This window comes from Triturus cristatus, chromosome 4_2 (assembly GCF_964204655.1).
Source record: "Triturus cristatus chromosome 4_2, aTriCri1.1, whole genome shotgun sequence".
NCBI lineage: Eukaryota > Metazoa > Chordata > Amphibia > Caudata > Salamandridae > Triturus > Triturus cristatus.
The window spans coordinates 406,608,607-406,752,785 of NC_140586.1; positions in this window are offsets into that span (position 1 = coordinate 406,608,607).

Consider the following 144,179-nt stretch of genomic DNA (forward strand, 5'->3'; position numbering starts at 1 on the left):
TACTATTAACTCATTTTTCAATCTTGCCACTGACCAATAGGGGGAAGTGTATATGACGCCTAATAAATGTGTAATGTTTTCTAGGCACACTACCGACCACGACCACCATTGCCGGGGCCAGCGAAGGCGACGCGGAGGGAGAGGATGCGGAGTTGCCGATACCGACGATGGAGCGGTAGGGGGAGTGCCAACACCAGTGGCGGGTGGTGGTAAGTTAGATTCATAATCCTTAACTATTGTTGACACTACACTCACTGCAAGGGTGTACTGTATGTATACTGTACTGTTGAGACTTAGGGCCCCCTTAGGATGGCGGGCGGATTGTCCCAGCCGGGCCGGCGGTAGTCACCGCCGACACCGCAGGGGCAAACCTCCCGCCATCCCTGTAGAAAAGATTCAGACCCCCCCACATGTCGACCGGGCGGAAAAGGGTTCAATATGGTGGCGGTGTCTGAACACACCGCCAGCCATATCATCGGAATTTTGGAATGCCTTTACGTGGTGGCATTCCCTGCCACCACGGAAAGGAATGCGGAGTATGCTTGGGGGCCCCCATGGAGGGTACCTATGCTATGGTACCCCCTGCCTTTCAAAGCACAACGTGGCGGGCTCCGCGCGGGGCCTGTCACGTTGTGCTTGGAAAAGCACAACATGTATTTTTAGCATTGCTTTCGGCACCGCCCACCAGAATGTAAAAAAAACAGGATGCACCCTCCACTGTGGCGGGCGCATCCTAATTGTCCCCACGGGACCCTGCCATTTTTAGCGTGAGGATGTCCTAAATAAGTAAGAGTTGTTGTGAACGTTTGAAGAGTGAACTAGACACCCTTTAATTGGCATAGGGGCGGGAGTATTGAGTAACCAATGGCCTCATCTATCTGATTTCAACTCCGCTTTGAACGTTTTATAGAGAAGACTAAAAGTCAGATCAGATAACCTGGTGTTCAACTAAAAAGTGAAAGACGGGTGGAAGGAAGAAGGACGGGCGAGATTTAAAATGTTATGTACTGTGCTTTATAGTTCTACCATGCCACTATGTGTATAATTAACTTGTCTTACTGTTTTTCTAAGAGTATACTTTACAATTGTCTTGTTTTTTTCTTTTTGATACACAGCTACTCCTTCCAAAGTCAATCGGAAGGAGTTGGCTGCCAAGGCACGGTGCCGGAAGCTGGAGGCAATCCAGCAGGAATATCGGCGGCTGGTGGTCTTGGCAGAGGAGGAGGAGGAGGAGGAGACTGCAGCAGCACTTCAAGCCTCCTCCAGTGCCCCGGGCCCCAGCCACTGCCCTCCAGCGGTACGGCGCCACCATCTGGCGGCTGCCCGCCGCCACTGCAATACCATCTCTGGGGCCCCCCCACTGTGGCTGCAACTGCCACGCCCTCAGACACCGCGTCGCCCGTCTAGAGGAGCAGATGCGTGTCATCCTGCAATCCCGCCCCACACCTTAGTCCCTGTCTTCTGCCCCTTTTTTAATTCTTGTTTGGGTGGGTGGGAATTGGGCGTTGGGTTTTTGGACTATTTTCTGGACTTTCTTACGGACATTGGTTGGGGTTAGGGAGGGGGTGGGTCAGCTTTTGTGGGTTTTTAGTTTATTTTTGTTAGGGTCAATTAAATCTATTTTTCTACGCTACATGCAATGTTGTTAATGTTTTGTAGGTGGGGTTACTGTTTTACATCACACTGTTTCCTTGCTGGTGCAGGCCCGCCCATAGCCAGTGTTTGATTTAAATAATTGGCTGACTGTGTAAGACACAAACAGATAGATGAGACACCCCTCACTGATTGACTTGTCCTACTAGTACTTTCAGTCTCTCCTCTAGTCTATGCATTCTTTATCTGGACTCAAAGGGGTGTGTGAAATTGAATTCATTGAAAACATGTCCATTATTAATTCTGCCTCCCCCAAACTTCTCTTACCTTTGCTTGATGTTTAACTTAGGCACAGCAATGGCTGCATGGTGAAGATGGTTTCCTTTTTCTAACATGCCATGATTGGGGTGATGGTGATAGTATAGTAGTAGTAGTAGCAGACACTGGCAGGGCAGCAGCATTTGCAAAAAAAGCAAATGAGACAGTCAGTCGCCTTTGAGGGACTGTTCGAGGAGTAGTAGAATGAAGTACAGTACAGAACTTACGGAGCATAAATAATATGCTAAAATATTTTACAACAAAACATAATGGTGGTTGGGATAGCCTACTAGACAGAGTTACAAACTATAGTTGTGTCGAGTCACTTGACTAGGTCTACAGCATAACAGTTAGTGCTGTGTATGAGGAATGACAACAAATCCAATCAATGCCGACAATTAATGCTGAGGTATATGTTCCTTTGTTAAATAAAATCACCTCTAAAATATACTACTCATGGGTGGGCAGCAGAAGAAGATCATCGCTCTGTCTTGAAATTGAAGTACTGTGGCTTTTGCCACATCCACCCCAGCAAGCATGTGATTAAGTGTTGGTGTACATTTAATTTAGTCACACCTCGACAATAAGTCACACAGTCCGGGGGAAGAGGGTTAGGGCTTGTTGAATGGATGGGAAGGGGGTTTAGGGAAAGGTTTGACAGTGAAAAACAGTACGCATGGACAAACAAACGACAATCTTTTTAAGACTACCATATCCATATGTTAAGGGAGAAAAAGGAAATGCATGCATGATGATGAGAGACGCGGATTACATTCACTTCTTGTTCTGTTGTTCCGGCCTTAATACTTTTACAGATAGCAAATAGAAATTTTAAATATTGGTAGGGATTAATCGTAAACAGAGAGCAAACCTAATGATGATAATAACAACAAAAAGAACACACTGTTGTAAAGATTGTAGACAAAAAAATGAATCGAATTATTTAAAAGAAGATGAAAGGTGATACTGTTACTGTGTTATCCTGTTCAAAAATGTGGACTGGATTTGCATCTCGGCATTCCTCTTGGTCATCTCGTCCATCAATCTTGGGTGTCGCCACACGCCACTGCCCGGCTGGAAAAAAAATTGATTTATTGGTAAGGTAAGTGTGCATTGTAATGTTTTCCCAAGTATAGGGCAAGGCCCGGCCTGTACTTGTAGATGGAAAAACAAAGGGGATATTGAGAAACAAAGTTGAAACAAATGCACAAGTTATGGTGTAGTGCAACAAGAACACTTTCCGAGGCGGCATGTATGCATCATCTCTTCTCTAGTCTGTTTCCAGCATTGACCTTCAACAACAACAGGAGAGAGCAGGCCCACAGTGACAGGCCTGACGGCACGTTGCTTAGCACATCCTACGTTTAGAGTACTTTTTTTTTTTTTAAAGAGTTGGACAAAGGCAAAGCACATATCCATTCCAAACATAGCATTTTACAATTTAAATTCAATCAATGCAAATCAATGCACCATCCCACCGCTACACTCGACTCCACTTCTACACAGACATTTGGGTCTGCTGTGGTTGTTGTTGATGTGTTTACCTTTAGGCTTTTATGCCACTCATGAAACGTCCTCCTGACTTGTTATTATTCCATCAATCATCTCCGATACTTGTGCTGACTGACTGTGAAGATCGGCCTGCAGTAGAAGTAACATTTTGTTATTACACAACAAGAGTAGAAATATTATTGACTTGAGTCACTCTTTAGTGTGTACAGTAAGACTACTAGTACACTTTGACTTCACTTCGTGCACAACAAACAAACAACGAAAACAAAAACACCAATCGCTCAGAGTCAGGTGTCCAATGCATGCCATTAATTGTCATTACCTGTTCCTTGTCATCTTAAGTTAACGGGCCGTCTTTTTCGCCATCATCATCATGGACTGTGCTGTTGTCAATCATACTCAGTGCGCAGATTGAGTCCCCTTCCTGTATTCAATTAAAAGCAATGTGTTAAGCTGCAGGAGAAGTACAAATTTCTTATTTGCAAGAAGGGGAAAATTCACCTTGAGTTACGTTTAGTGTGTACTGTAGAAAGATGATTAGTGCACAATGACATAACTTCATGCACAACAAACAACAACAAAATCACTCAGTCTGCGACTCTGCATCCAATGCATGGCATAAATCATTACCTGTTCCATCTCATTTTCAGTTAATGGGCAGTCTCTCTCGGCTCTGAAAGGAGGATCGGTATAGTAGTCATCTGATTAATGCTCCACTTCTTTTGGCGGGACTAGGAAAGTTTTTATTTTTTCTTCTATTTTCCATCATCCAATCATCATTCATGAAGGCAACGGATTTAGGTGGGAGATTCAGTATGATTGAGCGGAGGAGCTGGATTCGGAGGACTGTACTGTCAAATTGCAGACACCTGAAACTTGTATATTAAATAAGAAGAGTAGAAAACTGTGGTAATGGATTTGTTGTGATTCACAAGTTTGTAACCGGAACGACAGACACACAAATAAAGGGGGAAAAAACGGAGGAAGACAGTAAGTGCAAGCCTAATTGTCAGGGAAGTATAGCTCGTCCTCAAACTCTGGGGGTTCAGCCAGTAGTAGGTAATCATGTGACACACTACTTCCGTCACCTGAGTCGCAGTCCTCATCTTCCTCCATTGCTTCATGTATTGTGTAATTCGGTGGTATGAAGTGCTGATTCATTTTGATCATTGTTAACCTCTCCACGTTTTTGGGTGAGAGACTGGTCCTTCTCACTGTTACAATGGAACCAACAGCACTGAAAACACGTTTGGAAGAGACACTTGCGACAGGGCAAGCCAGATAGCGTATCGCCAGCTTGCTGAGCAGTGGCCATTCAGACCTTTTCCTATACCAATACAGCAATGGGTTTTGATCTGTTGGATCAGCCGTTCGTTTTCCAACTTACTCGCTGCTTCAGCTATACAAGTTTTGTAGCGGGCAACATCAATCTCTGAAAAAACAAAGAATGTCTTCAGTCCAAATTTTGCACGTGGATCCAGAATTGTGGCACAAATGTAATGTTCTTGTGACAAAATGTTATTTTCTATCCTTGTATTTTCAGCTAAGCGACGGGCTAAGCTCTCCACCAAGTCATAGGCTTCCCTTTTATTCTCTACACCTTTGTATGATTCAGACACCTTCTTCAGCTGATGCTCTAGCATTTGCAATAATGGGATACCTTGGCCCATTGTACAGTCCTCCTTGCTGACTTCACGTGTGAAGACCTCAAAAGGACGAAGCATCTCAGTCAGGTATTTAATTAGGCTCCATTGCTCCATCTGAAGGTTCATACCTTTAACAGTAGCATCCCCTCTTTTCCAGACATTTTCATTGAGTGGCCTGTACTGCTCAAACAGACGATCAGCATGTTATACGTTGAGTTCCAATGTGTTGCCACCTCCTGGATGAGTGCTTTGACTGGCATCCTATATTCACATTGAATGATCCTCAGCTGCTTCCGAGCTTTAAAAGAATGGCTGAAATGAGTGCATATTCTTCGGCAGATGGCTAGTAAGTTGCTGACTATGGGTTCTTTTTTCAGAAAGTCTTGAACTATAATGTTTATGCAGTGCGCCAAACACGGAACCCTGAAATAGGAACCAAGATCCATGGCCTTAAGTACATTACTGCCATTGTCTGTGGAAACAAAAACCAATACTAAGCCCTCTTGGGCGCAGCCATTCAAAAACCTTGCTGCGAAACTCTTGCAAAATGTTTACAGCCGTATGAGATTTCTCCACGGCGAATATGGCTACAGTTGCATGTTTCTGAGTACTTTTAAAAATCGCAGCTGTGTCAACAGCACCTCGTTCAGATTAGGGGTGGGCGGAATTTGCGAAAGTGACTTTCGCAAATTATCTTAAAATGTTACAAATCTCCACAAACACGCGGAAATATCGCGAAGATGCGGAAGTTTTTTTCCCGCCCGTTCGCGGTGTTTTCTGCATGGTCACGGCTCGCCAACTTACCCATGCGGTTGCTTGCGGGCGCGGCCATCTTGTTTTCACTCTTCTCGCGGTGCATGATCGCGAGAAGAAAGACGTGATCGCGCGACCAACGACATTATTGCGGGCGCGAACTGTCACGAGACAGCGCAAATGGCTACCAACAATCCAACATTTTGTGGAGAACGCGACCGGATCGGGAAAACTTGTCGGCGAACGTGGGGATTCAGGTAAGGCAATCGCGCGCGCGCGAGAATGTATTATTTTACAGCGCGAGCAAGAACAAAATTATCGCTAAGCTGCGGAATGCGGAAATTTTTACATTTTCGCGCTCTCCGCGGAACGCGAAAATGTCAAATTATCGCAATTTCCGCGAGCGGAACGGAAATTTAGCCCATGCCTAGTTCAGATAGCTTATCTCTAACCCCCACAAAAGAGACCCAGTGTGCAGTGATGCACATGTAATCTGTGGCTTGGCAACTGGCCTACATGTCTGTTGTCAGGTGGATATTGTGACCAGCACTCTGCTGCAAAGCTTGTCCAACCAATTCCAGCACATCATGATGTAGTGCCGGAACAGCAATTCTTACAAAATAGGACCGGCTGGGAACCTTCCATTTAGGGCAGATGGCTGACACAAATTCAAGGAAACCCACCCCTTCCACAAATGAAAAAGGAAGAAGGTCCAGTGCTAACATTTTAGCCAGCTTCACATTGTACAACCGTGCCATTGGGTGGTTGTGTTGGAACTGCCCCTCCAACCTAAGCATGCTCTCAATGGTAGGCTGGATTAATTTCCTTTGTGGTGCTGTTGTTTTCATTAACCCACTTAGGCTCAACGACTCAGTGTGTCTCCTTGCGGTACTCGGTTGCCTTGGTGTCTCAGCCTGACTCTGAGTATGGCTCTTACTGCGGTGCCACTCAGATGTTACTGAGGAGGATGTGGGCGGTACCACTACACTACTGGGGACAGGGCTAGAAATGCCTCCCTCTTCTTCACCTTCCACCGCAATAATATCGCCCCCTGATTCTTCCTGACCAACTTCAATGGGTTGAGTTTTTCTACTTTCTTTTAACTGAAGTAGGTGATTCTCCCACACAATAGTGTGGTGTATTCTGAGATGACTTGCTTGGCCTCCGGTACCATAGTTTGTACCAAGCTTACCCCGCCGAACACCTTGTCGACAAATTGAGCATATAGCAACGTTCTCCTCCTTGGTGCTAACAGAAAAGAAGTCCCAAACTGGGGAGCAGAACTTTCTGGCACTGCTGGATGTGCCACTTTCAATACCAGATGAACTGGAGGGTGTGCTTGGAATGTGACCCTGTGCAGCTACACTGTGACTTTTACTACCACTACCTACTGAGATGGTTGAGCTGGATGTAGGTCCCTGCCAGGCCTTGGAAAATATGGCAGCTGGAGGTAGTGGTGGTGTAACCTGTGTTGGTGATATCCGTGCTACATCCCACTCAGTAGCAGCCTTTCTGGATAGGGTGAGAATGTTGGTCTCCAATCCCTTTGGGGCGGGTGTGATGTGCATGATGACTGGCTTGTCTTCATCAACATCACCCTCCTCTTCTACATCTACCTCCATAACTCTAAGTTTTTCTGGGACCTTCCTTTTCAGAAGCAGTGTCTTGTGTCGTGCATTACTCTCAGACTGAGCTGGTGGATGCCAAGTGGCATCACGATCATCAGAAACGGGGCTTGAAGAAGAAGATGATGGACTAAGCCTCCTTTTCCTTGCTGGTGGTCTGGAAGACAATAGATCTTCCGAAACAGTGGTTTGCTCCACTTTGTCTGCAGGAAGCTCGATTTCTTGAAATGCCCCTACGTCAGGAGCAACAACTACTATGGTGGGCTCTTGTTGTTGCTGCTGCTGTTCTTGTTGCAGCTGCTGCTGTTCTTGTTGCGGCTGCACACTTATCTGCTGAGTTTCCGTCTGCGTTGATTGTGTACTACTTTGCGATAATTATATTTCAACATCGCTGCTCATTAGTAGACTGGCTACCTCTGCGACACTAAAGGCCTTGGGCCTAGGTTGGTGGGGTTGGACCGCTGGTGCTGAGGTGCTGCTCCCAGCATTGTCTAGGACAACGCTGCTGCAGGCGTAACTTTTTTGGTGCCAAAACAAACATTGGCCGGCACACCAGTCGTGGTTAATGGCACTTCCTTTTTCTGTTCCTTCTTCTCACCGGCAACTTTCTTGGTACTGGACCTGGTACCTTTCTTTGGGGCCATCTTCTTCAGATGTCAGGCAGAATGCAGATGCACAACAAGTTCTGGTCACACGTGGACGTGATGCGCAGCAGGACTTCTGTCTGGCTGGCAGTACAACGGGTGATGATGATGACACCTCCTCCTCTGGCTTTTTGTGCACCTAAAAGCAAATAAGCCAGGAGAAGAACATCAGTGAAATGTTGCATTTGTTGTTGTGGTTCAGTTACTTACTACTGTACTAGTGCAAACAAAAGATATAGTCTAGCCATTTCTGACTTTTTTTCAACAAGGGCGATGTTATACTACTGTATACTGTCACACACTACACTCTCAGGAAGGATAGGAAAGTTAATAAGAACCACCAAAATAAAAATGTAATGGAAGTGGGGTGGACCCTATTTGCCACTAAATTATTTGAGCATCTCATCATCCATGGAACTGCTGCTGGCAAAGGGGGTGGATGGATGGAAGCAGTAAGCCTATATGGCAAAAGCAGGACACTAATAACTCCCAACACAAAAAAAGGCCACCAGCCACATGGACACTCACAAATCACAAACAAGCAGGGGGCCTGGGAAACACCAGGAGCTGACAAAAGGCCTATAAAAGCCAGGTAAAGGATGCATGCTAAAGCACACTGCTCTGCCTTTTTAATGCAACAAAATGCAAATACGAACATTCACCGGCCCCAAAAAGGTCTGCAGGGTGCATGCATTGCACACCAACACACATCAGACACACAAAACAAAAGCGTGTCTTTAAGATAATGTAGTGAAAGAGCCACTCATGTAGTCTGGCACCCTATGATGACCTCCGAGCACCACCATTTTAACTGACTTAAGTGTGTTATGTTACCTTAGCCTTAATGTAGGATGGGTTTGCATATGCCTGCTTTTCTTCTGTCTTTTAGTGGAATAGTCTTTTCAAGAATATAAGGTATGGGATTTTGAGGTGCAGTCTTGCGGGTGGTGGTGCACACATGTGCTCAATGTTGTATACTGAGGGATTAAGTGTATAATGTTATTTGGGTTAGGTGAATTATGACTTTGACCTATTGGCTTTGACGTAGTCTAATGTCATTCTGCCTTCTGACTTTATCTTGCTTCAAACTTTTCTGTGTGCACAGTGGTGCTTGTAAGTTGTGTGGATGAGAATTAGAGGTGCGGACTATTGCCTTTGACAGGGCCTCATGTCTGACTCTGCCTTGCTGCTGCGTGCACAGCCGTGCTTGCAAGTTGTTTGGGTTATTCACATTCAAGGTCTTGGTGTTTTCCTGAGCGATTGTTTTGTTTAGTGTACTGTGGAAGGCCTTGTGAGAGCTTCGTCAAGACAGAGGCTGGAAGAAGTGCGAATGGAGGAAGAGACTTGAGAGCTCCCTACTGCCATGGAGATGCTTGGAACTTGGCCAGTTCTGGTAAAATTCCTCTGGCGGTGGGAGAAGGTCTTTCACAAATCTTCTAGTGTGTTTAAAGCTGAGGGTTGCAGGCTGAGAAACTGGGAGTTTGGATTCCGAGCGAGGGCAGACGTGTCTATCTCGGATTGAACCCTGGCTTGCTGAGCTCTGATCCCTGGATGTAATTCCCCCAGTCAGAAGTGGGCAGTGTATGCACCAGGTGATGTATTGAGTTGTGTGGTTCTTTGATCATTGGAGGGGTTTTCTTTGTGGTGTGGGAGGTGCACATCCAGAGTACTCCTCTGCTCTCTATATATGTATATCTTTCTGATCTCTTGCAGGACATCCAGTGTACCTTATCTTATATCAGTTATTGCTTGTTTATTAATCAGTATTATAGTTTGCTCAGTTATTGATTCATGCCTTTAGAATATAAGTTTGCTACATATATTTGAATCTTATGCATTTGGTATCTGAGATAGCCTTTGCTTAGAGAGTATTATGTAATAAACCCCAAGCCTTATTCTAAAAGTGATAGAGTCTTTGCATTTTGTTAAATAAAACCCATTTTCAAAAGGTGCTGCTTGTTTTGTGTTGCAGTCTTGCTGTGCCAGGGGTAGTAAGACATGCTCAAACGTGTATATTATTCAAAGGTGTAGTAGTATATTTGCCTCCCAGGTGGGAGTGCAGGGATTGGGTGTGGCTTATTGGTGAGAAGCCACATTCAAAACAGATAACCAACATCAGAAAGCCCACCCCAAAAAAACACACTTGCTAACTCAATCCAATGCCATCCGTGCCCTAAATGATGTCTAAATTCAACAGACCACAGAGAAACACTTGATTAATACAGCTGTGACTACCTGCTCAGCCTCTGAGCCTACTGGATGAAAGCATGCCTGTTGTTGGCAGACAAGGCCAGACAAGCTTGCAGGACCTAGGCTTCAAAATGGCCACCAGCCACATGGCCAGGCCCAACAACATCAGAAAGCCCACCCCAAAAAAACACACTTCCCCAACTCAATCCAATGCCATCCATGCCCTAAATGATGTCTAAATTCAACAGACCACACAGAAACACTTGATTAATACAGCCGTGGCTACCTGCTCAGCCTCTGAGCCTACTGGATGAAAGCAGGCCTGTTGGCAGACAAGGCCAGACAAGCTTGCAGGCCTAGACTTCAAAATGGCCACCAGCTACATGGCCAGGCCCAACAACATCAGAAAGCCCACCCCAAAAAAACACACTTCCCCAACTCAATCCAATGCCATCCATGCCCTAAATGATGTCTAAATTCAACAGACCTTACAGAAACACTTGATTCATACAGCTGTTGCTACCTGCTCATCCTCTGAGCCTACTGGATGAAAGCAGGCCTGTTGTTGGCAGACAAGGCCAGACAAGCTTGCAGGCCTAGGCTTCAAAATGGCCACCAGCCACATGGCCAGGCCCAACAACATCAGAAAGCCCACCCCAAAAAAACACACTTCCCAACTCAATCCAATGCCATCCATGCCCTAAATGATGTCTAAATTCAACAGGCCACACAGAAACACTTGATTAAGAAAGCTGTGGCTACCTGCTCTGATCCTACTGGATGAAAGCAGGCCTGTTGGCAGACAAGGCCAGACAAGCTTGCAGGCCTAGGCATCTAAATGGCCACCAGCCACAAGGCCAGGCCCACCAACAGAAAGCCCACCCCCAAAAAAACACATTTCCCAACTAAATCCAATGCCATCCAGGCCCTAAATGATGCTTGAAAATGAAATACATTCAAAAACCCCAAAGGAACAGTTGCTTCATCATGCACACACCCATGAGGCCATGACTAGCTCAGGCCTACTATTGACTACTACTACCCACAACATTTAAAAAAAAAAGGAATGATAGTTACCAAAAAATAAATTGTAGTTACAACAACTGCAATGCCCCCAATCAAACAGACACAACAACCACTTACTTGTAAAATATCCAATTAAAAAACCCTCAAATCCAATTGCAATGATACAGCAGACAAAATGAGTGATCTTTCCAGCTCAAAATCCAAAGGCAGAATGAGCAGGAGATGGACAAAGCACTGAGACGAGCCTGCTGGACAGGAACAGGAAGTTGGAGATTCTGTGACACTTCCTCCCTCTCCCCACCTTTTTAAAAAAGGACTCCTTGCACAAAAAAGGACAGCCAAATGTCAATCTGAGGAGTTTTTATCCAAATCATCATTTGCAGAAGGTTTCATGCGGCTAGAGCTGATATTCTTCTCCAAATTGAAAATGTTACATGTTCGAGTTCTTCACATTACTTCCGCCGGATGTCGATGGCGTGTCCAAAATGACTTGATCGCGTTCTCTCGCTCCCTGTTGTGTTGGATATGACGTGTTCGGGGTCTCTTTCTCATTTTTGCGTTCGATATGAGGTGCCCGCGTCCTCACGCTCTCGCTCGCGGTGGAGAATGATGTGTTCGAGATCTCAATCTTCTCATTCTCTCGCGGTGCATGATCGCGAGAAGAAAGACGTGATCGCGCGACAAATGACGTGATCGCGCGACAAATGACGTTAATGCGGGTGCGAACTGTCGTGAGACAGCGCAAATGGCTACCAATAATCCAACATTTCGTGGCGAACGCGACCGGATCGGGAAAACTTGTCGGCGAACGCGGGGAATCAGGTAAGGCAATCGCGCGCACGCGAGAATGTATTTATTTACAGCGCGAGCAAGAAAAAAATTACCGGTAAGATGAGGATTGTGGAAATTTTGACATTTTCGCGCTTTCTGCGGAACGCGAAAATGCCAAATTATCGCAATTTCCGCAAGCGGAACTGAATTTTGGCCCAGGCCTGACTAAAACCATATGTTGATAGGGCAGACATGGGCTTGCTCATGGTTACCGATGAAGGACAGGAGGAAGAGAGTGACCCACTCCCTGACCTGCTTTCTCAGAACCCTGATGATGGGTCAGTGGAGGGTGTAGCCTTGGCAGGCAGCCTCACTGCCCAGCAGCAAACTGACTGCAGGAATCTCCACAGCCAGTTTAGACATATGTTTTCTCTGACTCCAAGTCAGACCACCTGGTGCAATCATGAAGTGGACACTGGGGACAGTCTACCTGTGAAGAATAAAATCTACAGGCAACCTGACCATGTCAGGGACTGTATAAGGACAGGAGTCCAAAAGATGATGGATCTGGGTTTGATTGAACCCTCAATTAGCCCTTGGGCTAGCCCAGTAGTCCTGGAACCTAAACCTCACAACAGTGGTGGAAAAAAAGAGATTAGGTTTTGTGTAGACTACAGGGGTCTCAATGCAGTCACTAGGACTGATGCCCATCCCATCCCTAGGGCAGATGAGCTAATAGATACTTTGGCCTCAGCCAAGTTTCTAAGCACATTTGACCTGACAGCTGGCTACTGGCAGATCAGACTAGCTGATGATGCAAAGCCAAAGACAGCATTTTCTACCCCTAGTGGGCACTATCAATTTGTGGTACTGCCCTTTGGTTTGAAGAATGCACCTGCCACTTTCCGAAGGTTGGTGAATTAAGTCCTTACAGGCCTGGAAGACTTTAGTGCAGCATATTGCTGTCTTTAGCTCCACCTGGGAGGATCACCTGGTCCACCTGAGGAATGCTTTGGAGGCCCTGCAAAGGGCTGGCCTCATTATCAAGGCTACTAAGTGCCAGATAGGGCAGAGCCAGGTGGTGTACCTGGGCCACCTTGTAGGTGGGGGCCAGGTTCATCCATTGCAGAGCAAAATCCAAACCATAATGAAATGGATTGCTCCAACTGCCCAGACTCAGGTGAGAGCTTTCTTAGGCCTGACTGGGTACTATAGGAGATTTGTCAAAGGGTATGGATCAATAGTGGCACCCTTGAATGACTTACCTTCTAAAAAGATGCCCAAAAAGGTGCAGTGGACAGCTAGCTGTCAAAAGGCATTTGGTGACCTGAAGCAGGCCATGTGCACTGCTCCCATTCTGCAGAGTCCTGACTACTCCAAGAAGTTCATTGTTCAAACAGATGCATCTGAATTGGGGGTAGGGGCTGTACTGTCACAATTGAATGAAGAAGGTCAGGTTCAGCCAGTAGCTTTCATAAGCAGAAGGCTGACCCCTAGAGAGAAACGTTGTTCAGCCATTGAGAGGGAGGCCTTTGCTGTGGTTTGGGCTCTGAAGAAGTTGAGTCCATACTTGTTTGGTACTCACTTCCTTGTTCAGACAGACCATAAGCCCCTCTTATGGCTAAAACAAATGAAGGGGGAAAACCCCAAGCTGCTTAGGTGGTCCATGTCCCTACAGGGGATGGACTTTACAGTGGAACATAGACCTAGAAGTAACCATGCCAATGCAGATGGACTCTCAAGGTATTTCAACTTAGAACATGAAGACTCAACTGGTCAAGGTTAGTTTAATGTCCCTGCATTTGGAGGGGGGGTTGAGTAGGAGAGTAGGATCTGCTTCACATGGGTACCCTCACTTTTTGCAGGTCTTTCACTGTTTTTCGACCTTAGTCTGGCTGTGGCCCTGCTGATCAGGACCACAGCCTAGCTGCGTCCTCTCTAAAATGGTTTGCATGTACATTAGGTACATATCTAATTGGATTCTGGAGTGCCTTATAAGCCCCTAGTATATGGTATATAATGTACCTATACCCTTACAGTGGTATAGGCTACCTATATCCACATATATATACAGACACATATAAACCTATAAGTCACTTCTATGGCAGACCTTGACAATCCTGAAGGCAGAGTGTTTGGTTTTATGTGAGAGGGTGCCCAAGCATGAGCTGAACCCCTCTGCAGCTTTCGGAAAGCCTTCCTTATAGCTGTTCTGTGCTACCGCCATACCATATACTCTTAAGTGCATTATAACCTCGCGGTAAATGCTTACTTTGGAATGGCTGCATCAAAACATGTTGTGTTCTTTGTCAAACGCTTTGGAACACTACCCCCCACCAGTTCTGGTGGTGGGGGTAGCATTCCACCCTTCTAGAGGGAAAGACATGTTCACACTGGTCAAACCCGGTAGGACTTTCCTGACCCCTGGCATCACAAAATGGATGCCTCTGCCACAGACATGGGTCTGCCCTCCTGCTGCTGACCGAAACTCTGGCAGGGGAGGCCTGGACAATAGGTTTCCTGTCGAAGGGAGGTGTGACCACCTCCACAGACAGGCAGATGTTATTGGGGCTTGGCGGGAGCACTCTCTGGTGCCTTGAAGTCCTGCACTGGGGGCACGTTTGCTGTCCCTGTGCATAGCCCAGTTCAAACCGGTTGCAGGGGCTACCTGCCCCTGCTCTGGCATGAAACTGGACAAAGGTGGGACCTTAGAGTTAGTCCATCCCCTAAACTTACTATAAGTATAGGAATCCAGTCCCTAGGACTTTAGATTACCCTGGACGAAACTCTGCAACATATATCCTGGACCTTCGACATTCTACTTTAACTAGAAGACTGAAGAAATCTCCCTTGGGGTCAAGGAGTGACTCCCCTGCTTGGCAGGCACCAAAGAAGCAACTGACCGGTCTGCAACGCTGAAGCTCCTGCCGGACACCGAAGTCTTTGCATCACCAGAAGTGGATTTCCAGTCTTCCCCGAGGCTACCCTGAGTCCACAGCAAAGCTGAGGCCCGTGGCTTTCGTGGGTGACGTGGAACTGTGACCCCTGGAAACCATGAATTTTTGCAGCAACACTATCTTCCTGGTCCTCCTTGAAGTTGTGCTTTGGGCTCCAAGTAGCCCCAGCCTTGAGCACCTCCTGCAATGAAGCTTGTTGGCCTCCACTCCACGAGTGACCCGTGGGACAGCTTCAAGTGTGACCGCTTGAGGCTCCTTCGCGTTCACTATCCTGTTGGCTAGCAGGTCCCCACGAAGGCAACTTCTTTTCTACTTGGGCTTTCCTGGTTGTTCCAGATGTGCCCTGACTTACCCTTGCTGGGTGAGTCCCTCAGACCTTGCTGGTCTGCAACGCAGTCTTTTCTCTGAATTCCAGTGACTTGCCGTTGCCAAGGTTTGTTGGGTCCAATCTTGACGCCGACACTGCAGCACTCGACAGACTTTATGGGACAGCTCGAATCTGACTCATGGACTTTGCTGACACCTCCTGGACCTCGTGGCTGAAGAGTCAAGACACCCATCAACTCACCTGAAGCACCCGACATCTGTGGGCATTGATCCATCCTGCCCTTGGTCACTGGCTAGTGACTCAGACTCTGTCCCCTCTGCTTTCAGGTTCCTTCCATCCTAGATCAAGGCTTGGATCTCTTAAGACACTTCTCCTCTTCACGGCAGCAGCAGTTCTTTGCAGGCTCCCATTGAAATCGATGACGTGAACCGACACCAAAAGACACCTAGGCACCCGGCTTCCCTGGGTGAGGTAACTCGAGTACTCCGGTGCTCCCGTGTGTGCTAGCCCTAGACCTTCTTAAGTCCAAAAGGGTTTGGTCCTGACTCGATTAGAAGTGTCCCTAATCTTTAATTTTCCAACCGCGACATTGCCCATATAAGATAATGGGAAGCCGCAGTTGTGTTTACACACTGCATACAGTGTCACTACCTTGGGTGGTTCCCTGGGGTCCCAGCGATTCTATAGGCTATAGGCCTAGTGTCTATCCCAGTAGTGGTTCTTATACCACTTGTTTGGTATATGGATTGGTACGCCCCTAGGGCCTAAACATGTATTTGTGCTATTACTGATAATTACTGACTTGTAAACTAAGTACTTCTAACTCCAGTCTCATAAGGAGACTAGAGGGGTGTGTTTTATCTTAAATACATATATTTTGAATATATACCTGGTGTGGTTGTCTTTTCATTTGATCATTCAAGAGATTATAGACTGGTAAAACAAGCTGCTTTACATTCCTTTAAGACTTAGCCTGAAGGCTGCTCTCCATAGCTACCACTAGGATAGCTTTCAATAAAGGTTGAGAACAGTATGAATGCATCTTAAACAGTGTCTTGCACTTCTTTCAGGCCTTAATCTGCTTTAGTCAAGGTGGACCATTGAGTCCACCACTTTCAATAGCCTAATTGCAAGTGCTAGTTTAGTATTGCGATTAATCATTGAGATGGTATAAAGAACCCAAGTCAGGAGCTTTCCCTTCCTTGGGAGTAACTGTGAACAAAGAATGTGTAAGGTAACGAGGTAGTGTGTCTGTCCGTTGTGCTTCACTGATTACTGCCAGCACGTGTAGAGGCGGAATGAAGGCATACATTTTTAATCACTTAGCATGAAGCTGTTCAGTCCAGATGGTTTGAGTGAATGCATTGGGGATAGGGCTTTACCCAGTTCCTCTTTGGTTGGGGAGGCATATATTAAAGGTCAGTTTTTTCAGTCACAGGTTTGACAGGTAACGCCTATCTGAGGGAGTTGGAGGGGTTGTGGTCTAGCCAGGGGACATGTAGATCAGACAAACCATGAGCCCTCCAACATCACTCTGCCTAATTGATCCGTGTTAGACCTGGCATCCTTGGCGTGTTTTCCACTGTCTTTTTGACTCTGACTCCTGCATTTTTGCTGTGTGCTGGATTTCGATTATTCTCATCTAGATGTTTTGGGCACTTTGCCACTGCTGATCAGTGCCAAAGTGCAAGAGGTCCCTATGTAAATTATGTTTATGGATTAGTGTTTTCATGATTAGCTTATTTGACTTACTACTAAGTCCCTAGTACAGTGCACTATGTGTGCCCAGGGCCTGTAAGTCACATGCTGCTAGTGGTCCTGCAGCACTGATTGTGCCACCAACACAAGCAGCCTTTCAAAGGCTTCCCACACCTACCACTGCAGTGTCTGCACACAGATTTACATTGTCATGTGGATCTGGCAAGTGCATCCAGTTGCAAGGCCCTAACCTTCCTTTTTATTACATGTGAGTTACCCTTAAGGCAGGCCCAAGGTACCCCATTAGCAGGGTACAGCGTATGTGAAAAGTAGGACATGTACTGGTGTGTGTGACATGTCCTCATAGTGAAATATGGTGTCATTCATTTTTCACTCCTGAAATACATTGTAACACCCTGTAGGTATACCTTTACATGGGGACAAGATCAAAAGTTGGAGTTTAGTATGCCTAGTATAAAAATGCATCTTTTAGTAAAGGTGATTTTTTTATTGTGTGTTTGCAAATACTACTTTTAATAAGTGGCCATTTTCTTGCTTAGCCATCGTGTGTGCCTCTGTTGGCTTGTTTATTGACTGTCTGGTTTTGGAGTGACCGGGGCTCAGGATGTACATTCTGTTCAGAAAGCCACCGGGGTGAGGTGCGTCCTGCCTTTCCTGGATGAGTCAAGGCTGGGCTGAATAGACCTGGGCTACATTTAGTGTAGTGGGAGGAGATTTGCCTGCACTTGAATATGCCTGGCGTGCTTCGGACAATGCTGTCTCCACCTCCTGCCAGGAATCTGGGCCAGAGAGTACAGAACTGGTTTTGGCTGAGGACAGAGCCTCTCTGCAACAAAAGAACAAAGAGAAATTCAGTATAAATATTGGTGCCCAACCCTAGAACTTTTAGTTTACTTCTGGACTCAAGAGGAACCACTGGCAAGGAGAAAAGCTGGGAAAGCTGAAGGAGAAGTACTGTCCTTTTGCTGTGGGCTGTGTGGGGTTGGCCTGTAGTAGCTGTTTCTGCCAAGGAGAGGCCCAAGACTTTGCTGTGTGCGGTGTATCCTGCTGGAAGAAGATCTCCAGGGGCTTGGTGTAGAGTTTGCCTTCTGTTCTGAAGTCTCAGGGACACAGAGACGTTGTTTCCTTTGTCCTCCTGCACCTGGAGCTGTGGTTTCAGCTGCCACATAGGGAAATTGCAAAACCGACGTCAGAGAGTGATGCCGCAACCTGCAACAAAGCCATGGGCCCTGCACGTGAAGTGTATGATGCACTGTCCCGACTTGCACTGCAGACCTGCCGCCTGCCACTGCCACACCGACCCGACTTTGACACCCTCACAGAGGCAGCTGCCTGCACCAGAGCCAAAGGGACTGCTCATGACGCTCATGACGTACAACCCTGTCTCACACTGCAGCCTCAACCTTACCAGCGCAGGTGTGTTACCATCATGGAGCCGATACCTGACATGGATGACCTCCCGAATTCATCGAATCCACATCGTCATAAGGAACCAATGCCTCAACACCATCACAATGTCACCTCCTTGGCAACAGTAAGGAACCAATGCCTCACCTCCCCTGCATCACAGTAAAGAACCGACGCCTCACCTCCCCTGTGGTCAAAAGGAACCGACGCTACCCGGCACCAATGAAGCATCACCTCCCATGCACCGCCTTTGTTTTAACACCCGCACTGTGCCGATTCAAGGATGGCACGCACTCTTATGTATCTGTATTACCAAGCACAGCCAACAGTTGTTGTATTTTGTGGTCGTTGTTGGCAGCAGTTTATTAATTATTACATTCCTTTGCATAGGCAAATTCCCCTGGACACACTTTTTGTGACCAGGGTCATAAATCTTCATCATGAAGCATTGCAAATTGGGCATCATACATTGTTAGTTGATTTATCATAAATCATGGATCATAAATCATTGGTGTATAATAAATCATTATATCAAAATCAGTCATCATTTTGTTGTCATAAATCATTCTGCATGATCATCATAAATCATCAGCCATAACTCATTTGTTGGTCATAAATCATTTCCTTGTCACCAATGAGCATATCATAGGGTCGTAAATCAACCTGACAGTTCGTAGATTGTTCTGTTGTTTTCCATGCTGCTTTGCATGTGGGGGGTAGCCTCTCCCCAGAGTTAGGCCTCAACACGCTACATTGCTAGTCTATTTTGGGCTCCGCCGTCTGGCAGGGGCTGGGCAGCAAGCGCCATCCATTCGCTACCCTCTTTTTGTCAGGCCTACTCACCCTGCTGTAAGGCATCCCAAAGTGAGCGCCCATCCTTCTACACACCGCCCTGTCAGTGTGCTTCCATAACCAAACCAATTGTACCCCTCATTTCTGCCAGCACTGTGATGCTGCTGTTGCATAGGTGTGGGTGAGTGGGTCTTGAAACTTTCAGCACCACTCCCTAGCTCAACAATGCAGTAGTGAGCTGCAATATGGGGAGACTCGCATTATATATCCTCTTTTCCATTCCCACCGTTGCTCTTGGGGGGTGCCCCTGTTTGGGGGATTCAAACCATCCCCTGGCCCCCCCACTGGCATGGGGACCTGTCGCCTCTCAGGCGCGAGTTTACCGTGTGGGTAGTGCTCCCCCCTCTGCCTCAGGGCATTTCTGGTGGTGCAAACTGGTTCCTTGTTGGACTCTGGCAGCCATTATGGCACCGGCCCTCGCAGCCCCCTTCGGAGGCAGCCTCTGCTATAACACCCGCACTGTGCCCATTACAGGATGGCATGCACTCTTATGTATCTGTATTACCAAGCACAACAGTCATTGTATTTTGTCGTTGTTGTTGCCCGCAGTTTATTAATTATTACATACCTATACATAGGCAAATACCCCTGGACACCCTTTTTTTGACCAGGGTCATAAATCATCATCATGAACCATTGCAAATTGGGTATCATACATCATTAGTTGCTCATCATATATTACGGGTCATAAATCGTTGGTGTATCATAAATCATGATGTCACAATCAGTCATCATTTTGTTGTCATAAATCATTCTGCAGGATCATCATAAATCATCAGCCATAAATCATTTGTTGGTCATTAATCACTTGCTTGTCACTTGCATGTCAAAGGGTCGTAAATCTCCATGAAAGTTTGTAGATTGTTCTGTTGTTTTCCATGCTGCTTTGCATGTGGGGGTTAGCCTCTCCCCAGAGTTAGGCCTCAACACGCTACATTGCTAGTCTCTTTTGGGCTCCGCCGTCTGGCAGGGGCTGGGCTGCAAGCGCCATCTCCGTTTGCTACCCTCTTTATGTCAGGCCTGCTCACCCTGCTGTAAGGCATCCCAAAGTGAGCGCCCCTCATTCTACACACCGCCTTGTCAGTGTGCTTCCATAACCAAACCAATTGTACCCTTCATTTCTGCCAGCACTGTGATGCTGCTGTTGCATAGGTGTGGGTGGGTGGGTCTTGAAACTTTCAGCACCACTCCCCAGCTCAACGATGCAGTAGTGAGCTGCAATATGGGGAGTCTCGCATTATATATCCTCTTTTCCATTTCTGCCGTTGCTCTTGGGGGGTGCCCCTGATTGGGGGATTCAAATCATCCCCTGGCCCCCCCATTGGCATGGGGACCTTGCGCCTCTCAGGCGCGAGTTTACCGTGTGGGAGCGCTCCCCCTCTGCCTCAGGGCATTTCTGGTGGTGCAAACTGGTTCCTTGTTGGACTCTGGCAGCCATTATGGCACCGGCCCTCGCGACCACCTTCGGAGGCAGCCTCTGCTATAACACCCACACTGTTCCCATTACAGGATGGCATGCACTTTTATGTGTCTGTATTACCAAGCACAACAGTCATTGTGTTTTGTCATTGTTGTTGCCCGCAGTTTATTAATTATTACATACCTATACATAGGCAAAAAACCCCTGGACACAATTTTTGTGACCAGGGTCATAAATCATCATCATGAACAATTGCAAATTGGGTATCATACATCATTAGTTGCTCATCATATATTATGGGTCATAAATCATTGCTGTATCATAAATCATGATGTCACATTCAGTCATCATTTTGTTGTCATAAATCATTCTGCAGGATCATCATAAATCATCAGCCATAAATCATTTGTTGGTCATTAATCACTTGCTTGTCACTTGCATGTCAAAGGGTCGTAAATCACCATGAAAGTTCGTAGATTGTTCTGTTGTTTTCCATGCTGCTTTGCATGTGGGGGGTAGCCTCTCCCCAGAGTTAGGCCTCAACACGCTACATTGCTAGTCTCTTTTGGGCTCCGCCGTCTGGCAGGGGCTGGGCTGCAAGCGCCATCTCCGTTTGCTACCCTCTTTATGTCAGGCCTGCTCACCCTGCTGTAAGGCATCCCAAAGTGAGCGCCCCTCATTCTACACACCGCCTTGTCAGTGTGCTTCCATAACCAAACCAATTGTACCCTTCATTTCTGCCAGCACTGTGATGCTGCTGTTGCATAGGTGTGGGTGGGTGGGTCTTGAAACTTTCAGCACCACTCCCCAGCTCAACGATGCAGTAGTGAGCTGCAATATGGGGAGTCTCGCATTATATATCCTCTTTTCCATTTCTGCCGTTGCTCTTGGGGGGTGCCCCTGATTGGGGGATTCAAACCATCCCCTGGCCCCCATTGGCATGGGGACCTGGCGCCTCTCAGGCGCGAGTTTACCGTGCGGATAGCGCTCCCCCCTCTGCCTCAGGGCATTTCTGGTGGTGCAAACTGGTTCCTTGTTGGACTCTGGCAGCCATTATGGCACCGGTCCTCGCGGCCCCCTTTGGAGGCAGCCTCTGCTATAACACCCGCACTGTTCCCATTACAGGATGGCATGCACTCTTATGTATCTGTATTACCAAGCACAACAGTCATTGTATTTTGTCATTGTTGTTGCCCACAGTTTATTCATTATTACATGCCTATACATAGGCAAATACCCCTGGACACCCTTTTTGTGACCAGGGTCATAAATCATCATCATAAACCATTGAAAATTGGGTATCATACATCATTAGTTTCTCATCATATATTATGGGTCATAAATCATTGGTGTATCATAAATCATGATGTCACAATCAGTCATCATTTTGTTGTCATTAATCATTCTGCAGGATCATCATAAATCATCAGCCATAAATCATTTCTCAATCATTAATCACTTGCTTGTCACTTGCATGTCAAAGGGTCGTAAATCACCATGAAAGTTCGTAGATTGTTCTGTTGTTTTCCATGCTCTTTTGCGAGCGGGGGTAGCCTCTCCCCTGAGTTAGGCCCCAACTTGCTAGTCTCCTTTGGGCCTTGCCATCTGGCAGGGGCTGGGCTGCGAGCATCGTCTCTGTTTGCTACCCCCTTTTTGTCAGACCTACACACAGCCCTGTCGGTGTGCTTCCATAACCAAACCAATGTTCCCTTAATTCCCGTCACACCACCGGGGAGGCTCCCTGTTTCATTCTGACCCCCTTGCAGTCAATTTTTTATTTCTTGCCGCTCCTTATGTGCAGCCCGCTGAAGTCATTGCCCCCCACAGGTTACTCCAGTACATGCACATCCCCTCTTCCGATAAGTGGAACCTGTCCCGCCCATAGAGCTCCAAGCATCCTGGGTGGATGAAGCAATGTCTAACATTCTCCAGGCAGTTGGTCTTGCAAAATTCGGTTATAGCAATATTCAGTTTCCTTTATGAGTTTTCTACCACCTAATGCGACTCTGTCCCAAGCCACACCAGCCTGCTAATCAGCTCAGACCAAATGATGATGGTGCTCCTGAAGCCCCATGCTGCCTCGGTTAGGTCAGCCTGGATGGCGAGGAGTAGCTCTTTTCTCACCAGCTGAGCTAAATCATTCCCACCCAGATGAATTTTCAACACGCCTGAGTGCCAAGCTATGTCCTTGCGCAGGTCCTTGAGCGCCGCTGGTCCCATCAAACTCATGGGTTGACTGGGCCCACCTCTCTGCCTGTGGCCTCCTCGCTGCCACCATGAGTTCATCAGGGAAACAAAAGAGTGACCCACCACCCATGCAACCCATACAAACCAGGGGTGCCACCGTCTTTTTGCTCACCATGCCATTCCAGTTTGAACCCAGCCATATGCAAATCAGCCTTGACCCTGTGCCTCATGGGAACAGTCCAGCACAAACTGCCAAGCCAGGTCCTCCCGGGACTGGAACCAAGCATCCTAGGACCGGTTTCGGGGTTTCACCCCTCTTCAGTTAGGGTAGCTTGATTCCAGTGGCATGGCCATGTCTGAACTGGGGTGGTGTGGTGAGCAAAATAACGATGGATTAAACCCAGATCTGTGACTGGGGGTGAATGTTTTGCCAATGTGCAACATTCCGTCCATCATCTTGTGTGTTTTGCTGTTCGCCCTGTGTGGGAAGGGTATGCCGAGACATGGGTCCCGTGCTCACTACGCCACTGGAGTCAAGCTATCCTGGCTGAAGAGGGATGAAACCCAGAAACCGGTCCTAGGATGCTTGATTCCGGTCCAGGGAAGACATGGCTTGGCAGTTTGGGCTCGACTGTTCCCGTGAGGCACAGGTTCAAGACTGATTTGCATATGGCCATGTCTGAACTGAGGTGGCATGGTGAGCAAAATAACAATGGATTAAACCCAGATCTGTGACTGGGGGTGAATGTTTTGCCTATGTACAACATTCCGTCCATCATCTTGTGTATTTTGCTGTTTGCCCTGTGTGGGAAGGGTATGCCGAGACGTGGGTCCCGTGCTCACTACGCCACTGGAGTCAAGCTATCCTGGCTGAAGAGGGGTGAAACCCCGAAACCAGTCCTAGGATGCTTGATTCCGGTCCTGGGAAGACATGGCTTGGCATTTCGGGCTGGACTGTTCCCATGAGGCACAGGGTCTAGACTGATTTGCATATGGCCATGTCTGAACTGGGGTGGCGTAGTGAGCACAATAACGATAGATTAAACCCAGATCTGTGACTGGGGGTGAATGTTTTGCCAATGGGCAACATTCCGTCCATCATCTTTTGGTTTTGATGTAGGTCAGTAGGCAGCATACTGTGCTGTAAGCGGGGTCCCTGATGCATTCCAACCTTACTACTGCCCCTTTACCGGCCTGATCAGTTTTTGACCATCTCAGCTGCAGCTCCTCCTTGGTCACCCGGGGCCTGATGTCGGCTGCTTGAAGGCAATTTTCCATGGGGCCTGTCCTAGCCGGGGCCACTAGCTCCCTGAGCCTAAATGCGCCAAATTATGAGGTTGCAAAAGCTGCTTTGAACAGGTTTAGCTCATATGTGTCTTTTACTATTTCTCTCAGTGCATCCATTAGCAAGACCAATTTATTGAAGTCTATGGGCCTACTGTTATCCGGTTTCTCCCCTTCTGTGCACTTACAACCCTTCATTGCTGCTTTGATGTAATAGGAGGCAGTGGGGTCTGGCCCGTGATTAATTTGGAGAAGTGTACTGGCGTCGACAGGTGGGCTTGTGCCCAGGACCTGGTCTTTCGGTTCATAAATGCCCATTGGATGAACTTCTCCACTCCCCTCTTTGTCTCTACTATGTCACCTAGTGTCTGGATATTTCCTATCCGCATCACTGTCCCTGCATTTGTCCTGTATCGTTTGGCCATGTTGTGGGAAAGAGCAAGATCTACTAGTATCAACAGGTCCATTTCGTCAGAGACCATAAGTCCTCCGGGAAAGGTTTCATCTCTTTTTCTGCCACCGGGACCAGCTCCCTGAATCTTTCCATCTATGCCTGCAACATTGTTCTCCCCCCTGGTACATGCCGCGCATTCAGCTCTATATTCCCTTCCAACTATAATTGAATCAAGCGCCGCATTAGGCTTAATGTGTCAGGGCACCTGGCTGTCCCTCTGTTAATCCACCACACCACCCCTTTGTCATCAGAACAGAGCATCAGGGTCATGTCCCTCAACTCCTTCTTCCAGACCACCAGGGCAACTATAATGGGGAACAGCTCTAGAAATGTGATGTTGCTGGTGACGCCCTGCTTCCGCCAGCTGTCTGGCCATTGCCCAGGGCACCACTTGGCGCCTAACAGTGCCCCGAAACCTGTGCTGCCACATGCGTCGGTGAACCGGGCAATCTGTCTGGCCGACACCCAGCCTTCTTTCCAAATTAACCGTCCATAGAAAACCGCAAGAAATGTGTCCCACATGACGAGGTAATGTTTGACCCCCCTGCCCCCAGCCTAACATGATGGTGTTTGTGCATGAACCCTGCAGTTAACTGAGTTAGACATCTGGCAAAGGGCCTCCCAGTGGGGATGGCTCTGGCCGCGAAGTTAAGCTTCCCAATAAGCTGTTGCAATGTGCAAAGAGTTGCCTTCTCCCTACTGTGTAAGTTTCTAATGTCGTCTCTAAATTCTCTTACTTTCTCCTCTGGAAGTCTGGACATTCCTGTAACTAAGTCCAGCTCAATCCCTAAAAATGTGAGCCGTGTGGAGGGGCTTACTGTTTTATCTGCTGCCAGAGGGACTCCCAGCTCCCTGCTATGTCTAAAAATGCGGCCAAGGTCTCCTCACATGTCGCTCATCCCACTGGGCCTACGAATAAAAAATCATTGAGAGAGTGTAGTTTACCCCTATGCAAGGCCCATTCCAAAAAGGTGCTAAATTGCTCAAAATATGCGCAGGACACTGCACATCCCATTGGCATTGCCTTATCAAAATACGTACCCCCCCATTGAAAGCCCAGCAGGTAAAAACTTTTGGGGCAGACTGGGAGGAGGCAGAATGCGGACTCAATGTCCGCTTTGGCCATGAGGGCACCCTGGCATGCCGCCCTCACTAGATCAATGGCATTGTCCACTGTTTCGTAGTCCACTGAGCACACCTCTGAGCTAATGCCGTCATTGATGGACTCCCCCTCTGGAAAAGAGAGGTGATGGATGAGTCTGAACTGGCCAGCTTCCTTTTTGAGCACTACCCCCAATGGCGATATCGCTAATCCCTCTGGTACCGGGGGGGGGGTGGGCAGGGGTACTTCAACCCCACCTAGGGCTATTTCTTTGTCAATTTTTGACCTCACTATTTCTGGGTGTTGCAACGCTGATTTCAAATTTTTGCAGAGCCCGTGTGCAAGGCACCACACATGGTATGACAAACCCTTCTTCAGACATTCACTAGCATCCTTGCGCTCTATTTGTTATAGTATTTGTTAGCTAGCCACCTGAGCTGGTGCGTGTTAATGGGGGATGTGGCTAGCTGGTAGCTATTCAAGTCTCTTTAGTCCTCTCGCTGCCCCTATGACAGTCTTATTGCTTCTTCTTTCTCTCCTTTTCCCCTTGCTTCTCTTTCTTACATCTGCCACCGGATGCTGGGTGCCCTCCCCTACATATGCAACATATGTGCTGAAATTTGCAAGAGGCCCCAATGTGCACTTATTGGCCTCGTATTTGCAGCATATGGCTGGCGGCCCGCTGGTAGACGGGTGTTTCCAGTTATTGCATGTCTTGGGCTTGTGAAAAACCTCCCTTTGCTTTTGTCAAATAACCCCGAAAGGGCTGCTCACTTTTCCCCACCCATGTTTTAACCTCCTTGGCCACCATCATTTTATGTATGAAACCAGACACGTCTCCCTCATTCCATCTCTGGGTGGGTCTACATTTTCAACCTGACACCCTTATCATATTCTAACCATGCATCCCCTGGGAACTGCCTGTGTGCCACGTGGATATTGGCTTCTACAACCACAGATCCGCTGCCTGCTGTGGGAATTTCTCAACAATAATACAGGTCATAACTCTAAAGGCATCCAACCAGGTATTGAAGGTCCTCTCCTTTCTTTCCTTTTGCCTCTCCCTTCTATCGTCATCCTTGTTATTGCACAACGTTAAGTCCATCCCATCTAGTTGTATCTCTAACAATGAGAAGATATCTATAAACTCTTTTTCCATATCCTCTCCTTCACTGATAACGGGATGAGACTTGCCTACCCGGTGGTCCTCGTGACCAGGGATGTGAGACCTGGTGATGGCCTGGTGAATGCCTCAGGGGCTTGAACTGTTCTGTATTGGTTGCTCACTCCGTTTGCACTACCCCATGCCTCTATGGGGGATGCAGCCCCACCCCTTGGTTCCTTCGCCTGGGTGCTGTGATTACCAGACCCAGTCGGCATGCACTGCCCGGGTCGATAAGATGCCATGGCAGCCCAGAGACCCTCCTTTGTGGTGTAGCATCTACACACCCAGGCCCTGAGCACCCTGGCCATTAAATAACAATGGCATAAATGACTTCAGGCAATGCTGCACAATCATACCAATATGCTCACCACTTGTTGCATAATCTGTTCCGCTCAGCCCTGCAGCAGCCAGGATGGCTATAGGTGGCAGGTCGTCCCCTCTGGCCACCTTCTTGGCCACAGGCATCCTTGGTGCATTCTCTGGGGTCCTTTGCCTCTTCCAGATCACTGGACCAAAAGAGGACTCTGTCGGTTGGCCGGCTCATTTCTGTGCTTCCCCCTCTATGTGGGTCTGTAGCCAGCCGATCCGGTGCGCAACGGATGCTTCCTGGATTTTCCACAGTAATTCGCCCATGTTCCGCTGGTTGTTCTCCCCTGTTGAGGTCCACCATCATGGCCAACTTCCCTTGATCGGTGGGCTGTTGACCCTTGTCACAAGATGGGGTGCTGCAGCCCTTAATATGCACAAACAGGGACTGTTGCTTACAATCAGTAGTTCAGTGATGCAAGTTCACTTCTGCTCATTGCTCCCAAGCAGTCAATTTTCTTTCTTGTCGGCCTTTAGATAATTATGATTATATATAGATTTTCCCATGCTTTTGACTACATTTGTGAAACTGCAGCCTTTAGAGCCTGGTGTGAACGATCCCATAGGATTAAGCTGCTGCATAACCAAACCTTTGATCTTCAAGTCCAATGTCGTGGAGTAGGTTGCGGTGATAATTGGGCTTGCACAGCTCACAGTTTTGCTCGTTGTACCACCATTTTGAAACTAAGCAATGCCTCTCTCCAGGGAGATTAATTAAGTTGCACGCAATCACAGCAAGCTCGAGCCAATGAAAATGAAAGGTGTGAACCATTGGGCTGTTGTTTTGTTTAGCTCTCTACAGCATGGCCATTGACCCCTTGAGGCATGTCTCTGTGTTATCATGAGCTTCGAACCATGTTTCCCCGCTTCTGGGTCAGCCGCACTAACCCGCTCGGCCACACTCTACACGGTTCCGAAGTTGCGCTTCTCAGGCTCCCCTGCTCTTAGACGCATTGTGCTTCTCCGGTTCCTCGCTCCATCCGGCCACACTCTCAGGGGACGATCGGACCATGCCCTGTTCAGGGGAGAATAGACCGCTGAGCTGCGGCTGCCGATTGGCATGGTTACAAAGTCATGCTCCTCAGGCTCTCCCGCTCTTAGACGCAGCTGCTCAAAAATGCTGGAGAGGTAAGGTCCAAGATGCTCTCCGTCACTTGGGATGTTGTTTGGGATAATCGTGGGTTGGTAACAGTTGGTTAGCTTCAGGAGGGGTGAGCGTGATTATGAACAGGCGCCCCCCTCGATTAGAGGAGGGGCGCGTTTAGTCGTGCCGGGTAAACCGAAGCCCGTGGGGGTGCCAGTGGGGATGGTCCTTCCTCCCGATGACGTAGGGGGGCATGTTGGGAAAAACCGAAACTGAAAGTATCGGTTATATAAGGCAGCGCCCCTGGGGTCTCCTCCTCTTTGTCTCCTGGGACCCCGGGGAAGCCGCGAGGACGTCTGAAGCAGCGAGGCATGTGGCACGGTGGGTCTCGGGAGGCCTGGCGTAGCGTTTCTTGTAGGGTCTCAATCACTTGGGGTGCGATCATCACGTCTTTAGATATAAATAAATTCTTGGTTCGTAGTGGTAACGTTACTCGTACCTCGGGGGCTTCGATCGTTTTAAACATAAGTGAAGATCAGGTGGGGGGGGTGACATTGGCATAGCGCTGGGTCGCGAGCATAGCTTAGATCTATATCGTGCTTAAACAAATTCTTGGTTAGTAGTGGTAACGTTACTCGTACCTCGGGGGCTTCGATTGTTTTCAATATAAGTGAAGATAAGGTTGGGGGGGTGCCATTGGCATAGCGCTGGGTCGCGAGCATAGCTTAGATCTATATCGTGCTTTGTACAAGCGCTCCAATACCTTCTGTGCGTCTGGAGAGGGTTCATCAGCGGGGTAAAGGTGGCTCTGTTGATCCGGGTCGCGAGGGGCCGCGGTGGGCATCGAGATCGCGGTGATGCCGCCGGTTACCCGATGGCGGCATTTATCGGCAAGGCCCAGGATCATCGCGTGAGGCGGGCAATGCGGGTCCGTACTGCCCCCGGAAACTAGCTATTCACCCTTGAATCCGGCTGGCTCCCGCGCATGCGCAAGATCGGGAGTCGGCCATTTTGGTAGTTCGCGGGTAGCGCGTAGCCGGCAACCAGGCAGGGACTCCAAAGTTCAGCGCCGTGGAAGTGCGCTAAGGGTAGGGTGTGCATAGGCCGAGGGAGCATGATTGACGAAGTGAAGCATCCGTTTATTTTAGTGCTATCCACGTTGCTATGACAGTGACAGACTGCTTTATGCGTGTTCCTATGGGGGGGGGGTGACATTGGCATAGCGCTACAGCAGTCGCTTGCAGCTTTAACTCTGTATTGTGGTCGGTATTGAAGGCGCCGTAAATTATTAATAGGGAAAGGACACCCAGCACTCGGACCCCTCCGCTATCTCTTCGGGCAACATATGGGAAGCAGTTTCGGCCTAGGAAAACGAATTCAGGAAGCATCATTAAAGATGTGGTTCCTCGGCAGCACTGCCGCCTCTGGTGCTGGCAAACCTGGGTTCGAGCCTCGAGGTCTTGTACACATCCTGTGATTCTGGCAAATCATTTAATCTCCCCGGGCCTGCATGTTTAATTTAAATACGGCGCTATTTGAAGCGCACCGTTACCTGCGGGTCCAGTGTGAGCAAAATATGCAAAAAAATAAAAAAATAAAAAAATAATAATAAAAAATAAATAAATAAATAAAAGATAAAATAAAATTGTAATAATAATTAAATAAAGAAATGAAGAAAAAGCAAAACACCAATATTGAAAATGCATTGCCGAGCTCTTGTGTACGTTCCCTCGGCAAGAGCAGCAGCAGACTCCATACCTTCCGGTCAACGTGGCGCTGGATATGCAGCGCAGCAGGGCCGGTCGTCATGTGGGGGCCGCTTTTGGCCGGAGTGAAGGGGTTTAGCATGCACCAGTTGGCTTGGGGAATTACGTTGGCGGGAGCCTTAATGAGGAGTTTGGCACGCCACTAGGGGAGCGGCTTCTGCGAAGGGAGTCAATACAAAAAAAATAAATAAATAAATAAATAACTTAGATGAGCAATGATTACGTTCACTTCGGTCTTCTTTGCGGGTGCAGAAGGTTCTGATTAAAAAAAAAAAAAAAAAAGATTAAATAAATGGAATAAATAAAAAGATGGGAAATGACGATGCTATGGGTATTTATCCGGGTGCAGTAGCACGCAGGATGCGGTTTGGGTCATGTGTGGTTATTTTGAGGTATGATATGTTGCTTTCTTTCTTTTAGTAGGTCCAAGCATGGCGCCGAAGCGCGCTCGTGTGAATGCCAAAAAAACGGCGTCAAAGGAGGACTTCCAGGCCCTGAGCGAACTCTGGGAAGCAGCGAAGCGGCATGGCATGGAGGCGGTGTTGCGAAAGTTAGCAAGCGAACCGGAAGTTCAGCCACAAGAAGAGTTACCGAAGCGGCAAAGGAAGGTCCCGGCTCGTTATAGAGAGGGGCGACAGGTCGATACCGGCTCGCAGCCTGCAGCAACAGCCGCTGGGGGTGAGAGCGGGGCCACTCCCGGAGTGGATCAGGCGGGGCAGGGACTGGCGATGAGCAGGAATGTGGGTGCAGGGGGGCACAGTGTTTTGGCAATTTCAACAACAGCGGCAGCGAAGGCACTGTCGCAGGCGGGTGGGGCACCAGTAGTAGTGCAAGGGTCCGGGAGCGTCGTTCTTCAGCCTCCTGTGATAGCTGAAGGGGCGCTGGTGCCGCCCCCTCAGTTGCCAGGCACATGCTCGGGGTTGCGGGGGGAGTCCCAGGTCCCAGTGTTACCAGGAGGGGCAACAGGGTCCAATCCACCGGGGCAGGTACCACTCCTGGGAGTTCTCGGGACTGTGGCTGCGCAGGTGTGGGCACAGCCCAAGGAGGTACCCGTCTCAGGGGGCACAGGCGTAGCACAGCATCCCTCCGCGCTACCGTTAGTGGGGGTGGGTACGGGTCAATAGCCCCCCGGGGTGTCCCCTTTGATATTCGGTTCATCATCCCTAATGTTGACCCCTTCTTCAGCGATTTCATGGCACGTCCCAGCTGAGATCCGGGAAAAAATCCACAAAGGCGAGTTTGTGAATATCTTTGATTTGATAAATGCGGGGGTGGTTCCAAGTAGGCCTCGATCAGGCAAGTTGGTGGATTCTAAACCAAAGACGGTATGGGTAGAGTGGTCCCTGCGTAACTGGGTGACAGGGTTTGCCATTTATGCGGCCATTCTTACGGAGAAAACTCCCTCATTGGCCCCTCAATTATTTGGGTACATGTCGCTCATACATGGGGCAGCCTCCGAGTTTCCGGGTTCAGCCTGGATGCAGTATGACACTAAGTTTCGGCAAATGAAGGCGGTTAGGCCGGAGATAGCTTGGGACCAGAGGGAGATCAATCTCTGGCACGCAGAGTTCCAGATGTCGAAGTCACCAGGGAGGACGGTTCAGTCATTTCGATTCGATAAAAACTTTGGGGACAAGAAACTGGCCTGCTGGCACTATAACAGGAAAGAGTGTAGCAAAGGGGCGGCATGCAGGTTTAAGCACATTTGTGCCTTCTGCGGGGCGCAAGGACATCCAGAGTTCAAATGTTTCAAAAAGCTTGGCAAGCGCGGGGAGCAAGCAACCCCCAAAGGTCGACTGCCCCCCAATTGATGGGAGGAAGCTCCCCACCCCAATCCGCCTGCATGTCCTTACACACCTCCTCAGCCGTTATAAGAACAGCCGCGACGCTCATATGCTGTACTATGGTTTCAGGGATGGCTTCCGCATCCCTTCACACACCCCTCCAACATCAGTCCCTCCGAGAAATCAGTTGTCTGTTCGGCAGCACCAGGGGTGGGTTCGAGACAAAATCATGAAGGAAGTGCATGCCGGGAGAGTGGGTGGTCCCTTCGACTCCCAACCTGGGGCGTCTTGGGTATGTTCACCGCTGGGGGTGGTGCCTAAGAAAGAGCCAGGCAAGTTCCGACTGATTCACAACCTTTCCTACCCCGCGGGCATGTCTGTCAATGATGGGTTGGATCCCGTTCTCTGCGCAGTCCGATACACTACCTTCGATGCTACTGTGGCCAAACTACAGAGATTAGGCAAAGGAGCCTTAATGGCGAAGTCTGACATACAGTCAGCCTTCCGCCTCTTGCCTGTTCACCCTGATGACACTCATTTGCTCGGTTTTACTTTCGAGGGCCAATACTTTGTAGATCTATGCATGCCCATGGGGTGTTCCATAGCCTGCTCAGTATTTGAGTCGTTCAGCACATTCTTGGAGTGGGCGGTGAGGGACTTGGTGTCATCGGATGATGTCGTGCATTACCTTGATGATTTTTTGTTCATGGGTCCCCCGGGGGACCAGGCATGCGGGAGGGCCCTAAAAGGTTTCCAACGGTTGGCCGAGGCGTTGGGGGTCCCCTTAGCTGAAGACAAGACCGAGGGCCCCGCCACCTGCCTATGCTTTCTTGGGATTGAGATAGATACCGTGGCCGGGCAGTGCAGGCTACCGCAGGCGAAGGTGAGGGCTTTCAGGGCTGCGATAACTGCATGTTTGACAGCCAAAAAAGTGACTCTTCATCAACTGCAAGTTTTGGTGGGACAGCTTAATTTTGCGTTAAGGATTATTCCGATGGGGAGAGTTTTTGCTAGAAGCATAGCACGAGCGATGTCAGGCCTGCGGGCAAAACACCACCACACCAAATTGTCAGCGGAGGTCAGAGGGGACTTGAGAACATGGCAGGCCTTTTTGGCGAATTTCAATGGAACTCTACTATGGCAGCGACCTTCCCTGACTAACAAGGAGTTAGCACTTTACACTGATGCGGCCGGTGGCGTTGGTTTTGGGGCGGTGTTGGGCTCCCGGTGGTGCATGCAGCAGTGGCCTGGGGACTGGGTTGCGTCTGGGCTCACACGCAACATCACCTTTTTAGAGCTGTTCCCCATTATTGTCGCCCTTCAGATATGGGGGGCGTCAATTGCTAACGCGAGAATTTTATTTTGGTCTGATAGTATGTCTGCAGTGTTGGCCATAAATAATCAAAGCGCCAAACGTCCATGGGTGCTGCGTTTACTGAAGTATCTCATCCACTTGTGTCTAATGCATAACTTGCACTTTTCTGCCAAACATGTACCAGGAGTTGATAATGCAGTGGCTGATGCTTTGTCTCGATCTAAGTTGGCAGAGTTCAGGGCACGCTGGCCGCAGGCGGACGAAGTGATGGCGGAGTTCCCGGAGGAGTTGTGGAGGCTTGGTGCCCCATTGCAACAGACCTAATTGCAGCATCACTGGCACCCAAGACTAAACGTATGTACGAAAAAGCTTGGGGGGTGTACACTGCATCGCTGAATTCAGACGAGGATGTAGACAGATTCTCTCCAGAGGGGGTGCTGGCTTTTCTGGTGCACCAAAAGGAAGTTGGGAGGTCGGTGTCATTAGTGCGCCGGCAATTGTCTGCCATTGCCTTCTTTGCGGGGCTGCGGGGAGTTAAGGATCCCACCAAAGACTTTAGGGTAAGGAAGGCCATCAGGGGTTGGGAGCGTATGGCACCGGGAGCACCAGACGGTAGGTGCCCCATTAACATGGAGAGGTTGGCAAGACTGTTGGGAGTTCTACACCAGGTTTGTCGGTCGGAGTATGAGACCAAGTTATTCAGCATCGCCTACGTGCTGGCTTTCTTTGGGGCTTTGCGTATTTCTGAGTTAGTACCACAGTCAGCGATGGCCGAGGGGGGCCTAAGGGTGACGGATGTCCATGTTGAGTCACGGGCTCTTCACATTAGGATTCGCAGGTCAAAAACAGATCAGTTAGGGAAGGGCATTTGGGTAAAACTGCTTGCAGCGCACGATACAGCGGTATGTCCGGTGGCGCTGGCACGGGATTATATCAAGGGGCGCCCGTTGGTGGCATCAATGAGGTTCCTGGTCCATCAGGATGGGACTCCTATGACGCGTTATCAATTTACTAAGGTGTGTAGGCAAGCATTAGCCTGCCTGGGGGAGGATGCCTCACAGTTTTCATTCCATTCCTTTCGGATAGGGGCGGCCACCACAGCAGCAGCTCTGGGCCTACCGTCGGACGCGATTAAAAGGGTGGGTCGATGGCATTCATCATGTTTTCAGCGCTACGTGAGGCCGGACCTAGTGTAGTTGAAAAAAGGATGCCCGGGGGCACAAGAGTCGGTGGGTAACAGCAATTCTCTCTTTCTTGCAGTTGATGCCTGTAGCCCGGTGCACGCATGTTGGTGTGGGCATTCTGTGATTCGCAGAGCGGAGCAGCAATTTCGCGGGTCCAGTCTGGAAGAATCGCAAAAAGCGGCAGGGTTCATACACCATTGGTTAGGGGTGGGGGGTCTGGAGTTGCAGGATATGTTTGGTCATTTTGAACAGGCGTTAAGATCTGGGGTTTTGCCGCGACCTAACATAATAGTCATCCACGCCGGTGGAAATGAGATGGCATCCCTAGGAAGGCGCGGGGTGCGCGAGGCTTTGTTTTCAGTCATGGCTAAGTTTCGACAATGCATACCGACGGCAGCAATATTATGGTCTGAGGTGATTCCGCGAGTTACCTGGGGCAAAGGGGTTTCTGTAAGAGCCATGAATGAGTCTGTAAAGAAGCTGAATCACTCCATTGCAAAAATTTTCCTAAAGTCCTCAATGGGCACTATTAGGCATCGATTGCTGCATCCCAGAATGAGAGAGTTGTTCCACAAGGACGGGGTGCATTTGTCCACCAAGGGAATGGCGATATTTATCCATACAGTACTGGGGGCTATTTTTGACCACAGTCAGCGCTCGTTGGAAGGGGGAGGGCGATTGCACCAGTAACCTTCTCGCCCTGTGGAGCAGCACTGACAGTTAGCACAAAAAGGGGGCATGCGCAGCATTGGAGGTTCAGGACTGATTGGAGCCCAAGAAAGGGCATGATAGAACGGTACAGTGGGTAGGCGGAGAGGGGACTGACCTGCTGGTGGTCCCGGACTCTACCGCCGAGGGTAGGCACGGGGATGGGACTGACCTGCCGGTGGTCCCGCCTCTACTGCCTTATCCCGCAACATATGGACTGTGTGGACCAGTTGGAGGATGCCGGTGTTAAGGTACCTCGGTGGGCCAATGCGCTATGCAGTGCCCTGTATTTTCAACTGATGCAATGTTTGCTGTAGTGCGTTGGGGCCTGCCGGCACAAGGTGCGCAGCCGAATTGATCGGCCGAGTCGACCAACAAATTTAAGGACATGTGTGTGGCTAAGCTGGTAACATGTACAATGTGATGCTCAATGTTTTACTGCCTTTGACATATGTAGGTTGCAATGTCTGTTGCTGCAATTTGTTATATATCCAATAATGTTTACTCGTTTGCCCTGCAGTAGTTGTGTAGATTTATATAATTGATGAATAAAAGTCTACGCCTTTGACAACATAAGTGATTTCGGATATCTTTGGGCTCGGTGGGCCTGGAAGAGTGTAAGAAGGGTGGGGGACTGAGTGTTTCCTTGTGCGCGTACTATGAACAGGCGCCCCCCTCGATTAGAGGAGGGGTGCGTTTAGTCGTGCCGGGTAAACCGAAGCCCGTGGGGGTGCCAGTGGGGATGGTCCTTCCTCCCGATGACGTAGGGGGGCATGTTGGGAAAAACCGAAACTGAAAGTATCGGTTATATAAGGCAGCCCCCTGGGGTCTCCTCCTCTTTGTCTCCTGGGACCCCGGGGAAGCCGCGAGGACGTCTGAAGCCACCCGCCCACCCGGCAGAGGAGCACGGCAGAGCACTGGGCGCAGGCACAGCGGCGCAGCACCGACAGTTAGCACAAAAAGGGGGCATGCGCAGCATTGGAGGTTCAGGACTGATTGGAGCCCAAGAAGGGGCATGATAGAACGGTACAGTGGGTAGGCGGGGAGGGGACTGACCTGCTGGTGGTCCCGGACTCTACCGCCGAGGGTAGGCACGGGGATGGGACTGACCTGCCGGTGGTCCCGCCTCTACTGCCTTATCCCGCAACATATGGACTGTGTCGACCAGTTGGAGGATGCCGGTGTTCAGATACCTCGGTGGGCCGATGCGCTATGCGGTGACCTGTATTTTCAACTGATGCAATGTTTGCTGTAGTGCGTTGGGGCCTGCCGGCACAAGGTGCGCAGCCGAATTGATCAGCCGAGTCGGCCAACAAATTTAAGGACATGTGTGTGGCTAAGCTGGTAACATGTACAATGTGATGCTCAATGTTTTACTGCCTTTGACATATGTAGGTTGCAATGTCTGTTGCTGCAATTTGTTATTTATCCAATAATGTTTACTCGTTTGCCCTGCAGTAGTTGTGTAGATTCATATAATTGATGAATAAAAGTCTACGCCTTTGACAACATAAGTGATTCCGGATATCTTTGGGCTCGGTGGGCCTGGAAGAGTGTAAGAAGGGTGGGGGACTGAGTGTTTCCTTGTGCGCGTACTATAGCATTTTACGTTTTCGTTAGGACATCACTAGGGGGCTGGGAGAATAGCAGGGTTTATCTCTTTTTTGTTTATGTTTAAATAGCATATTCGTTTGGCGCACTTGGTACAGCTGATCTTGTTGTATTTTGCAGAAACCCCTTCGGCTCGAAATGCATTGGGTTACAGAAACAGGACTGACATTGGTGTTTATTAAATTACACCTGCCGCTGTTTAGAAGCCTGGAATGGAAAGCAGCTGCATTTGAAAATGTCCAATAAATATCTAAATGGAATTTCGCTGTCTCCGTGATATTTACAAGCAAGAGATGGATTAAAATGGTGATTAAATGGTCGAGTTACGGACGAAACATGGATGAACGTAATGGACTGGAAAGGGAAAAGGTCCCATTTAAAGCAGTGCGCCAATCTCGTGCGTTAGTTACGTGCCTTTGTGTTTTCATTTTGAAAGAGTGACCTGGGACGGGTCACTAAGTGGTGCGCACGCAAGTCAGAATATGCATTAATAAAGGATTACTTGAAAGGGAAGGAGTGCACTCTAATTTAGATACTTTTGTTGCTCAGAATATTTCCGTCCTGACGAAGGGTGCACCCCAAAGTTCAATGGTTGATTCATAAGACTAAGATTTTGGCATCGGAGACACCGGAGGAATTTACATCAGAGAGCGCCTTGATCATATAAGAACGTCACATTCTGTACAACATGGGACTGCTGTATTTTAATTGTTTCACAATGAATTTCGTTTTATTAGTTATTTGTTTATGTTATCACTCGTAGTTTACTGGAGGGATATTAACATGGTTGCACAGGCAGGTATTTTAGTTATGTTGTGGTGAAACATTTGTTGGGGAGGCGAGTGAGTATTGAAACGTGTGATGAGAGATTAGTGTGGTTTGTTTCGAGTTTTGTCTGTCTGGTCTGGGTACAAGTTGCGATGGTTGTGGTGAGGGGAGAGGGAGGTTGTGTGTGAATATATGTTTTTGATTGGGGGTTTGAGTGGGTTTTGAATGAGATGCGTGATATGGATGGTTGAAGTGCCAGTAGGATTTTTCTGTTGGTTAAGTTAGTGCATTATGGGTGTTGTAGTATTAGGAGTGTGTAGGGATTGAATCACGTGGTTGGATGGTTTAGGTTGATGGAGGCACCTGGGTGGGAGTATTATCCTTTATATCGGTTTGTTTGGGAGGGTGATTGTGAGAGCAGTTTTTGGGAGAGTTAGAGAGGAGAACATCAGTTGGATTAAGAGGAAAGGCTTGTGTTTTACAGGTAAAAAGTGGGTAAAGATCAGGGAAGTGTTTATTTCACTTGGGATGTTGTTTGGGATAATCGTGGGTTGGTAACAGTTGGTTAGCTTCAGGAGGGGTGAGCGTGATTATAGCATTTTACGTTTTCGTTAGGACATCACTAGGGGGCTGGGAGAATAGCAGGGTTTATCTCTTTTTTGTTTATGTTTAAATAGCATATTCGTTTGGCGCAGTTGGTACAGCTGATCTTGTTGTATTTTGCAGAAACCCCTGACGAAGAGCCTTCGGCTCGAAATGCATTGGGTTACAGAAACAGGGCTGACATTGGTGTTTATTAAATTACACGTGCCGCTGTTTAGAAGCCTGGAATGGAAAGCAGCTGCATTTGAAAATGTCCAATAAACATCTAAATGGAATTTCGCTGTCTCCGTGATATTTACAAGCAAGAGATGGATTAAAATGGTGATTAAATGGTCGAGTTACGGACGAAACATGGATGAACGTAATGGACTGGAAAGGGAAAAGGTCCCATTTAAAGCAGTGCACCAATCTCGTGCGTTAGTTACGTGCCTTTGTGTTTTCATTTTGAAAGAGTGACCTGGGACGGGTCACTAAGTGGTGCGCACGCAAGTCAGAATATGCATTAATAAAGGATTACTTGAAAGTGAAGGAGTGCACTCTAATTTAGATACTTTTGTTACTTTCTAAAAGTGTCATTTTCAAACACCCAATTAAAAAACTATCTTTAGTAAAATATGTGTTATTAAATTCTGAGTTCAGAGAGCTTACACTTTATTTTTCCTTCTTATCCCTATGGGAAGATCTGCTTGTAAAATGATACAAAGCATTCCCCATTCTGGCCTATGGGGCAAGGTAGCCTTTCAATAGTGAAAAACGAAATTGGCAGTATTTTACTATCAGGACATGTTACACACATCAGTACATGTCCTACCTTTCACATACACTGCATGCTGCCCAGGGGGGTACTTTGGGCCTACCATAGGGCTGTCCTATGGTTTAGAAAGGGAAAGTTAGGGCCTGGCAAGTGGGTGCACTTGCCAAGTCGACATGGCAGTTAGCAAACTGCGCACAGGCACTGCAGTTGCAGGCCTAAGGCATCTTTTCAAGGCTACTCATGTGGGTGGCACAATCAGTGCTGCAGGCCCACTAGTAGTATTTGAATTACCAGCCCTGGCACACCCAGTGCACTTTACTAGGGACTGACCAGTAAATCAAAATATGCCAATCATGGATAACCAATCATGTTCACAATTTACACAGGGAACATATGCAGTTTAGCACTGATTACCTGTGGTAAAGTGCCCAGAGTCCTAAAACCAACAAACACAGGTCAGGAAAAAATAGGAGGAAGAAGCAAAAGGTTTGTGGATAACCCTGCAAAGAGGGCCAAGTCCAACAGATCCTCAACTGGAACATAAGAGGCATGGCCACTCCTGTGAAAAGTTATAATATGCACGCATACCTTAAGAGGCAGGGGATCTTCTTTGCATATCTGCAGCAAATGCACGTCACCTGTTGAACTGGCCAAAATGTGAAAAAAGTGTCAAGACACCGTAGTGGGTACTACATACAGCAGCTATGCCAGGGATATTCTTATATGAGTTCTACCAGGCGTACCACCCACACCTACATGAACCAAGGTCGATTAAGAGGGCAGATATGTGGTTCTGGAGGCTCTCTTGGATGGGAACATCTTAGTATTGTTGCGACATATGCCCCAAATGTAAACTTGGTGTATTTCCTTTGCTGCTCTTACTTCATTGTGGTTCTCTAATTCCCAGGGGCTGTGTATATGGGGCAGTGATTTCAACAGTGTTCCTAATGTGGAACTCAATGGGTCCTCTTTGCCACTGGCTGGAGCGCAATTGATAGTGGTGACACAACATTTGACCCAATGGGCAAAAGGCACACTCCTGACTGAGTTATAGTGGGATTATCATCCATAGAAAATACTCATTTTACTCAGGGGTACACATGCTGACCCTCCATATATTTGTTCAACTGTACTGTGGACACCGCAGTGTGGATTGGTACACCAGAGTACTTGAGACATACCCTGTCAATCATAATCTGCTCAAACTTACTTTGCACTGGGGAAGAGCAAGACTCTGTATCCCTATAAGGAGAATCTCACCCCTTCTGGTACATTATCCAGTTTTGAGAGAGGATATGGCAGAGCACATAGAACACTACTTTGCTGAAGACGATGGGATGGGAGCCAGTGGCTGAGGGCTACAAGATGTCTTCAAAGTAGTAATATGGGGACATTTCATACACAGGACACAGGCAGTGAAGTGGACTTTGGTGAATAAGCTGGGTCAACTGGAGGATCGCATGCGTGCACTTGGGAGTGAGTCAGTACACTGCCAGGCAACATGCTGAAGGGGATTACCTGGGCCACATGTTAGCTTGGCTCCTCAAATCAGAGGTCCCACGTACCCCGATAGGGGCTATCCGTGATGATCAGGGTCTGCTTCATAATAGTACAATACTGGCCATAAGGCCTTAAGGGTGGAGAGATACTTCCACAACAGGGAAGTGGGATTGGATACATCCTCCCAGACAGTAACCACAAACAAAACAGTATCCAACCCAACCTGAAAACAGGAAAAATAATACTGAAGTGGACTACTTCTCAATATGAGGTGTAATGGTTTGCTACTACCACAATTGTGAACAAAACTTCTTTGTTAAATTCCCCTCAGACACTCTAATAGTGTCACGCTTCATCATAGGGGCACCCTGGCTCCTAAAGGCAAGGGTGGGCTCAACCTTTTTCCAGCGAGCTCTTGTGAGAAAATGGCAGGGTGGTTTTAAAGATTAAGAATCCCCCATCAACTGCAGGTATCCCTTTAATGTGGAGAGGTAGTGGTTATTAAAAACAGGAAAGTAGGGTATCCTCAGGATTCAATGATCCTATGACCCTATGCATGCCAACATGTTTCAGCCAATATGAGGCCCTAGGGGTCCATGGCTTTCATCAGGGCGTAAAAGAAGCTGGTATCCCTTCCTGCAGTATTAAAACCAAAAATATAATGTGAATAATATTCAAATTATCATGCAGACGCCGTATGGATATACTTACCCTAAGTAAGGCGTTCTCAATACAGGAGTGTCCAACCAAAATATGGACGACTGCACGCCTCTCATGAGGACAGAGAAGAGGGACGGTCTTGTAGTCAACAGTCATCAAAGATCCGGTTCCGCTCAACTACCTAGTTGGTTCTATCCATACGGCATCTGTATGATAATTTGAATATTGTTCACATCACACCACGTCACTTATTCATACAGATACTAACACATACTTACTCTCTTATACAATCACTGATACAAGCATACACTCATCCATATAGCCACTCTCACAATCACTCATTCTCAGATATGGTTATTTATATACTCCAACACTCACATATACTTCCTTTCACATATGTAGTTACTCACACATGTACCACTGAGACATCCATTCACTCACCAACATACCCATAGACACACTCACCCACCCATGCAGCCCTTCCCAGATGCACTATTGAACCCATACACCCATACACCCCCCACCCACCCACACAGACACTCAGGCACCCATACAGATACCCAGACAACCAATCAATAATCCATATAGACACTCATGTAGCTACTCACCAATCCATGCTGCCACTTACACACCAACTGACAGACTGATACAGACATTCACACAGTTTAGTCACTAACCCATGCAATCAGTAAGATACGCTAAATCACTCACTTACCCTGTCAGTCACGCACCTACTAAATCATCCATTCAGACACTTATACACCTACTCATTCTTCAATACACCTTGGCATATATTTTTATATATATATATTATATATATAAACATAATATTTAAACTTTAGAGAAACACACAGTCATTGGATGATGTCATCAGTGATGTCATTTGAGATATCATCAGTGATGTCACTGGCCATGTCATTGATGATGTAATATGTGACGTCATCAGCAGTGCATTGCGGTGGCGTGAGTTATAGTTAGTTTAACTAACTATAAAGGCCAAATTTCTCTGGTTTCGTACAAGTGAAATGTCTAATTAACTATAACATCCCTGAAACCTGTGTTTTTCTCAGTGGATTTCAATGTTTCTTTAATGCAAATTTCTAACTATAACGCCCCTGAAACCTATGGTTTTTTCAGTGAATTTCAAAAGTTTTTTAAATTCTAATTTCTAACTATGCCTGCAGATGTAGAACATGTGCAAAAAGAGGAAGAAAGACAACATTCCCTCCCGGCTCACCAAATGTCTCTAGCACTCTATAAAAGTCTGACTCCTCCCACTGCTCCGTTATTTTGACCCCCAGTCCTCTACAAAGATTTACCGCCGCTATATTCACCTTCAAATAGTTCCCTTCGGCGTTCCCTTACATTTACCTTACATCTCCCCACAACAGAGGAGAAAAAGACTCTGTGAATGCCCCCTGCCGAATGCTCTATCGAACCGCAAATCAGTCAGCATCTGACCATAGCGTAGGAGCTCTTCCTGCTCCAATGCTCCAATGCACACCACGGACGCCGGCGAAAATCCCCCGCCTTCCCCGCCTCTGCCGACTGACAGGGGGTGGCGATTCTACATTTGCATCGGAGCACAGAACTCCAAGCCTGGACCGTTTTCAAAAATAATTCTCCAAAAATGTTACCGTTAGTAGAACAGCTATGTTGTCATGCTTCTATCCATTCCCATTTCAGGTTACCGCATAACCTCCTCCGTACAAAACCGTCCCGACCTTGCTGGAGCCTCCTGTGACCTGCTAACCGCCGGCCGCCATGCTAAGAGGTCTGCTTAATAAAATACGTTAACTACTGCGCACCTGGAAAGGGATTTAAACGAGAGCTACCCTATATCCCTTTCGTTAACACATCTGTAGTAGGGGGTTACCTATTTTCCGAGGAAAACTTGCTGGAACTGCAGCAGAGGTGGCGGGGCCAGCTGTGGCCATTCAAGACGCGGTGTCTCTCCCGCAGGTGGGAGAGCCTCGGGAAGAGCAGGTCGCCCTTTGGACACGGGCTGCATTGGAGTTACATCGGGGGCGCAGAGCCTCTGCCAGGCTTCCTTTACATGGTGGTAAGGGTAGAGGTGGGGTATCTGGGAACCTGGAAGTTCAAAAGTGGCACACTACAAGAAAGAGGGAGGCAAAAAAATGTACTGGAGAGAATTCAGATGCAGACAGCGACAACAGTAAACAAGTAAGTGCTTCATATATGGAACAGAGAGGAGGAGGTTGGGCTAAAAGGCATACAGTAGATCAAAAGAGGGGGTGTAATACTAAACCACTCTCACGATATACTTTAAGGAGTACAGGTCGAGATTTGCTTGCTGGGTCCATAAGGGGGTTAGTCCCAGAGGGATCAGGGGGCCCCAGCATAACAACTTGCAAAGTGCCTCCGATAGGTTCTCCCCTCAATGATAGAACTCAGGACCAGATAGGCTTAGTAAAACTGAAATCTAAAATCAAGTCAAAAAAGACGGCTAAGATATCAAAACAAGATCAAATAAATAAAACAACGAGACTGACACCTTCGCTAAAGGATTATTTTAAGGTAGTTCCGACTACTCTGATTCTTAAACCACGGGAGAACATGCTGGAAGGCAGTACTGATAGCAACTTGGATGAGAGGGTTGATAGACTCCAATTCCCTAAGGCAGTCCTATCCCCAAATAAGTATCAACTATTAGCAGAAGATTCAACAGAGAGAGAAATAGAGACGGCTGAGTCCCCCCTGCTGATCGGCCTGTCCTGAGTAATCATCGAAAACTCGGAAAGGAAAATAATCAAGACGATTTGCTAATATATAATGAAACTGATTTAAAAGCTCAGAGCTCAACTATAGAACTTTTACAGGTTCTCACTGAAGAGATGAGAAATAGATTCCAGGTCTCGGAGAAAAATCAAGCAGATATTAAGATATTCTGCGGGAAGATGGAAGATAAACTGGATTCATTAGCGACCCGGACTACAGCTTTGGAGACTTCAGTGGCTGAGCTAATAGTAAAAGTGGCTGATAATGTAAAGGAGCTGTTAGACGGCGACCTCAGAGGAGCCCGGAAAGGGGATCCTGACTACCCTGAGACCCACCCTCAAAGTATCGTAGCCGGGCACTGGCGGGAGATTCCCCAGGGGGAGGATTCTCGCAACTAGGATCGTACTTCTGGCACCACACGACACAGAGGGACCACACTGGGTATTCTTAGAACAAGCTTTATCAAACAGGTATCACTGCAAATATGTACAAGGTGAGCACGGGCTCAAGAGTCTCGGAAAGGTAGGGGGTAGCGGGACTGTTGTTGGTAACGGTTCAAAGCAGGGACGTACCCGGCGCACAGCTCACAATCCTCGAGCTGGGGGATACGTGGTCGGAGGTGGGGTCCGGCGGGACCGTGAGAGTCTGGGGGAGCCGCGAGTCACTCAGCAGGGCTCAGGTACAAGTTCGGAGGTCTTACGATCTTCAGGGAGCCGCGAGTCACTCAGCAGGGCTCAGGTACAAGTTCGGAGGTCTTACGATCTTCAGGGAGCCGCGAGTCACTCAGCAGGGCTCAGGTACAAGTTCGGAGGTCTTACGATCTTCAGGGAGCCGCGAGTCACTCAGCAGGGCTCAGGTGAGTTCCAGTTCCAGGAGCTGCGACCACGTCAGCAGGCTCTCGTTGTTCCAGCGTCGAATCTGCCGGACAGCCCCAGAGCACCCCTTGTTATAGTTCGACCCCTCTTTGATGTCCGGAGTCTGTGCAGGCAGGGGTCTTGTCACCTGGGGGTCGCTTGTCGGGATTTCCTGCTATAGTCTTTTGATCCTTTCAGGGCCGGGTCGGGAGGAGTCCCAGACACCCAGCAGGCGTGGAGCCAGCCCTCAGGGAGGCCGGAGGGCCGATCGAAACCCATCGTCCCGGGGGAGTTCAGAGGTGCGATAGAAACTGCTCCTCCCTCTCTCATCCCCTGGAAGCGTGATGTCCTCCAGCCGGAGTGGCGCCTCTATGCCCGGGTCGCGCTGGGGCCGGGCGGCCATCTTGGTGCATGAAGTGGGCACGCGGGCCCGGGGTGGCCGAAAGGGGAGAGGCCAGGGACGGAGATGTCCGGGTCGGTGCGTGTGTCCTGGTGGGGAGGTTCGGCCGGGCCGGGGGCTTGGGCTGTAGGTACCAGGTTTCGGTGGTGCGGGGGTACGGAGGGCCATTCTACGAGGCCGGGTCCAACACGCGTCCCCCCCAGCTGAAAGCCGGAGAGAACTGCCCATCAGCTTGGGGGGTTCTCTTCGCTGAGGCGGAAGAACCGGGAGAGGCCGTCAGCATTGGCGTGGTCCGTACCAGGGCGGTGTTCCACGGTGAAATCCATCCCCTGGAGGGAGATTGACCACCGCAGTAGCTTGGGGTTTTCTCCTCGCATCTGCATGAGCCAACGTAAGGGCCGATGGTCAGTTTGGACTCTGAAATGGGTGCCAAACAGGTAGGGTCGTAGCTTTTTGAGTGCCCAGACCACGGCAAAAGCTTCGCGCTCTATGGTGCTCCATCTTTGTTCTCGGGGCAACAGCCGCCGACTGAGGAAGGCGACGGGCTGGTCTAGGCCTTGGTCATTTACTTGGGACAGGACGGCCCCAATGCCATGCTCGGAGGCATCGGTTTGGACTATGAACTCCTTGGCGTAGTCGGGAGCCTGGAGGACGGGGGCAGTACACATGGCCCTTTTTAGGGCATCGAAAGCTTCCTGGCAGGCAGCCGTCCACTGCACTTTCTTTGGCTGTTTTTTAGACGTGAGTTCTGTGAGAGGGCCGACAAGGCTGCCATACCCCCGAATGAATCTTCGGTAGTAGCCCGTGAGTCCCAGAAAGGCTCGGACCTCCGTCTGGGTGATGGGTGGTTCCCAGGCCAGGATGGCGTCGATCTTTGGCTGTAGCGGGGCGACCTGGCCACTCCCGACCTGGTGCCCCAGGTAGACTACGGATCCTTGCCCGATCTGGCACTTGCTGGCTTTTATGGTGAGGCCTGCCTGGCGCAGGGCGGTTAGCACTCTCCGGAGGTGCTGGAGGTGCTCACTCCACTCTGAACTGAAGACAGCGATGTCGTCCAGGTATGCCGCGCTGAACTGTTCTAGCCCGGCCAGGACTCTATTCACCAGTCGCTGGAAAGTGGCCGGGGCATTTTTCATCCCGAAGGGCATTACGCGGAAGCGGTAGTGCCCATCGGGGGTGGAGAAAGCGGACCACTCTTTGGCCCCTTCGGTGAGCGCAATCTGCCAGTATCCGCAGGTGAGGTCGAATGTGCTGAGGAACCGGGCTGCCCCTAGTCGGTCAATGAGTTCGTCGGCTCGTGGAATGGGGTGGGCATCGGCTCGGGTAACGTCATTGAGCCCCCGGTAGTCCACGCAGAATCGGAGCTCGGGGGCGACACCGGGGGCCGCTGCCTTCGGGACCAGGACCACGGGGCTGGCCCAGGGACTGTCAGAGGGCTCGATCACCCCCAGGGTCAACATCTTCGAGACTTCCGCTTGAATGCAGGACCGGACCCGGTCAGGAACCCGGTAGGCTCGGTGTCTCACCGGCGGGCTGTCCCCGGTGTCCACATCATGAACACACCAGTTGGTGACCCGGGGGGAGAAGAGGTCAGAAAATTGTCTTAGGAGCTGGCGGCAGTCCGCTTGTTGCTGGGCAGTGAGGGCTGGGGAGAGGTTCACTCCTTCCACGGAGCCATCCTGCTCCTTGATACACAGGAGGTCCGGGAGGGGATCCGACTCATCTTCGGCCCCGTCATCGGTGGCCAGCAGGAGGCTCAGTTCTGTCCGCTGGAAGTGAGGCTTGAGGCGGTTCACGTGCAGGACCCGGAGGGGATCCCGAGGCGACTGGACGTCCACCAAGTAGGTGACTTGGCTCTTCTTCTCGACCACTTTGTAGGGCCCAGTCCATCGGTCCTGGAGAGCGCCAGGCTTCACTGGGGCCATGACCCACACCTGCTGGCCCGGCTGGAACTCGACCAGAGTAGCATTCTGGTCGTACCAGCGCTTCATTTCTTCTTGACTCGCCTCCAGGTTGGCCTCGGCCAGTTCTCGGAACCTCCTGGTCTGGTTCCGGAGGGCCAGGACATATTGGAACACATCTCGGGGGGTGGCCTGGGGTGCTGCCTCCCACCCTTCCTTAACTAAACTGAGGGGACCTCGGATGGGGTGCCCATAGAGTAATTCAAACGGGCTGAACCCTAAGGACTTCTGGGGGACCTCCCGGTAAGCGAACAAGAGGCAGGGGAGCAGGACGTCCCACTTACGCCGGAGGGGCTCTTCTAGGCCAGCGATCATCCCTTTCAAAGTCCTATTAAACCTCTCTACTAGGCCGTTCCCTTGGGGATGGTACGGGGTGGTGTACTTATAGGACACCCCACATTGTTGCCACAGGGACGTCATGTACCTGGATATAAAATTAGTGCCGCGATCGCTCACGACCTCGCGGGGGAAACCCACCCTGGAGAAGATCCCCATCAGGGCCCGGCCCACCACGGGGGCCGTAATGGTGCATAGGGGAATAGCCTCTGGGTAGCGGGTGGCGTGGTCCACTAGGACCAAGATGAAACGGTGACCTTGGGATGTGGGGGGGTCCAGTGGCCCCACGATGTCGATCCCGACTCGTTCGAAGGGGGTACTGACGACCGGGAAGGGTTGGAGGGGAGCCTTGCGCTTCCCCCCACTCTTCCCACTGGCTTGGCACGTGGGGCAGGACTTGCAGTGGGCTTCTACCGCTGCTTTCATCTTCGGCCAATAAAAATGGGTCACGAGACGGCTGGAGGTCTTGTCCTGACCCAGGTGACCGGCGAGGGGGACATCGTGGGCTAAGCCCAGGAGGAAATCCCGGAAGCGGAGAGGTACCACCAGTACCCGTCCGGATCCCAGCTCCACTGATTTCTGCTCACTATACAGGACGTTATTCTCCCAATAGATTCGGTGCGTTCCGGTCTGGTCACCTGCGGCTTGGCCCTCGGCCTGGCGCCGCAGCCCGACCAGGGAAGGACAGGTGGCTTGCTCCCGGCAAAATTCTTCTCGGGTGGGCCCGCCCTCGTGGCGCCAATGGGCCAACTCGGGTAGATCCCCCAACTCGGGGACCGGGGCGGGGTCGGATGGTGCGGGTTCGTCGCTGACGACGGACCCTTCCGATGGGGGAACGGGAGGACCCTCGGCGGGGACGGTGCTGGCTACTTGGACCGGGGTGCTCTCGATTTCTCTCCGGGGAGTGAGTCGGGCTGTCATAGATCGGGTGGTGGCACACACCCACTCGGGGAGTCCCATCATTCCTAGGTGGGCCTTGCGCTCTACGTGCTTCCAGGGGGAACTCTCCAGGTCGTTCCCTAAGAGGCAGTCGACCGGCTGGGAGGTTCTTACGGCCACCTTGAGTTTGCCTATCACCCCTCCCCACTCAAATGGCACCAGGGCCACCTGACACATACTTTCCCTATTGTCTGCAGATATTACGGGGCAAAAGACATTGGGGAGGATCTGCTCCTCGGGAACTAGGTGCCTGAGGACACCGGTGATACTGGCCCCGGTGTCCCGCAGGGCCTCTACCTGGTGGCCATTGATCTTGACGAGCTGCCCATATTTCTGTGTGTTGGATGGTAGGAGGCTACCAGGGATCATTTCCCTATCTCCCAGGGATACTAGGGCCATCGCGGCTGGTTCCCACTCCTCGGCTTCCTCAACCTCCTCCCCTAGGGCTACGTTGGCTATCTGTCTCGCAGGGGTGACTTGGGTGGCCATGGGGCACTCTGGGTCATTGGCGTAGTGCCCGGGTTTCTGGCAGCGGAAACATGTGACGGTCACCCGGTGTCCCCGTCTCCCGGGGGGCCCTGTTACTGGTGGGGGGGGCGCCGGGAAAGGTGGAGGTGGTGTCTTCGGGGGGCTAGGCTGGGACTCCCTTGGCCCTCCCTGGTTCCCTCCCCCTCTCTGGCGGGGTGGTCCCTGACTGGTTCGGGGGTACTCTCCTACCATGCCCCGGGAGACCCGGGTGTTGGTCCAGCGGTCGGCCTCCACGGCCAGCTTCCGGGGATCTGTGAGCTTGCTATCCAGCAGATGTTGACGTAGCTCTATGAAGCAGTTCGCAGCCAGATGTTCCCATAACATGAGGTCAGTGAGTTCGGCAAGGGTGGTGACTTTGCTGCCCTTGACCCACCCATCGAAGGCCCGACTAAAAAAGTTTACATACTCCACCCAGGTGGTGCCCGGGATCTTCCTGCAGTCCCGGAACCGTTGGCGGTACATTTCTGGGGTGAGGCCGTATCTTGTGAGGAGAGCCTCTTTCATGTGGCTGTAGGAGGTCTGCAGGGATAGGGGTAGGTCGAGCAGGGTGTCCCTTCCTTCGCTCAGAAACCGTCCCCACAACCCCGCCCCCCAGTCCTTCTGTGGAATCCGATGGGAGGTCATGGCGACCTCGTAGGCCCGAAACCATTGCTGAATGTCATCGTTTTTATAATATTCTTTGACCACATCCTTGGGGATGTGGACCTTCTGTTCCGCTGGGGGGGCCGTCTCTCGGTTCCCCGAGGGCCTCCCGTCCTCATTTCGGGCCTTGAGCTCGAGTTCCTTTAAGCTCCGCTCGTGCTCCAGTTGGAGCTTTCTTCCTTCGTGCTCCCGTTGGAGCTTCTTTTCTTCCAGTTCGCCTTGTACACGCATTTGCTCTACTGCTAGCTTCTTCTCCGCTAACTTCAATTCGCCCTCGATTTTGAGTTTGGCTAACTCGAGTTCATGACTGCGGCTTCTCTCTCTGTCCGCGAGCTCTTCCGGGGATAGGCCCCCGTCTGGTACGATGCCTCGCACCTGATTGCTACTGCTTTCATTTTGGGGGGGTTCGGCTTCGTCGGGGCGCTCCCCCGTGCCTTCCGGGCGTGAGGCCCCGGTCTCCACCCAAGTTTTCAGTGCTTTCTGCAAGTCTTCTTTAGTGTTGAGGCCAGTGGTAGCGATTTTGAGTTCTTTGCAAAATTGTTTTAGCTCTTTGTGTGTGTATTCTTCCAGATGCTCCACCTGGAACACTCTGTTGGCGTTGGTTTCTGCGGAGCTCGTGGCGCTTCCTTCTGCCATCTTTGTTGGTCGTGCGTCCGTCGTTTACTGTACGATCTCTAGGTGATGGGCCCGAATCCCGTCGCTTGCCACCAATGTTAGACGGCGACCTCAGAGGAGCCCGGAAAGGGGATCCTGACTACCCTGAGACCCACCCTCAAAGCATCGTAGCCGGGCACTGGCGGGAGATTCCCCAGGGGGAGGATTCTCGCAACTAGGATCGTACTTCTGGCACCACACGACACAGAGGGACCACACTGGGTATTCTTAGAACAAGCTTTATCAAACAGGTATCACTGCAAATATGTACAAGGTGAGCACGGGCTCAAGAGTCTCGGAAAGGTAGGGGGTAGCGGGACTGTCGTTGGTAACGGTTCAAAGCAGGGACGTACCCGGCGCACAGCTCACAATCCTCGAGCTGGGGGATACGTGGTCGGAGGTGGGGTCCGGCGGGACCGTGAGAGTCTGGGGGAGCCGCGAGTCACTCAGCAGGGCTCAGGTACAAGTTCGGAGGTCTTACGATCTTCAGGGAGCCGCGAGTCACTCAGCAGGGCTCAGGTACAAGTTCGGAGGTCTTACGATCTTCAGGGAGCCGCGAGTCACTCAGCAGGGCTCAGGTACAAGTTCGGAGGTCTTACGATCTTCAGGGAGCCGCGAGTCACTCAGCAGGGCTCAGGTGAGTTCCAGTTCCAGGAGCTGCGACCACGTCAGCAGGCTCTCGTTGTTCCAGCGTCGAATCTGCCGGACAGCCCCAGAGCACCCCTTGTTATAGTTCGACCCCTCTTTGATGTCCGGAGTCTGTGCAGGCAGGGGTCTTGTCACCTGGGGGTCGCTTGTCGGGATTTCCTGCTATAGTCTTTTGATCCTTTCAGGGCCGGGTCGGGAGGAGTCCCAGACACCCAGCAGGCGTGGAGCCAGCCCTCAGGGAGGCCGGAGGGCCGATCGAAACCCATCATCCCGGGGGAGTTCAGAGGTGCGATAGAAACTGCTCCTCCCTCTCTCATCCCCTGGAAGCGTGATGTCCTCCAGCCGGAGTGGCGCCTCTATGCCCGGGTCTCGCTGGGGCCGGGCGGCCATCTTGGTGCATGAAGTGGGCACGCGGGCCCGGGGTGGCCGAAAGGGGAGAGGCCAGGGACGGAGATGTCCGGGTCGGTGCGTGTGTCCTGGTGGGGAGGTTCGGCCGGGCCGGGGGCTTGGGCTGTAGGTACCAGGTTTCGGTGGTGCGGGGGTACGGAGGGCCATTCTACGAGGCCGGGTCCAACAGGAGCTAACTAAAATAAAAGCTTAAGAAGCCAGTTTTCAGGACAAGATGGAGTCCATTGAAAATGTTCAGCGAAGAAATAACCTTTGATTGCTCAAGATTCCTGAAGGAGTTGAGGGGGATGATATAAAACAATTTGTTGTGAAATTAATTATGCAAACAACTAACATCAATTGTTCCGAACAAACACTTGCTGCTGATATTCAAAGAGTGCATAGGGACCCTTTCAGACAGAGTCCAAACAAGAGTAGACCCAGGAAAATTCGGGTTCACTTTTTAACTAACACTTTAAAGGATGAGATATTAAACAAAGCTTTAAAAGTAAACACATTAGATGCAGAAGGGTTTACCTTTCAAATTAGTTTGGATGTCTCCTCCATTACTGCGTCTAGGCAGTGGGAGCTGGGAAAATTGTTAGACCCATTCAGACAGATGGGTGCCACGGCACAACTTAAATTCCCTGCCACACTAAAAGTAATGTTTAAAAATAAAATGCACATATTTAGACGGGTAGAGGAGGCTGAAGTTTTCTTGATCCAAATTCAGGGAGAAACAACGACCACGGATCAATGAGTCAGTCAAGCATTGGTTTCTTTCCTCCTTTTTAGTTGGATTGGGTCTCTTTCAAAAATGTAAGTTAGTAGTATTTTTTTCCTTTTTCTTTTTTGAGTAGCAATAAAGTAGAAGCCGTCCCGACCAGGGCATGGGTAGCCTCAAAGGCCAGGGTAGGGCCAGGAGAGAAATAATGGGGGTTCTCCTGGGGAGCACAAGGGTGGGAAGTGGGTGGAACATGGGGGGTCACTGGGTGGGGAGGATAGGTAAAAAAATACAAAAAAGCAGTCCAATTCGCCATATAAAATTACAAAAATGAATCCTCCAGTTTTCATGAGACATGGCACAGACTTTAGTTGACTCTCCAAAATTTTGAAGGTGTTGACATGGAATCTAAATGGATTGAGGGTTAAACAGAGGATATTAAAATATTTTAAGGATTGTCCTGAGCACATTTTAATTTTACAAGAAACGTATTTAGTAGAGGCTGAGATGAAGACTTTATGTAATAGCAAAAGCTGGATTAAGGAAGTCATTTGCACTACACAGCTAACAACTACGAAGGGGGTAGCAATAGTTATAAAGAAACATCCAGCTATTTCAGTAGAGGGGGCTAAGGTGGATAAGATGGGCAGGTGGGCCATAGCAAAGGTCAAGTCCTTCTCGAATAAATTTACGATCGCTGGTTATTACGGTCTCAATCTAGATGACCCGGATCCATTTAAAAATGTATGTGCTGAGTTACTGCTATTCCGAGACCCCCCTAATACTGGCAGGAGAATTCAATCTAGTCTTGGATCCTGTGCTGGATAGGTCCCTAAAGAGTAGAACTCCCCAGAATTGTAAAATGAGATCTCTACTAAGAAATACAATGAAGCAACTGGGAAAGAGAGGGAGGGAAAAGAAGTTATACATTTCACAATAAAAAACATAATCACAAGTCTAGGTTAGCGAAACATTGAGGTCAGGGGTTTCTGAAATTAAACACTTAGGCGGACACTTATCGGACTATGCAGCTGTAAAGCTAACGTTGAAGCTTCCAAATGCCCAAACTAAGGTAAGATGGACCCTAGACCGTGCAATTTTGACAGAGGAAGAGATTATAGATAGATTAGTGGCACAAACTGAGGATTACTTTTTAACCAATTTAGAAAGCACCTCTATAGAAATAGTGTGGGACTCATATAAAGCCTACTTAAGGGGGTGTATAACCTCTATTCAAATCGCAAGACAGAAGAAATATAAAAATGAGATAACGGATATAGAGAACAGAATTCAAGAGCTAGAACAGCATTTTATGGCACAAGAGGGTACAGAAGAAAAGAATATGGAGATGCTATTATCTCTCAAAAGGGACCTGAGTGTGATATTAGATGCCAGGATACAAAAGAGGTGGAAGGCGAGTAAGATGGCACATTTTGAATTTGGGGAAGGATCTGGTAAGCTTCTTGCCTGGAAAACTAAACAGGATTTAGTTAGAAGCAATATAAAAGAGGTGATATGTAACTCTACTGGGAAAATATGTCAAGATCCTGCAGATATCGAAGAGGTTTTCCGAAAATATTTCGAATTAGTCTATAAGGAAGAATCTAACCCACAGGAAGGCACGATAGAAGCATGGTTACAGCGTTATCCTGTAAAAAGAATTAACGATGATTCTTCTGGTAACTTTAACAAATCTATACCTCGGTATGAGATTAGGAAAGCAATAGATTCAGGTAAGAAAGGCAAAGACCCAGGGCCAGACAGCCTACCGGCAGACCTATATAAATCTTTAGCGGCACCTTTGATTCCCATAATGGATAAATTGTTCTCTCATATCGTTGATGAAGGCGGGTCTATGCCCCCCTCTTGGAGTGAAGCAACGGTGGCCTTGATATTAAAACCCTTGAAATCCCCAAAACAATGCGACTCATATAGACCGATCTCCCTGCTAAACCTTGATTATAAAATCTTTGTCAAGGTCTTGGCAGAGAGATTGAATGGTATCATGAGCTGTCTGATACACCAAGATCAAAAGGGTTTCATAAGAGAAAGAGGGATGCAAGACTTAATTTATAACCTGGTCGGATCTATAGATCTTGCAACCCTATATAAGTTACAATTAGCTGTTATTACATTGGACACTACGAAAGCGTTCGACCGTGTGAATTGGACTTTTTTAAATAAGGTACTAGAGAAATGAAATATGGGGGGAAAGTTCTCTAGAGTTATTTCAGCAATTTATAAAGCTCCAACAGTTAGAATATTAATAAATGGGAACCTTTCCTCCCCTATACAGGTGCAAAGAGGTACAAGGCAGGGTTGTCCCCTGTCCCCAATGCTTTTTAATTTATACATAGAATCCATTGCAGAGAGCATTAGGATACATGAGGACATATTTCCCTTCAGATCTGGCAATTGGGAGAAAAAGATTTCATTGTATGCCTATGATATCATGGTATATACGTCAGATCTAGAAAGAACTATCCCGACTGTATATAGATTAACTCACCAATTTGGTAATATCTCAGGATACGAGATTAATCAGTCGAAAGACTGAGTGCATGGCTTGGAATGTTATCGTTTCCTCCTCCCAATTAAAGTTAAAAAAAGAAATGAGATATTTGGGAATAAAAATTACTCAGGACATCAAGGATATACCCAACACAAATGTATGTAAAGTTGACAAGGAAATCTCTGATACCCTAAAAACTTGGGCATGTCTACCCCTAACATTAATAGGAAGGATCGACTTGGTGAAGATGATGCTATTACCGAAGATGACTTTTTTATTTCAAAACATACCCCTAGCTTTTAAGGAGGAAAGTCTGAGGAAAATCCAATCAAAAATGAATTCTTTTATATGGGCATCCAAGGGTACTAGAATTTCTTGGAAGAAACTTCGAAGAAGAAAGAATAAGGGAGGCTTATGTGCGGCTGACTTACTTATTTATGCTTGGGTTTTCCAAATGAAGGCAGGGAAAATGCTTATGAACGAACCAGACCTCTCGGATATAGGGAAAATGTTCAAGGAAATGCTTCAGGTTCTAAAGGAAGCAGAACAAGCGTATTTGTATAAATTTGGAGACCCACGCTTCTTCAAGAAAGTTAGATTGAAAGTTTTAAAAGATCTAGCAATTACCTGGAGCAAAATTAGAAAACTGTCAAAAATTAGCTATTATAGCACTATGGCACCTATATGGGACACCCCCGGTTTACCTGAGTGGACCAAAGACTCGTTAGCAGTACGTTTAAAAACCGCCGGAGTGAATTGTTGGGCCCAACTGATTCCAGAAGTTGTTTGATATCTTGGGAAGGGATGAAGGATATGACAGATAATCTGATATCCAAATTTAAGTATCTGCAAATAAAAAGTTGAACTCAGAAGATTGGAATACCGATTGGCTATACAAATGATTTAGAGACTGCCAACTAGCCCACCAGGTATCTCCAGTAAGCACCACAGAGCTGTATTGCAGAGAGGTGGTCCGAGGCCATGCCGCTTTTTACACCAGTCTTCAAACGCGGCTCCTGGCACACTGCTGCTAGGAGGATGAAGTCCACTTGTGTCCTGAGGTCCTCAGGACACAACAGACCTCATCGCTCCACCAGCAGTGCGCCAAGAGGCGCGTTTGCAAAGTGGTATAAAAAGGGGCATGGCCTCGGACCACCTCTCTGCAACGCAGCTCTTTGGCGCATACTGGAGGTACCTGGTGGGCTAGTTAGCCTCCAGGGACCCTCTGCATTCAAGTGGAATTAATTCCCCAACCTACAATGCCCCAGGGGGCACGTTTGCAATGTGGAGCAGGGAGGGGGGCTGTGTGACCCCCCCCTTCTTTTACCATTTTGGGGCCCTGGGGACCCCATCCATCTGGGCCTAACCCCTTTTTCTAAAAAATAAAGAAAAGAAACGGGAAGGGGTCTGTGTTGCCCCCCTCCTGAGGTTAATTTTAGCCCCGGGGACCCCATCCCCAAGGCATGGCCAGTCTGGTTTTTTTTTAAAATGTTTTTAATTCTTTAGAGAGGGGCCGCGTGGCCCCCCTCCTCAGGCATCCCCTGGGGCCAGCCTTTCCGTTTTTTAAATGCCTTTTTGTTTTATTGCGGAGGAGGGGGGCTGAAAGGACCGCCTCCTAGGCCTCTTCTGGCCCTGGGGACCCCATCCCCCGGGGCCTGGCCTCTCCATTGGGGACTGTGGGGGAGCCCCAATGCCCCCACGGTCCCACTGGCTCACCACCTCCCATCTGACATGCAGCTCCCCTTGGGCAAAAGCAATTCTGCTTTGGTTTCCTGCTCTTGCTTCCAAAAACCAAAGCAGAGTTTGCTATGACAGGGTGGGAGCCATGCTCTCGCCTTGCCATAGCAAACAGCAATGTCCCGGGGGTGGGCACTCCGGGACATAGCAGCAGCCGGCCCTGGAGGGTGGTGGTCCTCAGGGCCATCAAGGGCTCCAAGAGTGGGGCCGCGTAGCCCCTCTCCCTATATTTCAAAGCCCCAGGGAGCTGGTGCTCCCCACGGCTTGGGGGGCCCATGAGGCCCCCCCTGATTAATAACAGAAGTCCTGGGGAGGCGGTGGTCCCCGTGGCTTGGGGGACCCAGGAGCCCCCCCACTAATCAAGGAAGCCCAGGGGAGGTGGTGGTCCCCAGGGATTGGGGGGGCCCGCGAGGCCCCGCACCCCTATTATATAAAAGTCCCAGGGAGGTGGCGGTCCCCAGGGCAGCGTGGGGGGTTGGGACCCCCACGTGTTTATTATTGAAGCCCAGGGGAAGTGGCGGTCCCTGGGGCTGCGGGGGGCGCGTGCCCCCGCACACTATTAACTAACCCGCGCTTCATTTTTTTTTTTCCTCAGCTGGATTTGCGAATCCAGCACGAATTTGGCCATTTTTAAAAAAGAAAAATGCTTTTCTTGGCGGTCCCTGTCGGACCCCCTGAGCAGGCTTAGGGGGTTAGGGTGTTTCTACCCTGCCCCCTTTTCCTGTTTTTCACCTTTTTTTCAACTGATTTCTTGTGACTCGTTTACCGAGTCACAAGAAGGCTGCCAACACATTCTGGTTTGGAGTGTTGGCAGCCAATCAGAATTGAGCTTGTGCTCGGGAGGGTTCGCGAACCCTCCGCAGTGCTCGGATATCGAAAGTTTTCTTTTTTTAATTTCTCAGGAACTAACAAACAGATTTACACAATTTTTTTTATAAAAAAGGTCGCTTTCTGAACCAAGACCTATCTTTTTACCAAATTTGGTGTAATTCCGTTCAGCAGTTCGGACTGTAGCCTGTTCCAATTTTTCCTATGGGAATTAACATTGGGGAAACGCGTTTTGGGACCCCCCTTTTTTCTTGGCAACCACACAACCCGAAACTTTCAAGACAGGAGCTGACCGGAGCGGGAAATTAGTTTTGAAAACAAAGTCTTAACTATAACTACCTACTGGCGAATGCCAGTAGGTAATAGATATAGATACATACATGTATATATAAACACACACACACACACACACACATATATATTTGCCACTGTTTATGTACATATAAGTCATAGTATCCCATAGGACCATAGGAGAGGCTTTTTTTTCTTTAATCTTCTTGCACAATTTGATGAATGTGTCTGAAACAATCCCAAAAAGTACATACACTTTGGAGCCTTCATGAAAAGTTATGCAATGATCAGTCAAGGGGACCCCCTCCCATAAAAGGGAGGCCCCAAAAGTGTGATTCCCATATTAATCTCAATAGGAAACTTTGTTCTCTGATGCAAAAAATATGTTTGAACAGAATTACACTAAACTTGGCAAAGGTTTAGGACTTTACTCTGAAAGTGTGCTTTTGTGACTTGATGTAAATCCGTTCTGCCATTATTGAGAAATTAGCATTAAAAGAGGGCTTCAGGTTGAGCATTGAGCAGAAAGTGTTTAGCCCTCAGGAAAGGTAGATATATCAACGGTTGTCCGAGGCATCTTTTGCTACTTTTGTTCATTTCAGTACCAAAAAACTAGTAGAGGTGAAGGGGTATATATATAATTGGATTGACTAGCCACAATAGTAAAGAAAGTAGGAGGGCTACCATCGCAGAATTCCAGGAAAATAAGTGGGGAAGTGGGAATCAGGGTCATGGGTGGGTGTCCCTAAGGGACCCTCCCTAAGTTCAAAAACATTTAAGAAAATAATTTTAGGTTGCTGGTATCTAGGTATTAGTACCTTGGTAGCCAGCGCGCCTACCACTGTGATGGACGATAACCATACTGCGGTACCGCAAAACTACCCAAAAATATTACTAGGTTCTGGTCATGGTCCAGACTCTGCTGCCAACTGCCACTGTCTAAAGCTCTCTATCCATAATGGCATATTCACTCCAGCTATGATGCTAAACAATGTCCAGTTTCAGATGACATGCTTTCACCTGAAATTCATACACAGCAAAATTAAGTGCTAGCCTTACTCCTCTTCTTCTCCACCCTAGTTCAGGACCGTCTAAATCTACAATCATCTTAGGGCCTTAATTAGAACTTGGTGGATGGGATTGTTTATCACAAAGAGGCTGATGTCCCTGCCGGTGTATTTCAAGTGCCTTATAGACTATGGCCCTTGTGATATTGCAGAAAGGATATCATCCATGTCCCCCCGGTCCCTGTATTCTGTCCCCCAAACTCTAAATAAAACCCTTAAAATCATAATGAACCATCACTGAAAGCTCAACTGAAAGCTCCAAATCTCTGAGTTTCAATACAGAGAGTGTCTGGAAAGTTATACAATTTCCTCTGAGTGTAGAAAAAAAATGTATCTGAGTTGATATTCAGACTTTTGATATAATTGCTTTGTGTATCAAGCTGTATATCAACATCTTTGTATGCTTTATTTAAAAAAAATGGAAAATTGGGGGCTCCATTGAAGACAATGTAGTGACTCAGCACTAATAATTAGGGGTGGGCGGAATTTGCGAAATCCACTTTCGCAAATTATCGCGAAAATGTTAAAAATTATCGCAAACACGCGGGAATATCGCGAAGATGCGGAAGTTTTTTTCCCGCATGTTCGTGAGATTTTCTGCATGGTTGCGGCTCGCCAACTTACCCATGTGGTTGCTCGCGGGCGCAGCCATCTTGTTTTTAGTTTTCTAGCGGTGCATGATCGCGAGAAGAAAGATGTGATCGCGCGACGCATGATGTCACTGCGGGCGCGAACTGTCGCGAGACAGCGCAAATGGCTAAAAACAATACAACATCTCATGGAGAACGCGACCAGATCAAGAAAACTTGTCAGCGAACGCAGGGATTCAGGTAAGGCAATCGCGCGCGAGAATGTATTATTTTACAGCGCGAGCAAGAAACAAATTATCGCCAAGCTGCGGAATGCGGAAATTTTGACATTTTCGCGCTCTCCGCGGAACGCGAAAATGTCAAATTATCGCAATTTCCGCGAACGGAACGAAATTTTCGCCCAGGCCTACTAATAATGGCTGATATGAGTCTTCAGGACTAACATTCCAATATTTGTCTTTCTCCTTTTTTTAATTTAGAACATTCATGTATGAGTGGGTGGAATGTTCTAGTAATCTTATAGACCTCTTCCCTCAGGCTACTCCAGTTATTAAAGGCAGTCTCCCTTGTTAGATTTCCTTCTCCTGTTGCTCAGGAATATATCTCAAGTTCACGGTCTTTAACAACTAGGACAGCCCTTGGTAGCTGGCTATAATAATAACTTGATTTGATTTGTTTAGAACAACAGTAAGGGCCAGATGTATGACCATTTCATTTTGAGAGTCTCTAATTGTTTTGTGACTCACAATTTGACACTTGCAAAATGAAATGTACTAACGTGTCTCAGACACATAAGCGATTCCCAATGGGGTTGCAATTGATCTGCCTCATCAAAATTCATGAGGCAGGTACAATTTATGACCCATTGAGAATAGACAATAACACACGGGTGGTGGCTTTCATGGGACAGCAGACCATCATGTCTGTGTTGGCTTTTAAAACCACTACCTGCTCTTGAAAAACGTTTTGCTACCATACACAGAGGGGACCCCTTCCCAATTGCGACTGGCTTACCACCTACTTAAAGTGGTGGTAAACTGCAATTGTTGTGCAATCGCATTCCGGTTGAAAATCAATTGTACATCCCCCTACAACTCACTATGAGGAAGGGATGCCCTTGGAACGCCCCTTCATAATAGCGACTTGCAAACCATATTTTGCAAGTTGGTACGACTTGCAAAATCTGGTTTATACATTGAAATATCCATTTTACCGGTCACAAGTGGCCGATGGGCCGCTTGCAAACTGTAAAATGGTGGTACATCTGGCCCTATATGCAATACTTCTGACCTTTCTGAGCACTTTTATAATCAGAGGTGTAATTCACAAATACTTATTATTGTGGTACTCTTGGCTTACTCCAGACTAAGAAATGAAGCCAGGACTACACATTTTCTTTTTCCTGGAGTTTTATATAGCCGAACGTGACCCGAAGGTATCAGGTATCAGAGCTGTTTTCATGAGAACCAGTTGTGTCACACACGGACACATTCATTTTTGTAAGGCACGAGGAGATTAAGTGATTTGCCCGGACTCCAATCCGGTGCCCCAGATTTGAGGTTGACTGCCCAAGCCGTTAGACCAGACCCTCTCCCCCATAGATCACTTCTCTCTCTGACTCGTAAGTAAAGCAGGGGTACTATCAGAGTAAATCACAGTAAAATCTTCGTGAACCAGGCCTGAAGTCTTTCTATTCCCTAATGTAATGGGACTGAAGTCATCGACCCCAGAATGAAGGAAACCTAAGTCGGCCTTGGTGGGATTTGATACTGTGGCCTTCTGACCACCTCAGAGAGCCTCCTCTCACAGATCCACGGGGTTCAGAAGGTGCTACATTAACAAAGACATTCACTAAACCAGATAAAGCATGAATGTATCCAAATCCTGTGAACGTTTTGGGGCGGAGTGTGAGATATTATTTTTTTTGGAGCCTCATATATTTTAATCAATCTATATTTTTAATTTCTCTCTGAGAAGCCTTTTTTTATTTTACAGTTTATATTCATGTATTTTATTTAATGTGCTTTTTTTCTCACACTTTGTGCTTTAATTTAAACTGACTATTTATGTTCTACTAGCTCTTCTGAAAATCACTTTGATTTAGCTAATTTTATGGCAGTCTTGGCCTTCTGTTCCTTCAAAACTTCCTTAATGTTTGTTAGCTCTTCTAATTAGAAAGTAAAATGTGATAAAATAAAATAATAGCATGTGTGCTTTCGCCTTGCTTCGTGATGTCCCACCTTACCTGATAGGCTGCGTCTTACATTATCAGGCCTGGTGCAGGTTCCCTGGAGTTTCAGTACCTGAACTGATATCATCACTGTCAGATTGTGAACCCGGATTGGGTCACAGGGTTAATCGCTCCAAAACTGTAGAGATGTGGCCTCTTTAATCAGCACCAACTCAAACCCTTGCTCGGGCTAAGCCTAAAATATTCTCTGCTGGTTTCAAATGCCAGGGGATTTGAGCTTCTCTGAGATTTTCGAGCCACAGAGGTCCAATTTATTTCTTGTCATCAACACCATGATACAAGATCAAGTGGAAGCTAATTGGGCTCAGATCCTACTTAACATCACAGACGTTGCCTAGAACATACAGGACTCCAGCTGCACATGGCCGTTTGATGTGTGTTAATAAGCCTTCAACATGTTTTCTACTTCAAGTTCCTTTCGCTACTTATTTTTCAGTGTGTTTCATCAGGCATTTGAAATTGCCTGGACTTTGCAATTGTACTTTTCTTTACAATCAAAAAAAGTATTACATCAAAAAAGAAGATCAGTCATTGAATATATTCTATTCACAATACAATCTACATGTGAACTGCACACAGCCACAGACAATTTGCGGCATGAAGGGCATTGTCGCGCCTTTGTGATATTTAGGTGGGAAACTACCAATATAAGAGCGCAAAGACACAATAGTGATTCACAAAATACGGATTTCCACATATGATTAGATGTACAGGGTACTTAAAATGTCTCCAGTTTTTTTTTTTACCCTGCTCTCACGAAGCAGTTGCAACAGCAGCAGGAAAATGTCCACAAACTCTTATGTTTGTAGGCCCACACCAGCGCTTGGCACGTAAAGTGAAATGCAGAACAAAACCTAATTGAGGGGCATATTTACAAGCCCATTGCACAAACGGAGCTTCACTTTATTTGACACTCCGGTGGTGCACAATGCAGGCCCATATCTACAAGGCCACGTAAAGCTACCCTGTGTGGCTTTTCATGGCCTTGTAGATAAGGTGTAAGGCCACCCAGCACAAGTCGCTGCGTTGCATAACAGAGCGCAGGGAGGCGTGCCATTGGTGTTGCTATGGGTGTTCCCATGCAACACCCGTGGATTTTGTTTAATGAGGAGAAACTTTTACATTTCTCCTCTTTTTTCCCTCTTCCATGTGTGCTGCATTCTGTAGCACACTGAGAACGAGGAACGCACCTCTCATGATTGTTTTTGTGCAGGAAGGTGCCACTTCCTGCACCAAAACAATCATGCGAGCAACGCAGACACCCTTACACTATGGTGCAAGGATGCCTGTGTTGGCATAAGGCTGCAATTTGTGCACCGGCAGGAAGGACAGGAATTCACTGTAGCTTTTAAATACAGTGTATTTCTGTCTTTTTTTACCGGAGTAGGGAAGCGCAGCAAAATGACTTGAGGTGCTGCTTTACGGCAATTTATTGTAAACATGCCCCTTAAAATTTAGACTTAGTTGGCCTGGCAGTGGAACTAACATCCAGAAGGGCTGAGACTACTCCACTTGCCAAATTTAGAACTGACTTCCAAGCAGGAAGTCATTTCTAAAGCATTGGCAGGAACCACTGTCACTGTGGTTCCTGTCAATGCTTTTTAAAGTTTGTTGCATGGCTCCATCAACACGAACACGTTCAAACACATCAAAAAGAAGATCCCAAAATATCAGCCTAGAGGAACCAGTAATAACAATTCCAAACACAGAAATATCTCCGCCCCAATGGGTAACAGACATGAATGATTTGCATGGAATAATCTATCATTTGGGACAAATCAAGAAGTTGATAACTTATTACTGGTTCCTCTGGGCTGATATCATAGTGCTCTGCTAAATACTCGACCTGAGTTAACTCTGTAATATTGATGCTCTTAGCAATGCCTGCACCTTTTTCCAATTTGTTAGTGGTTCTCCAGAATTGGGTTAGATGTTTGCTTTTACAAACGTACAGTATTCTTGCCCACTGGCCTTCGCTGTGCTCCTTCTTAGCACCACATATTTCTTTTATAGGCCTGTCTGAGTTGCCTAGAATCCTCTGTCCTCTGGTAATACTACGTCAGCCAGAAACTTCCTTACTGGTCTTAGTGAATGGTTCATGCTGTTTTTTTTTGCTGTTCCTAAAGCTTGTGGTATGGTACCTGTAAGTGTTACAACACCAGATAACTCATTACCCATACATGTCATATTGTAAGTGTCTGGCCCATTTCCACTGCATATTTTCGACAGGTATTTTCCACTAATTATTTTACAAGTGTTTGGAAGTTATCTTTGAAATGACTACAAATGCCATGATGCCCTGTTTCTGATTTCTCAAAAGAATATTGCTATTTTGTATTGCTCATTCTCTCTTGTCTAACAGATTTCAACATATGGTAAAATGCAATTGTAAAATGTAATGTAACGATCAATTCCTATCCAATGCTGGGTCCATCCCTATCCAATGGTCTCTTCTGAATATGGTTTGTGATTTTTCTGAATGTTGTCCAGTTCTTCTTGGACAATTGAATTGATATCATGATTTTCATAAATCAAAGGTGTTGACACAATAATTGAAAGCTATGTGAGTTACTATGCTGAAAAAAGTGGTACTAGCAAACATTGCCTCTGCACTGTTCACTTGATGACTAATGTTAAACACCCATCCACGTTCTGGAAATGTCTGTTTTCAATTCAGCTAGGCTTTGAAATTGTCAATTACACTTTTCTCATCTACACTGTGATAGGCTGAATGGTTATGAGATGTTAGGTATACACCCTGATCACGTCATGAACATTTCAGGACATCTTATTACCAGCTTATTTGAAGTTTGACTGTTTGAAACTGCTAAATGTTAGGGTAATATGTGCAATACCTCTCAAGCTTTCATCACAATAACCTCAACGTTTTTTTTCTTCTAGGTATCTGCATTGTTTGTCTCAAAGGATTTGACTGTACAATACACGATATTACTACTAAAAATGTTCTCAATTTCTCAATAGGTCCAACTGGCAGAGTACGTGGGAGGGTGTTTGTGGGCTAAAATAATGAGGCCACTGAGGTCACTGTCACCATTTCTTTTTTTAAACAGATTTTATTGGCATTTTCATTTTTCACCATTGGTCCATATACACATGTTTAACCATCAATTGAAAAAACCATAGTGATTCCATAACATGTTCATTACTGATGTTACAGTGGTTCAGGTTGCCGTTATCAGCCACTTCTTAGCATTATTCATTTCTAAGGAACCCATTCCTGATACTGTTATCTACTCGACTTCTAAGGTCACTGTCACCATTGACCAAGTCTTGGGAGCCTGCTAACATCTGGGCCATTTACGCCTGCACAGGCACAGGAAGGGAGGCCCTGTTACCTGAAGAACCAGTGCCTGAGACTGTGTATTCGCCAGCACCCTTGCAGGAGGGAACCTCCAAGCATATTACCAGGAGGTGAGGATGGCAAGACCTCTGCCACCATGAGCAAGAAGCGCCGACACTCATTTTATTCAGGGTGTGTGCCTAACATTCACTCTGTGGACTATTTCTGGACAAATTTACCTTTCTGAGGACAGTAGTATTTTGGACATTGGATTTAAAACAATTTTGGCTCTCCACCTATATGTTCATACACCATGACTGACTTCTTCACTTTTTGGTTTGCTTTTGTAATGTTCATCTTCTTTAATTTTATTATGTTGAGTACAATTAATTTACAAGTCAAAACTCATGGGGCCAGATGTACGACCAGTAAAAATAGTGACTCGCAAATTGCGTGAAATGCGACTCGCAATTTGCGAGCTGCTAATTGATGCCTACATACAGAAGAGAAACCATGATTGCGAGTGGCTAATGACTCGCATTACTATTTTGGCTTGCGGCTATTTGCGAGTCGGTAAATGTTCGCAAATAGCGCACTCCTCAGAAAAGAACTTTTTGCATACACAAATAGCGAGTGCGGCAGAAACAAGCCCGAATTGCACATGCAAATTGCGAATGCGAGAAAAACATGGAAAAACACTTCCTGGTTGAGCTGAAGAACCCCGAAACAGGAAGTGGTGTCCCAGGATAATCCTGAGCAGAATAAATAGCACATGGTTAGGTGCAGCAGCACAGTTCAAGACTGCTGTTTGGGAGAGTCTCTCATACTGTCCCTGAGATGGACAAAAGAAAGATCTGGCAAGGAATGCAGCAGCGCATCAATACCCTGAGTGTGACACACAGGTCCCAGGATGACATCAAGAAGCGCTGGTATGACCTGCGATCCAGGGCCAAGGAGAGGGTGGCAGCACGTCTGAAAGACGTACAAGGGACAGGAGGAGGGCCATCTACCACATCTGAACCATCTGTAGCGGAGGACATGGTGGAGAGTACCCTAGAGAGGGCGGCTGTTGTTGGATTTGGGACACTTGACACATCACAGACACCACCAAACCCTGATAAGTGTGAAATGTGTTCAAAATACTTGATTCACCACTAAAGCCTGTTCTGCGCATGCATACTGATCATCCACACCCAATAATCCATTGCCAGGAAACAAAAATGGGAAATGTAGGCATTGACAAATAAAGTGTGGTTACGGAATTACATGAGCTTATAAACATTGCAACACCACTGACATAGTGACTCACATATTTTATTTTCTAACACAGGTATTCATGAACATCCCCCAAAAAATGACTAAAAACCAGTGCCGGCTGGAAGCCAAATTTGATGCCCTCACAGGTACCATTGCCGATCTATGTAAATAATTGGAAGAAGGTAGGGCGCAGAACAGATGCATGTAGCGCAGCAGGGGCCATAAAATGGATGCTTTGACCAGGGCCATTGGGAGATTTGCACATGTGATGACCCAACACACAAAGTCCAACCTGGGGCTCCAGGTGGAGATGTGCCAGTAAAGTGGGGATGTTGCTTGGGGCCTGCAACAAATTACTGCAGCAGTGGAAACACTGCAAACCAATATGTTTGACAGTGGTGGTGCTAAAGAGGGAGGAGCCAGTGAGGTATCTAGCCGCAGTAGTGTCTCTGCTAGGGAAACACCCCTAATGCATAGGAGCAGCAGCCACCAGGCTGGTTTTGCAAGTGGCAGCTATAGCCAGATTGATGGAGAGGCAGAAAGTGAATTGTTTAGGGTAACTGCACACTTATTGGGGGACATTTAGTTTCAAATTGTGGAGATGTCGCCCCAATGCAGTTACGCTTTTGCTCTAGCATACGTTTTGCAATGGACAGGTTGTCCTGACTTTGTTTGTGCAAGCTTGCACAGTAAAGCACCAATTCAAAGTCACAATTTGTACTGTTTTATGTAGAGGATAGTATATAATTACTTTGGAACTACCTTAAAAAATTATTGTTTGCGATCTGGTCCCTCTGCCTTCTCCCCTCTGTTGCAGAGCTACCACCCCAGTGCTGTTGGGCAGGTGGTCCTGGGTCCTCATCCTCTGATTCAGAGTTAAACACATACATGGGCAGGGCACCCCCGCGGGCCAGGTTGTGAAGCATGGCACATGTTGCCACCATTTTCCCAAGAGTCGCAGGTGCAAACTGCAGGGCTCAGCCACTCTTGTGGAGGCACCTGAAGCACTATTTTAGGATGCCAAATGTGCGCTCGATGATGGTCCTGGTGTGCCTCTGTGCCCTGCTATACCACCTTTCATGTGCGTTGTGGGGAGACAGGTACGGTGTCAGGATCCATGGTCACTTGGCATACGCACTGTCACCTGGTAAAAGAAATATGATGGTGAGACAACATGCTTGACACACATAAAAGTGCCAATACATTTCTCTGGGGACCTGGAAAATCTGTACCTAGTAGGTATCCTTCATCAAAGTCACCTCTTTCTAATTTCTGCTATATGCCACTGTATTTGAGATGAATGAGTCATATGTGCTTCAAGGATCTTTGGAAACCAGATCTGTGAGATTTGTTTTTTGAGTCACAGACAACTTGGATGTGGAGACAATGTGTGCTTTCCTATTACGGAATATGTATTCTATGTGGGATGAGGGACATATCAGCACATGGGTCCCATCCATGCACCTTAAACCTGTGGACTGGAAACCTTGCTATTCTGTAAAATTCCAGTTTTGTTTCTTCAAGTTCCTCTTCATCCCTGGGCAGGTAGATGTGCTGATGCATGTGGTGAAGCATGGCATCTAGGAAATTGTGAAAGAAATGGGAAAGCGCACTCTGGGACACACCTCCGGCCACTGCAATGACATCCTGGTAGCTATCAGTGGCCAATAGGTGGAGGGAGCACAACAGAGGCACATGTGTGGGGATTGCATTGCTGCGCAGAGTTCTGCTTTCCAGTTGTGGCTTCAAGATGCCTATGTGGTCTAGGATGACAGTGCTACTCAGCCTTTACTGGTCATAAATTTCTTCCTCTGTCTTATCAACCTATGTTAGCCTGACTCTGAATATCCTCTCCTGTCTCCGCCTCCGCTGCTGGGCAGCCTGTATCTGCATCCTCCTCACTATCATGTACAGGGCAGCCATTGTGGAAACATTTCTGATGCATTCTGGGCCTGTTTTTATAGGTTGGGCCTGGTTACCACCTGGCTCTGGTTAGTGGTAAATTGCATGTGCAAATGGGCCTAATTGCGCATTTTCGCTATTTGCGACTGCTCTGTGCATTTTGATTAGCAACTTGCAAATTTTGAGTCTCAATTTTGGGAACAAAAAAAAACAGTCACATTTTTTGTAAATCGGTATTCATGCCATCGCCATTTTGAGTTTTGCAAGAGCCATTCGTACACTGTGTACAACCATTTTTACATGGGCACATCGTTTTGCGAGCGAATTTGCGCATGCAAAATGGTCTTTCATCTGGACCATTGACTGGTGTTGTGTATGTCAACTCTATGCAATGCATTTGTTTTCTTCCATCATCAGTTGAAAATGACCAAAATCAAAAGGTTGTTTAAAGATAGATAATTTGCAAATAGGACATGTTTATCTCAAGTTGCAAACCATGACTCCCAAAAATGACATACCATTATATCATCTACTATATATTTATTCCATTTCACCATTACTTGCCTGTCAACATTTGCACTAAAATAACAATCCATACATTACACTAATACTCAGTGGCAGTTTGCGCATTTCCAGTTCAAGACCTCCCCAACATGGAAGAAAGGGATATGTCTAAAACAAAAAGTTAGCATAGGCAAATTATCATTGACTCAAGTCATCATCTAGAGCCAGATTTTCTGGCACACATAAATAATCCCACATCAATAACGCCAAGAGATGAAACTATGGTAGCACTGCATTTTATAGACACAGGACCATTCCAAACCACTGTTCCAGTATCTGGTGAGATGTCACAACCAAATTTCATTGGTGTGCTTCAAGAGTATGTCCCACAATTATGTGACACATCAACAGCTACATACACTTTATACACAGTGAGGATTTTTCAAATGTGAAGGGAGATTAGCATGATTTGGCTCCACTACTGTTGGAAATGGCCCTTTTTGACAGGGTCATCCCTAAATTTTTTGCCTTCCTCCTGTATTTTTGCTGACCTGTTTGTGTTGATTTTATGACTCTGGGCACTTTACCACTGCTGATCAGTGCTAACGTGCTTATGCTCTCCCTTTGTAAATATGACATGTGAAATGGTATATCCATGATTGGCTTATTTGGTTTACCTGTTAGTCCCTAGTAATGTGGCCTGTGTGTGCCCAGGGCTGGTAAACCAAATGCTGCTGGTGGGCCTGCAGCACTGGTTTGCGCCACCTACAGAAGCAGCTTGTAAAGTGTATCTCAGACCTGCCACTGCAGTGTCTGTGTGCGGTCTAGAACTGCCATCTTGGCTGTGAAGTGCACCCACTTCCCAGCCCCTGAACCTTCCCTTGGCATCATGTAAGCCACCCCTATGGTAGGGGGCATTGTATGTGTAAGGTAGGACATGCTCTGATGTGTGTAGCATGTCCTGGTAGTGAATTACACCCAATTTCGTTTTTCACAACTGTAAAGCTACCTGTTCTCCATAGGCCAGAATGGGCAGTTCGACTATTACACTCTATAGTCCTAACTGACCCTAGGAACATGGTAGAAAAACGAATTTAGTATGCCTGAGAATATTAAAATACATCTTTTAGTGAAGGTTATTTTTATATTCTGTGTTTGAAAATACCACTTTTAGAAAGTAGGTATTTTCTTGCCTAAGCCTTCCAGTGTGCTCTACTGTTATGTGTATTGGCTGTCTGGGTTTGGAGTGACAGGGCTGGGGAATTTCAGGAGACAGGGTGAGGTGTCCCAGTGGTGAATGGAGAGATCTGCTTCTAGATGGGTGGGAGGAGTTGCACCTGGGACCTGAAGAGGGCTCTGCCTTCCCTTTACAATGCTGGCTCCACCTCCTGTAGTGCGTCTGATGTCTCTGCCCTGCACCCTGAAAGGAAAGAAGCAGCCTGGTAAACAAAGTGCTCCAGGACTGAGTAGAACTGGTACTGGCTGGGTTCAGTGACTTGTGACTCTTTAGAACAAAGACTTTTGGGGTATAAATATCTGTCCCTAAACCCCTACAATTTGTATTGCCCTGGATTTCAAGACCAACCTCTGTCCGTGGAACTGAAGAAAGCTGCAGGAGAGGACTGTCCTGGTGTTGTGTGCTGTTCCCTGGATTGGCCTGCAGTAGTTTTCATTGGACTGGACAAAGGAGGGAAAAGGAGCTGCAAGAGAACTTTTTAATCTTGACCCTGCAATCACCCAAGGGCTAGAGAGAGAACTAGCCTCCTGACTGAAGTCTCAGGACCAGTAGATTTCATTTTTGTCGCTAAGGCCTGTTAGCGAGCTGCCGCAGCCGAGGGGCGTGAAGAAAATCATCGCTACACCTACAGAATGTAAAGAAAATCATCGCATCGCTGCCGCTGAAGGCTCGCTGGCCTGATCATCGCCCCGCATGTTTGCGGCCCGAAAATCATCGCTACATCTACAGAGCGTAAAGAAAATTGTCGCATCACTGCTGCTGAAGGCTCGCTGGCCTGATCATCGCCTCGCACGTTTGCGGCCAGAAAATCATTGCTACAGCTGCTGAGCGTAAAGAAAATCGTCGCATCACTGCCACTGAAGGATCGCTGGCCTGATCATCGCCACGCAAGTTTGCGGACAGAAAATCATCGCTACAGCTGCTGAGCGTGAAGAAAATCATCGCATCGCTGCCGCTGAGGGCCCGCTGGCCTGATCATCGCCCCGCACGGTTGCGGCCAGAAAATCATCGCTACAGCTGCTGAGCGTAAAGAAAATCGTCGCATCACTGCCACTGAGGGCCCGCTGGCCTGATCATCACCCCGCACGTTTGCAGCCAGAAAATCATCGCTACTGCTGCTGAGCATCCAGAAAATCGTCGCTAACCTCCGTTAGCGAGCGGCCGTGACTAGAGCGTGAGGAAAAACATTGCTAATCCGCCGGAGCGACATTTCTTGTGGATTATTTGCCAACATCTCAGAACTGTGAGTAAGAGGGGTCGCAGAGACCACTGTCCTGAACTGAACTTTACCTTACCCATTGGAACTATTTTTGCAGCATCCAGAGAGAACTATTTTTGTACAGTATTGTGGTTTCCTCGTTATTTGGTCTTGTGATAAGTCTCTATAAACATAACTATTTTCTTTGATAACTACCTGTGTTATGTCCCTTTGTAGTGTTCCTCCCTGTATTTACTGTGTATGATTATCAACGCTTTACACACTGCCTCTGAATTTACCTAACTGCTCGTGCTACGTTACCACAGGGTGGAGCAGGGGTTGTCAATTGGGTGCAGCCCTTCACTCTGACTTAGGAAGAAGGGTCCCTGCTTGGACAGTGGCCATCCACTGCCAACCAGAGACCCCCATTTCTAACAACTACCACATGCGATTTGAGGAAATAATGGCACACATATTGCTTTAGGGCCAATAAACGACAGAGAACAAGTCCAATGTAATCTTTAAATCTTCTATTCAATTACAGTGCAAGTTGTTTTGGTACAAGATTTGTACATCCTAAGGTTGTCTGTCTTTCCCAGGATCTACCCAGATTTAGTTTATACTCAGAAACACCACCATATACCAGCAAATGTCTCAGCTCTGAAGTGTCCAAATGAAGATGACATGGTGAAGGAGCTAAAACAGATTAAAACAAGCATTGGCAATGCCAATCGATCTCGCCATATTAATGTATTTTATGAATTTTTTGTTTTATTAATATATTATAATAATAATACAGTATGTTAGACATAGTAATTTTTAAAAAGGACTGACAGTGCTTCAGTACTTTTAAGACTTTTTTATTTTAACTGCAAGTGTTACTTTGTTTTCTTTGGTAAAGTATTTAAACATTAATGTAACATACATCTTTTTTTTCTACAGATAAAATATGCTAAATAGCTACGGTTAGCTCTACTGGGCCACAAGCGGTGCCTCGTTTCTTTTTGCCTTTAGGTAATGGGATTTTAATGTAGTATATTAGAGACACCCTGCCCCCCGAGGTAGGCATCTGCTAAAAAGATTCCAACAATGGGGGTGGTATTCTGAGACCTAGTCGCTAGCCCAAGATGCCTTAAAAACATACTGTGTCAGCTCTCCAAATGTGCAGTTATTGCAGAGCGAGTTAACTGTGTACAAAGACCTGTGACAAAGGTTGGACTCTGGCAGCAGTGTGAGGAGGTGCCAAGTGTCACTGTTTCAAGGCCACTGGTGATGTGTGCCCATTTTCCAGGTACACTGCCAGTAACACCAATAAATACACACGGTCTGCAGAGTAAGGCAGAGGCTAGCAAGGAGGGGGCACACACACAACAGCCAAAATAGTCTAGTCAATTTTGAAGACGTGGACATCTCGCTGTATGTACACACCTCATTGACAGACACCCTGCCAAGAACCCTACTCAGTCAAGGCCCAGCACCAGAGCCCGTACTATCACTACGGACACAAATGCACACTGGACGCTCCCACCTGCACCCTAACAGACTGGCGCAAATCTACCAGCCATCCCCACCACTCATTCAAAGCCTCTGGACTGAGAAATATTGGCAGTCACAAAAGTGCACAATGCACTCGCCTTCCCATCCGCCCTCCACCTGCTTGCTCCAGGAAGCATGAATCAAGCATGAAAAAATAATTAAAATTCCTAAACTACCCACAGCTCCAACCAGAGTACTCCCAGAAGGAGACACAAAGACAGGGGCAACAAATTATAAGTTGTAAACTGACATGGGGTCGACTCATCACTGCTGAACGGGGGTGGGCAGTGCCCCCAACAGCACAACACCAAGTACGCTCCGACTCCAGGTAAACAGCTTGCATACACCCACAGAAATGGAACTGACGCACTGGCTTCCAGCAGGTCCAGGCCGGTGGCTGATGGGCTTCGACCCAGGCAGTGGAGCTCATGTGTTTACACCGCAGGCTGAAACCCCGAGGCCTACTAATCTACGGGAGCTCTCCACCCGCCCTCGCGTGGAGCATCCGGATTAAAAATAGGATTGGCAATAAAGGCCACGGGCTACCACCTCAGTGAACTGCATATTACAAAAAAAAAGGTCACCAGGCTTGGTCCCATCTGGGAGGGAGGGGGGTTGGGTCTGACCCTTGATGTGAAGCGCAAGGCAGCAGTGGCGGTGCCGCAGAGCCCCCTGCCTTGGGTCATTCCAGAACACACAACTGTTTTTTTCTTTGCACCTAACATCCCAACCATATTTGTACACGTAAGCTACTTTGTTTTAACTAAAAGTTCACTGTCCAAGTCCGTACAGACTACGGCAACACAGTAGGTGACAAAACGCTTGCACTCACGACCATTAGCACGAAAAATGGAAGGGGCGCTCTCCAGACAAAATCTATATTCTCAAAACGTCCTTTCATATCTGGAAGTGGAGCATGCAGAAGGGCATTGTTTGGTGACATATGGGAGCTGCCAATGTTAAATAGGGCCTCAGACCACAGCGTGGGGGCTCCAAGGACAGCCAGCGTGCCCCTTCCTAGTCACACACAGCCCTTCGCTCAAAGGAGGCCGCAGATAGCGCCCGGCACTCATGTTCACAACTGAGTAGCATCTACTAGTGCCTGCATGCGCATGCAAGAGAAACAAGCAGCGCATGCGCTGCAACGAAACATGAGTGCTAATTCACCCACCAATTACACAACAAACAAGCATCTAAAATTCAATAGGACTCGTATTTACGCGAGACCTATTGCATTTTAAAAGGAGGTACGTGCGTTACAAAAGGCACGAATGGGAGGGGGTGGATGGGGTGGTGGTGGTCCAAGAAGTCACGCACTGCGGGAGGGAACAGGGGGAGGCAGGGGAACAAAACGGTTTTAAAAGTAAAGTGGCTGATAGCCGTGGAAGGACAACGATGACAACATGGCCGTCAAGAGGCGGGATTAAGTTGCCCAAAACCAATCAGATTGCAGCATTTAGAATTTCGGCCAAAGAGAAAGATAGGCGGATAGTGGGCGGAGCTTCCCCCGCTATACTGTATACATCATCTCTCGACAAGACAGCGCATGTGCTGCCTAGGCGAGACCTAAAAAGATGATGTATCACACAGGACTTAATGGCAACCTTACAAAGTCAACTTTTGGAGGACAGTTTCACAAAACAATCAGAGATAAACAATGTAATTGAACACAGTAGTGAATTTGTCCAAACTTTTATCAACAAACACCTTTAACTTGTTGTTCCCTGAACTTGCCTTCCCAACAAAATACCACCACATGCTTTTCACAAATTACACACATGAGAAGTTTTCAATGATATCTCGAAATAGGTCAACTCCTTCCCCGTCACCACTCTCATCTTCCTTTGGTATATCAGGGTCCTCACATGATGGTCCTACATGGTCTCCATCCTCTGTGATGCAAGGGATGTTCCATTACAGGGGTGATGTTGTGGAGCATTCAGCAAGCCATGGTGATTTGGCACACCTTATCGGGCAACCAGAGGAGGGCTCCACCAGTATTTTCTATACAATGAAATCTGGCCTTTAGAATCACAAAAGCCCACTCCACTGGCCACCATGTTCTTCCATGGGCCTGTTTGAAGTGGGCTTCACTTGGCATTGTTGAATTACTCAGTGGTGTCAAAAACCACGGTCGGTTGGGATAAGCTAAGTCTCCTAGATAGATGACAAAATAATGTAACACAATTCCAAATTATACAACTAGAAATACCCCAACAATATAAGGAAAGATTGGACTGCCGAACAAGTCAGGCCCTCTCAGGTCCAAGTTGAGACATTTGTCAGGGTATGGGGCTGTTTTGTAGTACAAAGGCATCATGGGCAGTGCTGGGGAAACACACGCAGATAATTGTGATGTGCAAATCCAGTAAGCAGGCAACTTGCACATTGATTGAATGGAATTTTTTCCCACTTCCAATAGACCTGTTCTGTGGCATGTGTTGTAACTAAGGCAATATGTTTGCCATCAATTGCTACACCCACATTAGATAGCTGACCCAAAGCATAAAAGCCCCCTTCACATTGGCTAAATCCTGCTGTTGTGAAAACTGTATGAGGCTGTTGGTATGTTTCATCATTGAAGGAAGAACTTCTTGTAGCACACCACTAAAAATTGATTGTGACATTCCACCAGATACTGTCACAGTGTATTGGAAGGATCCTGTGGACACAAAATGAAGTGCTGCCATGAGTTTAGCAATAGGTGTAATAGATGTGGGATGTGAGGCTGAAGATCTGACTCCAGTTGATGACATAAATCTAATATAGTTTTCCTACTCAACTGAACTACTTACTTGTATCCCTTTTTTCCATGGTGGCAAGGTCTAGAAATGAGTGGTACACCTGAGGCTGTTGTCTTCCCACTCTGCCAGGGTTCATATGCCTCCATTGAATAAATATTTGAAATTTGTTACATTTTCTACAGCAATATAGTTGATACCCGCAGACAATGGCAGAAAGTCACCCCGGAGTGCTTTCAAGCCTCTTGCTTAGTTCCTCGGAACACTGCTTCGGACAACAGAGGAAGCTCTGGCCAAATATAATTATGCTGTTTCCAGGGCTATTGATCATCTTGCGCCGCTGAAATCACTTCCTAACCACTCTAAACACCCTCAGACTGCTGGGTTTTCTCCTCAACTCCGAGCTCAGAAACAACTCTGTAGGAAATACGAACGACGCTGGCGCAGTACCCATGATGAGGGGGATAAAGATCGGTTCTTGGTCACCCTGTCTGGCTACCATAAAATTATAAAGGCTGCTCTTAAAGCCCATATTTCATCTCGATTAGCACAGGCTGGCAATGCTCCTAAAATGTTGTATAGTATTCTTCAATCTTTCACCTACCCTAAGTCCTGTGAGAATTTAGAGGTCCCCACGCAAATGCTCTGTAATGACATCTCACATTATTTCTCACAGAAAATATAGCTCATCTACGAAAAAATTGTCCCTTCAGGAAGCCAGCCTCTGGCTATAATGACATCTGATCTGCCAGAACAGGATTCCTCCCAGTTGCTAGAGAGCTTCCCTCTGGTGACTTTGGCAGATGTAGAAACGCTGCTTCGCATGTAAAATCAGGATCCCCCTCGGCGTCATTCCGGCCAAAGACATTACCTCCCTGGCCTGTCAACTGTCTCCTTCTATTGAATATCTCCTCAAACTCTCCCTGAGAGAGGGTCATGTTCCGTCGGAATGGAAAGCAGCACAGGTTATGCCTATCCGTAAGAACACCAAGGTTCCTTTGACGGATTTTTCCAATCTCTGCCCCATCTCGCTTCTTCCTTTCCTGAGCAAACTGTTGGAGAAAATTAATAATAAACATCTCTCCAACTTTGTCGAACTTACTGGTAGTTTAAAATCTTCCCAGTCAGGCTTTAGGCCCAAATACAGCATGGAATCAGTTCTACTAGTGATCACAGATAACATCAGGATGACCCTAGATAGGGTCATTCTACGATTCCGGTGCTGTTGGACCTATCTGCCGCGTACGATACGATTTCACATCAGATATTGCTCAGGAGGCTGAAGGAGATTGGACTAAGAGACTCTGTTCTCCAGTGGATGGCGAGCTTTCTATCTGTTCGCTCCCAGACCATCAATATTGGCCCATATTGTTTGGCTCCTATGGAATTATTCAAGGGAGTACCTCAGGGCTCATGCCTGAGCCCCACATTGTTTAACATCTATGTTGCTCCCTTGGCCAATCTGCTGAGGATGCATGGGTTCATCCCCATCTACTATGCCGACGATACACAGCTGCTTTTTCTGTTCACTACATTTACTCCATTGGTACAATCGGCCTTCTCCTCTGGCATGAGAGCTATTTCGCACTGAATGAAGAGCAATCTCCTCCAGTGTAGTGTTGGGAAGACGGAGATTCTGCTCTTCGGGGATGGTCCCCTCTTATGGACTCTGGAATGGTGGCCGATTGATCTTGGTGCTCCCCCTGCTCCTAATCCCCTTGTCAAGAATTTAGGCATCCGTCTGGATCAAGCCCTTACTTTGAAGGGGCATGCTGCTCAGACAGCTGGCTCCTGCTTCCATACACTGGGTTTACTCCGCCGAGTCTTTCCCCTGCTCCCCGACTCTACTCACAAGACTTTGACTCAGGCACTTATATTAAGCCGCCTAGACTACTGCAATGGTGTGCTGGTCTCTGCTAGCTAGGCCTCACTCAGCAGACTACAAGTAGTCCAGAACACGGCGGCACGACTGGTCCTCAATCCCCCAACCAGGACTGCCTTCCACCCTCATTTTTGTCAGCTTCACTGGCTTCCAATACACCAACGGGTAAAGTTCAAAGTCTGCTGTACTATCCATAAACCGTTATTCAATCTCGGTCCCACCTATCTTTCGGAGAAATTTACTCCTTACTTGCCTTCCAGGTCTCTTCGCTCGGGATCTAAGTCACTTCCTGTGGTTCCCCGAGTCAGGAAGGCCAGATTAGGGGTGGAGGCCCTTTTCCAGCTTGGCCCCTGCTATTGGAATGAGCTCCCTCTGCACCGATCATCTACAGCTCAGAAAGCATCTTAAGACCACACTTTTCTGCTTCTGATTTTGAAGTAGCAGTCCCCCGTCCATGTCGCCCGTTCAAAGCGCAGAGATACCCCTTCGGGGGTCGATTCAGGTGCTATATAAATAAATAAACAAATAAATAAATAATTACCAGTGAAGTCATGTACTCCTATTAAATATTTATGTTTAACTATACATTTTAACTCAACATATATTTATAGCCCAAAATAACTGAGAAATGTTTAAAATATGTAAAAATAATACATTTTAAATGTGTTATTTGCACATTATTTTTTTAAATGATTTGTTCATCAAAAAATTACAGTTAACCACCTAAGTGCAGAAAGCATGAGAGTCAATGGCGGAAATTTTACACAGGGGACGATAAAACATTATTAAAATTGGCTTACAAGGATTAGAGAATGTCTTTGATTTGGTAAAGGAATTTACTCTTATCTGCATAAAACAAACTATCTTACCTTCACGTCAATCATGTAACAACCTCACAGATTATTTTCATAATAAAATCGAACAGATCATTGCGGATATACAAAATAAGGATGATCCAAAGAATGGACCTGACAATAGGGACAGACTGTTAGACCCAACTAAAGGACAGTCTACTGAGATAGCACTAAAGAAGGTTGGTCTGTTAGAAGAAGCAGATTTTAGGATTCTTTTCTCCTCAATCTCATCATGATCTCCTCTAGATCCCATCCCTACTGGAATATGGAAAGGCAGACTGCTTAAATGGATGGTTTGAATCCTATCTATCAGGAAGACTGCAAGCAAACTAATCCCCATTTGTATCTGAATACAAAGAAATTGGGCACGGAGAACCTCAGGGCAGGGCAGGGCAGGGCAGTTGATGGACAGAATGCAGAACAATGTCATACATTCACCCCAGTACAGAGATCTGGGTTTAATCCATCGTTATTTTGCTCACCACGCCACCACAGTTCAGACATGGCCATATGCAAATCAGTCTTGACCCTGTGCCTTATGTGAACAGTCCAGCTCGAACTGCCAAGCCAGGTCCTCCCTGGACTGGAAACAAGCATCCTAGGATCATTTTCGGGGTTTCACCCCTCTTTAGCCAGGATAGCTTGATTCCAGTGGCATGGAGAGCACTGGACCCACGTCTGGGCATACCCCCAGACACTGCAACCACCACCACAGACACATCCACCACTACAATAACAGCCCCAGACACCACACCCACCACGACAGACTCATCCACCACCATAAGCACAGCCCAATACACCACACAAACCACCAGACACAGCCACTACTACCACAACCACACCCAGTAACTCCACAATACATACACCCACAAAACGGAAACATCCATTCAACACACACCAACTAAGCAGTACACACACAAACGTTCACGGCATACACCAGAGAAACCTGCACCTCCAACAGACATATGCACAACAAACTCTTCCAATCCATTAACTTCCCAAACCCAAGTCCCTTCCAACCATCCAACCCATTTTCCCCGTGAGAGTCTTCTGTTTGCCCTTGCCCTGACCCCTGCCACACCCACCCCTCACAAATGCACACCTACCCCTTCCACCCCCAACCCAACCCTTCCACATCCTAACACACCCCTCAGAAGACAGGACACACCCCTACTACCGCCCAAGGTACCCCTAAGAAAGGCTAATGTCCTCATCCCAAAAGCAAGTCATCCCTTCGAAAACCCCACCCCCTCCAAAACCCAATAACACCCCTCCCAAAACCACAAACCCCCTATCAAAACCAAGGGAACCCCTCCCAAAACCACACCCTCTCAAACCCAAATGTATTCCTCCAAAACCCAAGGGCACCCATTCTAAACCAAAGGGCACCCCCTTTATAACCCAAACCCCCCTCCCATGTAAGTCTTGGAGGTGCCTGGTATGCTCACGAGATGCCCCTTCCTAAGGATGTTCCCAGTGGCAGTTTATTTGCAGTCAGTGGTGATGTTTGGACTTATGGACTGCCATTTGACTTTATTCTTATTTTGAGAACTGTATCTCAATTTGTGGCACATACCTTAAATTTGACCAGATTTGTCCTGGCATCATTTTCCCTTAGCAATTGTTTGATTCCTCACAATGTTTCAATGTAAAATGTGCAGTACCTGTTTTTCTTTAGCATGATCTCAGGAACTACTACATACTTTTAAAATGTCTACTGTCTTATGTGCATACAATGGTTTACATGGTATGTGATGGTCATTTTAACTTAGGTGCAGCCATTCAACATAGTAGTGGCCACTTGCACCTGCAAATATATGTTGAGAATTATTTTAGGATATTTTACGACAAGCGTGTTTGTTTAACCTTGATTACTGATAACTATGTACACATACGAATTGCACCTTGTAATTGTATCTGCAAATTGAAATTGTATAAAATTCAGGACTTGCCCTATACAAGGGAGAAGTTTTACATGGATAAATCTGTAGAGTGCTTCAAATAAGAGATTGTCATTTATTTTCCAGGTAATCTATGAGGTGAGGTTGTTACAGCTTGTCTAGTGCAATTTCTACATGAGGTTACATTGCACTTATCCCAATGATTTTTGATGCCTATGTTTTCATTGTGACAATTTTCGTACTTCATTCACCTGTACGGATATCCTTTTTTTGTGCAAGTGTCCTTTTTTGAAAGGCAGCTGGCATCGGATTTGGTTACAGAGGTGTGTTACTTTAAATTTCTTAAACATCAACATTGGAAACAAATGCATTGCACATTGGCAAGCAATTGCTTGTGTGAGTAATTTAACACAGTACGAGTCCTGAACATACGTGAACTGCCAAGTGTAAAAGGTAACAGGTAATGTGAGAGATTACCTTTGGTTCCTGGTCATTACAGAAGAGTGCACATGCACTTACAAATTATTGAGAAGGACAGTTGTGGTACTCAAGTTCACCTGATCCCAGTTACTCATAAAATGACAACTACAGAAAACCAAAAAAACATAGGGGTAGATTTACAAGCCCCTTGCGTCATTTTCGCGCCACAGTTGCGTCACTTTTTGTGACGCAGCAGCAGCTGAAAAATGCGGCCCATTTACAACGTGACTCATCTAGGGAGATGCGTCACGTTGTAAAACCCTGCGTCACATTTTACCTGCGTCAGGTATAATGTACGCAGGGTGGGCGTTCCAACGCAAAAAAGCCTCGTAGAAGTGACGCAGTGAGATCTACAAGATTTCACTGCGCCACTTCTAGGACGCCACTGCGTCAAATTCTTACGCCTGCTTGAACCAGGCGTAAGGAGTGATGCAGCACAATGAGCATAGACCTCCGCCTGCATTGCTGGAGTTGCGTTGTGCTTGCGACACGACTCCAGCAATGCGTGACTTTTCCGTCAACAGATGCATCAGAATTTCTGACGCATTTGTCAATCCTTGCGCCATGGTGCGCCGAACTGTAAATACGGCGCATCCATGCTGACGCAAGGGTTTTGCATTTTGGCGCAGGGAAAGTGACACATCTCTACAGGAAGCGTCACTTCCTTGTAAATCTTCCCCATAAAGCTTTGCGATCACCTGAACATCATAGCTGATCCCACAAAGTAATCCACAAAGTTATTATAGACAGTCATGAGGTATTGTTTCACTTTTTAAAGCTTTTAGGAAGAAAAAAGTTGGCTCGCTGTACAAATAGGCCTTAAACTTATCTGCTAGACGAGCTACTATCAAAAATAGATACTTTATTTACCTGGATAGCAAAACGTAATAAAGAACAATCAAAAGTAAAAAGGCCAAGCAATAAAATTATCGAAAATGGCAAAATAAACGTACATAATTTTTGCAGAAAAATAATAACCATTAAAGACCGAAACATAAGGACAAGCTAGTTTTTTTGCTAACTGTAATTTGTATTAGTAATCATCCTTATGCTTCCACAGGACCCACCATGCAAGGTGTTGGTTTCTAAACATCCAGGGCTAGCTGACAGTATCCATGCCTATGAATTTAAATTGACATCACTGGGCCATAAAATGTAAAGGAAAAATCAGGTTCATACCACTTTTTACTGCTTCTTTGGAAGTGAATTAGGAACATATTTATTCCCGACTTTTGCTTGATAAGCACACATAAAATTCTAGATAAGATATTCTTAGTTTGGTATTTATACTGCCAAACAAAGTGCATGGGTGGCGCGCGGGACTTGAGTCCATTGACAAACAATCATCGTGAAGAGGGAAACCCATTACAAACAGATGTGACTAAGAGTACGATTTGTTGTTCACTTTTTCACCCCTCTTGTCGCTAAATTATAGAAACAGGAGAGGACAGGATTGATTTAGGATGATTTGACATTTCCGCGTCTTTGATTTATTTATGGGAATATTGATTTCAGAAGCACACCGACATTCACAACAAACAACCCTATATGCTATTGGAGAAAATGCAAATGGAAAATAAGTAATCCATTTGTAAAAAGGTCGTTTTTTACATTAGCATGCAATTTGTGGTACAGCATTATGACTGGAAATGAATAAAATGGGTGCTCATAAAATAAGGAACTATAGGCCAGAGTTACCTCCCGGTAGGTCTTTCACTTCCCATTCCTGTCTCTTTCAAGTACCGTATTAGTTTTTCAAATGGTCACAGAGTTCACTATAAATATAAACAGACGAAATGTAAGAACCAGCCTGCTTATCATCAGGAACTCCCTCGCCTAAAACGTCTGTCTATATTTTTCCGTACTGAAAATTTTACTCTTAAAAGAATCTTCCGCGTTAGCTTTGCATGCTCTGCAATTTTTTGCGTTTTTTTCTGCAGCTAAAGAATTCATAATGAGACACTTACTTGCTTCACACATTTTTGATTTAAAAAATACCACCATCCATAATCTGGAAAGAGTCTGGCAAGCCCTGGTGCAGTTTTCCATATTGTATCTTGTACTATGGGCATCCGTATGTGCAGTAAGATTCTACAATGTCTCGGGTCTTTAAAATATTGGTATTTATTATTAATTATATTTGTAGTGTACTCTTCTAAAATTGGGAATGTTCCCGATTGAAGGTGAACTGGATTTAGATGCCGGATACAGTTCGCTCGGAAATAACCTTTCGAGGTGGTATCTACACGTAAATCGGGCTAGGCCTTCCCATATGCACCGGATCAAGTCCGAACGCGGGTTCAGAAGGACCTTGAAGACTCCCAATGCTAGTACCGCGGTTGGACCTCCCTCACCTGCTGTTGACTGCAAAGCACCGGGACACCTCTGCTTGAGGTAGCTGTTGCGCTCTACAAATGCTATTATTATTATTAATATTATGATTATTATTATGTACACTTAATTTCCAGGCAATGTGGAATAGCCATACCGGCCTGGTTTTTCGGGGTCAAATTTGGCATGGCGTTCCTTATTTCTTGTGGATTCATGTTCCCATTTAGTACTCCCTCTTAGTAGGTGGTGAGGGGAGTGACGTGGAGTTGCAGTGTGAACCGACAGCCTGCAGTGGGGAGCGTTACATGCATCCGCAAATGGTAGAAGGGGGTCAGAGAGGGTCCAGGGCAGGGCTGCTGTTGCTGGCTTATACTCATGCAATTTTACTAGCCACATTTTCCAGGAGGTAAAATCATGGCAAGAGAAAATAGGGTGCAGGAACACTGAGTTTTTTTTAATCAGCTGGAGTGATATCCAGTTTAGGAATATTGCTCTGCCTACGCATTATCAGGCCCTATGTGTGAGCAAAAACATTAATGCCAGTCCTTTTGAACTACTTAGTTCCCATATGCATCAGAACATTGCGAAGACTTTTCAATCTTGCTGTATGGCTTTGCGTTGAATGTCAATCTCATCTTACCCATAAACCGATTATTGTTCTTATTCTTAAAATTGGTCCTTGTATTGTGAACTTCTGAGTGAAACTGGGCCTACAGTAAATTCAAATTATTAAGGCGTTATATCTTACATTTACATTTTAATTTACAAAACTATTGACGTTACCTTTTTTTATTTTCACATGCATGTCTGTTATTTTCGAATGTTGCCATTTATATGGAAACATTCGAAAAAACTGGATGCCTCATGTTAAAATAAGCTATTCAGAAAAAAGATTTTTTTTCCAACATGCACAGAGGTTATAAAATACATAGGGTTTATTATTTTACATTTCACTGCTGACGCTGAATTTAAACAATGACTGTACTACTAGGTAAAAAAGATTATTGAAATCATCCAAGGATGCTGAGTCTCTGTTAGCAAATATAGAAATTCACTATGATTTGCCTTCAATTGAATTTTTACGTCTGGCTTGACAGAACAAATGTTGCAAGACCTTAAGTGATCTACCTAAAAAAATTGTTTTAATGCGCTGTGCAAGAAGAGGGCTCTGCCTTCACTCACATGCAGGTAGCCATGTTTACACAGTTCGATTTGCCAGAAATTGTGTGCTTACTCAGAAGGAGTGCTTGTATTGCACTCCTATTTGTTGTTGAAGGGGTCCTTTCAACTAAGATGACCATCGCCTCAAAATGTGATGACCGGATTGCATGCATGGAGAGACCCCCCCCCCCCGGATGCTTTGATCCAGTTTGTTTACACATTTCTCTCTTTCCAGAGCTATCTGAGCCACCATGACAAGTCTCCGAATAGTGTATTGGTACTGAAATACAGTGCATGTTGTTTGCCGAAACATGCAGTTCCTTTTGACATACTTTGGCATTTGTAACACCAGTAGCCTAGGTGCTACGTGCCCCATCGTATCAAGCACTGCCTCGCTTCTATGCTGATGTCACCAGCTGCTGGGGGTGGGGGGGTGTGGGTGTGTGTGTGTGTGTGCATATCGTTTTGGATTGGAAGAGGTAGATGCTTTTTTCTTTCTTCATGCTATGTTGCTACATCCACTCTGTGTCACAAAGTGTCACCTATACCCTATGACAACTAACAGAAGACAGCACTGCATCACCGGCTTGCCTGATTCTAGGCCTGGGTGGTGTTCCGCTACTTGGAACTCCGCCAAGTGACCAAAAACTCTGGTATGCTACATAGAGTTCTGCAAACAGCACAGTGCGTTTTGTCATGCCATTCGCATTGATTTTGAGCGCCGGGTGTTTGTCTTGTCCTGTAAAATCAGTGTGAAAGGCACCATGCGCAGCACAAGAGTGTCTGCTTCTTTTCCTGCCGCTCAATTCGATTTTCTACCCAGCAGCAGCTTTCTCAACGCAAACAGAACTTCTCAATGTGAGCAGTCTCGACCTTCCATGACCGCCCGCATTGAGAATGAGTGCTCAGGTTGAGAAATCTTGCAGGAAGGTGAATTTCCTTGCTTGACGTTGGCGAGCGCGAGCAAGGAAAAAACACCTCTCCAGTACACAGAGCAGAGCTTTTTGGAACTTCATGAGCTCTGCAGAGCACGGAATGTGGGAAACTCCGCAAACAGAGCAGAATTCCCCTCCCAAGCCTACCTGATTCTTGTGCACACCTGTCAGCAGCATCGGTGCACCTCAGAAGTAGGAAGGAACAGAATCACCTTTCCATCATCTGCCACCCTTTCACTGGAAGCAAGGCTTGGCCCGGGCTTGGGTTGTGGTGAGACACTTAAGTGGAATTTGATATTTGCTCAAGCCAGAACTTCTGAAGCACATGTGATGCACTCCGTAGCCAGCACAAGTGAGCTCATGTTACATAAACATTAAAACATCAACATCTCTTCTAATATAGTAATGGAGGGCAAGTTTGTTATATTAAAACATCTACATCTCTTCCAATATTGTAATGGAGGGTAAATATATTATGAATGAGGGAATGGGTTGGATTGTCACAAAAACAGATCAAGGACCAAGAGGCTGTCAGTACATGTATATAATATTAGATTTACCAAACCAATATGCTACTTTATTGGTTTGGAGTATGCAAAAAAACGTATTCCTTGAAACAATACTTATTTCCATAATAATAATATGATGGTAATATTAATAGCAATAAATAGAGATATTTTTATCTCTACATTATTTCTTCTGTAGACTTACGTCTTCAAGGGCTGGAAATAACATGTTGTTTAGTACTCAAATTAAGTAGTTCTCATTTTATTGATCTCTGAAACACGACAAACTAAATTCACCTTGCTAGTATTCAAAAGAGTTACATAAACAATTAAAGATTGTGAGGGGCAGGATCTCCACAGCATGTGCAGAACTCAGTGAGCTGTCATACAGGTTTATGTTGAAACACAGGAAATGTAAGTTTCATAGTGCACCTGGGTTCATAAAACTAGAAACGCTGAACACCTCTCATTTTCACATTGTGTTTTAAGCCTTGAGTCCTCTTGAGTTGTGTTGCCACAGGGGCACTGTTTAGGCCTTCTGTAGTGACTTCTGCATCTTTCTTTATTGCAATCTCTCATTCTTTGCTTATTAGAATGTTAACATGGTTGTGATGTAATAGCATGCTGGCTCAGCTTGACTTTCAGTTGAGACTTGGGGCTGAGCTAAGATGATCCTGCTCCTGGTGGGGCTCAATATCTACCTAACTTCTGTACTATTACTTATACCTGAATGTACTGTGTACCATCTTACTTCTAATAAATTACTTCTTCAATCAACTACTCGGACCTTCATCATTCAACCTTCACTACATAATTGATGGCGACAATTTGGGGGAACTTCAGCCTACTACTGAGATGGACTTTCTGAATTCAAGCTTCAACAAGGTAATGAACTTTGATTTATACCTTCTACTGACTTTCAAGCATACTGCCAAGCCCCACCAGTAACCAATCCACCGGTCGCCCTCTTATTCTAAACAGTGCCAGTCCCTGCTACAAATTTCTGCTTAACAGTTCCTAACTGCCTGCTTACGAAGAACACCTGTTCCCCTCCAGTTAATGAATGAATGAATGAATGAAGGAATATTCTGCTGTCATCTTTCTTTATTGCAATCTCTCATTCTTTCCATATTAGAATATTAAGATGGTTGTGATGTAATAGAATGCTGGCTCAGCTTGACTTTCAGTTGAGACTTGGGGCTGAGCTAAGAGCATCCTGCTCCTGGTGGGGCTCAATATCTACCTAACTTATGTACTATTACTTATACCTGAATGTAGCTTGTACCATCTTACTTCTAATAAATTACTTCTTCAATCAACTACTCGGACCTTCATCATTCAACCTTCACTACACCTTCATACTGAGACCCCCTCACTGTGAAACAGAACTTTTAATCTCATCAAGTAGAAGTATGTCACTCTGCCCCTTTAACCTGCCCAAGATCTGTGGCCCTCAACCGGAATCTCAAAAAAGGCACTTGACACCATCCGGTGGGAATACTTGTTAGAGATCCTCAAGCATTTTAAATTGAGCCTTCACTTTAACATGTTCATTCAGACACTTCTCTTCTATCCAATCATGTAAGTCACAGTGTAAAACACAATTTCCCTCTCTTTGGGCTCCATTGGGGATATGGAATGAATGCTCCCCTTCCCGCTTCTCTTTGCCCTTGCCGTGGAGCCATTAGTGATACATCTCAGTACTAAAGGAGTGTCCTGGAGAATCTCACTACCCGACAGTCTCCACACAGTCGCTCTATATGTAGATGACCTTCTTCTTCACCTCAGAAACTACCAGAGTTCCACAGTTGAAATTGTCAGGACTCGTTCCCTGCATTCTCGTGTCCAACACCAGGGAGCTGAATTGTGGCGCTCTCCAGTGTTCTAAGAAGCTTCCAGACCCTCCCCTTCAGCCATATGCTGACTTCCAGTCATTTGTATGCTACTTGCAAATTGCCATCCATTCCCAATCCATGCCGGGTTTTGTGGAAGCCAGCCTGCTCATGCCAGATACTCCAATACCTAGAATTCCCTGTTCGCTGCTTTGTCTCCACCCCTGCAGGCCAAGGATGGGTGGAGGAATTCAGCTCACCTGTGGCTGGCTGCTGCTAGCCTGCTCACACCTGATGTATGTGATCACTGTGAGCTCTTTTAAGCCCCAGCTCCCTTCAGGCCAGGGTTGGTCATTGCAGCTGTGTACCGGTGAGACCGACCCTTGTTTCCAGTGTTTCCTGAGCTTTTTATATCCTTGTTTCCAGTGTTTCCTGAACTTTAGTTATTCCTTGTTCCTGAGTGGCTGCTGTTTTCTTGTTCCTGAATTAGCACTGCCTACAGTGCTACCTTGACTCCTGAGCCTTAGCATTCCTGGTTCCTGAGCAGCAGCAGTTTCATTTGGTCCTGAACTAGCACTGCCTGCAGTGCTACCTTGGCTCTTGAGCTTTTGCTCAATTCATGTTCTTGCTCCTGCACAGCCTTCAGTGCTACTTTGTTTTCTTGACTCCTGATCCAGCACTATTCTAGTATACCCTTGTAGACTCCCTTTCTGTATATCCTTTTCCAGTCCCTGCCTTTCTTCCCATTTCCTCGGTTCCAGTTCCTAGTTTGCTGTTTCCCTGTTCAACTGTCTTGCTTCTAGTTTCCCTGTATGTTTGTTACTTTCTTTCCGCCTAGTGTGTCCTTGTTTTCTTCCTTTCCTGTTAAGCACTCCTCCTTGCTAGCTCCTTGTCTATTGTTCCTGTATTTAGTTCCAGCCCCTTGCTGTTACTGCCTTGTGTGTTCCTGATTGATAGCCAGGACCCATGGGCCCAGCTGATAACCTAGGTGGTGTTTCTTGTTCACTAAGAGTATTGTCTTTGAATTACATTTATAACCTCACCATAGGTATCAGCTCCACAGACCCTGGATTTGCATGGTTATCCTATATGTGGGTATTTGCAGTCAGTATCTGTAACAGCAATTGTGGGTGAGGAACTTACTGAGCTTCAGTCTTACCGTGTGGTGCTCCCGAGTGCTTTACCCCACATTTCCTTTATCGTTAGTTATTTATATATAAGTGTATTGCACATCCGTCCTCGTTGTAGTGATTCTGAATGCCGAACCGCCTCATGAGTGCCTGTCCTTTCTGAGTCTTAGCCATCTTGTTCCTCTGTGCAGGCTTCCCCTTTGGATCCCTTTTCTTCTCTGACTTCCTGTGTGATCCTTGGCAGTTCTGTACTCCTTTTTCCGCTTCATTTTCTACCCAGTCACCAGTCTTTGCCCAAGTCCTTGACAGACATAATGGGGAGAGGATGTAGCCTTATGGCTAGAGCGGTCGACCTCCAAGCTAGGGTTTGAGTCTCTACAACCACGCTCAACATCCTATGATGCTGGGCAAATCACTTAATATCCCTGTACCTAACAAAAATGAATGTGTGCATCTGTAAAGAAACTGGTGCTCATGTAAAGCGCTCTTATACCCGATGTCTCAGGTCTAGTTCACGCTATATAAAACTAAAAAAATAAAAAAAAAATGTAAACTACTCACAGACCTTGCAGCCGCCTCCAACCTCCGTGTCGACTGGCCAAAATCTACTATTTTCCCACTAGCTTCTAATGTCTGAAGGTCCTGGCTAGACCTTGGAGTAGACCCCTCACACAGGGAGAGTATGACATTTTGTTACCTAGGTATTAGGGTACACCCTGCAGATAAAGATCTCCAAGATAGCAACCTGATCAGTTATGTGACAGCCATTTCTTTCTAAATAACGTTTTGAAAATGCCTCAACTTTTCTCCAAACAGGTGTATTCCCGCTTTGAAAATTGTGATCTTTTCCCACCTTCTTTGCAATTTTTTACATTTGCTTTTAGCCCTACCCTGAATGTTTTTTCGGTACTGAAACACATTCTTCGGCAAGCTCATCAGACACACAGGCAGGAGGAATGTGGCCCTTGGCAATCTCCACCTCCCTATAGATGTAAGTAGGCTTGGGGCCTCATTTTGAACTAAACTATTTTGCAGCCCAAATCCAGTGGTTAAGCAGATGGCTTCTGCATCTCTCCTATGAGGACACAGCCACAAACACAGCACTGGAGTGGAGGCCTGAGCACTCTGAGCTATCACCCCCACCTTCGCCTCCTCTGAACAGCTCGTCGGTGCTGTTCACATGCACTTAATATCACCAGGTGAGTAGCTCTCTGTGCCCCAGTAATTGCCCTATTGGGCCTAGCAACACTTACCATCCCCATTAATAAGAGAAATCTTCATGACCGACATGAGTCAAACCTTACGACGATGGGCGATCAATTTCATGAAGATTGACGTCTTTTCTTTGAGGAACTTAGGGATATATTTGGCCTCCACTGGGGTACATTTTTACTATACACCATCCAACATACCCTGCTTACGCTATGGCCCATTTCAGACTCGTCCACAGAGGTACACCTGCTTATTGAAGCATTGTGTACAATGGGTCACGGACGCAGACATATCTCATGGTTTTACATGTTCCTAATTCTCCAAGCCTCTCCTATATGGATTCAGCTGAGAGACAAATAGGATGTGGAAGCAGGCAGAGCTTTTTCTACAACAATGCAAGCACTTGAGCTTCCTACCTCAATATTCTATAATGAAAAAATTACATCAATAGAATACTGTATACTACACTGAGTATATATCTCCCCTGCGACCATTAATAACGCTTCCCACGATCAGCATCCTCATCCCCTTATGCTCAGCCGATGCTGCTGACTTCCCACACATGCTTTGGTCCTTTCATCTCCTCAGAGCATACTGGAACTTCAAAATTAACATCCTATCTTCCCTCAGAACTAAACCTATCCTGCTGGACTGGCCTTCAGTTTTACTTAGAATCTACAAATTGTCCAAGAAAGATTGTATGGCCACAAGGCTGGCTAGTCTATCTCTCATTTTAGCAAACCATTCAATCACTTCCCAGTGGAAGTCGAACCTCCCACCCTCCCTGCTTGTCCAGGGCCATTCTCAAGTAGGCTGGTGTGGAACGTTCTGCTCTATGCAGAGAATAAGCCAAGGGGCTCTGTAAGTATCTCCTTGCAACAAATTGGGCCACACTATTGGAAGACTTGTCAACTACACCGGCTAAGAGTAGCCCCCCAAACCAACAAAGTTACAATATCAACACTTAGCTCATATGCACCAACATCATCCATCCCTATGTCAAGTTTAGCACTGGTGGTGCACAATGCAACAATCTTTTTTGGTGCCCTTTCCCCCTAATGAACTACTACTCCTCAAATCTCCTCACTTTCATCCTTAAACAGTGCCCCTCATCTCTCCATATTGCCTCTCTCACATGCACTTTATTTGTTTTGTAGCACTGCTTATACCAGTGTGGACATCAGAGCACTTTACGTCATTCACATACTGTTCGAGACTATGAATCATATGTGAGTAAATCAGTCTATAGGACATGTGACATAAGACAATGAGGATTACAAGGTGTAGGAATCACCTCATTCCAGTGCTTAGCTTGCTCGGCACTGGCACTTAATTGTTGGCACCGGTACTTATGACAGTTATAAATTAAGCACTGCGTCATTCATACTAGCAGACAGTATATTTTAAGAGTGTTTGATCTGCAGAAGCACAAACTCAGGATTTTAAATATTCTACAGTGGTTTGGGTTGGCTTTACTAATAAGAATGTATTATTCTACCCAAAAGAACCCTTTTTTATCAACATTAGGACCATGAAAGTCTAGTTAAATAACTTACGGTTTTAACCTATACCATGCAGTCTGCATGCAGCTCTTCATGACAGTTCATGGGTCACTGCTGTGCTATACTTGGCTAGTAATTTATGAACTGCAAGTAACAAAAAGAATCTCTCTGACGAAAGCAGTAACCCACTGGGTTATCTACATAAATTAGTTTTGTGATCTGCATTGTACATATTCTTTGCAGTAGGCATATTCACCTCTGCACTACCTTATGATGAGTCAAAACTGCCACTAGACAAAACTCCAATCTCTCTACGGTACGAACATTGGGGCATATTATTAAGGAGATGCGATAATTATCGCAAATCGCGCTTAGCGCGATTTACTCTATCGCTGGATTACATCTCCGTGTTAGCGACGTATTATCAACGTTTTACTAACAGGTGATGTAATTCCAGCGATAGAGGCTGATTCCCAGGAATAGCGAGTGAAATCCAGCGATTATTTCACAGCGCTAAGGAGAGGCTTGCTGATAGGGGACTGTGGACCTAACCTGGCAATCCACCTCCCATTATCAGTATGCCTAAGGCACTTTTAAAGCAGGCGTTAACTGCGGTTAGCGCGGTTATCTTTATCGCTTCGCAGGTCTGCTGCATGGCTAATATCGCGAAGCCGTATTAGCGAGGATTCCCATGTTGTTGTACTCTGGAACGCCTACTTTGCATGTCATTAGCGATATTGATCGCTGACATGCAAAGTCGCTAGGAAACACACGCTAACACTTGTTAGCGTGTCCTTGATGATATTGAGATAATAAAATCGCCGCATTTTCAGCGCTATGTGCCAAAAAAGCGGCGATATATCTCTTGATAATATGCCCCATTAATCACCAGAGTTATCGGGACATTTTTATTGTCGCCTGAACTGGACACCCAAGAAGTTCTGCCGCAGGTTCTTTACACCCATAAGTTATTACCAAGGCTTTAAGTGGGCCGGGTCTCACCGGGTCTGAGCACCGGCAGTTTTTTTCAGGGGGGCCTCGAAACAGGTCTCGATCGGGCTCTGTTTTGTGCCCTGGCAGAGGAGGTCTGTTTTTTTTCCGGACCTCAGTGACAGAAGGCACGGCAATGTGCGTGTGGTAAGCGTTGTAGAGGCAGGGAAATCCTTTAAAGGGAGTCATTTTCTCTCTGTATTTCACTTCTCTTTTTGAAACTCAGGAGCAGCAACATTGTTGTGGTGTTACCAGGGCTTTAAGTCTAAGTTTTTCAATAATATATACAAGCCATAGTCTCTGCTTAGATAATTTATCTTATGCAACTAGCACCCATTGACAAAGCCAATAGCCCTGACTTGAAGGTATGACGTGACTTGTTGTATCATATATCTGGAGGCAATGACAGGAACAGCAAAATACAAGTCGGGCGGCACACTGTGTTAAACACAGATTTTTGTTTATGTGTTTTAAGCCACGCCCCTAATTACATTGACCACGCCCCTTTGAGAGACCCCCCCCCCCCCCAGTTTTTTCATCCGACTTAAAGCCCTGGTTATTACTAAACAAGCGCCAGGTGCGACTGCATTGGTGACATTACCATAGAGCCAGCTCTGTTCCATCCATAGGTAACCCATAGGTAATGAATGTAATCATCTGTAACGAAACTGGTGCTTATGTAAAGCGCTCTGATACCCAATGTCTCCTGTCTAGTTCGCGCTGTATAAAACTCTACAAAACAACAAAAAATCCTAAAGGTTATAGACCGTGCCCACCAACCTGGCAGCCTTGCACAATACTTGCATACTCGAAGCGAACTGTAATGTTCTAAAATGACAGAACGCAAATAAAATTGTGTTTTAACAAAATGAAGTAGAGGTATGTCACAAAATTTCTTCAGGAATCGTCCTTGTCACTGATTTTTCTAGCCTCTATCACATTTCAACTACAGGGCACGATTCTCTTTGCCCAGAGTGTCCGGGCTTCGCTGGGTATTCATCCTCTGAGCCTTCGCTGCCATCTTGTGGACAAGCCGGGTGTGGACACTTCTCTGACACTTAGCTGCCAGAAGAAGTCAAAGGCGGTCTGTTAAAAACAGTTTAGCTTTTGCCCTGCTCAGTGCAGCTCGTCTCTTTCACTACATCCATGTGTATAGCTCAGGACTGCACATCAAGCACTCAGGTGTATACAATTAGCTGCCTGCTAGTGTTGCTCCGGCATCCCCGGCGAAAGGAGAGGTGGATGGGTGAGTAGCATGCTGGGAAATAGCAATGCTGGTCTGTTCACTTACACTGTGAGCTACTAAAAAACTAAGAGGCATATAAACAAGCAGACGATAAAAAATTATCGCCGCTTCTGCTGCCGTTTTTGGCCGAAAAGCGGCGATAGTTTTATTGCCTAATCAGCAAGGTCACGCTAACGCGTGAAACTTTGCTTTAGCGTCAGGATTTCTAACGCCCAGCTTTGCATCTCTAATGAGATGCACAGTGGGCGTTCTTGACCTGGCATGACAGGAGAAATGTCGCTAAGCGACATTTCTCCTATCAGCAAGCCTACCGCTATGAAGCAAAAGTGAAGGAAAGTAGCTATAACACCTGTTATCGCTACTTTCCTAACACCTGCTTCAGGACTGACTTAGCCATGATATCCTATGGAAGGAGGATATCATGGCTAAGTTTGTGAGTCCCTATCAACAAGCTAACGTGAGATTATCGCTGGGTTTCCAGCGATGATCTCACGTTAGCTAGTTAGCGCCAGGATTTTTATCGCCGATGAGATAAGCGTTGCTAATAGCACGCTATCTCAGCGATAAAAATCGGCGCTAGCCGGCGATAATTATCCTGGCGCTAAGTGCGCTCAGCGATAATTATCGCCGGTTGTTGTTGATATGCCCCAAATATATTTAACATGATTGTATGGCACTCTATCGAAGCCGATAATATTGACTTTTAATAATATTTCACCCACTACATCACTAAGTGCTAAATATTTAGGCTTAGCATATAATTAATATGTATACATCCTCATCTCCTTACCGAGAATTACCTTGCGATGTAGTGTTTAGGCCGGTGTGTATGGCGCAACATTATTGTGTGTAGTGTCCAAGCGAACACACAATAAAGCAGCCCCTCCTTAAAAAAGGCAGCGTCTTAACCAGGGCTTTAAGTGGGGGGGTCGGTGGGGGGGCCTCGAAAGGGGTCTTTAGGGGGCTCTATTTTCGGGCCTCAAAGGTCAAAGATTGGGTGACCAGACGTCCCGGTTTTTGTTGGTGTTTCGGGTGAGCATGCGCGCGCATTGCTTAAGGCGTGATGTCATTGTAGCAGGAAGGGAAATCCTTTGAAGAGAGACAATTTCTCTCTGGATTTCCCTTCTCTTTGAACACGCAGCACAACCTCTGTCATCGTGCCAGCCATTGGCACAACAACAGCTGGTTAGAACCGGTACGACCCTACTTTTACGGCCTGCAGCAAGAATTCTCCAGCAACCAGTGTGACCCTGCTCTGCCTTAAAGCAAGCGAGGGACGAGGGTCTACAACAGAATCCAGCAGCAGTGAAAAGGAAACTTACCTTCGTGACGCCTCCCCAGCCCTACCAGCACCATCGGGACCCTGCCTCCGCATCAGAGCTGCCTCAGCCAGGATCCTTCTGGAGCCACAGAAGACTTGCCCTCCCAGCCTGCAAGCCCGCAACTTGAGTATTTTAATGGCCGTTTTTTTAATCCCCTTCCCCGCAGCTTTCTCATTCTGCCGCAAAGCGTCATTCATCTTTTTCAAAACACTCTCACTGCCAATGCTGACTTGTTCTGTTTATTGATTTATATATGTGGTGGTAAGGCACCCTCATAGAAAGCACTGCGTATGCGCAAAAAAGATTGAACAGCCCTCCGAAGGGAAATCAAGGCAAATATTGAGCGCCACTGGTTCCCTAGAATTCGAAAACATTGTTGCAATTGAAAATTTTAGTTTTGCTTGTGGCTGCATTGAAAATGTTCAGGCACAATTCAGAAGTAAGTAGATATCTCAAGTCAATAGTAAAGCCGACCCAGGCGGACCCCTCTGAGTTTCATTTTCATCTACTTTCACATTGCTCTGCTCTTCCTATGTTTACTAACACTGATGTAATTAAGTCCTGTGTGACACTCTACACAGATGGGGAATATACAATCACACTGACTGGTACCAGGTATAAGGCTGATGTGCAACTTCGCTTCGACTCGTGATTTGACAAATCCATTACACTTGGGTTTCAAAGTGAGGGAAAAGTGATGGGTGGAATGCTTGAAATATATCATATTTTATGTTTTTGAAAAATGACATCAAGCATCTTAAAGGAAACCATTAGTCAGCATCAAGTGCCTTTGTTAACTATGCAGTCTCAGCGAAATTGCTTAGTTGCTATAGGGATACCAAATAACACTTACTTGAAATTAGACAGTTTCCCTTAAGTGTGTAATAAGAGAATAATTAAAGAAAAATGGGAAGGAATGGACCGCAAGTGCTCACTTAAAGCCAGCTCAACAAACTTTGGGCAAATTTGCACCGATTACTGTGGAATTTCTCTCTAGTGATGGTTAAGTTTGCTCCAGTCTTGAATTGGCATTTTCTCCAAACAACTGTTGGGAAATATCCTCTCCTAGGTACACTGTTAATTTTTTTTTTAACTGAGTTTTATATAGCGTGAACTTGACCCGAATCGGGTATCAGAGCGCTTTACATAATAGCACCAGTTGCGTTACATGAGGATACAATAATTTTTTTGTAGTTGGTACTTAATAAATATACCTTTTTGCCTATTTTATTATCCTTTGCTGGATGCGACTTCATGATTTTCTTAAGCACACAATGCTAGTTATCTTGATTTAGACTACGCCCCTACTCGGATAGGCCACACCCCTTTAAGAAATTTGCCACGCCCCTTTTAGAGCACCCCTAGTTTTTTTTCCCACTTAAAGCCCTGGTCTTAACCCACCCCATACCCATCCAGCACAGGCGTCACCAGTCAGGTGACCCTGCCAATAAAAGGGGCCTAGCACGTGTGCCCTGGGCCATTTACGCACCCACCACACTAGTGTCTGTGTCATGTTGTTTACAGACGGTGTGCACTGTGATGCCCCAACTGACTGAGGACTGCTGAAGTCACCACGAGACGATGCACGACAACCCAGATCTTCATAAAAGGAGCAGTGCAATTTAAATGGGGCAGGCAAGAGGCGCGTCTTGGCTCCACAAGGTGAGGAGATGCCAGTAGTGAGGACGGAGTGGAGCCCCACCGCAGCTGTATTGGGATTCGACCTGCGTGAGCAGGTGCCGGTAGATCTGTCCACACAGGGCCCCTGGCAGGAGCTTTTGGGATAAGTCATTGCGCCAAGACACAAGGAACCTGGGCACTGCAGTCCCACTGCAGGAAAAGGCGAATGTCATAGGGCTGTCTACAGCAAGCACATTGTGTACCTCCCCTGAGCTGAAGGGACTGTGGCAGAGGAGACACAGTATCCAAATCTGGTCGCTAGAGGGAGCTTTTACATTATTGAAAAGTGGAAGAGGAAGCTGGAAGACTGGAACAGAAGAGCACTGTCTGCGACATCCCAGACCCAATGGCCTCTGTCAGTACCTGTATGGGCAGGGGCAGGTCCTCCACGTGGGCAGAGGAGCGTCGGCCCACTGCTTTCTCGCAGTGCGAGAAGCAGAAACATAAAATGATAAAAATACTATTTTATGTTTCTGCTTCTCATAAATGGTAAAAATACCAATTTATGTTTCTGCTTCTCGCACTGTGAGAAAGCAGAAGAAGGGTTTGGTTGGGGGCGAGTGGGTGGGAGGGTCGAGGAGGAGTTACTAGCCCATTGTAGTGGGAACTGGCTGTTTGGTCGGCCCCAGGGCCGACCAAACCAGTCATGCACACTCTCCCGTTTTTTCCATGTAGGCTGCATGTGGCCTGAATGAAGAGAACGGTCTCCCCATAGACGCCTGTGCGGTCGGTGTCCCAGCCAATCACAACGCTGCCATTGCATCGATGTGATTAGCTTAGGGGAGGAGAGGGAGGCAGCCTGATTCTGCTTCCTGTGAAGGAGGAGACGCAACGCGGGGCCGGAGGCGAAGGTAAGTTGTAATTTTTTTTCTTAAATTAATCCCCCCATCCCCGCGTGACCCCCCCCACTTGCAAGTTATGCTGGCCGCAACTGTGCATGGGGGACAGAAGAGGTGAGAACTAAAGGACAGGGTGACCTACATCCAAAAGCGGACCCCCAACAACAGAGAGCTTGACTCATCTGAAGCAAGAACACAAAGCACACTTTCTGTGCACCATTGCATTTACCACCCCTGCTACAGCATAGCTTTGTGGTCTGGCTTAAGAGACAAAGTCTGTTTAGGTTGCTACCCCCACTGGTCAAAGGTGGTACTGCACCAGCTCCTGATCATAACACAGATCTATTGCTACCAAGAACAGTACAGCAGTGGTATGAAAAACCTTTCCCAGCAAGGCCGCTGGGAAAGATGTCAGGCTGCTTATTCGACTCGAGCATTGTCCTTTCTCCCAATGGCAGCCAGCACAGTTGCCCAGAAGCAGTCTGAGGGAACAAACAAGAAACAGTTGGAGGGTTTGGAAGCAGAGAAGTTGCTCTGCCAAGGAGAAGCACCCCAAAGAGAATAAGTAATCTACATGAGCTGATGATCCTCAGTGGGAACACCCAGCGAATGATTGTCGGGAGGAGCGCAATCAGGCACTGCACATTGAAAACAGATAAGCCTCACTGAAGCAAGCATGCCATGAAGCTCAAGAGAAACATTGTCAAATGTGACAAAGGGCCCGATCGTATGATTAATGGGATGCACGCGGATAGCACACAGTGATAGTGCATGATTAAAGTCATGTACAAGTCCTCACATAGAGATTGTGCGATTACATTGAGGTTTAAGTCCTCACAGTGATAATGTGTGATTACAGTCATATTCAAGTCAAGTCTCCACAGTGATGTGTGTATTGATAGGTTTGTTGGAGAACACATACAGATCGTATTAGTCTGGTGGCTTAAATTAATGAATCCACTTGAGGGATGTGTTTGACCACTCTCTCATATGTTTGAATCCTGGTGCTACCACTCTGCCTTTATTCCTTCCAAACAAGGTGAAACATGGGAAACTTTCACAAAGTTGAAACTTCTATTTGTTTAGCCTTTTATATCTGGAGTGTAAAATAGAAATCTTTAAACAACGCTCAAACATTCTCAAAAGTGTCCATGTCAGCTACAAGAGACTTTCTCAGTTTTGATGGTCTTGTTATTTGAAGGGCAAATCTTATACAAGAGTCTTACAAATTGTATTCCTGAACTGAGCTTGTATGCTCTTAATGTAAGAGTAGAGAAAGTCACTTTGGCTGACATGCAGCTGTCTTTTTCATGGGAATTAAAACCTCAGAATGTGCCTACTTTAACTATAGGAATCTTTCACAATGTTAACAAAACCTTTTTGAGGAGTCCGCCCAAATGTTGTGCTTCGGTGTGTGTGGTGTGTAAAACTAGGCTTCCTAAAAGGAGCCGGTGAATCATTTGTTCAGGAATGGAGATGGACAATTTGATAGTCATGCACTAGCTGTTTTTGTGAGAAAAGAAACCTTCCAAAATATCATGTGACATAAATATGTTGTCAAAAATATTACCACTGCAAAAATAAAGTGGAACAGAATATCAAAATATAGGGGCCGATTACGATCCGGGTCGGAAGGTCAACAAACGCGATCCGGCCGGAAAAACTACGCGCCGTACGCGTGTTTTCCGCCCGACTCGTACAGCTGTACAAGCGAGCAAGTACGATACGAGCTACATGAAATTCACCGACAGACTCGTTTCCGGGTCCGAACCGCTCCGTACGTCTCAGTTGGAAGCTAACCGTGGCGTGCAATGAATGCAATTCACGACCGAGCCAGTACGATGCAAACCTGTCCGGCTCACAAATCGTCCGGTTGGTTGCGTTTGGGGGTCCCCGTTGGACCCCCTGTCACCCGCAGCCCAACGACTCGGACACAGGGGGAGACCCATGGTTCTCCCCAACACAGGCATGTACGGTGCAAATGGCACCGACGCGTACTCACTGTAGGGGGCGCACTTGTCCGCGACGTACCCATTCAGTCAATGGGAGCCCATGTACGCGTCGTACGACCGGCTCCCATTGACTTCTTTGGGAGTCCGACTGAACCGAGTCCGACAGCATACGGCCACATCGTACTCGCTCGGTCGGACTGCAGGACTCCGACTCGGTCGGAAAACACTCCGGATCCGACTTGGTCGGAGTGCTTTCCGACCCGGATCGGAATCGGCCTCTAAGAATGCAGGTTTTATTGTCTACAATATGGTAATGAAGACAATTGTTGTAATTAATATTGGGTACTTTAGTATACTTGTAATAAACATTGTTTTTAATTAAATATATATTAGTAAAATTGTCTTTTTTAAATATAGTTTGCAATTTTAAATGTGTAATTGAATTTTCAATAGGTAATTAGATGGGTCTGGTGGCTCAGTACTATTGGGTAACAATAAACACCTGTTAGCGCCAAGATACCTAAGAGTTAATGTGCGATGTACAAATACCTATGTTAAGTAGTTTATAATTTAGTAGGGGGATATTGGGTTTTTAGGGGAATATGGTGGGAGGTTAATTACAATTTAACAATTTTACTAATGTTAAGTAACGTATGGTAAAATCAATATATAAATGGTTAGTATGTAATGTTTTAATTGTTCTTTCATTTATTTGGGTTTAATTTCAGGTTTTTAATTTATATTTTTTATGGTATAATTAGATATAGATAATTTAGCAGCATGTTCAGTTTGTAGGGGAATAGAGTGAGAAATTATTTAAATTAAATAGTTTTCTTTATTAATTTTTCATTATTTAAATATTTAATGTATAAATCATTATATAATTTTTCATTGAATCTTTAAAATGAAAGAATAGTCTTATTTAGACTATGCAAGAAATAATTAGTAATACATATCAGCAAGTGTATATTATATGTATAATTTTTATGATTAATTTATTTTAATTTTATTATTGTTTTATTTATATTTTAATGTATCTTCTTGGTGTTTGTGGGTTTTTTCAGTAGTAGTGAGAGAAGTGAATTCTACGTATGTTTATTTAAATATGTCATTTAATTATTCATTTATTTTGTATATTTTTAATAAATTGTGCATTTTATTTAAATGTATACAATATATGTTTTCTAATGTATCTATGGTTAGTCATTTTATATTTTTAGGTATTTAAATATTTTTTTAAATGACTATATTGGAATGGCATATGTAACCTTTCTGAAGTCCAACACTTTCCCTACTGTTGCTTAAATTGGGGTGGGAACAGTAAATCTAGTCCATCCAATTCCTATGCTTTCCTTATTATTGCTTAATTGGGGTGGGGCTAGTTAATATAACCCTTACAAAGTCCAACACTTTCCCTACTGTTGCTTTGGATGGAAGGAGAATTGTAAATATAACACCTTTGAAGTCCAATACTTTTCCTTCTGTTTTATATATATTGGGGTGGGAATAGCAAATCTAATCCTTCTGAAGTCCAACACTTTCCCAGCTGTTGCTTACATTGCAGTGGGAATAGTAAATCTAACCTCTCCGAAATTCAGCATGTTCCCTGCTTTTGCTTAAGGTGGAATGGGAATAGTAAATTTGACCCCTTCAGAGGTTCAACACCTTCCCTACTGTTGTTTAGACTGGAGTGGAAATGGCCATTTGAACCACTCTGAAGTCCAACACTTTCCCTACTGTTACTTAGATTGGAGTGGAAGTAGGAAACACTGACCTTCTAGTGGACTTGATCCCTTCATAGCAAAGCTCTGCCTAGTAGCTGCTGCTGCCCCTGTTCCTCCTGCTGACCCTTGGTCAGGAGCTCGAGGCCCACCTCCACCCGCAGACCCCTGCCTGCACCTCATATCTGGTGGTTTAGTGGTAGAGCGTCACTGCTCTGCTGCTGTGCTGTCCCTCTGCTTCTCTTTTCTGATTTCTGCCTTTATTCAGCTTTTTACTTTTTTACCTTTTTCTTTCCTTTGTTTGCCACCCTCGTTCCTGTGATCCCCATGGCCTGACCCCTCCAGTGGCCTTCCTCTCCTGCATTTCCTGCCTCTTAGCTCTCCAGCCCCCAGCACAACTTAATGGCAGCTGCTGCGCGGCTGCACTACTGGGGTGCCAAAGGTAGGCCTGTCTACACCTGTCTGTGCCTGGACCATGGCCAGCGCCAGGGACCCTGGTTCTCGGACCTTCCACAGCTATGATGCCAGCACCCTCCTCACCCACAACTCGGGACGCCATACCGCCTTCAACCTCGCGTCACTGAAGACACAAGGACCCTTCTTCTGCCAGAACTGCAGCCCCATCATCTCCCACACCAGCATACCAGATCTTCTTGCCGCCCAAACGACCAACAGCACACTCGACAGAAGCAATTGCATACTCCTCAACGTGCAATCCCTCCACAAACACGCCACAGAAATCTGGGACCTCCTCAACGTGGCCTCTCCCGACATCACCTTCTTCATGGAAACCTTGATCAACCCCTGATCCGGACCGGACATCGCCATCACTATCCACGACGGCTACAAAATCACCTGCAAGGACTGCACTGACCGACCAGGAGGAGGCATCGCCATCTTCCACAAGAACACGCTCCGACTGACCATGCACTCAAACGACCAAATGACAATCATGGAACACCTCCACTTCCAGATCCAGACCAACAACACCCTTTGCAGCACCCTCATCTACAGGCCTCCAAGGCCACCTCAAGCTCTTCACCAACACAAACGTAGAGCTCATCGTACCCCAGGCTCTAGCATCCACCAATGATATCCTACTCAGAAACTTCAACTTCCACCTGGACAACCCCAGTGACCAGAACACTGCCTCCCTACTGGTGAACCTTGCCAAAATCGGACTCAAGCAGTTGGTCACCACACCAACTCACTCAGCTGGATACATGCTCGACCCCATTTTCTCTGCCAGCAGAAACATCACCTACAGCCACACCACCGAATTCGGCTGGACTGACCACCACTGCGTGCATCTCGCCTTTGCCATGCCCACCGTACACTATCACCCTCATCATCCCCCGTCGTAGCTGGAACAAGGACACAGAAGATCTTTTCGCCAACTTCCTCAGCACAACCACTCCGCCAACACCAACAGACGCCAACACCGCAGCGCAAAACCTTCACCAATGGATCTCCTACTGCGCCAACACTCCGGCCCCCTCCAGAAGACACCAGGCAAGCTACACTCGAAGAAAGCCAGTTGGTTCACTCCCGCCCTCCATGAGTCCGGACGACTTGAGAAGCCAACATACATCCCACCCTCCCAAGACCTCTGCAACAAACTTGGTGCCACCATCAGATCAGGCAGATCTACTACAGCTTCACCACCCAAAACCCTGCTACTATTCGCATTATACTCATGTACTTGCAGTAAAATGTTGCTGCAAATGACACAATAGTATGTGAAGTGGTGCAATTTTGGAAATTTTGCTCAGCAAGTGTAGAGCATTGTTCAAAAAATTCTGTGACTCTCGCTGCTTTATTTAATTTTCTTGTGGTCTAAAAATGATGGTTGTGAGAAGTTGGCCTGGCATATGCTGGTAAGTAACAGACCCACGGGAGACGCGTGCAGTGTGAGAACACAGCCGCGGGTTCCCTATTGATTTCAATGGAGCAAATCGCGGTTGGATTTTCAAAGTTTTAGGGTACTTCGAGGAAGTCTACAAGCAAGCCACTTACAAGGTAAGTAATTTGAGGGCCAACACACACCAGGGCACCGGAGTGCACGAGTTACCTCACCCAGGGAAGCCGGGTGCATAGGTGTCTTTTGGTGTTGGGTCGCGTCGCTGTTTTCTATGGAAGCCAAAGAAGATTTGCTGCTTGCGAAGACTGAAAAAGTGTCTGGTGGAATCCAAGGCTGGATTCAAGATGAAGATGACCTGAAAGCAGAAGGGACAGTGTTCACAGTCACTTGCCAGTGACCCGGGGTCAGGAAGATAGATGCCCACGGATGTCGGGTGATTTCAGGCGGTCAAGGGTGTTTTGACTCTTCGCTCACGAGGACCAGGAGAGATCGACGATGACCAGAAGCTGGATTAGGAGTGCGCCACAATGTCTGCTGCTGACTGCAGTGTTGACAACCAAATTGGAGCCAACAAGCCTTGGCAATAGCAAGTCACATGAAAAATGAATTTAGTCTATGGTGCAGACCAGCAAGGTCTGAGAGACTCACCCAGCAAAGGTAAATGAGGGTAGGCCTGGAGCAACCAGAGAAACCCTTTGGTTTGATCAGAAAGTCTTCAGGGGATCCATAAGTCAACAGGCAAAGGATCTCAAAGAAGCCTCTTGAGGAAATGCTTCACAGGTGCCCACGGTCACTCGGGACAGGGTAGGCCTCTGATTTTCGGTCCACTACCTGCTGGACGCTTGGGCCACAAATGGTCCAAAGCACAAGTTCGTAGAGTGTCGTGAAGGGGTTGCACTTGACAATAGTGCACAGTACCCAGGTATTGCTGTTTCTCGTCACTCGTGGGGCCCACTCACCTCAGCTCTGCTGGAGACTCACAATGGCTGTCGAGAAATCAGGAGATCTGTGTCTGGGGCTGCAGGGACTTCGGGCTCCAGCGGGAGCGGGAAAGTTTGCGACCGTTGATTCAAAGTTTTGGTGCCTGCCAAGCAGGGGAGTCACTCCTTGACTCCAAGGGAGATTCTTCCGTGTTCCAAAGGTAGTGGAACAGCGAAGGACCAGGATTCTTCTTGTAAAGCGTCGTCCAGAGTTATCTAACTTGCAATGGCAAGGGTTCCCTATCTTATACTAAAAGACAGGGAGGGACAAGCTCTATGACCACTCCTCTGGGAGGGTCAGGGTAGGGGGTGGTTACACCCACTTCCCTTTGTCCAGTTTCACGCCAGAGCAGGGACAGGTAGCCCCTGAACCGGTATGAGCTGGCATATGCACAGAGGAGCCTACTGCTCCGCCAGTGCAGGACTTCAAAGCACTCTAGGAGTGCCACCACCCAGCCCCAATACACTAAATCCTGTCTGGAAGGTGGTGACACCTCCCTGTGACAGGATGCCTATTGTTGGGCCTCCTCCACTGTGAGTTTCAGTAAGCAGCAGGAGGGCAGCCCAGTGTCTGTGCTGGTGGAATCCATTTTGTGATGCCAGGGCTCTTTCAGATTTCTACCGTTTTACCACAGTAGGTACATGTTGTCCCCTCTAGAAGGGTGGGATCATACTCCCACACCAGTTACTGGGTATGATTTCAAGTTGTTTGACACCAAACACGACATGTTTTGATGCAGTCATTCCAAAGTTAGCATTTACCGGTAGGTTATAATGCACTTAAGAGTATATGGTTTAACTGCATCCACAAACAGCCACAGGAAATAGACCCTGCCAGCTGAAGAGGGGCCCTTCACAGGCAGAGGCACCCCCTCACATTGTAAACCAAGCACCCTGCCCTCAGGATTGATAGGGCCTGCCTTAGGGCTGACTGATAGGTTTATATGTGTGTGTATGGTGAGATATAGGAACCTATACCTGAGTGAGGAGTGCTAACACTACCTCACCCAGGCTGCAGTAGCAGGCCTGTGGTGTCAGATTTAGTCTGCTTCCCAGGGGTGGCATAATACATGCTTCAGCCCCTGGTAGGCCTGTGAAGTACCTATGCCCTTGGTACCTAGGGTACCATATACTAGGGGCTCATAAGGTACCACAGTATCCAATCACTAGTGCATCTAGTATGCACTCAAAGTTGTTTAGAGAGAACAGAGAGACTGGGGCCCTGATTAGCAGGGACCCAGCCAGACTATAGCCAGAAACCAGTGTTAACATCAGAAAAAAAGTGGGGGCAACATAAGTGCAGATCCTACTCTCCTACATAACCCCCCCCCAAACGCAGGGACACTAAACTAACCTTGACCAGTTGAGTCTTCGTGTTCTAAGTGGAAATACCTTGAGAGTCCATCTGCATTGGCATGTTGGGTCCCAGGTCTATGTTCCACTGTATAGTCCATAGCTTGTAGGGAAATGGACCACCTTAGCAGTTTAGGATTTTCACCTTTCATCTGTTTGAGCCATAGGAGGGGCTTGTGGTCAGTCTGAACTATGAAGTTAGTGCCAAACAAGTATGGCCTCAGCTTCTTCAGGGCCCACACCACAGAAAAGGCCTCTCTCTCTATAGCTGACCAACGTTTCTCTATAGGGGCCAGCCTTCTGCAGATAAAAGCTACTGGCTGGTCTTGACAGTATCCAATCACTAGTGCATCTAGTATGCACTCAAAGTTGTTTAGAGAGAACAGAGAGAATGGGCCCTAATTAGCTGGGACCCAGCCAGACTATAGCCAGAAACCAGTGTTAACATCAGAAAAAAAGTGGGGGCAACATAAGTGCAGATCCTACTCTCCTACAATGGTAAACCGTAATAATGGGAGTTGGTGATATGAGAAGTAGCACTACACCTTTTTTAAACGGAATGGACACTGCCTAGTACTGTACGATTATATGTTGTTGACTTGGGGATGGACACCATGATGTGGAAAGACTGATGCTCTGAAAGATTTTTAACTAAAAGAAGTACTGCTCATGCGATGATCTTATAAAGAGTACGGCATGTTATGAGAAAAAGAGGTTGTGCATGGGTATTTGCGTGGTAAGGGATTTTTTAAGGTTTAGGGTGGGCATAGGTTTTGGGTGGCAGGGGAACTTTCAGGGTTTAGAGTGGGTATGGGTTTTTGGGTGGCAATGAATCTTTGGGGTTTAGTGTTTGTGTGAGTTTTTGGGTGGCAAGGATTTTTTAGGGTCGGTATGGGTTTTTGAGCAGCAAGGGATTTTTTAGGGTTTAAGGTGAATACGGATTTTTGAATGGTAATGGATATTTTAGGGTGGGTATGATTTTTTTGTGCGGCAATTGGATTTTTATGGTTTAGGGTGGATATGAGTTTTTGGGCAGTGAGGGATTTTTTAGGTTTTAGGGTGGGTATGGGTTTTTAGGTGAAATGGGCTTTCAAGGGTTTAGGGTGCGTATGGGTTTTTGGGTGGCAAGGGAAATTTTAGGGTTTAGGGTGGGCATGGGTTTTTGGGTGGCAAGATAATTTTTAAGGTTTAGAGTGGGTGTGGGTTTTTGGGGGCAAGGTACATTTTATGGGTTAGGTTGGGTATGGGTTAACCGGTGATAAGGAATTTTTTAGAATTTAGGGTGGTTATAAGTTTTTGGGTTGTGAGGTTTTTGTTAGGTTTTGGGTGGGCATGGCTTTTTGGGTTGCAGAGTTTAGAGTTTCTAGAGTTTAGGGTCGGTATGGGTGTTTGGTGTTGAGGTATTTTTTCGGGTTTAGTGTGAATATAGGTTTGTAGGTGATAGGAGTTTTTTAGGGTTTAGAGTGGGTATGGGTTTTTGGGAGGCACAGGAATTTTTAGGGTTTACGGTGGGTATGGATTTTTGGGTGGCAAGGGAATTTTCAGGATTTATGGTGGGTATGGTATATTGGTTGGTAAGGGATTTTTTAGGTTTTAGGGTGGGTATGTTTTTTTTAAGCGATATGGGCTTTTTTATGGTTTAGGGTGGATATGGGTTTTTGGGCAGTAAGGGATTTTTTAGGTTTTAGGGTGGGTATGGGTTTTAGGTCATATGGGCTTTTTAGGGTTTAGGGTGCGTATGGGTTTTTGGGTGGCAAGGGAAATTCTCGGGTTTAGGGTGGGTATGGTTTTTGGGTGGCAAGGGAAATTTTAGGGTGGCAAGGGAATTTCTAGAGTTTAGGGTGGGTATGGGTGTTTGGTGCTAAGGTATTTTTTCGGGTTTAGTGTGAATATAGGTTTGTAGGCGATAGGAGTTTTTTTTAGGGTTTACGGTGGGTATGGATTTTTGGGTGGCAAGGGAATTTTCAGGATTTATGGTGGGTATGGGTTATTGGTTGGTAAGGGATTTTTTTAGGTTTTAGTGTGGGTATGTTTTTTTTTAAGCGATATGGGCTTTTTTATGGTTTAGGGTGTGTACGGGTTTTTGGGTGGCAAGGGAATTTCTAGGGTTTAGGGTGGGTATAGGTTTTTGGGTGGAAGGGTATTTTTTAGGGTTTAGGTTGATTATAGGTTTTTAGGTGATAAGAGCTTTTTTAGGGTTTAGGGTGGCTATGGGTTTTTGGGTGGCAAGGAAAATTATTAGGGTTTCTGGTGGGTATGGGCTTTTGGGTGGCAAGGGAATTTTTAGGGTTCAGGGTGGGTATGGATTTTGGAGTGGCAAGGTATTTTTTTAGGGTTTAGGGTGGGTATGGGTATTTGGGCGACAACTGCATTTTTTAGATTTAGGGTGGGTATGGGTATTTGGGGGGAAAGGGATTTTTTAAGGTTTAGGGTGGGTATAGGTTTTTGGTTGGTAAGAGCTTTTCCAGGGTTTAGGATGGGTATGATTTTTGGGTGGCAAGTGAATTTTTAGGGTTTAGGGTGGGTGTAGGTTTTTGGGTGGTAAGGTTTTTTTTTTAGGGTTTAGGGTGGGTATGGGTTTTTATGGGTAGCAAGGGATTTCTTTCATTTTAGGTGGGTGTGGGATTTTTGGTGGCAATGGATTTTGTATGCTTAACGGTGGGTATGGGTTTTTTCTGTGGCAATGGAATTTTTAAGGTTTTGGGTGGGTGTGGGTTTTTGTGGAGCAAGGGAAATTATATGGTTTAGGGTGGGTATGGGTTTTTGTGTGATAAGGATTTTTTAGGGTTTAGGTTGGGTATGGTTTTTGGGTGATAATGATTTTATTAGTGTTTTGCATTTGTATGGGTTTTTGGATGGCAAGGGATTGCTTTAGGGATTAGCATATACAAGGATACAGAAACATCTCTGAAAGAAACCAAAATGCTGGTCGAGTGACAAACTATGGGAAACAAAAATGTATTTTACATTTCCCTTTTTAGTGAGCCCCCACTTTTTTCATCCCACTTTCAAACCTGTCTGCACATATTTCCATATGACTGACTGCAGCCAGCAGGTGTGGGTGCTTCCTGAAACCTGGTTAGAGCATCATTTTCTTCCAAGTCGATGCTGCATGTAGTGCAAGTCGCTTGGCCTGAAGTTGTAGCGATGTACAATTTTCACATTATAGGCACTGTTGAGTATGTTAATGCAGTAAGATACGGGGACATTTTCAATTTGTTTAATATTTTAAGACTATATGTTTCCACTGCTTTAGAAACCTTGCATTCTCACAAAATTTGTTTGCACCATTTGCCAATTGTTTTTTTTTTTTATTCTTGGGAGGAGGTTCACCCAAACTTCATGTTTGTCCATTAAGCTTGCTCTCTTTGCTCCCTACATAAAAACCATAACCAATGTTTACAAAATGCTACTTTTAAATGTCACCAACTGCCACTGGCCGAATACACACAACTCATTCTCTTCCTCTCCGACAAGAGACCCAACAGAAGAGTCAAGTTCACCGCATGCATGATCAAAGTTGCTAAATGGATGAAAGTCAACTGCCTCAAGCTTAACATTGATAAAATAGAACTAGTGATTTTCGTAAAGAACACCTCGCCATAGGACTCCAACTGGTAACCAGCCAAGTTCGGACCCATAACCACACTCAGCACCTATACCAGGAACCTCAAAATCATCAACAGCATACTGGACATAAATGCACAAGTCAGCACCATCACCACACTCTGGAAATGCTGAGGAGTATTTTCAAAATGGCTTCTAAGCAACACTAGAACAATGGTCACTAGCAAGTTAGACTACCGGAACAGCCTCTACTCTGAGATCACCAAGCAGCCCACTAGAACACTACAATCCATTCAGAACTCAGCAGTCTTACTCATCCCCAGCATCGCACATAGTGCTCACATCACACCACACCTCAGGGAGCTCCACTGACACAAACACACTCATTTTAAACACCTCACACACTCACTGAAGGCCCTAGCCAACTTAGACACCACGTATCTGAATAGTTGCATCTCCTTCCACCAGACAGACTAGACACCACTGTTGCACAAGACTCCAATCTGCATACATTTCACGCATACGCAGAACTAGGATGATGTGCGTTCTATTACTTCACTCCTAAAGCGCGGAACGACCTCCCACTCCATATCAGAGCCTCCTTCTTTCTTCTCTTCTTGAATTCTGCGAGAAGCTGAAGACCTGATTCTCCAATCAAACAAACTACAGATGGCTCAGGATACTGAAATTTTGAGTCAGGCTTGAGCCTGAATCCTGGATCTGAATCAGCTTGAAGTTCTGTTAGAACCTTGATCCAAATACAAGTCGATCTTTCATGTGGCTTTTGCCTGCTTTACTCCCTCTTCCCAGGATGTGGTGTTATGGCCAGCGCTGTAGACTGTGCAACTGGGTAACCAGTTTTAAGCCTTGGCACTAGACCAACAGTAATCCATGTTAGCAATGCAGTCCCTGTTTACATTTCACATTGTTTTCATGCTGCATTCCCCAAGTGTAATTTGGTTTTGCCAGATGATATTTTTCTGTAGGTTTTTTCATACAACATAGAATTCTAGTCTAGTGCATACTGTGAACTGAGTCGCCCATAGGTGTCTGGTTGAATTTGGGTTGGGGTGGCAATTCCTATTGGGGCTCAAGGAGGGCTTAGTAGTTGAAGGTGAGGGCAGTGAGAGTTTCTCACATCGCATGGCATTGTGTCATAAATGTGTGCATATTACATGCTGATCGAATGCGTGGACTCTGTGCAGCACACGGAGCGATGGGAACAAGTGTTGCTTTGTTGGGTTGGCCTGTAGTTGCTGCTTCTGTCTGTGGGCAGTGGAAAGGATGGACTTTTGCCTTGCTGTGGTATCCTATTTAAGAAAATGTTCTAAGGGCTTGAAGTAGAGCTTAATTCAGGGACACAAAGACTTTACCTGCAAGTTGCTAAACAGCACCTGGCTTCCTCTGCTGGACTCCTGGTTGCCAAAGGGTGCCAATTCCAGATCCTGGGGGAGCGATGCTGCCAGCAATGCTGCAACATACACCGAGGCCATGGGCACCTGCTCGTGAAGTATACGACGCACTGCCCTGACTGCAACGCAGCTCTGACAACCGCCGATACCTGCAAGTTATCGTTCTTCCCGACGCCAGCGCTCGCACTGACACCTGACGTCGCCAGCTACTACATCTCATCATCGCGAAGCCAATAACCAATGTGGGTGATTTCCCGAACTCATCGACACTGACTGCTCAATGGAATTGATGCCTCATGGACTCAATGTCTCGCCTCCCTGTGGCAGTAAGGAGCCGGCCCTAGCCTTGGTCCATTGACGCTTCACCTCCGTGATGCTGTGCACCATCCATTGACTCTGATTTCCAAGGTACTGTTACTTAGGGATCAATGTGAATAGGTGGCCAGCCGGTACACCTTGCAGTCAGCGGCGTACTTGGGATTTGTGCCTGTCACGATGTCGTAATAGCCCCAGTTGGACCTATATGTTGTTACAAGCGTTATTTTTGCAATACTCATTCTAAAAGTGATATCTTGATATATGTGTGCTGGATTCTTGTCATTGTTTGGTTTGGATAAAGGTATTTTAATTTTCTAAATTGGTGTGATGTCCATTTGTAGTGTTTTCACTGTGTTACTATGTGTTTTATGTAGAAATGCTTTACACATTGCCTCTGATATAAGCCTGTCTGCTCATGCCAAGGTACCAAGGGGGTGAGCAAAGAGTATTTTACAAGTGTAAGCCCCCTTACCCTGACTAGAAGGAAAGTTCCCTACTGGGACAGGGTACAAACCTGTCAACGTTGTCTTTGGGTTCTCATTAGTCAGGACGCCCCTCCCTTAAGTATGACATAAAATAGCATAATTTACTTTGTACATCTGCATATTTAGAAATATGGCGGCATATTTTGTCATGTAATTGTAAATTGTATTGATATAACGCTTACTACCCTTGATGAGGCGTTGATGCATTTTGAGGCCAGTAGCACACTACTCAGGGGTACATGTTTAGAGTTAAATAGATATCAGATTATTAATCTGTACAAGTTTTGCCCTTAACCCACTCAGAACGTATTACATTGTTCACAGAAACCGTAACGCAACACCTCCTTATTGGAATCTGGTATCTGGATAGACCTTTGCAGGTCTGAAAGGGGCTCTCCTGCAATCGAAATGATTTGCACAGAAGTTAGAGGAGATTAATCCTCACATGGAATACTCCTCTAGTTTGAGACTTTAACTGAATTCATCTTTGTATTCTGGTATGTATGTTTTTCATCCTTTCCAGCAACAGCAAGCAGGCACTGTGAAACTGTACAGAAGGTACAACCTGGGAACTAATTAAGGATAGCAACAATAGTTTGAGACTGACGTTAGAGTTGTTAGGAATTCCTTGATGATCTGGCCATGCACATCAAGCATAAACCTCCTGCAGATGTTTGAGTCTTGGAGATTAATCATGTTAATTTTTTTTCTACCAAACCATGGAATTAGGAGTGACTGAATCTCTGTAACCTTAAATCAAAGTAAGCTTCTTGAAGAGCTTCCTAGGCTCAGTGTAGAAATTGTCTTGTCTTCCGATACCAATACACCATAAAAGTAAAACATTTCTGCTGACCTGCTAGATACAAAGTCTCAGTATGTTGAAGATTGGTGGCTGAACTAGACACTCTGATATGATCCATCAAGATCCCCAGAACGATAAAAGAGAAATCTGACAGTATGACTGCTCAGTTGATTCTTGGCTGTGTTAAAAATATTTCAGCATAAGGGATCCATGTTGTTTGCTACTCTTGGTTGTCATTAGTAGTATGTGGTCTAACTTGTTGGCTTCAAGCCAACCCACCCTACAAGTTTACATAGAGTTCCTGTCTGAGGTAGTAGCCTTCCTGCTACTTGGAGGATAACTCCATACACCTACGTGGATGAATACTTCAGTCTGACCCACGAAGCAGCTGGTAAGTAAGGAGTTGGAGGCGATCTGCCACTGCCCTTCAAATTCACATAATTTTGGAAGCAAGGAAAAGTCTAAGTGTCACCCCTAACTCAATGTTCTCGTTATATTGACTTACATGTAACATTCACTGGACCTGTTGTTCCACAAATACAATGCTGACTGACTATTTAGACTGAAGTCAAGTCAGAAACCTTCAACCACAATGGGTTTTCAGAGTGCTACAGGAAAGAGGATGTGGTGTTGCAGCAGAACTGCTTACTTTGGCCCAGTTCCAAAGCAGGTTCAAACCTCTTAGTTCATGTACAGGATATTCTGAGGCCAGAACAACTCTAATTTAACATACCTGATTAGTAAGAATGTGAGAGGGAATAGCAGTATTTATGTAAAGCCTAGATTGCTTAATGGTAATCTCCAATTCTTCTAGTCCAAGCTTTTTTGTCATAGTCTTTACATCCTACCAAACATCGTTCCACCTAGAGCTTTGCTTTGCCTGGAATGCTTCTATAATTGGCCAGCTTCTCTTTTAGCAAATTTATTTGGTGGGCAAGAAAACTATCTTCTACAGAGTTTTTAGTGTTTATAAATGCAAGTTATTTTGTCTGATGTGTAATCCACCTTATTAGTACGGCCTGTGATGAGAAAGAGTATGACAGTGGGTAATGAAGATAACCTGTAAGTAGGCTTTCCTGTTTTCAGTTTCTATTTTGGGTAAATTCTGGTGGGGTTTTTTCAGTGTTTTCAAGTTATTTCAATACCTTAAAAAATAGTGGTTATCAGTGGTTACACATTTTCACGCCATTAAAAACTACAGAAACAGTGTTTTTCCGGTGTTTATGGAACGTTTTGCTTTTATTATTGTTTGCTTTCTGCACTGATAGCGCATGGTATAGAGACAATATTAGTAAAGTGTATATGAGGTCCAAATAGGTTTTTGCAAATTAAACGTATTGTAGTACACTATACAATACTTCTTCAGTGAGTCTTTGGTCATGTGCGCTCACTCTTTCCTTCCCATGTAAAATTCTGTGAAAAGGCCCTCTCAACATTTGCACTTGAGATGAGCAACACGATAACAGCCAGTATTCAATTTGGTAACTCTGGATACTGACATAGCTTTCCATGCCAATACTGGTTCACTTGAAGATTGCGATTCTCAGGGCAGGTTCTGCAACATTTACGCAAATCCCTGGCGCTTATGCCCTAAGAGTTATTGAAGCAGTCAAAAATGAAGCAGCACTTTTGAAACTACAGAGGAAATTCCCCTTTATGGAAGGGATCTAGAACAGAGTACAGCAGTGAGGTTTCATTGACTTCAAATCAAATGCCATTGGTGGTGAAGGAACATTTCTATACATCATTGCAAGCCATTTCTCATACATTGCAAAATAAAAGTTCCTGAATTGCTCTTCACCATTGCTTTGCTTACAAAGCTGCAAGGACGAACATGAAACATGTGGCAGTGCCAAAGTCACTAAAGGTCTCGCCCTGCCTACTCTCACGGAGATGTTTCACATCTACACCAATTGCGCTGAACACTTGGCAGCCAAAGGTGTTTTCAGACTCTTCTTTTTTTTATTATGTCCACTTCAGCATTTATGTTTTCATTCCACGACACTCCATGCCATTCCATTCCACAACACTTCATTCCATTCCATTCTATTCCACTTCATTCCATTCCATTCCACGACATGACATTCCATTCCATTACACGACACGAAATTCCATTCCATTCCACAACATGGCACGACATTCCATTCCACTCCTTTCCATTCCACGACACTCCCTTCCACGACACGACACTCCATTCCATTCCATTCCACTCCATTCCATTAAATTCCATTCCACTCCATTCCATTCCAATCCATTCCATTCCACGACACTCCATTCCACGACGCAACACTCCATTCCATTCCATTCCACTCCACTCCACGAAACTCCATTCCATTCCATGACACAACACAACACTCTATTCTATTCCATTCCATTCCACGACTTTCCATTCCATTCCATTCCACGACATTCCATGACACTCCATTCCACGACACTCCATTCCACGACACTCCATTCCATGACACTCCATTCCATTCCATTCCACGACACTCCATTCCACGACACTCCATTCCATTCCACGACATTCCATTCCATTCCACGACACTCCATTCCATTCCACTCCATTCCACGACACTCCATTCCATTCCATTCCACGACACGACACTCCATTCCATTCCATTCCACGACACTCCATTCCATTCCATTCCACGATACGACACTCCATTCCATTCCACGGCACTCCATTCCATTCCACTCCATTCCATTCCATTCCACAACATTCCATTCCACGACTTTCCATTCCCTTCCACGACACTCCATTCCATTCCACGACACTTCATTCCATTCCATTCTATTCCACTCCATTCCACTCCACTCCATTCCATTCCATTCCACTCCATTCAACGACACTCCATTCCATTCCACGACACTCCATTCCATTCCATTCCATTCCATTCTACGACACTCCCTTCCATTCCATTCCACAACATTCCATTCCATGACACAACACGACACTCCACTCCATTCCACGACACGACATTCCATTCCACGACATTCCATTCCATTCCATGACATGACACTCCATTCCATTCCACTCCATTCCATTCCACGACATGAAACGACACTCCATTCCATGACATGACACTCCATTCCATTCCATGACATGACACGACACTCCATTCCATTCCACGACACTCCATTCCATTCCACGACACGACACTACACTCCATTCCATTTCATGACACTCCATTCCATTCCACGACACTCCATTCCATTCCACGACACTCCATTCCATGGCATTCCATTCCATTCCACGACATTCCATTCCATTCCACGACATGACATTCCATTCCACAACACTCCATTCCATTCCATGACACTACATTCCATTACATTCCACTCCATTCCATTCCATTCCACGACACGACACTCCATTCCAAGACCCTCCATTCCATTCCAATCCACGACACTCCATTCCATGACCCTCCATTTCATTCCATTCCACGACACTCCATTCCATTCCATTCCACGACACTCCATTCCATTTCATTCCACTCCATTCCATTCCATTCCACTTCATTCCACTCCATTCCATTCCACGACTCTCCAATCCATTCCACTCCATTCCATTCCAAGCACTCCACTCCACTTCATTCCATTCCATGACACTCCATTCCATTCCATTCCACGACACTCCATTCCATTCCATGACACTCCATTCCATTCCATTCTACTCCATTCCATTCCACGACACTCCATTCCATTCCACTCCATTCCATTCCATTCCACAACATTCCATTCCGCTCCATTCCATTCCATTCCATGACACTCCATTCCATTCCACGAAACTCCATTCCATTCCATTCTATTCCACTCCATTACATTACATTCCACTCCATTCCACGACACTCTATTCCATTCCATTCTACGACACTCCCTTCCATTCCATTCCACGACATTCCATTTCACGACACGACACTCCATCCCATACCACGACATGACATTCCATTCCATGGCACGACACGACATTCCATTCGATTCCACAACATGACACGACATTCCATTCCACTCCATTCCATTCCATTCCACGACACTCCATTCCACGACACGACACTCCATTCCATTCCATTCCACTCCATTCCATTCAATTCCATTCCACTGCATTCCATTCCATTCCACGACACTCATTTCCACGACACGACACTCCATTCCATTCCATTCCACTCCACGACACTCCATTCCATTCCATTCCACTCCACTCCACGACACTCCATTCCATTCCACGACACAACATGAAACTCCATTCTATTCCATTCCATTCCACGACATTCCATATCATTCCATTCCACGACATTCCATTCCATTCCATGACTCTCCATTCCACAACACTCCATTCCACGACACTCCATTAAATTTCACAACACTCCATTCCACGACACTCCATTCTATTCCACTCCATTCCACGACACTCCATGACACTCCATTCCTTTCCATTCCACGACGCTCCATTCCATTCCACGACACGACACTCAATTCCACGACGCAACACTCCATTCCATTCCATGACACAACATGACACAACACTCCATTCCATTCCACGACACTCCATTCCATGACATTCCATTCCATTCCATGACATTCCATTCCATTCCACAACATTCCATTCCTCGACATTCCATTCTATTCCATCCATTCCATGACACGAAATTCCATTCCACGACACTCCATTCCATGACAATACATTCCATTACATTCGACTCCATTCCATTCCATTCCACGACATGGCACTCAATTCCATGACCCTCCATTCCATTCCCTTCCACAACACTCCATTCCATGAACCTCTATTTCATTCCTTTCCACAACACTCTATTCCATTCCATTCTACTACATTCCATGACACTCCATTCCATTGCATTCCACTCCATTCCACTCCATTCCATTCCACGACACTCCATTCCATTCCATTTCATTCCACTCTATTCCATTCCATTCCACAACACTCCATTCCATTCCACTCTATTCCATTCCATTCCATTCCATGGTACTCCATTCCATTCCATTCCACTCCACTCCATTCCATTCCATTCCATTCCACGACACTCCATTCCATTCCGTTCCATTCCATTCCATTCCACGACTCTCCATTCCATTCCATTCCACGACACTCCATTCCATTCCATTCCACTCCAGTCCATTCCATGACACTCCATTCCATTCCATTCTACTTAATTCCATTCCATGACACTCCATTCCATTCCATTCCACGACTCAACACGCCATTCCATTCCATTCCACGACACGACACTCCATTCCATTCCATTCCATTCCACGATACGACACTCCATTCCATTCCACGACACTCCGTTCCATTCCATTCCATTCCATTCCACGACACTCCATTCCATTCCATTTCACAAAATGACTCTCCATTCCATTCCACTCCACTCCATTCCATTCCATTCCAATCCACTCCATTCCACTCCATTCCAAGACATGACACGACATTCCATTCTATGACACTCCATTCCATTCCGTTCCACAACATGACATTCCATTCCATTCCATTCCACGACACTCCATTCCATTCCACAGCACGACACTCCATTCCATTCCATTCCATTCCATTCGTCGACACGACACTCCATGACACTCCATTCCTTTCCATTCCATGACACAACACTCCATTCCATTCCACGACACTCAATTCCATTCCACGACACTCCATTCCATGACATTCCATTCCACAACATTCCATTCCATTGCATTCCTCGACATTCCATTCTATTCCATTCCATTCCATGACACGAAATTCCATTCCACGACACTCCATTCCATGACAATACATTCCATTACATTCCACTCCATTCCATTCCATTCCATGACACGGCACTCAATTCCATGACCCTCCATTCCATTCCATTCCACAACACTCCATTCCATGAACCTCCATATCATTCCATTCCACGACACTCTATTCCAATCCATTCTACTCCATTCCATGACACTCCATTCCATTCCATTCCACTCCATTCCATTCCACGACACTCCATTCCATTCCATTTCATTCCACTCCATTCCATTCCATTCCACAACACTCCATTCCATTCCATTCTATTCCACTCCATTCCATTCCATTCCACGGTACACCATTCCATTCCATTCCACTCCACTCCATTCCATTCCATGACTCTCCATTCCATTCCATTCCACGACTCTCCATTCCATTCCATTCCACGACACTCCATTCCATTCCATTCCACTCCAGTCCATTCCATGACACACCATTCCATTCCATTTTACTCCATTCAATTCCACGACACTCCATTCCATTCCATTCCATTCTACTCCATTCCATTCCACAACACTCCATTCCATTCCACTCCATTCCATTCCACAACACTCCATTCCATTCCATTCCATGACACTCCATTCCATTCCATTCTACTTCATTCCATTCCATTCCATTTCACTCCATTCCGATCCATTCCTCTCCATTACACAACACTCCATTCCATTCCGCAACACTCCATTCCATTCCATTCTACGACACTCCATTCCATTCCATTCCACAACATTCCATTCCACGACACTCCACTCCATTCCACGACACGACATTCCATTCCATTCCACGACATGAAACGACATTCCATTCCACTCCATTCCATTCCACTCCATTCCATTCCATTCCACTCCATTCCATTCCACTCCATTCAATTCCTCTCCATTCCACGACACTCCATTCCACGACATGACACTCCATTCCATTCCACTCCATTCCACGACACTCCATTCCATTCCACAACACTCCATTCTATTCCATTCCACGACATTCCATTCCACGACATTCCATTCCACGACATTCCATTCCATGACACTCCATTCCATTCCACGACACTCCATTCCACGACACTCCATTAAATTCCACAACACTCCATTCCACGACACTCCATTCCATGACACTCCATTCCATTCCATTCTATTCCATGACACTCCATTCCATTCCATTCAACGACACTCCATTCCATTCCATTCCACGACATACCATTCCATTCCATTCCACGACACCATTCCACTCCATTCCACTCCATTCCATGACACTCCATTCCAATCCATTAAACGACATGACACGACACTCCATTCCATTCCATTCCATGACACTCCATTCCACGACACTCCATTCCATTCCATTCCTCGACACGACACTCCATTCCATTCCATTCCATTCCACAACACTCCATTCCATTCCACAACACAACACTCCATTTCATTCCATTCCACGACACGACACTCCATTCCATTCCACGACACGACATTCCATTCCACGACACGACACTCCATTCCATTCCACGACACGACATGACACTCCATTCATTTCCATGACACTCCATTCCATTCCATTCTGTAGCAGAGTAGGATCTGCACTTATGTTGCCCCCACTTTTTTTCTGATGTGTACACTAGTTTGGCTATAGTCTGGCTGGGTCCCTGCTAATCAGGGCCCCAGTCTCTCTGTTCTCTCTAAACGACTTGCTCTCCATATTAGATGCACTAGTGATTGGATACTGTGGTACCTTATGAGCCCCTAGTATATGGTACCTTAGGTACCTAGGGCATAGGCACTTCACAGGCCTACCAGGGGCTGCAGCATGTACTATGCCACCCCTGGGAAGCAGACTCAATCTGACACCCCAGGCCTGCTACTGCAGCCTGGGTGAGGTAGTGTTAGCACTCCTCAGTGAGGTATAGGTTTCTATATCTCACCATACACACACATATAAACCTATCAGCCACCCCTATGGCAGGCCCTATCAATCCTAAAGGCAGGGGGCTTGGTTTACAATGTGAGGGGGTGCCTCTATGAGCAGGGCCCCTCTGCAGCTGGCAGGGTCTATTTTCTGTGTTGTTGTTTGTGGATGCGGTTAAACCATATACTCTTAAGTGCATTATAATGCTAATTTTGGAATGACTGCATCAAAACATGTCGTGTTTGGTGTCAAACAACTTGAAATCATACCCCCATATCAGTCCATGATGTGGGAGCATGATCCCAACCTTCTAAAGGGGACGACATGTGCCTACTGTAAAGACCCTGCGAAAACTGAAACCCTTTCTGCCTGCACACGATTTCAAACAAGCAGTTCAAGCCCTATTAATCCCCCGAGTGGAATATGGAGCAGTTACCCTATGCGGCCTCCCAAGATCTTCAACAGCACCGAAGAGCCACGATCAATTCAGCAGCTAGACTCATCACAGGATCTAAAAGAAACGCTCACATTTCCCCTGACCTGAGAGCAATCAACTGGCTCCCGATTGAAGCCAGAATTCACCTAAAAATCGCCTGCATGACACACAAGGCCCTTTACCACAAAACCCCACAATACCTCGCACAGAAACTGGTTCTCTCTGCGGGCAACAGAGCCTCTAGGAGCGCCAAAACCCTTCTCCTACAACCTCAACTATTTGCCAAGAAAAAAACTTATAAACGTTCCTTCTCTGGTATGGCTCCGAAGATATGGAATGCTTTGCCCAGTGAAACAAGAATGAAAGTGAAAGCTATCCTCATGGTTAAATTCACTTGAACTCTATGTCTACTCATTGTATTTCTTTTATTGTCTGTTGTCTGTGTATACTACACTTTGCCTTCTTTCTACCTGTAAAGTGCTCTGATACTCGCGAGTCTTGTTCGCGCTATATAAAACCTTCAAAATCAAATAAATAAATAATAAATAAATAAATCTCATCTCTCGAGGAGATTCTCTCCCTGAATGAGGCCCTGAAGCTGACCGTCCAATGGCTCTCCTCCAATCAACTCAAACTCAACGCAAAGAAAAGAGAATTTCTTCTAATTTCCCCTCCAAAAACCGACCCTGAGATTCAGATATGGATTAAGGCCATCACAGCCTTAAATTGTCCATCGACCATTGTGGATTCGGCCAAATCACTGGGAATAACCTTGGATTGCAACTTGAACATGCAGGACTACATCAACTCGATGGCCAAATCAGCCAGATTCCACCTGAGCTACCTATGGAAACTGAAACCCTTCCTTGACGCTCCCGACCTAAAACTGGCAGTCCAAGCACTAGTCATTTCTAGAGTGGAATATGGCTGTTCCACCCTCTCTGGTTTACCCAAGATCTCCCACACACCTTTAAAAGCCTGCCTCAATGCGGCCGCCAGACTACTTACCGGCACAAGGAAATTTGATCACATTTCTCCACACCTGAAAGTGCTGAACTGGCTTCCTCTCGAGGCCAGAATACAGCTTAATCTGGCATGCATCACACATAAGGCCTTATACTCAAACTCCCCTGCATATCTTGCACAGAAACTTGTGGTATCTGGAGGAATAAGAAACTCATGGTCCGCCAGAGACCTCCTACTCCAGCCTGCACGCTTTCGTGAAAAAAAACTTATAATCGGGTGTTTGCTGGGGCTGCGCCAAGAATATGGAACTTCTTCACATCCGCCATCAGAAGAATCCCCTCTCTTGCACATTTCAAAAAGGAGGCCAAATCCTTCCTCATGGGTAAATTCCTTGTCTAAACCCTTACCTTCAACCGCCACAGAGGCCCTGATCAATTCACTGCTATTGCCTCCCTCCGATGACCTTTCACCCCACCAAGAAACCTGGGGCCTGTCTTCAACAACTGTAATGTAAACTGTACATTATATCCCTCCATCCCTCTTGTACTCAGCACCCCACCCCCTCCCAATTTATGGTATACTCTTGTAATTCCATGCCTCTTGTACAACTCTATGACTCTGTTAAGCGCTCTGATACCCTAACGGGCCAAGTTTGCGCTCTATAAAACACAAAAATAAATAAATAATTAAAAACTACTTTTTCACCCCACCTTCGTTTCCTACCATTTAACTAAACTGTTCTCTTCTTCTTCTCTGGTTCATCCAAGGTGTGTCTCTCTTATGCTTCTTGAAGTACTTTGCTACTTGCTTACATCCTACGTTATTTGACTCTTTTACTGGCAGACTCAATTGACCTTTCCATATTCTCCTGCATTTGTGTCATCTTGCGCTGACTAGCGTCACTCCTACATTATTGTGTAATTTACCTGGTGTTGAGGTCTCTTACAAATGAAACTGTTCGCTATTAACATATTCAAGTAGTTGCTCCCTTTCTCCTCATTTCTGTATTTTTATTGTTCTCCTGTTGTTGCTACTTTGCATTTGTATTTGTAATTGTGGATTTGTGTGTATTTAATGTTCTCATGTACATCTGCATGCTTGCCTTACTACACACCCTTTAGGCAATATTTCTGCTATATGGAATCTGGAATAAAAATGTAACAAATACATGTACCCCCAGCCTGTGGAATAGCCTCCTCCTTGCTTGCTTCATACCTGCATTGCTTCAAGAAGGTCTGCAAGACCCAACTCTTCAAACTTTTCCTCTCACCTATGATTTAAATTATCGTTCTCTTTTGCCCTCATCCATCCCTCTCTTCCTCTCCAAAGTGAGGTTATTTGCCTGTTCTGCCTGTTCTTCAAAACAAAAACGAAAAAAACCCTTCTATGCTTGTTTCTGTGATCACACACGTAGGACACATATTTCTGTTGTTACATACCACACTAGGCTTCACCCACAAAGCTACGTTTGTACTATATGAATCAGTCCAATACAATTAAATACATATATAAACCTTTCATTTTTTTGTCTTAGCTGAGGTAGCATGTGAATTGGTGAAGGAGGGAATGGTGATCACTTGCAATAAGTCTATCTAATATCTTATATCTTATATGAACAGGCCCAGAGGCATGGATGCATTAAGCTATGTAGGATTCAGTGGTTAACATACTGTTCACAGGAACATAAGCATGATTTTGTGAACCTACAGCTCAAGACATCAGCATTCATTGATAGGCACAGAGTGATGGTCCTCATCTCTGAGTAAGTGGGGGTTGGAGTCAAAGATTCAGTGTCCCACAACCTTTCAGAAATATGCCACATGATTTAGTACACAAACCGTCTAAAGGACAATAGATTTCCATCGTCAGATCTGCAATCCACACCGTGCATACACCTTGCTTCCTACTTGATTGCAGAAGAGGCCAAACCAACAGCTATATTTCAAACACCCCTCTCTTTCGTCACACAATCATGCAGTAACGAGTCATGACTCTATCCACGAATTGTGTTTTAGCTTCCTAAATGAACTTGCAAATGTGAGTATTTTTCTTTAAATATGCTGGTTGAAGCAGTGCTTATTGTACATTATATCGTTTTACATTTTGCTTTTGATTATGGCCTGCCGTATTGTTGATGATTTTAATTAATTAAACAATACATTTCTATCTATCAATAATGATTAACTCCTCCAGCTTGAAAACCTTCTGAGAGAATCTTGACTCCCTGAGGGCACCAGAGATGCTTGAAATGCATGACGCGGAGAGTAAAATCCCTTTTTCATTTGTGAACTTTCTAATAGTGTTCTTGAATGTTGTACAGTTACCCACAGCTTTCTTCAGGCATTCCCGTAGAACCTGTTCTTACCAGCATGCCAAAAGTACATTTTAAACTACTTTTTCCTGACCCACTTTAATTCCTATTACTAAGCCTGGGTAAACTTTTCACAAAGTATTTTTTTGCAGGCACTTAAGAACTTCGACGCAAGATTTTGTTTGACTCGCGAGCCTTTACAAACTTTTCTGGCCCCCGGGATCAGTCAGAATTTCGCTCAAATACGAATCACAGCAGAAAGTTGGAGTACGTTCAGTAGTCTGGGAGATCCTGGGAGGTCTGCATGTTCAGAATGTACATTCATGGGGATGAAAAACTGTTGGGAGCCAGTGTGAAATGTAACATTTACTCACAGATTGTGATGGGCTGCTTTTATCTTACATGCTTTTGCACCAGTTGTTGTGATTTGGGGGAGAAACGCTGGTGCATTTTAACATATTTTAATTTGCTTCTTTTTTTTGTTTATTTATGTGTGTTTTTGTCAGTGCTTCAGTTTTGTGCCAAGGAACACTATGCAAGTGTATTTGTAGTCTACATAGTTGTGGGAAGAGGAGCCCCTTTCCACTTTTGAGTGCCATCTTGGGCAAGCTCACTTTTATCACCTGACAACGTTCTGTTGCCCTCTTGGCAACTGCTTGTTATTAATTACCCAACCAGCCAGAATTTTATTAAACCACGCATGAGTAGTCCATCTCCACCCAGTGAGATTGAGCTTGCATGGTCAGCAGGACATGGTCACCACACGTCATTCTCCTGATTAGACTAAATCTTGCAATCAGGGCATAAATCCTAAACAAAAATGTGGGGGGACTAACCAGGTTAGGCAGTAAGTGAAATCATGACGCGTGCGATCACAGCGCATGATGTCACGATGAATGACATTGCACGTGGCATCACAGGAAGTGACCTTACTAGACATCACATCAGAAGAAGTGACATCAGTTATTAAGACCTCACACATATGTTTATCAAGTATATCATGAGTACATTTAAGTACATTATGAGATTTAACAAATTAGATTTGGGATTGGGGTTGTGCCAAAAAAGTGGCGCAATCCCGATACAAAATCTGGGCCTCAACTAATACATGTATTTTTTTAAACACTGCCACATGGAAATTGACGACAAGGAGAAGCAGGGTAGTAGATCTGTTATGCTTAATTGGTTGCAAAGTCTATATTTCAAAAAATGTGTTTGGGTCAATGCAACTTCTGTGAAGGTGCCCAGTAAATCTGAGGGAATAGTAATGATGGTGAGAGAACTCTGGTGGTTAATGCACTTGGTGGAGAGATTTGTGTTTTGTAAAGTCCAATGTTTGAATCAAATTAGTAGAGAAGGTAAATTTGTCTGCTGCAAAGCACATCATCTAACACGCAGATTAAAGATTTTTATTTTATGTAGGTAGTAAAGTGGGTTACTGCTCTTAACACAGAGAGCCTTTTGTTACCTGCTGTTCATAAATTGTATTCCTTATAAAAGACCACAGTGAGGTTGAAGGACATGTGACTCCTACACCTTAGAACCCTCACTTTCTCACGTAACTCATCTTGTACATTGATTTACACATGTACATGATTTATTGTCAATGCATAACGTGTATGTTACGTAAAGAGCCCTGGCAACCTGCATTGGGTTGCATAGCGCTAAAAAAGAAATAAAATAGTGCTTTTGAAATTATTTATATAACTACTGGGACAGACCAACACACCTGACATTATTACAGTAGATGCATCTCTTATATACTACCTCTCTTAAGTACTTGTGAGGAGATAACAAGCTGTGTGCCTTTGTTTCCTTTCCCTGGCATTTACATTTAAGTGTGAGATTCCAGGCCGCCTCCAGTCAGGATATTCAAACAAAAGGAAGCCTGATGGCCTCTTAGCTTCTGCCCAGCTGGATGTGACAAAAAGCTCCCTTCCTGCCTGCATGTTGCTGCTGGGAATCAAAACTAGACAACGTACGGGCGCTGCTGAATGTGTCCCGGTGTCTGAACATTACACAGGGATAACTTCAGCATATTTCTGTGGGGCCCAAAACTTGGCAGAGGGGACGGCAACCACACTGTCAAAAGAGTGGGTGGACGGCGTGTACCTGCAAGTACCCCCTACTTGTGCGTGCTTGGACGTAATCTGTTCTTTATAGCACTACCTGTTTCATTTTTGCTTTTTATCTACTTTGAACTTGTTTGCATCTGACCTCATGAGCTCTCATACACTTTTCTCATTGTCTTCTATCTTCTTACCCAAAGGTTTGGCATTTTCAACAATTTTGCTAATTTTAATTGCAACTGTTTTTTAAATTGCGACATGGCCCCGTGAAATACGCAGCCCTGACATCGCAATTTTTATTACCAGAAAGATATATATATTACCATATCACAAACACACTGCCTTCCCAGGTGCTGTGATCTCCAAACAGCAGTTTGAGTGTATCCTCATTATTAACTGGGGAATCATCTGCTAGGAATCCTTGGATTACTGTAGTTATATCGCCCACAAGATTCCATCTATTTTATTGTTTTTCTATATCCCTTCTACAGGTCGAGATCATCTAGATACAATCATTAAAATCGCTTTCTTGAGAAGTTTACAATAAGCTGAAACTATCATTACAGGATTTTAATTTGCATCTAATTACCCAAGGTGATATCTGAGCTCCTATGTTTAAAAAAAACAAACTTGGAAATCTTTGCTTTGTTCCAAATGGTGTTTTGTGAAATAATAATACAAGCAAACAAGCCATCACTCTAAAGAAAAGTGAGGAGTCCTGATCCAAGCTAAACCTGCAACCTTTAAACAAAGGTGGCCAGATATCTGGAAGTATACAGCTAAAGCAAAAATATCAGCCTGATTTTCTCAATGTAAAGTTACCTCTGAACACAGAGCATTCTGGACCCTAGATAAGCTGCTCATGGTAAGGAAATCTAGTGCATGCTGGAATTGTCAAGAATCAACGGGACATATGGACCACTAGAATATTTTATTAAGGATATCTTTCTTAATAACATCACACTAAACTTTATTACCATAGCTTTTGGGCCCTTGACCTCACCTCAAATTTTCGTGTCCCTATCTTCCTTCTTCTTGACATTCTACTAATGGTGGGTATCAAGACCATTCTGTGTGATTGAAAGAACTATATTTCACTACACCTGGGGGTCTTCAAATCTTTTATTAGAAGTGCTGATAATAAAATTTACAATACTGCCTTTAAGCTCAACTCCTCTCTTTGACTGTTGAGCAAATTATATCTGATCCTGCACAAGTCCAAACCCCGTAAGGCCAATATTGAACAACATATATCTCTCACAATCCTACACACAACAAACGTGAACGCATTAGGATTCCCATAGCCCATAGACTCAATAATCTCTAGATACATACTCCAACTCATCATAACATGTTACATCAAGAAGTGTTGCCATTTGATACGGGGTAGTAGTTTAACTGGAAAGCTAAAAGGTTGATATGCAATAGTCAATTTAAGATTTAAAGGAGTTTCTTTGACATTATATAGAATATACAGACCTAAAAATAATGATCCCTCTCTATTGCAGCACTTTCTTATTGAGCAACTATCCTTCAGTAATCCACTGAGCTTATGTGGAGATTTTAATGTTACCCACTGTACTCATGTTGATACAACTAATACAGCCAGAGGCTCTCATAAAACTCACACTTGAGTTGCATTACACAATGCTTAATTTGTAAAAGAATAAGGGCCATATGTACAAACAATTTTGTGTTTGGAAACAGACCATTTTCTGACCACAAGAATGCTTTGACATATGTGCAAATTAGAAATTGCAATTTGGTTACACCTATCCGAATCACAATTTCTGTTTGCAATTCTGTATTTGGACGGATCGTGGTAAGGGCGTCCCTTCCAAGTACAGAATCGCAGAAGGTGGTGACCATTCATTAATGATAAGGGGTCCACAATGGACCCCTTATGGTACCCTTCCCTTTTGTGAATGTTGAAACAATTTTGTTTAAGAGCACACAGTGATCCCAAAACCCACTGCCTCCTCTTAAAAAAGAAAACTTGAAAGTTTCATTAAACTCATCCCATTTTCTTTTGAGGAAAACGGGATGCATTTAAAAAAAAGTTTGCTTTATTAAAAAGCAATCACAGATATGGTGCTCTGCTGACCTTAGCACGCCACCATCCCTGTGATGGACGTGAATCCTAATGGGTCACAAATTGCGACCTACCCCATTGATATTTATGAGGTTGGTTTATTTGCAAACCCATTAGGAATCACTATTTTGATAATCTTTATTTCGTGAATTAGGAATTGCAATTAGGAAATCACAGTTCCTATTTTCTGTATGCTTGGCCCCATGTCACTCAAAATTCTCTATTCTCACTCATCTCTACCTTTTTAATTGTACTTGACCCTCCTTTTTGTTTAGCTAATATCGAGGATGTATTATTGTAACTGGACCCAAATATGAATCCTCTAATTACCCATTTCATGTATCAGTTTTGAGTGCTGTTGCTCCAGCTGTCATGGGTCATATATCCGAACTTGGCAACTTATCCCTCTTTCCTAGTCGTTTTCCTTCCAGGGGGAAAGCTATTTTTGGTTTGTCCCTTGCTACCGAATGAGAACCTTGAAAATAGTAACATCAGTAACAGCACCCCAGAATGTTATTGCCTGTGGATTTTGAACCGTCCAAGAACCTTATTCATTAGCAGCTTTTGCTACATTTGTAAAACACAGAGGCCTGGATGCCTGGCAGTTAAGTTCTGAACTATGCACAGCCAAACAATCTGCACTGGCCTTTCTTTATGACTGGGACATGGGGGAGGAGAATCTGTTGATTATGTCTGCTGCGTATGACACCATGGATCACTCCATCTTAATTTAGAAACTAAAGGAGGCTGAGATTAGTGTTCTTTTTGGACTGTTCTTTTTATCTCCTTTCTGGAAGTGCCCCACCGGACACATTTATTTTTACTTTATTATCGCTGTTCACTATCTAAGGTGTCTTAAGGATCTTCCATATCACGTATGCCTTTTAATAAGTACCTTATAGCATTCAGTCAATTGATCACGTTTTTCAATTGCTATGTATTTTTTAATGTTTATTCATCTAGGTCAAAAAGGCTCCAACATCCATATAAAAACTGAGCAATTATTTGGTAGTCACTGCATGATGAAATTGTCTTTTTAATAAAAACTAAACTCAAATAAAATAAAGCTTCGATGGACTGAAAAAAGCACAGAGCAAAACAGGGCAAAACAGAAACAGACTGTGGCTTTATTTCATGGGCAATCCTCCCAAGCCAAACAATATGACTGATTCTCTGGATAGTGTGTTAGACACAAAACTGTGATTTGAACCCAGCTGAGGGTTCATAGCTACAGGGTATAGTGTTCTCTACATTCTGGGTACTCATAAATGAATATGTCACACATGAAGCTTGGTATTACACGTCCTGAAGTGTGAAGAATCTCACCCAATTAACGTTCAAGGATGGTGAGCAGTCTCCATGTGTCCTTTACTTGTCACAACTTTGAAGGATTCAGCATCAAAGGGAGCATCAGACTTCCATTTTTGTCGTACCAGTACTCGATCACCTTCATTGAAAGTAATGTTCATGGCACATCGATGCTTGTTGGCATATACTTTCATCCTTTGCATACGGCACAAGTCTGTTTGATGAAGTTCACGATCTGTTGTAAATCTGCTGTTTGTCCATTGTGATAACTAGGGATGGGCGGTGAACTCTCATCTGCCAGCGAAGTTTACAGAGTTTTGCCATCTTCGGCAAAAAACTCAGATTCAGCGGTATGGTGGAGTTTGCTCGTGCCATCCACCTCTAGTGCATGCTGAAACCATTTTGCTGTTTCTTCTTTGGTTCCAGAGCCCCTCACTCGCTCTCTGCCTTGTTAATATATGCTAAACTGACCCGGCTGACGGAATCTGGAAATGTTAATATGCGTCTCACCTCCACTTTTTCATTAGGGTAACAAGTCAACTTTGAGAGTACAAACACTGAAATCACCTGGCGACTTCCTCCAAGAAGTGCACCAGCATCCTGTCTTACCCAGAAGGCGCCAGTCACATCAGAGAGAATGGCCGCTTACTTTCTGTGATCACTGCTCAACACAAATCAGCGGCCTGGGGTTCATAAGGGGAAGAAGCAGCCTATGTCCCTGTCCACATCATAAGCAGTAGCATGTGCGAAGTGCCCCTGCCAGCCTCTGCGGCACACTGTGAAAGAATGTATGGACAGCCCCTTAAAATCATCTTTCACTCACCCATAACAATGATGTCAGCCAGTGGGTACAGTGTGGCCTGCATAACTTAACACTTCCCGGCCACTCTGTGAAAGCTATAATAACATAAGGGCACTCTCTCAATCATTACCTAATTGCAGGCGAGCCTGCTAGGACCTGCCTCAGGTGCATCGGCCCCACCACGCCCCTTCCTCCCTCCTCCCATTCTTTCATTTGCAACTTTCAAACAACTGTGAGACAACAGCCTCTCTGGCTTTTGAAATGTGGCTTGCCAGTCTCAGTGCAGCTCACAAATCTCTGCTGGTCTGTAAAACATGTGCCTGGTTTGTTCTCACATTATAGAAAGCAAGACTAGACAAAAATGGTGTGAAGAAAGAAAAAAACCCTGCCAGAAGTACATTCAAGATGCCATAGCAAGTCAGCGTGATGACGGGAAGTGCAGCTGTTGCTCGTTAAAGGTAAATGCCACATCCATCAAATGAAGGCTGTGCTCTGCTGAAGTGCAGAAAACCTAATGTTGAAGCTTCCAACCTGCCCTGCATTTTCTTTATCACAGAAAAGAGCCAGACCCACATCTACAGATGTACAATGTTTTAACAGAGTATATAAACCCCTTCACCACCCTGTCAGAATATCATGTAGGAAACTGTCCAGCTGTTCAACTGTGCACATGTGAGGTATTTCTTTTTCAATATATCAGAAAGAAACATTGCGAAGGTGGTGTAGAACTCCAAGGAATTCCACTGAGTTTTTATGCAACTCATCTGAATTCCACGTACTGCAACTCCGCCCACCCCTAGTGGTTGTCATGGCTCTCTTGAACATAAGGGTGGCAAAACCTTTATCTGTCATTTAATTTTGGAGTTGACCTGTCAGTTTGAAGAGCAGTATGGAGAGCTACCTTTAGATCAAGCTTCTCCAAATTTAGCAAATTGGGTGGTCTTTTTAAGGGTTCTCGTAAAGCATTCGACAATGCCATTTAGTTGTGGCCAAAAGTTGTGCTTTTCTGTTACTTTACATTGAGATGAATAAGAAAGTGTCTGACCTCTCAATTGATGAAAGGTGAACCATTGTCAGACTTTTAAATTGAAGGAACACCCCCTGTTGCAAAAATGTCATCTAACTTCTTGATGACTCTTTCTTGAGTGATTGATGAGAGATCTTCTACCGATGTAAAACTGGCGTATACATTGGTATACACCATCAGGTGATGTCCATTGTTGAGAGGATCAAAGAAATCATCAAAGATTCTCTCTCATACATGTTTTGATAAATGAGACATGTTCAAGGAATGTTGAGTAATTTTGGGAGATAAGCAATTACCCAAATGACAGGCCCTCAACTCTACTGTCAAGATGAGGAAACCAAACTCATTCTCGTAGGGCTCAATTAATGCCAACAATTCAACAATGTCCTTAATGGCCCACATCAATTACTTGTTGTCAGATACTCTCTTGTATGACAATTCTCGAACGTCGTAAGGCAAAACCTTCTTCAGTAATGGACAGGTCAACTTTCACATTTTTGAACTTCTGATATTTGCTGGCACGTGTGAGAGGTCAAGTGTGCTGTTTCCAGGATTGATTCCAACAATATCTTTTAGTATCAACATGTCACTATCTTTGCTTATGGCAGTAATGATTGTTCCAATGACATAGCAGCAGTTGTACTGGACTTCATGATGAAGTTAATGTAAGCTTCAGCCATTTGAAAGGGGTACCCTGACACTGCAATGGCACTCGTGAAAAGTAGTCAGCAGGGTTTGGATCTTTCCCTGGTAGGTGCATGATAGTGTGGACATATTCCAGTAGTCACAATGTTCAATTCTAGGAGGCATCTTGGCTTTTGGGTTCCCTAAGACGGTAAGCAATACTTGATGATTTGATTAAAGAGTGAAAGGTTTTCCATATAAGAATAGGTCAATATGTTCACAAGCCCACACCAAGGCTAAACTTTCTTTCCTAGGTTGTGAATATTCACCTTCAGTCTGTGACAAGCTTCTGCTTGCATATACCACAATATGCATTCAAGCATTTGGGTGTCCACTGGGGAAGGTTGCACCCAACCCGACCGGGCTTCATCACCAACAACCTCTGTATGAAGCTTCGGATCAAAGTAGTCCATTTCAGTGACAATCTCAATTGCATGCTTAATTTTCTTAAATCTTTGTTCTCATTTGTGTGATAAGTAAAAGGAAGCATTTCTTATTTGTTAAGTATGTTAAGGAAGTACTTACTGTGGCAAAGTCATGTATGTATCTTGAACAGTAACTGGCTATGCCATGGAAGGAACTTAACATGGTAATATCTTTCGGGGGATAGGTGGCTGACAAAGCTTGTGCTTTATCTGGATCCAGCATCATACCCCTATTACAAAAGCTATGGCCAAAGAATTTGAGTTTTGTTTTGTGAAACTCAGATTTCCCAGTATTCATGGTTAAACCTGCATCAGCAAGTAAATGAAACAAATGTCTAAGTACTTTTACATGTTCCTTTTTTGTAGATGCGAAAACTAATATGTCATCACTGTAATTGAAAGCATTCATGACAGGTTGTATGATATGTCAAATGACATCTTGAAAAAGTTCTGCCGCTGATGACACACTGAAACTTAATCATTTACATCTGAACAAACCAATATGGGTAGAAAACATGGTAATGTACCTGCAATTATATTTGAGTTTCATTTGCCGATATCCTTTGTCAGATCAAGACGAGAGAAGATTTAGCCCATACAGTCACTACATACCCATCTATCTACCCATAGAGCCACACACACTACCACTCACTCACAAATACAGCCCCCGACACACCCACTCACACATCCATCTATTCACTTATACAGCCACTTACACACCCATGCACACAAGGATACATACAGTCATACAGCCTCTCACTTAACATATATAAGAAGCAATATCACTCAGTAGTAGCACTGATGATTTAACGTTTTATAGTAGGTTAGTATATATGTTTAACAGCCATACACTCTTAAAAACACTTACTTTCATTGGATGATGTCATTAGTGATATCATCAGTGATGTCATTTGAGAAGTCATCCATGATATTTCTGACAATGTCATGAGTGATGTAATTTGTGAGATCATAAGCAGTGCATTGAGGAGGCGTAAGTCATAGTTAGCTCAGGTAATTATGTGGTTTTGTACGAGTGGAATCTGAGTCTAACTATAACGTCCCTGTAACCTTTGTTTTTTTCAGGGAATTTCTAAGGTTTTTTAAACATAAAATGAGAAGCCCATTGCAATGCACAGTGGGGAGGGCTGAGTGCAGCGTCTGGCCTGGCATTGTGCTGTCCCCATCCAAACTTGCGCTCCTGCCCCCTCTCCTCCTTGCCAACCATTGTCCAAGTCCATGAGCCTTCCCCTCATTACAGCTGTGTGTGTGGCCAGTGTTCTGCCACTTTCCTTCTTGCCTCCCCTTAACAGTTAGCTTACAGCCCATCCACCCCCTCCCTAACCTCTGTAGTCTGAGTCCATGCACCATCCCCCTTCATCCTGAAATGCATGGTCCAATGTGCTGCCACTGCCCTCCATTTAGCTTGATGTCCATGCCCATTTCTCCTGCCCTCTGTTGTCCAATTCTATGCCCCATCATTGCCCTCCTGCTTAGCCGCTGTGCTTAGCTTGCTGTCCCTACTCTCCTTCCCCTTGCCCTCTCATGTCTCTGGGCATGCCCCTGTCCCTCCTTGTTGACCACCATATTCCATAAACCTTCCCCCCTCCTATCTACTCTGAGTGTTCTTTTGTTTCTACTAAGAGTGTTCTGTTGAGCTGTCACTGCCCCATCTACCTGCCTGGCATGGTCCGATGGCTGCTGCCTGTCCCTGTCACCGCTACCCTGTCTGTCTAAGTTCCATGCCCCTATCCCCTCCCTCCTTACTTCAATGGTCCATTTTCCTGCCACTTCCTTCTGACCTCCATGCTCTCTTGTGCCGTCACTGCCCCACCGGCTTGCACAGTGTGCCTCTACACTCTCCTCCATGAGAGAATCTTATTCCCATAGAAATGATGGTTAATGTTCTAAACAACTAAAATGAGGACATATTTTCTGAATTCTCAAATAGCCACAAAGTAATTTTAAATTATTTGCTATCTTTTAAAAAAAATGTTATCCAGTTGATCAATTGATTATATGTTACACTTAAGGGAAAGTATGTGGCGTTATGCCAGAGCTGCAGACTTTGCAACTTTTGAACCAGGTTTGAGTTTCAGCCTCAGCTCGACATCCTGTGATTCTGGGCTAATCACTCGGGGAACTATTAGGATGGCGGTCGGATGACCACCGCCGGGCTGGCAGTGGCAACTGCCGGGCCGGCAGCGGTCATCCGACCGTGATCGCAACCCGGGAAACCGCCGGTCCCATTAGCATGGCGGTGACGACCACGGCAGTGAGATTTTCCGCCCGCCACTTTTCCACCAGTAGCATTCCCCACGCTTGACTGGCGGGCGGAGCTGGACCCCTAAAATGGGGCCGGTGCAGGGCCAGGCTCCGCCGGCATGATTATGATATCGGCGGTAGCCAGCCTCTCCGTGGCGGTGGAACCGCCTTGGAAAGGCATGCAGTGAATGTCTCCGGGGGCTTATTGCGGGCCCCCCAATGTGTTTGGGGGTATGAATTCACTGGGGGGTACCCATGGTACGCCCATACCTGTCCCTGTACCAGGTGGCAGGCACTGTGCAGTGCCTGCCATGTAGTGCAGGGATATGCAGGACATGCTTTTTTGGACATCGAGGTGGGGCTGCTGCAGCAGCAACACTGCAATGTTAAATGCCGCGATCTGACTTCCGCGGTCGGATTTCAACTGCGGAGCATAGTAATTGGACTGGCGGTTATGCCACGGTCCTAGCGGGTGGTGTTTTCCCACTACCATGGTGGTCGGGGTGGTTTTCCGACCGCCATACTAATGACCACCTTAATCTCCCCATGCCTAAAACCAAAATGAATGTGTCCTTGTGAAATGTGACTGATGCTCAAATAAAGCACTTCAATACCTTTGGGTCAAGTTTGCACTATATAAAACTGCAAAAAAACAAAAAGATTAGTTGTTTTGCACATTCCAGTCATTGGATAATACTTGGGCTATATTTGGGTTATATATTTGCGCTCTTTTTTCTTTGGTGGCCATCTTGGAAGACATTTGTTATAAAGCTCCCTAATGTCCTCATTTACTGCAGTACCCTCACTAGAAAATGCTTTCAGTTTTCCACTTCGATTCCATCAAGATGGCATTCAGATGTGACACACTTTTGACATAAATTCAGAATGTTAGCACTCTAGTTGCTTATTAGAACACCGTAGAAGAGCTGCTGATCACCGGGGAGTTAACAGCAATCTTCTGCTGGTGTTAAAAGTACATGTTTCAATCTGAATGTCAGAATGCTTTAATGAAATGGAAGAGGATGATATTTGAGAACTCACCTAAAATATGTCCTAATGTTTGTTTCTACAGCACTAACCCTAATTTCTATGACAAACGGACCCCTCATTGTGTACCTTTCTAAATTAAATGTTTAAGTTTTATCAGTTTAAGTAAATCAATATGGCTTCAAGTGTGCCATACTTTTGTCATAAGTAACACTGTGAGCACTCTAGTTGTTCTCTAGAACACTCTGGGAGGCTGCAGTAGAACGCAAGGGAATCAACTGACCTGTTGCTCCTGTTGGAAGTATATGATTTACTGAGATTGTCATACTTCATTATCATATGGGTAAGAAACCTCCATGGTAAAATTGTGAAAAAACTGTCTTCTCTCAAACATGATTCATGAAATCCCAGCAGAAGGATTTTTTACAGGGTAAAATCACCTTAAAACACACCACAATTCCTATAATTGGGATCGTCCCATTCACAAATGATTTATAATGTGACTAAAATGTGTTATCACCCTTAACATGTTCTCCTTTTTGTGACCCTCACAATCTGCCATTTACTACAATGCATTTCAACGGTGTGCTATCATTTATATTGGTCCCAATATGGCTTCCAACACTTCCTGTTTGAAGAGTTGGCAGCCAGTCAGATCTCAACATGAGATCTGTGCTTAGGCCCTGCCCAGATGTACAAATTTGGCTTTTCTTTAATTTCTCCAAAATTACCGAACAGAATTATATCAATTAACAAAAGGTGTGACCTCTAGAACAAAATCTGCCTTTCTACCAAATTTGGTGGAAGTCCGTCCAGTGGGTCGGGATCCAGGCATGTCTAAAGACTCCCTCTTTTTCACAACCCACGCTTGACAGTTCACCCCGAAACTTTCCATGCACACTAGTATTAGCGGTACACTTTGGGGCCGATTCCGATCCTGTATTTTATTTTCCCGTAAGACTCGTATCGGTAAATTTTTCCATACAAATCGTACAAGTTCCGTCCGACCCGTGAAGTACAATTTATACGGGAAAAATACAACTTTTCCCGATCCTATTTTTACGGATCGGCCCGATACGTACAAATCGGATCGGGAAAAGTTGTACGAGACAGACCCGGACACTTTTCCGTACAATTTGTAAAAATGCAGTCCGACCGTACTAGTACGATCCGGACCGGCTTTCCGATTTACAATTTGTACGGAAAACGTCCCGTACACCGGGAATGCCATTACCCGTTATGAAGCGAACTTTGTACGACTCGTATCCTGGGAAAAGTTGTTCCCGGTGTGCGAGTCGTACAGGCATACACCCCGTGCGTTGTGTATGTACGGTGCATACCCCCAACATTGCGTACCCCCAACATCGCGTACCCCCAACATCGCGTACCCCAACATTGCGTATGTAAGGGTATGTGATGTTGGGGTATCTGATGTTGGGGTACGTGATGTTGGGGGTATGCACAGTACATACGCAATGTTGGGGTACGAGAGGTTGGGGTATGCAATGTTGGGGGTACGCGATGTTGGGGTACGAGATGTTGGGGGTACGCACAGTACATGTGCACTGGGGGTACGCACCGTACATACAAAATGCACCGGGGTGTATGCCTGGATGACTCGTACCACGGCTGTTTTTGGCTCCAGTAAGAAAAGAGCCATACGGAGTGCTGTAGGGACGAATCGTACTTGCTGGGCCAGAAACCGTTGCTTAAATATGTACAGACTTCGTGTACAAGCTGTTCCGGATCAGAATCATCAGTTTATTTTAGCTGTATGGTCTTTTGTACGATTTGTATGGAAAGAGGCTTTCTGTACGAATCGTACTTCCTAGGTTGTAAGAAAAGTTTACCGGGTACGAGTCGTACGGGAAAAGCGCTCCATACAATTTGTACATCCTTTTTCCAGGCTTGGAATTGGCCCCTAAGTGCAACAGTAGGAAAAGTGTTGGATAGCGGAGGAGAATAATTTACTATTCCCACTCCAGCAAGAGCAACAGTAGGGAAAGTGTTGGGTAACCGAGGGGTAAAAATTACTATTCCCACTCTAGCAAGTGCAACAGTAGGAAAAGTGTTGGACAGCGGAGGGGAATATTTTACTATTCCCACTCCAGTGAATGAAATAGGAGGGAAAGTGTTGGATAGTAGAGGGGGATAATTTACTAATCCCACTCCAATAATTGCAACAGTAGGAAAAGTGTTGGATTGCATAGGGGATAAAATTACTATTCCTAGTCCAGGGAGTGCAACAGTAGGGAAAGTGTTGGATATCGGATGTGTAAAAATGACTATTCCCACTCCAGCGAGTGCAACAGTAGGGAAAGTGTTGGATAGCAAAGGGGTCAAAATTACTATTCCCACTCCAGCGAGTGCAAAAGTAGGGAAAGTGTTGGATAGCATAGGGGGAAAAATTACTATTCCCACTCCAGCGAGTGCAACAGTTGGGAAAGTATTGGATAGCAGAGAGGAATAATTTACTATTCCCACTCCAGCAAGTGCAACAGTAGGGAAACTGTTGGATAGCAGAGGGGAATAAATTACTATTCCCACTCCAATGAGTGCAACAGTAAGGAAAGTGTTGGATAACGGAGGGGATACCACCAAAGATTACAGCTATTGAACCTAAATCCTCCAAAAAAACAATTCCCAAAAACATTTAACAATTAGTAAATGAATAGTAATGATCAACCAATGATTAATTTATTTAAACTAAATTAATTTCCACCCTCTACCCCAATAAACACCAAAGCACACACCTAAATATATTTACACAATTTCCATGCCTAATTTTACATTAATACATTAATAACAATTAACAACAAATCATAAATTAATTAAAAAAAAATCTTCCCAATATTTACAACTATAAACCTCACAACTCAGACATCACAAGTATTCCACAATTAGCATATTTAATAGGTAATGAACGAATAATTAATTAATTATAAATAATTTACCTTCCAAAATATTCCCCTATAAATGTCACCACCAATGTTGTAGACCATGACAAAATTAACATAATTAATTAATAATTAATTAATTGATAAATAACAATTAACAAGCAAAACAAAAACAACTAATAATAAATTAATTGACAAAATTAAAACTATAAAATAATATTAAATACATGTTATATTAAAAATATTAACAAATGTATTAAAATTAAATTACCTCACAACCTACTGCCCTATCAACCCACAACCTGCTCCTAAAAAAATGACACAACTAACATAATTACCAATTAATCAATAATAAATAACAACCAAATAATAAATAATAAATTGATTAGCACAATTAACAATAACAAATATTAAATCTATACATATTAATTAATAAACAAATTAACTAATTATTTATAATTAAATTACTTCCCACCCTACTCCCCTATCAACCCACAACCGTATCCAATTAATACATAATTATTAATAAATTAATTACGAAATTGACAATATACAATATTATATACATAAATTTTAATGAATAAAAAACATTACTTAATTAATTATAATTAAATTACTTCCCACACTATTCCCCTATAAACCCACAACACGGTACGGAACTAAAATGCAGATTTTAATTCAAATAAAATTATTAACTTCTAAAAATTATTCATGTATTTATTATAGTTAACTTACTTCCTTCCATATTCTCCTATAAACCCACAACCCGCTATTGAACTAAAATGCAAAATTTCCTTAAAATAAAATTGATAACTTCTAAACATGTAATATTAAAAAACAAATGCAATACTTAGACAAAAAACAGAACACATACATATAAAATACACAATACAATACAGAACACAAAAAAAAATGATATTTTTAACAACTATATTTTTGCAAATGATATTAGTGACTTCTATATTTTTTAAAACGGTATTAATTACTTCGATATTGTTAAAAACAATATAACTTACCTTGGACTCAAAATTCTTTACCATAATATTCTGACTTTAGATATTTTTGTGTCCCGATATTTTGCATTCGATATTAGTGCAAGTCGGGAAAAAATTCGATATTCTGCCGGCACCAAAGATATAGGCAACTCAACAAATGCTTTTCATATGGATGCATGGTTCTGACTACGGGTGACCACCAGTAGATAATAAATATATATTATATTTAGGACCTAATTTCCATAGAAAAAGCATTTTTGACTTGCTTATAACATTGTTGCTGTTTGATGAAACTTTACAAAATTATCCAAAAACAAGTGCCCTTCTGATTCTAGTAGTGCATGGAAAGTTTTGGGGTGATCTGTAAAGTGGGGGCTGAGAAAAAGGTGGGGGTCAATATAAGTGTTAATTCCTATAGGGATTTTGAACACAACTAAAGCCCAAACTGCTGAACTAATTTACACTAAATTTGGCAGAAAGCTAGGTTTTGTCTCAGAAAGAGCCATCTTTGTTAGTATTGTAAATCCATTCAGTAGTTTTGAAGATATTAAAGGAAAACCAAATTTGTATATCTAGAGGTGCAGCCCCTCGCAAATCTTATCAAACTTGTGCAGAGATCTTGTTGGCTGCCAACCCTTCAACCAGGAAGTATAGAAAGCCATCTTGACCTTGGGCACAGCCAAGTCCCAAACAAAAACATTTAAAAAAGAGAAGGGGGGAGAGTAGGAATACCTTGACCACCAAGTCTTGGTGGTGAGTGCCCCCAGGGAACCCGCCAGGGCCAAAAAGCATTAAATTGTGTTACTTAACTTTTAAACTTAGAGCGGTGAAAATCCCAAAGATTTGTGATTCCTCATGAAAACGAAAAGAAAATACCAATCGCGGTCTCCGGTGCATGTTCAAAAATCACCCCCAAAGTCATTTATGTTAAACAGGGGGCTCACAAGGACCCCCCTCCCCATGGCCAATCATGGTCCTGGAGACTGCCACTTCCCTGGGACAGGCCAATTGATAAATGTAGTGGAGGCGGACCACGTGGCCCTCCTCCTGAGGCTATTATGCGTCCTGGCAACCACCACCTCCCTGGGGCTTTAGTAAAAAAAATTGGGGATGGCACATGGACCCCCTCCATTGATCTTAAAGTTCCCAGGGACCCCCACCTCCCCAGGGCCTGAATGAAATTTAAAAGGGGAGGGGCCATTCTCAGACCCGGGGGCCACTGCCTTCTTGGCGCAGGCTCTAAGTAAAAAACAGGAGGGGGGCTGTGCGGCCCCCATCCTGGATCCATTAAAGGACCTGTGGACCGCTACCTCCCAGGGATGGCTTCCTATGTCCCAGGGTACCCACCCCAGGACACAGCTGTTTGTTCTTGCTTGGTGGGATCTTTGACAGCTCCCGCCAAGTGAGAGCAAACTCTAAGTCCACTCCCAGCAGGTGTGATCTGGAAAATTGCTCCCACTTCTGGAAGCTGGCTTTTCAGCTGTTTTCGTGCCCTCTGTCAATCAGGCAGGAAAACAGATGAAAGAATTGTTCCCACATGCAGGGAGAAGCCATTTTTGGCTGCTCCATATGTGCTGGAGGCAAAGAGCAGCAGGTACCACAGCGGCATTGAGGCTCATCACTCAGTCCCCTAGACTGCAAGTAAAGGGGAGTCCATGGTACTCCCTTTTAATTTTCCTGACTATGCAAATGCCCAAAATCATCAGTAAGCTCCGCTCAAGTATGCAAAGGTCTTACCACTTTTCCCATATTGATGGACAGTTTACCAAATGACCCCCAAGTGTGTTTCATGCCCATGTTAAGGATGCATACTTTATGCAGTGAAACACAAGGACATCCTCACCAAACAAACAAGCTCCTACTTCATGTAGTTAAAAGGTACTACCTCTGTTGAGGGAGATTCACCTCTTTGTACTCTTATCATCTTCTCTTAATAATGAATCATGTTATCACAGATTAGTGAATGAAGACACTGCAGGAACAATCACATTGCCAAAATTACATTTACTGAAGGTCACTGGAGACATGACCTCATGGTTCTTCACACAGCTGTACTGAAGAATATGTACTAGACATTTCACCAACAAGGTAGCATTTACTATCTAACAAATAGAAAGTACTCCATTTGGGTAGACATATTGGCAAAACTATGGACTCTTCTTGGAAAAAATGAGGTTCCAATATGGCCCTGAAGATTAATTCACAGAAATTAAACCTCAATGGGAATCACTTACAAATATAAACATAGCAGCTGCCCCATTTAAAGCTCTACTTTTGTAAAGCACAAATGAGCCTAACTTTTTGGTAAAGGAAATGTGTCTCCTCTCTTATTTCACATTGAAAAACAATCTGAAATCCTTAATGTAGGTGAATACATCATTGGTCTACTGGAGTGCAATCGTATCTAAAGTGAATCGGACTCTGTTGTTGTGGGACTTCTTGTCCCAGCTCACACTGCAGGAGGAGGAGGAGACAAGACTGCCTGCACTGCGTCACACTTTGAAAAGCGCTGTGTCCCTCCCTTTGCACGGGAAAGTGAAACGGATTCTGTTGTTGTGGGACACCCTGTCCCAGCTCACACTGGAGAAGGGAGAGGGGGAGGAGCTAAGCCTGCTCGCGCCGCACTGCGCTTTGGAAAGTAATGTTTCCCCCCGCTGTGTGGGACGCAAGTGGGCCGTTCCCAGGCAAAGCCCGGGCCAAGAGCGGGCCCATCTGCACCCATCAGAGACTGGAGGAGGCCGGGCTGGGCCCCCGACTTCGCACCTGGACCTGAACTTTTCCTGTTGCGTCTCTCTGTATTAACAGTCAGCTTTTGAGAGCCACTAGTGAGCCTTGAAGAGCGGTAAATGGGCTCGAATACCATCTCCCTCATGGCACAAGGAAGGCCCAGCTGAGTTTTCTTTTTCCTGTTGACCTCGGGTTAAGTGGCCCACTGTCCAGCCTTTTAGACGTGGTGCACTAGTCTTGGTAACACCACTTTGTGGTCCTCCCCCCGTTGTTTTGCCACTTTGCCACCTTGCCTGTGACCTAAGGGTACTGTATAAATTAGGTTTGGGCTCATCGGGAAGTGAAAGATGACCGTAGCAGTTTCTGCGGCCCTGGCTATAACTACAAGGGACTCTTTTTTACAGCAAGCAGCGGGGGTCCTAGACAAGGAAATTGAGCTTATAGCATGTCGGCTCTCCTGCTCCCCGGCAAACTAACTGTCCCATGTTTATTCAGCTCATCAATAGGTCAGGCCTCAGTATTATGCAGTCCAGAGGTGATGGAACTGGTGGATCCAATCTCCCTTATGCCCCCATGTCAGAATTTAGTTGGGATAGTAGAGTCACTGGACCTCTTGGGCAAGGCTAGCAGGATACAGTCAGCCACCGGGCCCTTGTCTGGCTGTAACATAATCAATGTCAAGCCAGCAACACCTTGTCCTCTTCATCTGGTGGGGGGTATTAGTAAGGGCAATGGGACTGGGGCTAGTTGAAAGTGTTCCTTGTCAGGGGCAAGGGAAAGTGACCCAGAGCGGAGACTTTGACATCTATTACATCAGATGTTCAGGCCTTGTCTAAAGCCGATTTGACAGTTATGCTGGAAGCATTTGTGGGTTATCTCTTAGCAGGAATGGAATCCAAACTAGAACCGATCGACCTACGTCTGGTTTCAATTGAGAGGGAACTCCTTAATCTGGCCCAGCATAATATGAGGGGTAGCAATGCAGACAATAACGGTCCTGTGGCTATATTGGAACGTGGTAATAACAAGGACTCCAGTCAGCCTGGTCCCCACATTACAATTGGGAAGGACCTACCGCCCTGCCTCATCTTGCATGAGAGCACCCTCCAACCCACATGGCCCGCCCCACTCCTGATCTCAAACACAGGGTCAAATGACAACCCCAGGATGATGATCCACCCAGGAAGTAACAGGAATACCATGAGGAAGTATGGGATAGGAGGTGAACTTACTCTATCAAATGGAGTGCCAGATATGCAGTCTCAGGTCCAAGAGGTGCAGGTACGGACAACGGCGGACACAATGACCACACCTTCCTGCTATGTTCCCTTTACGTGAAGATTCTCAATGATCATTCGGGCTTGGTGTGCATAAGTAACTCCAGCACCTGCCGTTGTTTGGTGCTAACTGCAAAGCAGAGAGATGCTGAACCCAGAGAATGGAGTAATGCACCACCATTTTGTTTAAAAAAGTTCTTGTACAATAAGTCTTGTAGTCTCTGTTAGGTTGTTTTTGACAGTCTTTTATTGCAAAGCAAATCCAAATTAAAGGAAATTGTCAGCCAAAGCATTTCGTTCATGACAATGAACTTATTCAGGGCATAAAGTAAAGTTGCGTCAATATATCAGTAAACTTGTACAGTGTGGCTGGGTGCGCCTCCGTGATAAGGGCTAGCAAGCAGTAGATCTGTATAGTAAAAAACAGCAGCCGTCTGCTCTGTTCGTTTCTGTGAGATATGTTGATATATTGACGCAACTTTACTTTATGCAGTCTCAGGGCCCAATTAACCCTCACTTACCACCGGAAGCTGCACCGTATGTCATGGTCCTGATAAATTTACCTGTGTTGAAGACCCCATGCCACTGAAGGCTTTCATCATTTAAAAAATAAAGTGTTGCACTGGCTGAACAACAATACAATCTTGGGGTTTAGAGTGGAGAGATACATTAAGATGGTGTAAAGAGTTGCATGGGCCAGAAGGTCTAAAAAGAAATGTGGTGGTGACAGTGACATAACTAATTTCAATTGATCACATCTGGCAGAGACAATCGTTCACGCAGCCAGTGTTTGTACCACCACAGGTCCTGCAACATCCATCGTGGCCCTTCCTCTGGGATTCTTCTCCAGTTCCTTGTTACCCACAACAACTCCAATCTCATGGTGCCCTAGGAGGCTTCCTGGTCTGGTCCACCAGGAGTGGCAACGTGTGACCCCAACCGTCCATGTTTCATATGCCTTTGCCCCTCTGGGGCTATTCGATATCTGTGATTGACTCCCAGTGTCAGCGACTGTGAACCTCTCATTTCGACCCCATTCTCCAGCCAGACCAACGCAGTCTTGAAGGCAATTTTTTGGATGGCAATTATTGTAACCTCATTTAATGGAACATAGCTGGTCTGGCAAGCGAGTTTATGGGCCCAGAGTGGTGTTGTTTTCTTAAACAATTTAACGTTAAACGTTTGCAGGAAATGTTAGCCATTGAAAACTCCTTTTTTGTAGAGGTATAGTCCTTTTTCGTGCTTGCTACCCCCTCGAGGGCTGTACGATCCAAGGAGGACCTGGTTATTTATGTTTCTTTTAGTTTGAAATGTAGTATAGTTGAATTGTGTAGAGACAACTCATGTCTGCAGGCCTTGTTAATGTCAAGTGGGCTCTGTCAATTATTGCTGTTGAATTTTTATAATGCCACATCATCTCTTCCAGGGACCTGTAACATATCTCCTGACAAATCTTAAAGTCTCTATCCGCCTTAGGTTTCAATTTGTACTGGCGGGAAATTTTAATATCCACTTATGTGGGGATCCAAGAATGCGGGGTACAGGGGACTCATCCTGTTCCTGTGTCTCAGGGATGCATCCAGAACACAGTAGCCAGGGTGATAATCTAAATGCCCTAATGAGCGATTTTGCTCTTTTTTAAGCAATGGGCAAACTGGATCCAGGCCAGATTGACACCTTCCTACCTTTAAAGGGAATGATGGTGATTCCTTTATTGATTTTATCTTTGTCTCTACCCACCTTTTCTATTTAATATTGCACTTTTCCATAAAAGTGAGTATCCACAGTGATCATAACCCCCTATGTCTCAAAGCCAGTTGGCCCTCACTATGTCCGAATAAGGGGGATAAAGGGGGGCTTATTGCAAGCTACAGATGGGGGCAGAAGGCTCACATGGGCTCAGATTATTCCTGACTCCTTTCAGGAGGCCATTTCAGCCAAATGTCAAAATGAGATACAGATATGTCTGGCCGCGTGGTAGGAGTCAGAAGAGATCACTGTCAATACCTTTTTGTAGCCATTTCCCACTTTATAGCTGACCTCCTGAAGGTCCCGTCCCTAAAATGCATCCAGACAGTGTCCCAAGATGGTTTGATTCTACCTGCTCACGTGCGGCTAAGAAGCTCAAGGAAGCATTACACACCTCCCCAAAG